The 144179-nt window shown below is 43.5% G+C and overlaps 2 protein-coding genes across 4 annotated transcripts; one reads left to right on the top strand and one right to left on the bottom strand.

Moving 5' to 3' along the window:
* Positions 1-52265: 52265 nt before the first annotated feature.
* On the bottom strand, positions 52266-74722 carry LOC143766391 (uncharacterized). Its single transcript, XM_077254044.1, has 7 exons — positions 74659-74722; positions 61778-61927; positions 61470-61649; positions 61264-61387; positions 61089-61186; positions 60803-60890; positions 52266-53637 (listed from the first exon to the last, which is right to left on the bottom strand). The coding sequence occupies exons 1-7, from the start codon at positions 74683-74685 to the stop codon at positions 52448-52450; spliced, it is 1857 nt and encodes a 618-aa protein (XP_077110159.1). The 5' UTR covers positions 74686-74722; the 3' UTR covers positions 52266-52447.
* LOC143766397 (oocyte zinc finger protein XlCOF8.4-like) lies at positions 72862-138350 on the top strand. Of its 3 annotated transcripts, none has more exons than XM_077254055.1 (7): positions 72862-72942; positions 107236-107388; positions 107518-107697; positions 107780-107900; positions 107984-108081; positions 108268-108358; positions 136534-138350. In XM_077254055.1, the coding sequence occupies exons 2-7, from the start codon at positions 107317-107319 to the stop codon at positions 137286-137288; spliced, it is 1317 nt and encodes a 438-aa protein (XP_077110170.1). In that variant the 5' UTR covers positions 72862-72942; positions 107236-107316; the 3' UTR covers positions 137289-138350. The 3 variants fall into 3 exon arrangements, with proteins under 3 accessions (XP_077110170.1, XP_077110171.1, XP_077110169.1); XM_077254056.1 differs by lacking the exon at positions 72862-72942 and adding an exon at positions 105854-105983 and having other exon boundaries at positions 136537-138350; XM_077254054.1 differs by lacking the exon at positions 72862-72942 and adding an exon at positions 105854-105983.
* The last annotated feature ends 5829 nt before the right edge of the window (positions 138351-144179 follow it).

Here is a 144179-nt window from a genome sequence, read left to right as displayed (position 1 = left end):
CGACTCCCGGAGAGTCAGGCACAAAGCTCCTTGAAAGAGCATCAGCCTTCACATTCTTTGAACCTGGTAAATACGAGACCACAAAGTCAAAACGGGAGAAAAACAATGACCAGCGGGCCTGTCTAGGATTCAGGCGTTTAGCAGACTCGAGATACATCAAAGTTTTGTGATCAGTCAAGACCACCACACGATGCTTAGCACCCTCGAGCCAATGACGCCACTCCTCAAATGCCCACTTCATGGCCAACAACTCCCGATTGCCAACATCATAATTCCGCTCAGCAGGCGAAAACTTCCTCGAGAAAAAGGCACAAGGTCTCATCACAGAGCAACCAGGGCCTCTCTGCGACAAAACGGCCCCTGCCCCAATCTCAGAAGCATCCACTTCAACCTGAAAGGGAAGTGAGACATCAGGCTGGCACAAAACAGGCGCCGAAGTAAACCGGCGCTTCAACTCCTGGAAAGCCTCCACGGCTGCAGGAGCCCAGTTAGCAACATCAGAACCTTTCTTGGTCATATCCGTCAAAGGTTTAGCAATGCTAGAAAAATTAGCAATAAAACGACGGTAGAAGTTAGCAAAACCCAAGAACTTCTGAAGACTCTTAACTGACGTGGGTTGAGTCCAATCATGAATAGCACGGACCTTGACTGGGTCCATCTCCACCGCAGAAGGGGAAAAAATAAACCCCAAAAAGGGAACCTTCTGTACTCCAAAGAGACACTTTAAGCTCTTAACAAATAAAGCATTCTCACGCAAAACCTGAAACACCATCCTGACCTGCTCTACATGCGAGTCCCAGTCATCAGAAAAAACCAGAATATCATCCAGATAAACGATCATAAATTTATCCAGATACTTCCGGAAAATATCATGCATAAAGGACTGAAACACTGAAGGAGCATTAGAGAGCCCAAAAGGCATCACCAAGTACTCAAAATGACCTTCGGGCGTATTAAACGCGGTTTTCCATTCATCTCCTCGCTTAATGCGCACAAGGTTGTACGCACCACGAAGATCTATCTTGGTGAACCACTTGGCACCTTTAATTCGGGCAAACAAGTCTGACAACAGAGGCAAAGGATACTGAAATTTAACAGTGATTTTATTCAAAAGCCGATAGTCAATACAAGGTCTCAAAGATCCGTCCTTCTTGGCCACAAAAAAGAATCCCGCACCAAGAGGGGAAGAGGAAGGACGGATATGCCCCTTCTCCAGAGATTCCTTGATATACGAACGCATTGCGGTATGCTCAGGTACAGACAGATTAAATAGTCTTCCCTTAGGAAATTTGCTACCTGGAATCAAATCTATGGCGCAGTCACAGTCCCTATGAGGAGGCAGAGCACTGGACCTGGACTCGCTGAATACATCCTGATAATCAGACAAATACTCAGGAACTTCCGAAGGAGTAGAGGAAGCAATAGACACCGGCGGGGAATCACCATGAATTCCCTGACAGCCCCAACTTGACACAGACATTGCCTTCCAATCCAAGACGGGATTATGAGTCTGTAACCATGGCAACCCCAAAACGACCAAATCATGCATTTTATGCAGAACAAGAAAACGAATCACCTCCCGATGTTCAGGAGTCATGCACATGGTTACCTGTGTCCAAAACTGCGGTTTATTTTCCGCCAATGGCGTAGCATCAATACCCCTCAGAGGGATAGGATTAACCAACGGCTCAAGAACAAAACCACAGCGCTTGGCAAATGACAGATCCATAAGACTCAGGGCAGCACCTGAATCCACAAACGCCATAACAGGGTAAGAGGACAATGAGCAAATTAAAGTCACAGACAAAATAAATTTAGGTTGCAAATTACCAATGGCGACAGGACTAACAACCCTTGTTAGGCGTTTAGAGCATGCTGATATAACATGTGTAGAATCACCACAGTAAAAACACAACCCATTCTGACGTCTATGATTTTTCCGCTCATTTCTGGTCTGAATTCTATCACATTGCATCAAATCAGGTGTTTGTTTAGACAACACCACCAGAGGATTAGCGGTTTTGCGCTCCCGCAAACGCCGGTCAATTTGAATAGCCAGCGCCATGGAATCATTCAGACTTGTAGGAATGGAGAAACCCACCATCACATTCTTAATGGCTTCAGAAAGGCCATTTCTGAAGTTTGCGGCCAGAGCACACTCATTCCACTGAGTAAGCACGGACCATTTCCGAAATTTTTGGCAATACACTTCAGCTTCATCCTGGCCCTGAGAAATAGCCAGCAAGGCTTTTTCTGCCTGAACCTCAAGATTGGGTTCCTCGTAAAGCAATCCGAGCGCCAGAAAAAACGCATCAATATTTGCCAATGCCGGATCTCCTGGCGCTAGCGAGAAGGCCCAATCCTGAGGGTCGCCCCGTAAAAAAGAGATAACAATTTTAACTTGCTGAACTGAGTCTTCAGATGAACGGGGTCTCAGAGATAGAAACAATTTACAATTATCCCTGAAATTCCTAAACTTAAATCGGTCTCCAGAAAACAGTTCAGGAATAGGTATTTTAGGTTAAGACATAGGACTACTGGTAACAAAATCTTGTATGCTTTGCACACGAGCAGCAAGCTGGTCCACACTTGTAATCAAGGTCTGGACATTCATGTCTGCAGCAAGCTCAAGCCACTCAGAGGTAAAGGGGAGGAAGAGAGGAAAAAAAAAAAAAAAATTCAGAATTTCCTTTCTTATATCCCACTTCTGCAATGCATTAAACATTCAATGTTGGCCTGGCATACTGTTATGACCCCAATGGCAGAGGGTCTCAGGAATAAATACCAAGTCTGCAAACACAAAAAACCAGCTCATAGGGCAGTGGTAACTGGGCTGACCATATATCTAATCCTAGCACCACAAATAGAAGTAGCCGGGGAACGTGCCTACGTTGGTTCTAGACGTCTCGCGCCAGCCGGAGAACTAACTAACCCTAGAAGGGAAAAGAAAGACCTTTCTTGCCTCCAGAGAAAAGACCCCAAAAGTTGGATACAAGCCCCCAACAAATAATAACGGTGAGGTAAGAGGAAAAGACAAACATAAGAATGAGCTAGGTATTTAGCAAAGAGAGGCCCACTAGCTAATAGCAGAATATAGTAAGATGACTTATATTGTCAGCAAAAACCCTATTAAAATATCCACGCTGGATATTCAAGAACCCCCGAACCGTCTAACGGCCGGGGGGAGAACACCAGCCCCCTAGAGCTTCCAGCAAGGTCAGAAATCACATTTAGTACAAGCTGGACAAAAATAGTAGCAAAGCAAGTAACTCAAAAAACAAAGAAGCAAGACTTAGCTTAATTTTGCAAGAGCCAGGACCAGCAGACAGGAGCAACAGAAGGATCTGATTACAACGATGCCAGGAACTGGACTAAGGATCCAGGAAGTTAATATAGAGACACCCCTGGACTAACGACCCAGGTGAGTGCCAAACAGAAAAAAGACAATCCCAGAGTCATACCACTAGTGACCACAAGAGGGAGCCAAAAAGTCTAATTCACAACACATGATATTGCCTTGCTAGCTGGAAGATCTGGGGGTGCAGAGTGGCACCACCGCACTGTGAGTCGGTGCGGGGGTCTTTTTGCACACTCTGCGTGGTTTTTTGTAGTTTTTGTGTTGACCGCAAAGATCCCTTTTCTATCCTCAATCTGTTTAGTTAGACTGGGCCTCCCTTGCTAAAACCTATTTCATTCATGTGTTTGTGATTTCCTCTTTACTCACAGTCAATACTTGTGGGGGGCTGCCTTTACCTTTGGGGAATTTCTCTGAGGCAAGGGGAGGCTTTATTTCCTATCTTTAGGGGTAGTTAGCTCTTAGGCTGTGAAGAGGCGTCTAGGCAGAGTCAGGCACGCTCCACGGCTATTTCTAGTGTGTGTGATAGGAGTAGGGTTTGCGGTCAGCAGAGTTCCCACTTCCCCAGAGCTTGTCCCTATTCTGTGATTAACTATCAGGTCATTCCGGGTGCTCCTAACCACCAGGTCCATAACACTCATGCACATAAAAATATTTTTCTGTTGCAAAACGTAATACAGCCTGCCATATCCCAAGTTGTAATTTTGTGGCGGTGAAATTAAGCTATAAAATCACTATTGAATCCAAAAATATAATGTGCTAAACACATGCATATATATCAAACCCATCCGTAACACTCTAATCCCTCACCATTGGGGAAGTGAACGGACAAAGCACATCTCACTACAATTAGAATTGAAATACTATTTTTATTACAAATATCTAAAAATTAACTCAATAATAAAATGCAAATCAAGACCTCAGATGTGAGAGACGCCTGGCTAGAGAATCCTTTATACACATTCAATATAATATGTTGCTAAAATAGCATTGCAGTAAGTCAATGAGAGGGATAAATACAAACAATACCTGCAACCCCCAAGCTAATGCTATGTCAGATGAACTGTCCTAAGTGAATTGGTTAAATATCAGGACCATATGTGAATGTGCTTGGACAATTAATATCCTTGCTTGGTATCACACTCGATGTGCCTCTATCAATGAACACCTAAGTGGCAAATACATAAGCAAGATCTGTATGATGAGTCTCTCTCATTAAATTACTTACTTAATGTGTGGATCCGATACCGTGTCCCTCCACCCCAACGCGTGTTTCGTACACACTTCTTCAGGGGGCGTATGAAATGAAGCTGTCTGCAAACCTCATGCACATTAACCCCTTCCCGACCTTTGACGCATACGCTGCGTCATGAAAGTCGGTGCCAATCCGACCTGTGACGCAGCGTATGCGTCATGGAGGGATCGCGCTCCTGCAGATCGGGTGAAAGGGTTAACTCCAATTTCACCCGATCTGCAGGAACAGGGGGAGTGGTGCTTCAGCCCAGGGGGGGTGGCTTCACCCCCTCGTGGCTACGATCGCTCTGATTGGCTGTTGAAAGTGAAACTGCCAATCAGAGCGATTTGTAATATTTCACCCAAAAAAACGGTGAAATATTACAATCCAGCCATGGCCGATGCTGCAATATCATCGGCCATGGCTGGAAAACCTAATCTGTCCCCCCCCACACCCACCGATCTCCTCCCCAGTGCTCCGTTACGTGGTCCGCCCCCCTAAGTTGTCCTGTCCGCTCCTCCGTGCTCCGGTCCCCCCCCCTGTGCTCCGGTCCCCCCCCGTGATCCGATCACCCCCCTTCATACTTACCGGGCATCCCGGTGTCTGTCCGGCTTCTCCATGGGCGCCGCCATCTTTCAAAATGGCGGGCGCATGCGCACTGCGCCCACCGAATCTGCCGGCTGGCAGATTCGTTTCAGATGTATTTTGATCACTGCGATATAGCCTATCACAGTGATCAAAATAAAAAAAATAGTAAATGACCCCCCTTTATCAGGTAGGGACAAAGAAAAAATTTTTTTTTATTTATTTTTATTATTTTCTACTAGGGTTAGGGTTAGAACTAGGGTTAGAACTAGGGTTAGAATTAGGGGTAGGGTTAGGGTTAGGGCATGTGCACACAGTGCGGATTTGGCTGCGAATCCGCAGCGGATTGGCGCGGATCCGCAGCGGATTGGCCGCGGATCCGCAGCGGATTGGCCGCGGATCCGCAGTGGATTGGCCGCCGCGAATTCGTAGCAGTTTTCCATCAGGTTTACAGTACCATGTACACCTATGGAAAACCAAATCCGCTGTGCCCATGGTGTGGAAAATACCGTGTGGAAACGCTGTGTTGTATTTTCCGCAGCATGTCAATTTTGTGCGGATTCCGCAGCGTTTTACACCTGTTCCTCAATAGGAATCCGCAGGTGAAATCCGCACAAAAAAACACTGGAAATCCGCTGTAAATCCGCAGGTAAAACGCAGTGCCTTTTACCTGCGGATTTTTCAAAAATGGTTCGGAAAAATCTCACACGAATCCGCAAAGTGGGCACATAGCCTTAGGGTTAGGGTTGGAATTAGAGTTAGGGTACCGTCTCACAGTGGCACTTTGATCGCTACGACGGTACGATCCTTGACGTTCCAGCGATATCCATACGATATCACTGTGTCTGACACGCAGCAGCAATCAGGGACCCTGCTGAGAATCATACGTTGTAGCAGATCGTTTGGAACTTTCTTTTGTCGCTGGATCTTCCGCTGTCATCGCTGGATCGTTGTGTGTGACAGCGATCCAGCGATGCGTTCGCTTGTAACCAGGGTAAACATCGGGTTACTAAGCGCAGGGCCGTGCTTAGTAACCCGATGTTTACCGTGGTTACCAGCGTAAAAGTAAAAAAAAAAAAACAGTACATACTCACATTTCGGTGTCCTTCAGGTCCCTTGCCGTCTGCTTCCCGCTCTGACTGTCTGCCGGCCGGAAAGTGAGAGCACAGCACAGCAGTGACGTCACCGCTGCGCTTTGCTCTCACTGTACGGCAGCACTCAGTCAGAGCGGGAAGCAGACGGCAAGGGACCTGAAGGACACCGAAATGTGAGTATGTACTGTTTTTTTTTTTTACTTTTACGCTGGTAACCACGGTAAACATCGGGTTACTAAGTGCGGCCCTGCGCTTAGTAACCCGATGTTTACCCTGGTTACCCGGGACCTTGGCATCGTTGGTCGCTGGAAAGCGGTCTGTGTGACAGCTCCCCAGCGACCACACAACGACTTTCCAACGATCACGGCCAGGTCGTATCGCTGGTCGTGATCGTTGGTAAATCGTTATGTGAGACGGTACCCTTAGGGTTGGAATTAGGGCTAGGGTTGGAAATAGGGTTAAGATTAGGCTTGTGGTTAGGGTTAAGGATAGGGTTAGGGTTGTGTTGGGGTTACAGTTGTGGGTAGGGTTGGGATTAGGGTTAGGATTAGGGTTGGAATTAGGGTTACGGGTGTGTTGGGGTTAGGGTTGTGGTTAGGGGTGTGTTGGGGTTAGGGTTGTGATTAGGGTTATGGCTACAGTTGGGATTAGGGTTAGCGGTGTTTTGGGGTTAGTGTTGAAGTTAGAATTGAGGGGTTTCCACTGTTTAGGCACATCAGGGGTCTCCAAACGCAACATGGCGCCACCATTGATTCCAGCCAATCTTGCGTTCAAAAAGTCAAATGGTGCGCCCTCCCTTCCAAGCCCCGACGTGCGCCCAAACAGTGGTTTACCCCCACATATGGGATACCAGCATACTCAGGACAACCTGGGCAACAACTATTGGGGTCCAATTTCTCCTGTTACCCTTGCAAAAATAAAAAATTACTTGCTAAAACATAATTTTTGAGGAAAGAACAATTATTTTTTATTTTCACGGCTCTGCGTTATAAACTTATGTGAAGCACTTGGGGGTTGAAAGTGCTCACCACACATCTAGATAAGATCCTTTTGGGGTCTAGTTTCCAAAATGGGGTCACTTATGGGGTGTTTATACTGTTTAGGCACATCAGGGGCTCTGCAAATGCAACGTGACGCCCGCAGACCATTCCATCAAAGTCTGCATTTCAAATGTCACTACTTCCCTTCCGAGCCCTGACGTGCGCCCAAACAGTGGTTTACCCCCACATATGAGGTATCAGCGTACTCACAACAAACTGGGCAACAAATATTGGGGTCCAATTTCTCCTGTTACCCTTGTGAAAATAAACAATTGCTTGCTAAAACATATTTTTTGAGGAAAGAAAAATGATTTTTTATTTTCACGGCTCTGCGTTGTAAACTTCTGTGAAGCACTTGGGGGTTGAACGTGCTCACCACACATCTAGATAAGTTCCTTGGGGGGTCTAGTTTCCAAATTGGGGTCACTTGTGGGGGGTTTCTACTGTTTAGGCACATCAGGGGCTCTGCAAACGTAACATGATTCCCGCAGACCATTCCATCAAAGTCTGCATTCCAAATCGTCACTACTTCCCTTCCGAGCCCCGGCATGTGCCCAAACAGTGGTTTACCCCCACATATGGGGTATCAGCATACTCAGGAGAAACTGGACAACAACTTTTGGGGTCAAATTTTTCCTGTTACCCTTGGAAAAATTAAAAAATTCTGAGCTAAAAAAATATTTTTGAGGAAAGAAAACACATTTATTATTTTCACGGCTCTGCGTTATAAACTTCTGTGAAGCACTTGGGGGTTCAAAGTGCTCACCACACATCTAGATAAGTTCCCTTGGGGGTCTAGTTTCCAAAGTGGGGTCACTTGTGGGGAGTTCCTACTGTTTAGGCACATCAGGGGCTCTGCAAACGCAATGTGACGCCCGCAGAGCATTCCATTAAAGTCTGCATTTCAAAACGTCACTACTTCCCTTCTGATCCCCAACGTGTGCCAAAACAGTGGTTTACCCCCACATATGGGGTATCAGCATACTCAGGAGAAACTGCACAACAACTTTTGGGGTCCAATTTCTCCTGTTACCCTTGGGAAAATAAAAAATTGTGGGCTAAAAAATCATTTTTGAGGAAAGAAAAATAATTTTTTATTTTCATGGCTCTGCGTTATAAACTTCTGTGAAGCACTTGGGGGTTCAAAGCGCTCACCACACATCTAGATTAGTTCCTTGGGAGGTCTAGTTTCCAAAATGGGGTCACATGTGCGGGAGCTCCAATGTTTAGGCACACAGGGGCTCTCCAAACGCGACATGGTGTCCGCTAATGATTGAAGCTAATTTTCCATTCAAAAAGCCAAATGGCGTGCCTTCCCTTCCGAGCCCTGCCGTGCGCCCAAACAGTGGTTTACCCCCACATATGGGATATCATCATACTCAGGACTAACTGGACAACAACATTTGGGGTCCAATTTCTCCTATTACCCTTGGGAAAATAAAAAACTCCGGGCTAAAAATCATTTTTGAGGAAAGAAAAATAATTTTTTATTTTCATGGCTCTGCGTTATAAACTTCTGTGAAGCACCTGGGGGTTTTAAGTGCTCACTATGCATCTAGATTAGTTCCTTGGGGGGTCTAGTTTCCAAAATGGGGTCACTTGTAGGGGAGCTCCAATGTTTAGGCACACAGGGGCTCTCCAAACGCGACATGGTGTCCGCTAACGATTGGAGCTAATTTTCCATTCAAAAAGTCAAATGGCGCGCCTTCCCTTCCGAGCCTTGCCATGCACCCAAACAGTGGTTTACCCCCACATATGAGGTATCGGCGTACTCAGGAGAAATTGCCCAACAAATTTTAGGATCCATTTTATCCTGTTGCCCATGTGAAAATGAAAAAATTGAGGCTAAAAGAAATTTTGTGTGAAAAAAAAGTACTTTTTCATTTTTACGGATTAATTTGTGAAGCACCTGGGGGTTTAAAGTGCTCACTATGCTTCTAGATAAGTTCCTTGGGGGGTCTAGTTTCCAAAATGGGGTCACTTGTGGGGGAGCTCCAATGTTTAGGCACACAGGGGCTCTCCAAACGCGACATGGTGTCCGCTAAAGATTGGAGCCAATTTTTCATTCAAAAAGTCAAATGGCGCTCCTTCCCTTCCGAGCCCTGCCGTGCGCCCAAACAGTGGTTTACCCCCACATATGAGGTATCAGCGTACTCAGGACAAATTGGACAACAACATTCGTGGTCCAGTTTCTCCTTTTACCCTTGGGAAAATAAAAAAATTGTTGCAAAAAGATCATTTTTGTGACTAAAAAGTTAAATGTTAATTTTTTCCCTCCATGTTGCTTCTGCTGCTGTGAAACACCTGAAGGGTTAATAAACTTCTTGAATGTGGTTTTGAGCACCTTGAGGGGTGCAGTTTTTAGAATGGTGTCACTTTTGGGTATTTTCAGCCATATAGAACCCTCAAACTGACTTCAAATGTGAGGTGGTCCCTAAAAAAAATGGTTTTGTAAATTTTGTTGTAAAAATGAGAAATCACTGGTCAAATTTTAACCCTTATAACTTCCTAGCAAAAAAAAAAAATTGTTTCCAAAATTGTGCTGATGTAAAGTAGACATGTGGGAAATGTTATTTATTAACTATTTTGTGTCATATAACTCTCTGGTTTAACAGAATAAAAATTCAAAATGTGAAAATTGCTAAATTTTCAAAATTTTCGCCAAATTTCCGTTTTTTTCACAAATAAACTCAGAAATTATCGACCTAAATTTACCACTAACATGAAGCCCAATATGTCACGAAAAAACAATCTCAGAACCGCAAGGATCCGTTGAAGCGTTCCTGAGTTATTACCTCATAAAGGGACACTGGTCAGAATTGCAAAAAATGGCCAGGTCATTAAGGCCAAAATAGGCTGGGTCATGAAGGGGTTAAAGAAAGCTGATTTTCTGATGCAAAACATGATACAGCCCGTCGTAACCTATGTTGTAATTATGCAGCGGTGATATGAAGTTTTGTACAGACCTCACGCACATTAAAACAAAATGTTTTTATGTTGCAAAGCATGATACAGCCCACCATATCCCATGTTGTAATTCTGTGGTGGTGATATGAAGCTGTCTGCAGACCTTACGCACATTAAAAAATGTTTGTCTGTTGCAAAACGTGATACAACCCGCCGTTTCCCTCGTTGTAATTTTGTTGCGGTGATACGAGGTTTTGTGCAGACCTCAGCACATTAAAAAATGTTTTTTGTTTCAAAACGTGATACAACCTGCCGTTTCCCACATTGTAAATTTGTCTCCATGATATGAGGTTTTGTACAGACTTCAGCACATTAAAAAATGTTTTTCTGTTGCAAAACGTGATACAGCCCGCCATATCCAATGTTGTAACTTTGTGGCTCTGTCTGCAGACCTCATACATATTACAAAAAAATGTTGTCTTGAAAAACATGATTTAACTTGCCTTATCCCACGTTGTAATTTTTGTGGTAATGATATGAGGTTTTGCACAGATCTCACACACATTAAAAACAATGTTTTTCTGTTGCAAAACGTGATACAGCCCGCCATATCCAATGTTGTAACTTTGTGGCTCTGTCTGCAGACCTCATACATATTACAAAAAAATGTTGTCTTGAAAAACATGATTTAACTTGCCTTATCCCACGTTGTAATTTTTGTGGTAATGATATGAGGTTTTGCACAGATCTCACACACATTAAAAACAATGTTTTTCTGTTGCAAAACGTGATACAGCCAGCCATATCCCAAGTTGTAGCTTTGTGGCAGTGATATGAAGTTGTCTGCAGACCTCATGCATATTAAAAAAATGTTTTTCTGTTGCAAAACGTGATACAGCCCGCTTTATTCAACATAATTTTGTAGCTCTGTCTGTAAACCTCATGCATATTAAAAAAATGTTTCTGTTGCAAAACATGATACAACCTGCCGTATCCCACATTGTAATTTTGTAGCAATGATATGAAGTTTTGTACAGACCTCACACACATTAAAACAATGTTTTTCTGTTGCAAAGAATGATACAGCCCGCCATATCCCATGTTGTAATTTTGTGGTGGTGGCATGAAGCTGTCTGCAGACCTCAAGCACATTAAAAAAATGTTTTTCTGTTTCAAAATGTGATACAATCCACCGTTTCCCACGTTGTAATTTTATCATGGTGATATGAGGTTTTGTACAGACCTCATGTACATTTTTAAAAAATGTTTTTCTGTTGCAAAACATAATACAGCCTTCCGTATCCAACATTGCAATTTTATGGCTCTGACTGCAGACCTCATGCACATTAAAAAAATCACAAAAAAAGGGGGGGTAGCCAGCTCACCAGTGATCACCGCAGGTGCACGGAACTCCGCTGTAGGCAGACGTAATGTTCATCAAAGAAGGAAGTTGAGTTCCAGCTCCTTAAAACAATTCTTTTATTGTATCCAAATATAAAATCCAAATGTCCATGGTGTACAGACGCCCACCGATAAGTGCCTAGGTGTCAGAGCTTAAACGGCAACGTGTTTCGATCAGAGTGATCTTTATCAAAGTCATACTATGATCTGGTTGTGCTCCTCTATATGAGGAGACTTTTCCAACCAGAGCGTTTCAGTATGTCACATGACATTATGCAAGGTCCTATTTTAAAACCAATATTTAAACATATACTATACCTTTAAAATATTCATCTCACAATCAACAATAATGTAACATTGTTTCAGTTCTTTTGTTTAGTCCCTTTGGAACACGAGTATTAATTGGAAAATCCAATATGCTTCTCGTGTGAGAAGACGGCGTCTGATATCACCGCCACGGGGAGATGTATTGACTCGTTCTATTCCCTGGACCTGGAAACACATAGTACTCCGTGCATGGTGCGTAACAAAATGTTTTGATGCTGCCGATATGTTTCTATTTCCATTAAGCAAATTGCTTATGTCGTATAGATGTTCCCTGATGCATATTTTTTGTGTAAATCAAGTTTATTAGGTTGTAAATAAGCATATACAAGAATCAAAACAATAAATTGTAATTATATTCACTTATAATGGGGTAAAGTGAATGTGATAGATAGATAACTTTGCTTGGAGTCAATAAATGTCTCTCCTACATTTTGAAGATATAAGTATGACTGTCTCTTAAAGAGAGTTGGGTTTGAAAACAAAATACTGTATTATCAGTCTTATAAACATATTACTTTTAGCTACTTTTAATTTTAACCTAGAGAAATGAAATATAGAAAAGTATAAAGTGAGAAAGAAAGGGAAAGACGAAGAGAAAGGAAGAGAAGAAAAGAAAAAAAAAAAAGGGGGGGGGAAGGGAGGGAGAGGGAGGGTGTGTGGGGGAAGGAAAATGGGGAAGAGGGGTTAGAGGACCGGGAATGTGAGTCTGGGATCTAGTCCAGATGAACTTGGTTGCATGGTCTTGTAGCATTACATTATATGTCTCTTTTTCGAAAAAAATTATATATCAAGGCTCCAACGGTCCCGATTAAGTTAACTAGCAAGCCAATTATTCAGCTCTTCAGTCTCTCTAAAGATAATCCAGGGAGACCAAGTATTTAATACTTTATCTGAGGTTCCAGTGTCCTGACCAATCAGTTGCTCCATTCCAAAAATATGAGTGAGTTCTGTAACAAACTCGACACGTGTGGGATATTTTGATTGCTTCCAATAACGGGGGATCAAATTACGTGCTGCCGTTAGAAAGTGCCGCAACAGGCTCCTCTTGAATCTAGCGATAGAGAGATTACATATAGATAATAAGGCCAGTTCCAATGTAGGTTGTAGTTTGTGGAGAGACATTTTATTGTGAAGCTCAAAGACCCCCTCCCAGAAGCTGTGAATAGGTGGACAGAACCACCAGATGTGCGAGTATGTTCCCCTATCTCCCCAACATCTCCAGCAAATATCAGGAGTGGTGGGAAACATAATATGAATACTTGATGGGCATCTGTACCACCTAGATAATAGTCTATAACTTCTTTCCTGATAGTCCGAGCACAATGAAGATCTAAAAGTGAAGAGGAGGCTTTTGCAACGGTCTTCCAGGGTTAGTGGTTTACCTAATTCATTTTCCCATTTAGAGAAAAATATATTGGAGTCAGTTAAGGTTAGTTGGTGGCCTAAGAACATTCTATATAATGCTGATACTGTGTGAGGCAAAGGGCTTCCACCCAGGCACGCAGACTCAAAGGGGGTAAGCTGTCTATAGATGTCAGTTCGTCCCGACAGTTCGGTGAGGTAGCTTTTAATTTGTTTATGGAAAAACCAGGAGCCCCGTGGAGGTTCGACTCCAGCATAAATCTCTTGTAGGGATTTTATCGAGGCCCGGTCAGTGTAGTCGTAGGCTATTGGATAGTTGTCTTTATGTTTATGTAAAAAATTGGTCTTATCAAGGCCCGCTGGGAAGTCAGGGTTGTCAGAGAGTGGAGTCAGTGGTCCTGGTATAGAAGAAGTGTTAAATTTATGATTACCATATTTAATGAATAATATGAGATTTCTCGTAATAAAGGGTAGATCATTTTGTTGAGTGCGTTTGGATCCCTCCCTCCAAATCTGAGCTATGGGATTATGGTCTGAAAGCCTCATCTCCAAACCAACCCATTTTTTATTGAGTTTGTGGTGAAATAGATCTAGAACACAAGTTCCAAGAGATGCACTTTTGTAGAGTGAAAAGTCTGGGAGACCCAACCCCCCGGTTTGTTTAGTTCTGCTCAGGAGATGATATGCCAAGCGCGGACGCCCTCCTGACCAAATGAATCTCGTTATTGCCGTCTTAAGTCTGGAGAAAAAGGATGCTGGTAGAAACAGAGGAATGGTCTGGAAGAAGTAAAGAAGGCGCGGTAATAAGTCCATTTTAATAGCGTTAATTCTCCCCAGCCATGATAAATTTAGTTTGTTCCATCTCTCCAGGTCAAGTTCCGCCCTGTTTAGGGCTGTTTTATAATTAGCATCATATAATTGTTGTGATCTAGCAGTCAATCTTATGCCCAGATAGGCCAGGGAGTCACACCGCCATCTGAATGGAAAGGAGGAGCTTAACTGTGAGACTAAAGCGGGTGGCAGTGAAACGTTTAACATTTCAGACTTATGCGTATTGATTTTAAAGTTACTTAGTGCGCCAAAACTGTGTAATTCTGATAAGATATTAGGCAAACTAGTAATGGGGGAGGTAACATACATAAGTACATCGTCCGCAAATAATGCTAGTTTGTGTTCTTCTGATTGGATTCGTATGCCTGCTATAGATGGGTTGTTACGAATAGCTATTGCTAAGTGTTCCATAGTTAGTATGTATAGCAGGGGAGACAGGGGGCATCCCTGCCTTGTGCCGTTTTGTATATGAAAAGGGTCCGACAGCGAGCCATTCACCTTTACCCGAGCAGAAGGAAATTCATAGAGGGCCCTAATACTCCATAACGCCCTTTTCTGTAAGCCAATTCCCTCTAAAGTTTGATACATGAAATCCCATCCCACTCTATCGAAAGCTTTTTCTGCATCAATCGATAAGATACATAATGGGTCACCTTTTCGGTTTGCATTATCGATCAGGGAAATAGATCTGATAGTATTATCTCTTGCCTCCCTTCCTGGGACAAAACCCACTTGGTCTTGATTGATTAGGCAGGGCAAGAGGCTATTAAGTCTTTTTGAAATCATTTTAGCGTAAATTTTCATATCTACGTTTATGAGGGCGATAGGGCGGTAATTGCTACAGAGGGATGGATCTTTTCCCGGTTTTGGTATAACTGTGATATGGGCAGTTAGGGCTTGCGGAGAAAAGGAACCTCCTGAGGAAACAAAGTTGCATGCTGTAAGAAATGGAGGGCCTAATAGGTCCAAAAACTGTTTGTAAAAAGCTGCTGTGTATCCGTCTGGACCTGGGCTTTTGCCCATTTTTAGGTCTCCGACCACAGAGGAGATCTCCTCTAAAGAGAAATCATTTTCTAGATCAGCCAAGGTTTCCTCGGAGATCGTGGGTAGTTTATTTTGCTGAATATAGGATTTGATTTTCCCTTGCAATGTGTGGGTGGGGAGGTCTCTATATTGGCCATTTATATTGTAAAGGGACTTATAGTAATCATAAAAACTGGACAGGATATCTTTGGAGCTATGGACTTTTTTGCCCCTAGCGTTTTTAATGTGTGGGATATATGTTTGTGGACCCCGTGGGTGTAGAGCCCTCGCCAGGAATTTACCGTTCTTGTTCCCAAAGTGATAAAAACGACTTCTGACTCTTTCCCTATAACAACGAGATTTCTGGTCTAAGATTGTGAGGAGTTTCTGCCTAGCTGTGGATAGGTTTGATAAAGTATGTGGGGAAAGATCTTTTTTATGTTGCGTCTCCAGTTTGTGTATCTGTGCAGAAAGGTCAGCAATGTCTGTCAGGCGCTCCCTCTTGAGACGTGCACCTTGTGAAATCAGCTCCCCCCGTATGACGCTCTTCAGTGCCTCCCATTGTATGGAGGGGGAAGTCGGGTCCCCAGCATGGTCCGCCACAAAGCCCTCTACTGAGCGCTTCACCGCAGCAATGCATATCCGGTCCTGCAGCAAGCTTTCATTTAACCGCCAAGAGAATCCAGCTCTCGCAGTGGAGTCGAGCCGAATCGAAAAATAAATGGGCGCGTGGTCAGACCACAGCACAGACCCCTTCCCCGCCCCCACACCAGAGTCCAGCAGGCCATGGGATATGAAAAAATAATCAATTCTACTGTATGTGGAGTGCACTTGTGAATAAAAACTAAAGTCTTTCGTGCCCGGGTGGAGAATCCTCCACACATCCACCAAGCGTAGATCGTGCAACTGCCTCTTAACCTTTTTTATAGAGGTCAGAGGGTAAGAAGTTCTACCCGACGAGACATCCACTAGGGGATCCATTGGGAGATTAAAGTCGCCTCCAAGAATTATCGGCAATGCCCCTGCAAATTTTTCTAAGAGTTGTTTACAAATGTAACCAAATTTCTGCTGGCCCTGGTTGGGGAAATAGACATTTGCTAGGATAATAGTGTGTGTCCCCAGGGCCATCTTCAAGAAAAGATATCTACCCTCTGTGTCTATTAGTGAATCAAGGATCTCCGGTTGAAAGGATCTATGAAAGCCTATGGAGACTCCTTTAGATTTGGAGCAAGGATTGGTACTATGGAACCATTTTGGATAGTAGTAAGAGGAACAATTAAGGGTCATCCCGGTTTTAAAGTGCGTCTCCTGGAGCATCAGGACTGAGATATGTTGTTTGTGGTTGGAGTACATGACTTGCCTCCTTTTCTCGGGCACGTTTAAACCTTTAATATTATGGGAGCAAAATTTAATTCCAGCCATAACTAGTGTTAGTTTCAATGAGCTGGTAGTATGGACTTCTGGACCAGAACCTATGAAGGATTTTGTGTGCCTGCTGGGATGGGGGTAGGACAGAAGGGTGAGGAAAGGAGGGTGGGAAAGAAAAAAGGAAAGGGTAAGTAGATAGAAAGTAGAAGAAAAAGATTAAGCGTGTGGTGAGTAAACACCTAGAATGAGAACGAGAAATCATTATGTGGTCACTTGGCGGAAAGTCACCAAGTACAACAGCAATCGGGGTGGAAAGAAGCCAGAGATGAGAACCGGCTCCTGCTCGCCACCCCCACAGCCTAAACAATAAAATATTGAACCAAACTTTGTTAACTAGTATCCGATCTAGGCCGATCTAAGTTTAAATTTAAATTTTAACAGTAAAAACAGTTGAACACATAGGTAAATCAGCCATTCTTCAAGATTATCCCGGTGGTGGATACCGGGTCCACATGGCAGCAAGGAATGTGTTCCGAATGGTGGGTCATAAATGACTGAGGGTTTAATCAGCCTAAAAAAGCAAACGAAGAAGAAACACATATAGACCCGCCATTAGGCACATTTAAATTGGTACAAATATAGCAATACACACTACAAGACAAGAGAGGGTCCAAGGAGAGATGTGCTCCCCTCATGACGAAGTCGAGGGAGGACCGCTCCTCCCGTGTTGTTTAGTGCGCTGCACCTTCGGCCATCCAGGGGGGATATCTGGGAGTTGGGGAAAATGAGGCCACTCGGGAAGATCAGTCATTGGTAATTCGAAAGTGCCCAGAAAGTTAGCTAGATCGCCTAGATTATGAAAGATGGCCGTCTTCCCCCCTTTAAAGGCTATCAGTTGAAACGGAAATCCCCATCTGTAAGTGATGTCTTTTTCTCTTAGAAGGGATAGCAGAGGTCGCAGCGCCCTCCTGAGCTGCAAGGTGCGTCTTGAGAGATCTGATAGTAGTAGAATCTGAGTTCCACAATAATTGATGGTATCCCTCTGTCTGGCGGCCATCATGATGGACTCTTTGATTTTATAATAGTGTACCCTGCATATGACATCTCTGGGTCTTGATTCAGAAGATGGTTTAGGACCAAGTGATCTGTGTATACGATCAAACGCTATGGACCCTGCTCCTTCATCATTTAATAATTCAAGAAACAGTTTTTGCACTGTGGAATCTAAGTCAGATGTGCCCACAGACTCAGGAAGACCACGTATTCTGATGTTGTTTCGGTTTTCTAAATCCTCCATTCCGGTCGCCATCTCCTCTAGTCGCAGTGTGTGGTTGGTAATGACCTCCCTGTGGGTTTGTAGTTCCTGCAAAATGGACTCCTGAGTCTTTTCTATGACCTCAACTCGGGACGTGAATTCCGATTTCAATGCATGGAGCTCTTTTTTATATGAATTCTCTATGCGGCAGGCGAAAGCTTCCAGGTCTTTTTTGGTGGGGAGTGTTCTGATAAATTTGTTAAGATCGCTGCCGGCCATACCGTCTAATGAGTCATTATTATCTTCCCCATCATCTGTCATTCTGTCAGGGGAGCTCCTAGAGGCCGATGAATCTCTCAATAGGGAGTTGTCACTTATCCCCTTAGCGGAGGACATGGATCTGGTGTTCCTATGTTGGTTGCTTGTATTCAGAAAGTGATCCATATTGTCAGGGTGAAATCTAGAATCAGGCCGTTTTTTAGATCTGCCCATATATCTCAGTAGGTTTGGTGGTTAGTATATGGCTGTGGGGGGGGAAACAGCGAGGCAAGCCTGTCTACATTAGACAGCCAGCTCCCTCCGCAGCAACTGCCTCTCCCCTATTTTATCTCCAGTGTGGTAGGGGGGCAGCCTAGTATCTTATGGGTTGTGATTAGGGTTGTAGATGCAGCGTCACTGTCAGTGTCAATATGCTGTGTGACTGCCTTTCTTGGCGCCAAAAGGAGAGTGTGGAGGGGAATCCAAACTGAGCCCCCCGCAGCCCCAGGCTGCTCCAGATCACCTCACCAGGTCAGATCAGGTGTGCACAGTATTGGGGGACACGAGGGGACGATGGAGAAAGCAGGGGCGTGTTGTTTGCTGGCCCGAGCCGTGAGTCTATCTGTTCCCCGCGGCTCCAGCCGCAAGATGGCCGCCGCTGCGACACGCATCCTCTCCCTGCACTGCAGGCGCTCCCACTCTCACCGGTGTCTCCGTGACGCTGCGCCGCGGTCTCCCTCCCTGCCCCGTGTCCCGGCTCCGGCTCAGCGCTCCTGTTTACTGCTGCCGCTGGTTAGCTCTCCTCCCCGGCTCCGTGGGGAAGCGGCAGGGAAGGTCGCAATGGCGATGGCGTCCTCCTGCTTCACAGCTTCAGCTCTCTGTCTCCGGGCCTCTCCTGGCACAGCGCCCAGGAGGTACGAGGTAAAGGGGGTCTCTGAGCACCCGTTCCGGTGGTCCTGGGGAGGGATTTTATATTTAATTCGGGGTTTTTAGTAGACGTCTGGAGGAGCTCCTGTGAGACACGTCTGTTCAGCTCCAGGTCCAGGCCACGCCCCCCCGATGCGTATTTTTAATTTTCTGGTTGTACAACCCACATATGATAAGTTACACTCTGTGCATCTAATTTTATATACTACATTAGATGAATTGCAGTTGATATACTGCTTTATATCAAATTTAATTGTTTCATCTGCATTTTGAAAGGTTTTAGTGACAACTGCAAATTTACACGTACTACAGTGGGTCGTACCACATCTAAAGAACCCTGAACAACTCAACCAGGTTTTTGTACATTTAGTCCTGTCCGAACGGAACATATTGGGGGCTATTTTATTGCCAATTGTCGGAGCTCTTCTGGATACCACATTTATACCAGAGTTCAGCAAATCATACAATTGTTGATCTTCGTATAGAATAGGCAAATATTTATAAATAATGTCTCTAATTTTAGCAAATTGTGGGCTATATTGGATGCATATGTATGGCTTTTTTCCCTTTCCAGATTATTATTTTTTTGAGATGTAACTAAATCTTTGCGGTTTCTTCCACTTACAATTCTCTTTGCCTGATTAATTGTCCATTGTGGATATTTCCGACATTTTAATTTATTTGCTATCTCATTAAACTCCCCTTCTAAGTCCCCCTCCACACTACAATTTCGCTTAGTCCTGGTGAACTCACCCACCGGGATTGCTTTAATTGTATGCTTGCTGTGACTACTATGGGCATGTAAAACAGTTTTCCCTCTCACTGGCTTGTGATGTGTCTTGGTAATAATGCTCTGATTTTTATGTCCCGTAAATTCCAAATCCAAGAAAGAGCTGCTTACTTTTTCGGACCTATATGTAAACCTGATGTCATATTCATTGTGATTAAGATATTCCATGAAGTGTGGTATGTCAGACACATCCCCCTCCCAAATTATGAGGGTATAATCTATGTATCTGCCATACCACACCACATGCTCCAGATATGGATTAGCAGCTGAAAAAATATATTCCATCTCCCAAAAGGCCATCACCAAATTTGCAAGTGAGGGTGAATATTTAGCACCCATGGCGACTCCCGCCTGTTGTACATAAAACTGGCCATCAAATGAAAAAAAGTTACTTATCAACAGGAAATGTATAACCATTAATAGATATTCAATCAGATCCATAGAATAATTACTAAACCTTACAAGATGGTATCGGATTGCTCGTATTGCCAGATCATGTGGTATGCACGTATAAAGAGATATAACGTCGCAGCATAGCCAAGAATAGTTGGCCTGCCAAATCTTATTATCAAATATACGTAATACCTCTTTAGAATCTCTCATGTATCCTGGGATTCGTTTGACGAGGGGCTGAAGAAGTGAATCTACCCAATGACAGAGTTTTTCATTACATGATCCAATCCCGGATACTATGGGTCGCATAGGTGGAATACCCTCTTTTTTGTGTATTTTAGGTACCCCATATATGATGGGGATAATTGGGTTTTCTACTATAAGATATTCTGTTTATTTTTTCGTTAGTATCCCCAAACTGTATCCTTCTTTTATGATCATGTCTCTTTTACCAATGATTTCTTGAGCTGGATTATTTTTTAGTTTTTTATATGTATTTTGATCAGATAGCAACTCTAACATTTTCATGTGATAATCTATTGTATTTAACACTACAACCACCCCTCCTTTATCGGACATTTTAATAATTAGATCTGTCCTTTCTTGAAGCTCTTTTATTGCATTACGATGTTTTATAGACATATTTTTTTGATTATTTTTTCCATTTATTTTAACATCATTATGTAATCGTCTTAATTCTCTTTCTACACTCTCCTGAAATCGATCCATACACTCAGACCTAGTTTGAATCGGATAGTAATATGGATTTTTAGTGGTAAAATTCTGAGAGATTTGGACCCGTTCATGATCTGGCAATACTTCAGAGCTAAGGTCCTGTAACGCAATCAGCGCCACTTGTTCTTTAAAGTCCATTTGCGAAAATTCATTGGCCAGTCCGTGTGAAGTATTTGTTTCCTCCTGGGTAAATTCCTCTTCATGGTTTGCTGCATTAAGAAAATGCTTCCTGATAGTTAGGTTTCGCACAAATTTATTGGTGTCCATAATAGTAGTGAAAAGATCGAAATCCTGATCCGGAACGAAATTCAATCCCAAAGACAGGACTTCAATTTGTTCAGGTGATAGGGATGCAGATGATAAATTTAATACATTAGTGTAATCATTTATTTCATATGGAATTTCTTGTTGCGTGTAATCATCCCCCCTTCGTCTGTGCTTTCTCCCCCCCCCCCCCCCGCGCCTTTTACGTTTTTTGTCTGGCGGTTATCATTTCTGGGGGCACACACCCTATTGTCACTAAGGGAAACATCTGAAGTACTGCCCTGGTTGTCCGATGAATCTGGATCTGATGAAGTGAAGTAAACATGTGGTTTAGAGACTTGTCTCTTTTTAAACCCTTTACGTTTTTGATAGGGCTGACTTTGTTTAAGTATAGATTTGGGGGTTCTATTCACATTTGTCCAATTGCCCCAATCACATACTTTATTTGTGGAATAATCATTGGAGTCTCTAGTGAATTTTCTTTTTTTGCGATCCATGATCTGTTCCTCTAGAGCAGTTATTCTTTCATTAATTTTTGTCATTGATGCATCAAAATGTGCACCCATTTTATGCTCACTCAAGAGGGAATTCACTTCCTCCAATTCCTGCTGTATTCCTTTTAGTTTTTCATCCTCATGTTTAATAATGAGTTTCATCAGATTTATTGAGCAATTGCTCAAGACAGAATTCCATTCCTCCATAAAATCCGCTGAGTATACTGTTGTAGGCAGTTTTTTAATTCGCAGACCTCTCGGGATCATGTCTTTGGCCACATAGTTATTTAATGTGGTCTGATCCCACCATATTTTAGTTTCCTGCACCATAAGTGTTTCAATTTCAGGTTTTCATTAAGGGTTAATTTATCCCTATCAACATCTTGTTGGGTGGAAAACACCTGTGCAGCTTTGAGTAATCTATCTCTAGACAGGTCCATAGCCATGCTAATATGTGAGACAAATAAAAAAATGCTCTGTATCCATAGGCCACTTGATCGGCAATATATACGTACAATTGTACCAGTCAAATTTCTAGGGAGTAAAGCACGGCAGTCCAGCAATATAAATATCACAAAAAAAATATCTTAATCATAATGAATATGACATCAGGTTTACATATAGGTCCGAAAAAGTAAGCATCTCTTTCTTGGACTTGGAATTTACGGGACATAAAAATCAGAGCATTATTACCAAGACACATCACAAGCCAGTGAGAGGGAAAACTGTTTTACATGCCCATAGTAGTCACAGCAAGCATACAGTTAAAGCAATCCCGGTGGGTGAGTTCACCAGGATTAAGCGAAATTGTAGTGTGGAGGGGGACTTAGAAGGGGAGTTTAATCAGATAGCAAATAAATTAAAATGTCGGAAATATCCACAATGGACAATTAATCGGGCAAAGAGAATTGTAAGTGGAAAAAAACGCAAAGATTTAGTTACATCTCAAAAAAATAATAATCTGGAAAGGGAAAAAAAGCCATACATATGCTTCCAATATAGCCCACAATTTGCTAAAATTAGAGACATTATTTATAAATATTTGCCTATTCTATACGAAGATCAACAATTGTATGATTTGCTGAACTCTGGTATAAATGTGGTATCCAGAAGAGCTCCGACAATTGGCAATAAAATAGCCCCCAATATGTTCCGTTCGGACAGGACTAAATGTACAAAAACCTGGTTGAGTTGTTCAGGGTTCTTTAGATGCGGTACGACCCACTGTAGTACGTGTAAATTTGCAGTTGTCACTAAAACCTTTCAAAATGCAGATGAAACAATTAAATTTGATATAAAGCAGTATATCAACTGCAATTCATCTAATGTAGTATATAAAATTAGATGCACAGAGTGTAACTTATCATATGTGGGTTGTACAACCAGAAAATTAAAATTATGCATCAGGGAATATCTATACGACATAAGCAATTCGCTTAATGGAAATAGAAACATATCGGCAGCATCAAAACATTTTGTTACGCACCATGCACACAGTACTATGTGTTTCCAGGTCCAGGGAATAGAACGAGTCAATACATCTCCCTGTTGTGAATTTGGATTCTGGGCTCCCCCGGTGGCTACTGGTGGAATTGAACTGGTGTCTTCATCTTCTCTGTTCACCTGTTCCCATCAAGATGTGGGAGTCGCTATATAACCTTGCTGCTCTGTTAGTTGCTTGCCGGTCAACAATGTTATCAGAAGCCTCTCTGTGCTTGTTCCTGCTCCTAGACAACTACTAGATAAGTTGGACTCTTGTCCATGTTTGTTTTTGCATTTTTGTTCCAGTTCACAGCTGTAGTTTCGTTACTGTGTCTGGAAAGCTCTTGTGAACAGGAATTGCCACTCTGGTGTTATGAGTTAATGCCAGAGTTCTAAAGTAATTTCTGGATGGTATTTTGATAGGGTTTTCAGCTGACCATGAAAGTGTCCTTTCTGTCTTCTGCTATGTAGTAAGTGGACCTCAAATTTGCTAAACCTATTTTCATACTACGTTTGTTATTTCATCTTAACTCACCGCCAATACATGTGGGGGGCCTCTGTCTCCTTTCGGGGTATTTCTCTAGAGGTGAGCTAGGACTAATATTTTTCTCTGCTAGCTTTATTTAGTCCTCCGGCTGGTGCTGGGCATCTAGAATCAACGTAGGCATGCTACCCGGCCACTGCTAGTTGTGCGTTAGGTTTAGTTCATGGTCAGCTTAGTTCCCATCTTCCAAGAGCTAGTTTCTATATATGCTGATGCTATGTTCTCTTGCCATTGAGAACATGACAGTTTGACCGGCCACTAAAGGGTTAAAATCCTTGACTGAGTAAGGAGAGAAATAAGTAGTCTGCTGAGAATTTTTTATTTTTTTTTTTCTCTCCTTTGAATGGCTCTGTGTCCACCTGTTTGTAATGGATCTTCAGAGTGTAACTGCAGGTTTGAATAATCTCGCCACGAAGGTACAAAATTTGCAAGACTTTGTTTGTCATGCACCTGTATCTGAGCTGAGAATTCCTTTGCCGGAATTTTTCTCGGGGAATAGATCTGGGTTTCAGAATTTTCGAAATAATTGCAAATTATTTTTGTCCTTGAAATTTCGCTCTGCCAGAGACCCTGCACAGCAGGTCAGGATTGTGATTTCCTTGCTCCGGGGCGACCCTCAAGACTGGGCTTTTTCATTGACACCAGGGGATCCTGCGTTGCTCAATGTGGATGCGTTTTTTCTGGCCTTGGGGTTACTTTATGACGAACCTCATTTGGAGCTTCAGGCAGAAAAAACTTTGATGTCCCTATCTCAGGGGCAAGATGAAGCGGAAATTTACTGCCAAAGATTCCGTAAATGGTCTGTGCTTACTCAGTGGAATGAGTGCGCCCTGGCGGCGACTTTCAGAGAGGGTCTCTCTGATGCCATTAAGGATGTTATGGTGGGGTTCCCTGTGCCTGCGGGTCTGAATGAGTCCATGACAATGGCTATTCAGATCGATAGGCGTTTGCGGGAGCGCAAACCAGTGCACCATCTGGCGGTGGCCACTGAGAAGTCGCCAGAGAGTATGCAGTGTGATAGAATTCTGTCCCGAAGCGAGCGGCAGAATTTTAGACGGAAAAATGGGTTGTGTTTCTATTGTGGTGATTCTACTCATGTTATATCAGCATGCTCTAAGCGCACTAAAAAGCTTGATAAATCTGTTTCCATTTGCACCTTACCGTCTAAGTTTATTCTATCTGTGACCCTGATTTGCTCTTTGTCATCTATTACCACAGCCCGCCATATCCAATGTTGTAACTTTGTGGCTCTGTCTGCAGACCTCATACATATTACAAAAAAATGTTGTCTTGAAAAACATGATTTAACTTGCCTTATCCCACGTTGTAATTTTTGTGGTAATGATATGAGGTTTTGCACAGATCTCACACACATTAAAAACAATGTTTTTCTGTTGCAAAACGTGATACAGCCAGCCATATCCCAAGTTGTAGCTTTGTGGCAGTGATATGAAGTTGTCTGCAGACCTCATGCATATTAAAAAAATGTTTTTCTGTTGCAAAACGTGATACAGCCCGCTTTATTCAACATAATTTTGTAGCTCTGTCTGTAAACCTCATGCATATTAAAAAAATGTTTCTGTTGCAAAACATGATACAACCTGCCGTATCCCACATTGTAATTTTGTAGCAATGATATGAAGTTTTGTACAGACCTCACACACATTAAAACAATGTTTTTCTGTTGCAAAGAATGATACAGCCCGCCATATCCCATGTTGTAATTTTGTGGTGGTGGCATGAAGCTGTCTGCAGACCTCAAGCACATTAAAAAAATGTTTTTCTGTTTCAAAATGTGATACAATCCACCGTTTCCCACGTTGTAATTTTATCATGGTGATATGAGGTTTTGTACAGACCTCATGTACATTTTTAAAAAATGTTTTTCTGTTGCAAAACATAATACAGCCTTCCGTATCCAACATTGCAATTTTATGGCTCTGACTGCAGACCTCATGCACATTAAAAAAATCACAAAAAAAGGGGGGGTAGCCAGCTCACCAGTGATCACCGCAGGTGCACGGAACTCCGCTGTAGGCAGACGTAATGTTCATCAAAGAAGGAAGTTGAGTTCCAGCTCCTTAAAACAATTCTTTTATTGTATCCAAATATAAAATCCAAATGTCCATGGTGTACAGACGCCCACCGATAAGTGCCTAGGTGTCAGAGCTTAAACGGCAACGTGTTTCGATCAGAGTGATCTTTATCAAAGTCATACTATGATCTGGTTGTGCTCCTCTATATGAGGAGACTTTTCCAACCAGAGCGTTTCAGTATGTCACATGACATTATGCAAGGTCCTATTTTAAAACCAATATTTAAACATATACTATACCTTTAAAATATTCATCTCACAATCAACAATAATGTAACATTGTTTCAGTTCTTTTGTTTAGTCCCTTTGGAACACGAGTATTAATTGGAAAATCCAATATGCTTCTCGTGTGAGAAGACGGCGTCTGATATCACCGCCACGGGGAGATGTATTGACTCGTTCTATTCCCTGGACCTGGAAACACATAGTACTCCGTGCATGGTGCGTAACAAAATGTTTTGATGCTGCCGATATGTTTCTATTTCCATTAAGCAAATTGCTTATGTCGTATAGATGTTCCCTGATGCATATTTTTTGTGTAAATCAAGTTTATTAGGTTGTAAATAAGCATATACAAGAATCAAAACAATAAATTGTAATTATATTCACTTATAATGGGGTAAAGTGAATGTGATAGATAGATAACTTTGCTTGGAGTCAATAAATGTCTCTCCTACATTTTGAAGATATAAGTATGACTGTCTCTTAAAGAGAGTTGGGTTTGAAAACAAAATACTGTATTATCAGTCTTATAAACATATTACTTTTAGCTACTTTTAATTTTAACCTAGAGAAATGAAATATAGAAAAGTATAAAGTGAGAAAGAAAGGGAAAGACGAAGAGAAAGGAAGAGAAGAAAAGAAAAAAAAAAAAGGGGGGGGGAAGGGAGGGAGAGGGAGGGTGTGTGGGGGAAGGAAAATGGGGAAGAGGGGTTAGAGGACCGGGAATGTGAGTCTGGGATCTAGTCCAGATGAACTTGGTTGCATGGTCTTGTAGCATTACATTATATGTCTCTTTTTCGAAAAAAATTATATATCAAGGCTCCAACGGTCCCGATTAAGTTAACTAGCAAGCCAATTATTCAGCTCTTCAGTCTCTCTAAAGATAATCCAGGGAGACCAAGTATTTAATACTTTATCTGAGGTTCCAGTGTCCTGACCAATCAGTTGCTCCATTCCAAAAATATGAGTGAGTTCTGTAACAAACTCGACACGTGTGGGATATTTTGATTGCTTCCAATAACGGGGGATCAAATTACGTGCTGCCGTTAGAAAGTGCCGCAACAGGCTCCTCTTGAATCTAGCGATAGAGAGATTACATATAGATAATAAGGCCAGTTCCAATGTAGGTTGTAGTTTGTGGAGAGACATTTTATTGTGAAGCTCAAAGACCCCCTCCCAGAAGCTGTGAATAGGTGGACAGAACCACCAGATGTGCGAGTATGTTCCCCTATCTCCCCAACATCTCCAGCAAATATCAGGAGTGGTGGGAAACATAATATGAATACTTGATGGGCATCTGTACCACCTAGATAATAGTCTATAACTTCTTTCCTGATAGTCCGAGCACAATGAAGATCTAAAAGTGAAGAGGAGGCTTTTGCAACGGTCTTCCAGGGTTAGTGGTTTACCTAATTCATTTTCCCATTTAGAGAAAAATATATTGGAGTCAGTTAAGGTTAGTTGGTGGCCTAAGAACATTCTATATAATGCTGATACTGTGTGAGGCAAAGGGCTTCCACCCAGGCACGCAGACTCAAAGGGGGTAAGCTGTCTATAGATGTCAGTTCGTCCCGACAGTTCGGTGAGGTAGCTTTTAATTTGTTTATGGAAAAACCAGGAGCCCCGTGGAGGTTCGACTCCAGCATAAATCTCTTGTAGGGATTTTATCGAGGCCCGGTCAGTGTAGTCGTAGGCTATTGGATAGTTGTCTTTATGTTTATGTAAAAAATTGGTCTTATCAAGGCCCGCTGGGAAGTCAGGGTTGTCAGAGAGTGGAGTCAGTGGTCCTGGTATAGAAGAAGTGTTAAATTTATGATTACCATATTTAATGAATAATATGAGATTTCTCGTAATAAAGGGTAGATCATTTTGTTGAGTGCGTTTGGATCCCTCCCTCCAAATCTGAGCTATGGGATTATGGTCTGAAAGCCTCATCTCCAAACCAACCCATTTTTTATTGAGTTTGTGGTGAAATAGATCTAGAACACAAGTTCCAAGAGATGCACTTTTGTAGAGTGAAAAGTCTGGGAGACCCAACCCCCCGGTTTGTTTAGTTCTGCTCAGGAGATGATATGCCAAGCGCGGACGCCCTCCTGACCAAATGAATCTCGTTATTGCCGTCTTAAGTCTGGAGAAAAAGGATGCTGGTAGAAACAGAGGAATGGTCTGGAAGAAGTAAAGAAGGCGCGGTAATAAGTCCATTTTAATAGCGTTAATTCTCCCCAGCCATGATAAATTTAGTTTGTTCCATCTCTCCAGGTCAAGTTCCGCCCTGTTTAGGGCTGTTTTATAATTAGCATCATATAATTGTTGTGATCTAGCAGTCAATCTTATGCCCAGATAGGCCAGGGAGTCACACCGCCATCTGAATGGAAAGGAGGAGCTTAACTGTGAGACTAAAGCGGGTGGCAGTGAAACGTTTAACATTTCAGACTTATGCGTATTGATTTTAAAGTTACTTAGTGCGCCAAAACTGTGTAATTCTGATAAGATATTAGGCAAACTAGTAATGGGGGAGGTAACATACATAAGTACATCGTCCGCAAATAATGCTAGTTTGTGTTCTTCTGATTGGATTCGTATGCCTGCTATAGATGGGTTGTTACGAATAGCTATTGCTAAGTGTTCCATAGTTAGTATGTATAGCAGGGGAGACAGGGGGCATCCCTGCCTTGTGCCGTTTTGTATATGAAAAGGGTCCGACAGCGAGCCATTCACCTTTACCCGAGCAGAAGGAAATTCATAGAGGGCCCTAATACTCCATAACGCCCTTTTCTGTAAGCCAATTCCCTCTAAAGTTTGATACATGAAATCCCATCCCACTCTATCGAAAGCTTTTTCTGCATCAATCGATAAGATACATAATGGGTCACCTTTTCGGTTTGCATTATCGATCAGGGAAATAGATCTGATAGTATTATCTCTTGCCTCCCTTCCTGGGACAAAACCCACTTGGTCTTGATTGATTAGGCAGGGCAAGAGGCTATTAAGTCTTTTTGAAATCATTTTAGCGTAAATTTTCATATCTACGTTTATGAGGGCGATAGGGCGGTAATTGCTACAGAGGGATGGATCTTTTCCCGGTTTTGGTATAACTGTGATATGGGCAGTTAGGGCTTGCGGAGAAAAGGAACCTCCTGAGGAAACAAAGTTGCATGCTGTAAGAAATGGAGGGCCTAATAGGTCCAAAAACTGTTTGTAAAAAGCTGCTGTGTATCCGTCTGGACCTGGGCTTTTGCCCATTTTTAGGTCTCCGACCACAGAGGAGATCTCCTCTAAAGAGAAATCATTTTCTAGATCAGCCAAGGTTTCCTCGGAGATCGTGGGTAGTTTATTTTGCTGAATATAGGATTTGATTTTCCCTTGCAATGTGTGGGTGGGGAGGTCTCTATATTGGCCATTTATATTGTAAAGGGACTTATAGTAATCATAAAAACTGGACAGGATATCTTTGGAGCTATGGACTTTTTTGCCCCTAGCGTTTTTAATGTGTGGGATATATGTTTGTGGACCCCGTGGGTGTAGAGCCCTCGCCAGGAATTTACCGTTCTTGTTCCCAAAGTGATAAAAACGACTTCTGACTCTTTCCCTATAACAACGAGATTTCTGGTCTAAGATTGTGAGGAGTTTCTGCCTAGCTGTGGATAGGTTTGATAAAGTATGTGGGGAAAGATCTTTTTTATGTTGCGTCTCCAGTTTGTGTATCTGTGCAGAAAGGTCAGCAATGTCTGTCAGGCGCTCCCTCTTGAGACGTGCACCTTGTGAAATCAGCTCCCCCCGTATGACGCTCTTCAGTGCCTCCCATTGTATGGAGGGGGAAGTCGGGTCCCCAGCATGGTCCGCCACAAAGCCCTCTACTGAGCGCTTCACCGCAGCAATGCATATCCGGTCCTGCAGCAAGCTTTCATTTAACCGCCAAGAGAATCCAGCTCTCGCAGTGGAGTCGAGCCGAATCGAAAAATAAATGGGCGCGTGGTCAGACCACAGCACAGACCCCTTCCCCGCCCCCACACCAGAGTCCAGCAGGCCATGGGATATGAAAAAATAATCAATTCTACTGTATGTGGAGTGCACTTGTGAATAAAAACTAAAGTCTTTCGTGCCCGGGTGGAGAATCCTCCACACATCCACCAAGCGTAGATCGTGCAACTGCCTCTTAACCTTTTTTATAGAGGTCAGAGGGTAAGAAGTTCTACCCGACGAGACATCCACTAGGGGATCCATTGGGAGATTAAAGTCGCCTCCAAGAATTATCGGCAATGCCCCTGCAAATTTTTCTAAGAGTTGTTTACAAATGTAACCAAATTTCTGCTGGCCCTGGTTGGGGAAATAGACATTTGCTAGGATAATAGTGTGTGTCCCCAGGGCCATCTTCAAGAAAAGATATCTACCCTCTGTGTCTATTAGTGAATCAAGGATCTCCGGTTGAAAGGATCTATGAAAGCCTATGGAGACTCCTTTAGATTTGGAGCAAGGATTGGTACTATGGAACCATTTTGGATAGTAGTAAGAGGAACAATTAAGGGTCATCCCGGTTTTAAAGTGCGTCTCCTGGAGCATCAGGACTGAGATATGTTGTTTGTGGTTGGAGTACATGACTTGCCTCCTTTTCTCGGGCACGTTTAAACCTTTAATATTATGGGAGCAAAATTTAATTCCAGCCATAACTAGTGTTAGTTTCAATGAGCTGGTAGTATGGACTTCTGGACCAGAACCTATGAAGGATTTTGTGTGCCTGCTGGGATGGGGGTAGGACAGAAGGGTGAGGAAAGGAGGGTGGGAAAGAAAAAAGGAAAGGGTAAGTAGATAGAAAGTAGAAGAAAAAGATTAAGCGTGTGGTGAGTAAACACCTAGAATGAGAACGAGAAATCATTATGTGGTCACTTGGCGGAAAGTCACCAAGTACAACAGCAATCGGGGTGGAAAGAAGCCAGAGATGAGAACCGGCTCCTGCTCGCCACCCCCACAGCCTAAACAATAAAATATTGAACCAAACTTTGTTAACTAGTATCCGATCTAGGCCGATCTAAGTTTAAATTTAAATTTTAACAGTAAAAACAGTTGAACACATAGGTAAATCAGCCATTCTTCAAGATTATCCCGGTGGTGGATACCGGGTCCACATGGCAGCAAGGAATGTGTTCCGAATGGTGGGTCATAAATGACTGAGGGTTTAATCAGCCTAAAAAAGCAAACGAAGAAGAAACACATATAGACCCGCCATTAGGCACATTTAAATTGGTACAAATATAGCAATACACACTACAAGACAAGAGAGGGTCCAAGGAGAGATGTGCTCCCCTCATGACGAAGTCGAGGGAGGACCGCTCCTCCCGTGTTGTTTAGTGCGCTGCACCTTCGGCCATCCAGGGGGGATATCTGGGAGTTGGGGAAAATGAGGCCACTCGGGAAGATCAGTCATTGGTAATTCGAAAGTGCCCAGAAAGTTAGCTAGATCGCCTAGATTATGAAAGATGGCCGTCTTCCCCCCTTTAAAGGCTATCAGTTGAAACGGAAATCCCCATCTGTAAGTGATGTCTTTTTCTCTTAGAAGGGATAGCAGAGGTCGCAGCGCCCTCCTGAGCTGCAAGGTGCGTCTTGAGAGATCTGATAGTAGTAGAATCTGAGTTCCACAATAATTGATGGTATCCCTCTGTCTGGCGGCCATCATGATGGACTCTTTGATTTTATAATAGTGTACCCTGCATATGACATCTCTGGGTCTTGATTCAGAAGATGGTTTAGGACCAAGTGATCTGTGTATACGATCAAACGCTATGGACCCTGCTCCTTCATCATTTAATAATTCAAGAAACAGTTTTTGCACTGTGGAATCTAAGTCAGATGTGCCCACAGACTCAGGAAGACCACGTATTCTGATGTTGTTTCGGTTTTCTAAATCCTCCATTCCGGTCGCCATCTCCTCTAGTCGCAGTGTGTGGTTGGTAATGACCTCCCTGTGGGTTTGTAGTTCCTGCAAAATGGACTCCTGAGTCTTTTCTATGACCTCAACTCGGGACGTGAATTCCGATTTCAATGCATGGAGCTCTTTTTTATATGAATTCTCTATGCGGCAGGCGAAAGCTTCCAGGTCTTTTTTGGTGGGGAGTGTTCTGATAAATTTGTTAAGATCGCTGCCGGCCATACCGTCTAATGAGTCATTATTATCTTCCCCATCATCTGTCATTCTGTCAGGGGAGCTCCTAGAGGCCGATGAATCTCTCAATAGGGAGTTGTCACTTATCCCCTTAGCGGAGGACATGGATCTGGTGTTCCTATGTTGGTTGCTTGTATTCAGAAAGTGATCCATATTGTCAGGGTGAAATCTAGAATCAGGCCGTTTTTTAGATCTGCCCATATATCTCAGTAGGTTTGGTGGTTAGTATATGGCTGTGGGGGGGGAAACAGCGAGGCAAGCCTGTCTACATTAGACAGCCAGCTCCCTCCGCAGCAACTGCCTCTCCCCTATTTTATCTCCAGTGTGGTAGGGGGGCAGCCTAGTATCTTATGGGTTGTGATTAGGGTTGTAGATGCAGCGTCACTGTCAGTGTCAATATGCTGTGTGACTGCCTTTCTTGGCGCCAAAAGGAGAGTGTGGAGGGGAATCCAAACTGAGCCCCCCGCAGCCCCAGGCTGCTCCAGATCACCTCACCAGGTCAGATCAGGTGTGCACAGTATTGGGGGACACGAGGGGACGATGGAGAAAGCAGGGGCGTGTTGTTTGCTGGCCCGAGCCGTGAGTCTATCTGTTCCCCGCGGCTCCAGCCGCAAGATGGCCGCCGCTGCGACACGCATCCTCTCCCTGCACTGCAGGCGCTCCCACTCTCACCGGTGTCTCCGTGACGCTGCGCCGCGGTCTCCCTCCCTGCCCCGTGTCCCGGCTCCGGCTCAGCGCTCCTGTTTACTGCTGCCGCTGGTTAGCTCTCCTCCCCGGCTCCGTGGGGAAGCGGCAGGGAAGGTCGCAATGGCGATGGCGTCCTCCTGCTTCACAGCTTCAGCTCTCTGTCTCCGGGCCTCTCCTGGCACAGCGCCCAGGAGGTACGAGGTAAAGGGGGTCTCTGAGCACCCGTTCCGGTGGTCCTGGGGAGGGATTTTATATTTAATTCGGGGTTTTTAGTAGACGTCTGGAGGAGCTCCTGTGAGACACGTCTGTTCAGCTCCAGGTCCAGGCCACGCCCCCCCGATGCGTATTTTTAATTTTCTGGTTGTACAACCCACATATGATAAGTTACACTCTGTGCATCTAATTTTATATACTACATTAGATGAATTGCAGTTGATATACTGCTTTATATCAAATTTAATTGTTTCATCTGCATTTTGAAAGGTTTTAGTGACAACTGCAAATTTACACGTACTACAGTGGGTCGTACCACATCTAAAGAACCCTGAACAACTCAACCAGGTTTTTGTACATTTAGTCCTGTCCGAACGGAACATATTGGGGGCTATTTTATTGCCAATTGTCGGAGCTCTTCTGGATACCACATTTATACCAGAGTTCAGCAAATCATACAATTGTTGATCTTCGTATAGAATAGGCAAATATTTATAAATAATGTCTCTAATTTTAGCAAATTGTGGGCTATATTGGATGCATATGTATGGCTTTTTTCCCTTTCCAGATTATTATTTTTTTGAGATGTAACTAAATCTTTGCGGTTTCTTCCACTTACAATTCTCTTTGCCTGATTAATTGTCCATTGTGGATATTTCCGACATTTTAATTTATTTGCTATCTCATTAAACTCCCCTTCTAAGTCCCCCTCCACACTACAATTTCGCTTAGTCCTGGTGAACTCACCCACCGGGATTGCTTTAATTGTATGCTTGCTGTGACTACTATGGGCATGTAAAACAGTTTTCCCTCTCACTGGCTTGTGATGTGTCTTGGTAATAATGCTCTGATTTTTATGTCCCGTAAATTCCAAATCCAAGAAAGAGCTGCTTACTTTTTCGGACCTATATGTAAACCTGATGTCATATTCATTGTGATTAAGATATTCCATGAAGTGTGGTATGTCAGACACATCCCCCTCCCAAATTATGAGGGTATAATCTATGTATCTGCCATACCACACCACATGCTCCAGATATGGATTAGCAGCTGAAAAAATATATTCCATCTCCCAAAAGGCCATCACCAAATTTGCAAGTGAGGGTGAATATTTAGCACCCATGGCGACTCCCGCCTGTTGTACATAAAACTGGCCATCAAATGAAAAAAAGTTACTTATCAACAGGAAATGTATAACCATTAATAGATATTCAATCAGATCCATAGAATAATTACTAAACCTTACAAGATGGTATCGGATTGCTCGTATTGCCAGATCATGTGGTATGCACGTATAAAGAGATATAACGTCGCAGCATAGCCAAGAATAGTTGGCCTGCCAAATCTTATTATCAAATATACGTAATACCTCTTTAGAATCTCTCATGTATCCTGGGATTCGTTTGACGAGGGGCTGAAGAAGTGAATCTACCCAATGACAGAGTTTTTCATTACATGATCCAATCCCGGATACTATGGGTCGCATAGGTGGAATACCCTCTTTTTTGTGTATTTTAGGTACCCCATATATGATGGGGATAATTGGGTTTTCTACTATAAGATATTCTGTTTATTTTTTCGTTAGTATCCCCAAACTGTATCCTTCTTTTATGATCATGTCTCTTTTACCAATGATTTCTTGAGCTGGATTATTTTTTAGTTTTTTATATGTATTTTGATCAGATAGCAACTCTAACATTTTCATGTGATAATCTATTGTATTTAACACTACAACCACCCCTCCTTTATCGGACATTTTAATAATTAGATCTGTCCTTTCTTGAAGCTCTTTTATTGCATTACGATGTTTTATAGACATATTTTTTTGATTATTTTTTCCATTTATTTTAACATCATTATGTAATCGTCTTAATTCTCTTTCTACACTCTCCTGAAATCGATCCATACACTCAGACCTAGTTTGAATCGGATAGTAATATGGATTTTTAGTGGTAAAATTCTGAGAGATTTGGACCCGTTCATGATCTGGCAATACTTCAGAGCTAAGGTCCTGTAACGCAATCAGCGCCACTTGTTCTTTAAAGTCCATTTGCGAAAATTCATTGGCCAGTCCGTGTGAAGTATTTGTTTCCTCCTGGGTAAATTCCTCTTCATGGTTTGCTGCATTAAGAAAATGCTTCCTGATAGTTAGGTTTCGCACAAATTTATTGGTGTCCATAATAGTAGTGAAAAGATCGAAATCCTGATCCGGAACGAAATTCAATCCCAAAGACAGGACTTCAATTTGTTCAGGTGATAGGGATGCAGATGATAAATTTAATACATTAGTGTAATCATTTATTTCATATGGAATTTCTTGTTGCGTGTAATCATCCCCCCTTCGTCTGTGCTTTCTCCCCCCCCCCCCCCCGCGCCTTTTACGTTTTTTGTCTGGCGGTTATCATTTCTGGGGGCACACACCCTATTGTCACTAAGGGAAACATCTGAAGTACTGCCCTGGTTGTCCGATGAATCTGGATCTGATGAAGTGAAGTAAACATGTGGTTTAGAGACTTGTCTCTTTTTAAACCCTTTACGTTTTTGATAGGGCTGACTTTGTTTAAGTATAGATTTGGGGGTTCTATTCACATTTGTCCAATTGCCCCAATCACATACTTTATTTGTGGAATAATCATTGGAGTCTCTAGTGAATTTTCTTTTTTTGCGATCCATGATCTGTTCCTCTAGAGCAGTTATTCTTTCATTAATTTTTGTCATTGATGCATCAAAATGTGCACCCATTTTATGCTCACTCAAGAGGGAATTCACTTCCTCCAATTCCTGCTGTATTCCTTTTAGTTTTTCATCCTCATGTTTAATAATGAGTTTCATCAGATTTATTGAGCAATTGCTCAAGACAGAATTCCATTCCTCCATAAAATCCGCTGAGTATACTGTTGTAGGCAGTTTTTTAATTCGCAGACCTCTCGGGATCATGTCTTTGGCCACATAGTTATTTAATGTGGTCTGATCCCACCATATTTTAGTTTCCTGCACCATAAGTGTTTCAATTTCAGGTTTTCATTAAGGGTTAATTTATCCCTATCAACATCTTGTTGGGTGGAAAACACCTGTGCAGCTTTGAGTAATCTATCTCTAGACAGGTCCATAGCCATGCTAATATGTGAGACAAATAAAAAAATGCTCTGTATCCATAGGCCACTTGATCGGCAATATATACGTACAATTGTACCAGTCAAATTTCTAGGGAGTAAAGCACGGCAGTCCAGCAATATAAATATCACAAAAAAAATATCTTAATCATAATGAATATGACATCAGGTTTACATATAGGTCCGAAAAAGTAAGCATCTCTTTCTTGGACTTGGAATTTACGGGACATAAAAATCAGAGCATTATTACCAAGACACATCACAAGCCAGTGAGAGGGAAAACTGTTTTACATGCCCATAGTAGTCACAGCAAGCATACAGTTAAAGCAATCCCGGTGGGTGAGTTCACCAGGATTAAGCGAAATTGTAGTGTGGAGGGGGACTTAGAAGGGGAGTTTAATCAGATAGCAAATAAATTAAAATGTCGGAAATATCCACAATGGACAATTAATCGGGCAAAGAGAATTGTAAGTGGAAAAAAACGCAAAGATTTAGTTACATCTCAAAAAAATAATAATCTGGAAAGGGAAAAAAAGCCATACATATGCTTCCAATATAGCCCACAATTTGCTAAAATTAGAGACATTATTTATAAATATTTGCCTATTCTATACGAAGATCAACAATTGTATGATTTGCTGAACTCTGGTATAAATGTGGTATCCAGAAGAGCTCCGACAATTGGCAATAAAATAGCCCCCAATATGTTCCGTTCGGACAGGACTAAATGTACAAAAACCTGGTTGAGTTGTTCAGGGTTCTTTAGATGCGGTACGACCCACTGTAGTACGTGTAAATTTGCAGTTGTCACTAAAACCTTTCAAAATGCAGATGAAACAATTAAATTTGATATAAAGCAGTATATCAACTGCAATTCATCTAATGTAGTATATAAAATTAGATGCACAGAGTGTAACTTATCATATGTGGGTTGTACAACCAGAAAATTAAAATTATGCATCAGGGAATATCTATACGACATAAGCAATTCGCTTAATGGAAATAGAAACATATCGGCAGCATCAAAACATTTTGTTACGCACCATGCACACAGTACTATGTGTTTCCAGGTCCAGGGAATAGAACGAGTCAATACATCTCCCTGTTGTGAATTTGGATTCTGGGCTCCCCCGGTGGCTACTGGTGGAATTGAACTGGTGTCTTCATCTTCTCTGTTCACCTGTTCCCATCAAGATGTGGGAGTCGCTATATAACCTTGCTGCTCTGTTAGTTGCTTGCCGGTCAACAATGTTATCAGAAGCCTCTCTGTGCTTGTTCCTGCTCCTAGACAACTACTAGATAAGTTGGACTCTTGTCCATGTTTGTTTTTGCATTTTTGTTCCAGTTCACAGCTGTAGTTTCGTTACTGTGTCTGGAAAGCTCTTGTGAACAGGAATTGCCACTCTGGTGTTATGAGTTAATGCCAGAGTTCTAAAGTAATTTCTGGATGGTATTTTGATAGGGTTTTCAGCTGACCATGAAAGTGTCCTTTCTGTCTTCTGCTATGTAGTAAGTGGACCTCAAATTTGCTAAACCTATTTTCATACTACGTTTGTTATTTCATCTTAACTCACCGCCAATACATGTGGGGGGCCTCTGTCTCCTTTCGGGGTATTTCTCTAGAGGTGAGCTAGGACTAATATTTTTCTCTGCTAGCTTTATTTAGTCCTCCGGCTGGTGCTGGGCATCTAGAATCAACGTAGGCATGCTACCCGGCCACTGCTAGTTGTGCGTTAGGTTTAGTTCATGGTCAGCTTAGTTCCCATCTTCCAAGAGCTAGTTTCTATATATGCTGATGCTATGTTCTCTTGCCATTGAGAACATGACAGTTTGACCGGCCACTAAAGGGTTAAAATCCTTGACTGAGTAAGGAGAGAAATAAGTAGTCTGCTGAGAATTTTTTATTTTTTTTTTTCTCTCCTTTGAATGGCTCTGTGTCCACCTGTTTGTAATGGATCTTCAGAGTGTAACTGCAGGTTTGAATAATCTCGCCACGAAGGTACAAAATTTGCAAGACTTTGTTTGTCATGCACCTGTATCTGAGCTGAGAATTCCTTTGCCGGAATTTTTCTCGGGGAATAGATCTGGGTTTCAGAATTTTCGAAATAATTGCAAATTATTTTTGTCCTTGAAATTTCGCTCTGCCAGAGACCCTGCACAGCAGGTCAGGATTGTGATTTCCTTGCTCCGGGGCGACCCTCAAGACTGGGCTTTTTCATTGACACCAGGGGATCCTGCGTTGCTCAATGTGGATGCGTTTTTTCTGGCCTTGGGGTTACTTTATGACGAACCTCATTTGGAGCTTCAGGCAGAAAAAACTTTGATGTCCCTATCTCAGGGGCAAGATGAAGCGGAAATTTACTGCCAAAGATTCCGTAAATGGTCTGTGCTTACTCAGTGGAATGAGTGCGCCCTGGCGGCGACTTTCAGAGAGGGTCTCTCTGATGCCATTAAGGATGTTATGGTGGGGTTCCCTGTGCCTGCGGGTCTGAATGAGTCCATGACAATGGCTATTCAGATCGATAGGCGTTTGCGGGAGCGCAAACCAGTGCACCATCTGGCGGTGGCCACTGAGAAGTCGCCAGAGAGTATGCAGTGTGATAGAATTCTGTCCCGAAGCGAGCGGCAGAATTTTAGACGGAAAAATGGGTTGTGTTTCTATTGTGGTGATTCTACTCATGTTATATCAGCATGCTCTAAGCGCACTAAAAAGCTTGATAAATCTGTTTCCATTTGCACCTTACCGTCTAAGTTTATTCTATCTGTGACCCTGATTTGCTCTTTGTCATCTATTACCACGGACGCCTATGTCGACTCTGGCGCCGCTTTGAGTCTTATGGATTGGTCCTTTGCCAAACGCTGTGGGTATGATTTAGAGCCTTTGGAGACTTCTATTCCTCTGAAGGGGATTGACTCCACCCCATTGGCTAATAATAAACCACAATACTGGACACAAGTAACTATGTGTATTAATCCGGATCACCAGGAGATTATTCGCTTTCTGGTGTTGTATAATCTACATGATGATTTGGTGCTAGGATTGCCTTGGCTGCAATCTCACAACCCAGTCCTCGACTGGAGAGCTATGTCTGTGTTGAGCTGGGGATGTAAGGGGACTCATGGGGATGTACCTGTGGTTTCCATTTCATCATCTATTCCCTCTGAAATTCCTGAGTTCCTGTCTGACTATTGTGACGTCTTTGAAGAATCCAAGCTTGGTTCGTTACCTCCGCACCGAGAGTGCGATTGTGCCATAGATTTAATCCCGGGTAGTAAATACCCAAAGGGTTGTTTATTTAATTTGTCTGTGCCTGAACATGCTGCTATGCGAGAATATATAAAGGAGTCCTTGGAAAAGGGACATATTCGTCCATCGTCATCTCCCTTAGGAGCCGGTTTTTTCTTTGTGTCAAAAAAAGACGGCTCTTTGAGACCATGTATTGATTATCGGCTTTTGAATAAGATCACTGTAAAATATCAATACCCATTGCCGTTGCTGACTGATTTGTTTGCTCGCATAAAGGGGGCCAAGTGGTTCTCTAAGATTGACCTTCGTGGGGCGTATAATTTGGTGCGAATCAGGCAGGGGGATGAGTGGAAAACCGCATTTAATACGCCCGAGGGCCACTTTGAGTATTTAGTGATGCCTTTTGGTCTTTCAAATGCTCCGTCAGTTTTCCAGTCCTTTATGCATGATATTTTTCGCGATTATTTGGATAAATTTATGATTGTGTATCTGGATGATATTCTGATTTTTTCGGATGACTGGGACTCTCATGTCCAGCAAGTCAGGAGGGTTTTTCAGGTTTTGCGGTCTAATTCTTTGTGTGTGAAGGGTTCTAAGTGTGTTTTTGGGGTACAGAGGATTTCCTTTTTGGGATATATTTTTTCCCCCTCTTCCATTGAAATGGATCCTGTCAAGGTTCAAGCTATTTGTGATTGGACGCAGCCCTCTTCTCTTAAGAGTCTTCAGAAATTTTTGGGCTTTGCTAACTTTTATCGTCGATTTATTGCTGGTTTTTCGGATATTGCTAAGCCATTGACCGATTTGACTAAGAAGGGTGCTGATGTTGCTGATTGGTCCCCTGATGCTGTGGAGGCCTTTCGGGAGCTTAAGCGCCGTTTTTCCTCTGCCCCTGTGTTGCGTCAGCCTGATGTTGCTCTACCTTTTCAGGTTGAGGTCGACGCTTCTGAGATCGGAGCTGGGGCAGTGTTGTCGCAGAAAAGTTCTGACTGCTCCGTGATGAGGCCTTGTGCCTTCTTTTCCCGTAAATTTTCGCCCGCTGAGCGGAATTATGATGTTGGGAATCGGGAGCTTTTGGCCATGAAGTGGGCTTTTGAGGAGTGGCGCCATTGGCTTGAGGGGGCCAGACATCAGGTGGTGGTATTGACTGACCACAAAAATTTGATTTATCTTGAGACCGCCAGGCGCCTGAATCCTAGACAGGCGCGCTGGTCATTATTTTTCTCTCGGTTTAATTTTGTGGTGTCATACCTACCGGGTTCTAAGAATGTTAAGGCGGATGCCCTTTCTAGGAGTTTTGAGCCTGACTCGCCTGGTAACTCTGAGCCCACAGGTATCCTTAAGGATGGAGTGGTATTGTCAGCCGTTTCTCCAGACCTGCGGCGGGCCTTGCAGGAGTTTCAGGCGGATAGATCTGATCGTTGCCCACCTGATAAACTGTTTGTTCCTGATGATTGGACCAGTAGAGTCATCTCTGAGGTTCATTCTTCTGCGTTGGCAGGTCATCCTGGCATTTTTGGTACCAGGGATTTGGTGGCAAGGTCCTTCTGGTGGCCTTCCCTGTCACGAGATGTGCGAGGCTTTGTGCAGTCTTGTGACGTTTGTGCTCGGGCCAAGCCTTGTTGTTCTCGGGCTAGTGGATTATTGTTGCCCTTGCCTATTCCTAAGAGGCCTTGGACGCACATCTCGATGGATTTTATTTCAGATCTGCCTGTTTCTCAGAAGATGTCTGTCATCTGGGTGGTGTGTGACCGTTTTTCTAAGATGGTCCATTTGGTTCCTCTGCCCAAGTTGCCTTCTTCTTCCGAGTTGGTTCCTCTGTTCTTTCAAAATGTTGTTCGTTTGCATGGTATTCCTGAGAATATCGTTTCTGACAGAGGGACCCAATTCGTGTCTAGATTTTGGCGGGCATTCTGTGCTAGGATGGGCATAGATTTATCTTTTTCGTCCGCTTTCCATCCTCAGACTAATGGCCAGACCGAGCGGATTAATCAGACCCTGGAGACATATCTGAGGTGTTTTGTGTCTGCTGACCAGGATGATTGGGTTGCTTTTTTGCCATTGGCGGAGTTCGCTCTCAATAATCGGGCCAGCTCTGCCACTTTGGTGTCCCCGTTTTTCTGTAATTCGGGGTTTCATCCTCGATTTTCCTCTGGTCAGGTGGAATCTTCGGATTGTCCTGGAGTGGATGCTGTGGTGGAGAGATTGCATCAGATCTGGGGGCAGGTGGTGGACAATTTGAGGTTGTCCCAGGAGAAGACTCAGCTTTTTGCCAACCGCCACCGTCGTGTTGGTCCTCGGCTTTGTGTTGGGGATTTGGTGTGGTTGTCTTCTCGTTTTGTCCCTATGAGGGTCTCTTCTCCTAAGTTTAAGCCTCGGTTCATCGGCCCGTATAAGATATTGGAGATTCTTAACCCTGTTTCCTTCCGTTTGGACCTCCCTGCATCCTTTTCTATTCATAACGTTTTTCATCGGTCATTATTGCGCAGGTATGAGGTACCGGTTGTGCCTTCCGTTGAGCCTCCTGCTCCGGTGTTGGTTGAGGGTGAGTTGGAGTACGTTGTGGAGAAAATCTTAGACTCTCGTGTTTCCAGACGGAGACTCCAGTATCTGGTCAAGTGGAAGGGATACGGCCAGGAGGATAATTCTTGGGTGAATGCATCTGATGTTCATGCCTCTGATCTGGTTCGTGCCTTTCATAGGGCCCATCCTGATCGCCCTGGTGGTTCTGGTGAGGGTTCGGTGCCCCCTCCTTGAGGGGGGGGGTACTGTTGTGAATTTGGATTCTGGGCTCCCCCGGTGGCTACTGGTGGAATTGAACTGGTGTCTTCATCTTCTCTGTTCACCTGTTCCCATCAAGATGTGGGAGTCGCTATATAACCTTGCTGCTCTGTTAGTTGCTTGCCGGTCAACAATGTTATCAGAAGCCTCTCTGCTTGTTCCTGCTCCTAGACAACTACTAGATAAGTTGGACTCTTGTCCATGTTTGTTTTTGCATTTTTGTTCCAGTTCACAGCTGTAGTTTCGTTACTGTGTCTGGAAAGCTCTTGTGAACAGGAATTGCCACTCTGGTGTTATGAGTTAATGCCAGAGTTCTAAAGTAATTTCTGGATGGTATTTTGATAGGGTTTTCAGCTGACCATGAAAGTGTCCTTTCTGTCTTCTGCTATGTAGTAAGTGGACCTCAAATTTGCTAAACCTATTTTCATACTACGTTTGTTATTTCATCTTAACTCACCGCCAATACATGTGGGGGGCCTCTGTCTCCTTTCGGGGTATTTCTCTAGAGGTGAGCTAGGACTAATATTTTTCTCTGCTAGCTTTATTTAGTCCTCCGGCTGGTGCTGGGCATCTAGAATCAACGTAGGCATGCTACCCGGCCACTGCTAGTTGTGCGTTAGGTTTAGTTCATGGTCAGCTTAGTTCCCATCTTCCAAGAGCTAGTTTCTATATATGCTGATGCTATGTTCTCTTGCCATTGAGAACATGACATCTCCCCGTGGCGGTGATATCAGACGCCGTCTTCTCACACGAGAAGCATATTGGATTTTCCAATTAAATACTCGTGTTCCAAAGGGACTAAACAAAAGAACTGAAACAATGTTACATTATTGTTGATTGTGAGATGAATATTTTAATGGTATAGTATATGTTTAAATATTGGTTTTAAAATAGGACCTTGCATAATGTCATGTGACATACTAAAACGCTCTGGTCGGAGGAGTGTCCTCATATAGAGGAGCACAACCAGATCATAGTATGGCTTTGATAAAGATCACTCTGATCGAAACGCGTTGCCGTTTAAGCTCTGACACCTAGGCACTTATCGGTGGGCGTGTGTACACCATGGACATTTGGATTTTATATTTGGATACAATAAAAGAATTGTTTTAAGGAGCTGGAACTCAACTTTTCCTTCTTTGATGAACATTTAAAAAATGCTTTTCTGTTGCAAAACGTGAGACAACCCGCCGTATCCCACATTGTAATATTGTGGCGGTGATGAGGTTTTGTACAGACCTCACACACATTAAAAAAAATATTTTTCTGCTGAAAAACGTGATACAGCCCATCGTATCCAACATTGTAGCTTTGTGAAAGTGATATGAAGCTGTTTGCAAACCTCACGCACATTTAAAAATGTTTTTCTGTTGCAAAACATGACACAGCCTGCCGTAATCCTTGCTGCAATTTTGTGGCGGTGATAGAAGTTGTCTAGAGACCTTATGCACATTAAAAAAAAAGTTTTCTGTTGCAAAACATGTTACAGCCTGCCATATCCCACCTTGTCATTTAGGTGCATTGGAATTGTTCTGCATGCAATGCTGTTGCACATTAAATGTTTTAAAAAAAACGAAATACAGCAGCCGAGATCTGAGTTTGAAATTGTTTTAGCCTATCTTCTAGATTACACAGGCCTCATCCACACTAGAAACTTTTTTTTTCTGTTACTAACATGATACACAAGGGGAGATCTCATTTTTAAATTGTTTGTAGCATCTAGTCTATGTTAAATAGGCCTCATCCACAGGCCAAAAAAAAAAATATTCTGTTACTAAAGTCATACAGTAGGAGACATCTCACTTTGAAATTGTTTGCAGCATTTAGTCAATGTTATACAGATCTCATTTGCAGGCCCAAATAAATTTTGTCATCATACAGTATAAATCTATGAATCTTAACATACAAGAAAAAATGAATAGTAATTAAAAATCGGTGCGATTCTGTTAAGGAAGAGCTCCGAATTCTCTCAGATACAGATTACTATGTAAAAAGTACTTATAATGATTATTTGTTTTCTATTCTGAAATATGAGCTCATAGCAGGTCTGACTTTTAACCCCTTAATCCCATATGACATACTATCCCGTCGAGGTGACCTGGGAGTTAATTCCCAGTGATGGGATAGTACGTCATATGCAATCGGTCGCGCTCACGGGGGGAGAGCGGCTGATCGCGGCTGGGTGTCAGCTGACTATCGCAGCTGACAACCGGCACTATTTGCTAGGAGCAGTCACAGACCGCCCCTGGCACATTAACCCCCGGAACACTGCAATCAAACATGATAGCAGCATTCCGGTGGCATAGGGAAACATCGTGCAGGGAGGAGGTTCCCTGCGGGCTTCCCTGAGACCCTCGGTACGAGGCGATGTGCTCACCTTGTACCGAGCGTCTCCTCCCTGCAGGCCCCGGATCCAAAATGGCCACGGGGCTACTTCCGTGTCCTGCAGGGAGGTGGCTTACAAGCGCCTGCTCAGAGGGGGCGCCTATAAGCCTCAAGCAGTGCACGTCAGATCTTTGCTCTGCAAAGTGTCAGATCAGCAATCTGTCACCATATAGTGATGTCCTCCCCCCCCTGGGACAATGTGATAATGTAAAAAAAAAAAAATTAGATGTGTAAAAAAAATAAATAAATTCCTAAATAAAGAAAAAAATATATTGTTCCCATAAATACATTTCTTTATCTAAATAAAAAAAACAATAAAAGTACACATATTTAGTATTGCCGCGTCCTTAACAACCCGACCTATAAATCTGTCCCACTAGTTAACCCCTTCAGTGAACACCGTAAAAAAAAACGAGGCAAAAAAACCGCTTTATTATCCCACCGTTAAACAAAAAGTGAAATAGCACGTGATCAAAAAGACGGATATAAATAACCATGGTACTGCTGAAAACGTAATCTTGTCCCGCAAAAAATGATCCACCATACAGCATCATGAGCAAAAAAATAAAAAAGTTATAGTCCTCAGAATAAAGAAATGCAAAAATAATAATTTTTTCTATAAAATAGTTTTTATCGTATAAAAGCACCAAAGCATAAAAAAATGATATAAATGAGGTATCGCTGTAATCATACTGACCCGAAGAATAAAACTGCTTTATCAATTTTACCAAACATGGAACGGTATAAATGTCCCCCACAAAAGAAATTCATGAATAGCTTGTTTTTGGTCATTCTGCCTCACAAAAACCGGAATAAAAAGCTATAAAAAAGTGTCACATGCCTGAATATGTTACCAATAAAAACGTCAACTCGTCCCGCAAAAAACAAGAGCTCACATGACTCTGTGGACCGAAATATGGAAGAATTACAGCTCTCAAAATGTGGAGACGCAAAAACTTTTTTTTGCAATAAAAAGCGTCTTTTAGTGTGTGACAGCTGCCAATCTTAAAAATCCACTAAAAAACCCGCTATAAAAGTAAATCAAACCCCCCTTCATCACCCTCTTAGTTAGGGAAAAATAATAAAATTAAAAAAATTTATTTATTTCCATTTTCCTGTTAGGGTTGGGGCTAGTTAGGATTAGCGCTAGGGCTAGGGTTGGGGTTAGGGTTGGGGCTAGGGTTAGGGCTACAGTTAGGGCTGGGGCTAAAGTTAGGGTTGGGGCCTAAAATTAGGGTTAGGGTGGGGGCTAAAGTTAGGGTTGGGGCTAAAGTTAGGGTTAGGGTTGGGGCTAAAGTTAGGGTTAGGGCTACAGTTAGGGTTGGGGCTAAAGTTAGGGTTTGGATTGCATTTGTGGTTGGGATTAGGGTTAGGGGTGTGTCAGGGTTAGGGGTGTGGTTAGGGTTATGGTTGGGATTAGGGGTGTGCTGGAGTTAGAGGTGTGGTTATGGTTGGGATTAGGGTTAGGGGTGGGTTGGGGTTAGGGGTGTGGTTGGGGTTAGGGGTGTGGTTGGGTTAGGGTTTCAGTTAAAATTGGGGGGTTTCCACTGTTTAGGCACATCAGGGCTCTCCAAACGCGACATGGCATCCGATTTCAATTCCAGCCAATTATGCGTTGAAAAAGTAAAACAGTGTTCCTTCCTTCTGAACTCTCCCGTGCGCCCAAACAGGGATTTACCCCAACATATCAGCGTATCCAGGACAAATTGAACAACAACTTTTGGAGGGTCCAATTTCTCCTTACCCTAAGGAAAATAAAAATTTTGGGGGGCTAAAAAACGATTTTTTATTTTCACGGCTGTGTTATAGACTATAGTGAAACACTTGGGGGTTCAAAGTTCTCACAACGCATCTAGATAAGTTCCTTGGGGGGTCTAGTTGGGGGGGTTTCTACTGTTTAGGTACATCAGGGGCTCTGCAAATGCAACGTGATGCCTGCAGACCAATCCATCTAAGTCTGCATTCCAAATGGCGCTCTTCCCTTTTGAGCTCTGCCATGCGCCCCAAACGGTGGTTCCCCCCACATATGGGGTATCGGCGTACTCAGGACAAATTGAACAACTTTTGTTGTACAATTTCTCCTATTACCCTTGGGAAAATACAAAACTGGGGGCTATAAAATAATTTTTGTGGAAAAAAAATTATTTTTTATTTTCACGACTCTGCGTTATAAACTGTAGTGAAACACTTGGGGGTTCAAAGCTCTCACAACACATCTAGATAAGTTCCTTGGGGGTCTACTTTCCAAAATGGTGTCACTTGTGGGGGGTTTCAATGTTTAGGCACATCATGGGCTCTCCAAACGCAACATGGCATCCCATCTCAATTCCAGTCAATTTTGCTTTGAAAAGTCAAATGGCGCTCCTTCCCTTCTGAGCTCTGCCATGCGCCCAAACAGTGGTTTACCCCCACATATGAGGTATCATCATACTCAGGACAAATTGCACAACTTTTGGGGTCCAATTTCTTCTTTTACACTTGGGAAAATAAAAAAATTGGGGGCGGAAAGATCTTTTTTTGTGAAAAAATATGATTTTTTATTTTTACGGCTCTGCATTATAAACTTCTGTGAAGCACTTGGTGGATCAAAGTGCTCACCACACATCTAGATAAGTTCCTTGGGGGGGTCTACGTTCCATAATGGTGTCACTTGTGGGGGGTTTGAATGTTTAGGCACATCAGTGGCTCTCCAAATGGAACATGGCGTCCCATCTCAATTCCTGTCAATTTTGCATTGAAAAGTCAAATGGCGCTCCTTCCCTTCCGAGCTCTGCCATGCGCCCAAACAGTGGTTTACCCCCACATATGGGGTATCTGCGTACTCAGGACAAATTGTGCAATAACCTTTGGGGTTCATTTTCTCCTTTTACTCTTGGTAAAATAAAACAAATTGGAGCTGAAGTAAATTTTCTGTGAAGTTAAGTTTTTTTTTTAAACATTCCAAAAATTTCTGTGAAACACCTGAAGGGTTAATAAACTTCTTGAATGTGGGTTTGAGCACCTTGAGGGTGCAGTTTTTAGAATGGTGTCACACTTGGTTATTTTCTATCATATAGACCCCTCAAAATGACTTCAAATGTGATATGGTCCCTAAAAAAAATGGTGTTGTAAAAATGAGAAATTGCTGGTCAAATTTAAACCCTTATAACTCCCTAACAAAAAAAAATGTTTGTTCCAAAATTGTGCTGATGTAAAGTAGACATGTGAGAAATGTTACTTTTTAAGTATTTTGTGTGACATATCTCTGAGATTTAAGGGAATAAAAATTCAAAGGTGAAAAATTGTGAAATTTTCAAAATTTTCGCCAAATTTTAGTTTTTTTTCACAAATAAATGCAGGTAATATCAAAGAAATTTTACCACTATCATGAAACCCAATATGAACCGAGAAAACAATGTCAGAATCACCGGGATCTGTTGAAGCGTTCCAGAGTTATATCCTCAAAGGGACAGTGGTCAGAATTGTAAAAATTGGCCCGCTCATTAACGTGCAAACCACCCTTGGGGCTTAAGGGGTTAATATTTTTAATACTAAAGAAAATAATTTTTTAAGTATCAAAAACCCTAGCATTTCCTTTTTTTATCATCTACCTAAAGTACATAAAAATATTTGTAACCCTCCGGGCAAGCCAATTATAGCAGGGATAAACTCAGTAACTTCGAACCTTGCACAATACATTGACAGAATTGTGTTAAAACATGTTTTTGCCCTAAAGCGTCATCTTTATGATTCCTCTCTTTTGTTATTGCTTTTACAAGAAATATCATTGAGTCCTCAATATATTTTTTTGACTATGGATGTCACATCACTATATTCAAATATACCACATGATGTTGGGTTAATCTGCTTTTATAATTTCCTTTCATTTGATTCCAGGCTGTCTGCCGTCCAAAAAGATTTTTTAGTGAAAGGACTGGATTTTATTCAAAAAAATTATTTATTCTGAACGAAATATGGCAGAAACATGTTTTTGCTGAAATCTTAGAATAGAACATTTACTAATAAGGAATATATGCTGAACTTTATGACACAGTTCAGCTCTGAACATAGAGAAATTTGTGATATTCTTCAAAAAAATTGGTATATTTTACTAAATGACCCCATATTAAGTAAAATTCTTCCTAGAAACCCCAAGGTCACCACCACTTCATTGTAGATTGTAAGCTCTGAAGAGCAGTGTCATCATTATTTTTGCTTTGTTTGATTATCTTAAACTTTGTAACATTTGTCTGTTTTATATGAACTGCTGACTTGTAAAGCTCTGCGGAATATGTTTGCAATATATAAAGGTTATTATTATTAGTAGATTGAAGATGGTGAAGTTCAAATTCTTAGATTTGCCATGTGTAGGAGGAAACAATCTTTTATGGGAGCACAACTGCCAAACGAGGCCTCGCTGCTGTGCTGACACAGGGTGGAGTAGGGTGAATACGACAAGCTGCTGCACTGTGAGACAGGTGCAGGCGGAGATCTTACGGTGGATTGAGAAAGATGGGGTGTGCTTGGTAATATCTGTCAAAAACAGCAGGCATGTCCACTTCCGTATCAGCTGATAGGCTCTCAGTCACAACTGTAGGGGGTAAACAAGTGGAGGTTCTGTGGCCGGAGGCCTGTGTGACAATACTTGCCACGATGATGGAGGAGGAAAAAATCAAAAGATGCGGTTGATGGGGTGGATGGCGGTTGGGGAGGCACACTAGTCTGCATTTTAGCACAGTGAGATTCCAAGATTAACGCACGGTGATCGCGCATGTGCCAGTTCATGCATGTAGTACTGAAATTATTGCATTTTTTTAACTCTACTCTGTCGTTTTAAAAAAATTGGGCATATAATGTGATTTTTTTTTACATTTTTGCCAGTCTGAAAAAAATACCCACCCAAGCTAGGCAACTGCAGACCCGCGAATGCTGTTTGCCACTGCCAGAGTTCCTCCTCCTCCCCTGCTGATCTACTGAGCTGCATGCCTCTGGGTTTACACCAAGTGTGATCTACTACCTCATCATCATCCTCTCTGTTCTCCCACTGCTTGCCCTGAGAGTCACCCTCCTCCTCTTCCCCCGACAGCACAGTACAGTCCATGGGCGCCTCAAGTATCTGAATCTCATCACAAATGGATCACCTACTGCTCGGACCTTACTTCGTCCAGCACTGCATCAAACTGAAACATTTTTTGCCGTCGGCGCAGATGATTTCCTCTTCTTGGCTCTGTGCCTCTTTGGGGTACACTTCCGATGCCCATGGTCTACAATATGTGAACAAATCTGCAGTCTCAGCCATCTGTGGTTCCCAACAGTCAGTTGGGCGGTTGGAGAGTTGTGATGTGTGGAAAAAGAAGGGTAATTGGGGTGCCACCTCTGAGGACTGTACTGTGTGTGATGTTAAGGTGAAGGAAGAGGAGCAGAGGCTGTGCTGCTGCCAAAGAGAGTGGAGTAGCCCGTCCAGTAACAGAAGTTGTAAAAATGCTGCGCAGTTGCTCACTGCAGCAAAACAAAACTACTTCTCACCCCTCGTATCATACCTGTCTCACAACCCTAAACAGCTATTCCTCCGTCCACCAGCTCACCCTCCCTCTGCTCTCATCTCAGCTGAAGACTTTGCATCACCACCCGTGAACTTGACCCAATAACTTCCCACCTCATTCCAAACCTTACCACAGTCTTCATCCCAAGCCTAATCCACCTCTTCAACCTGTCACTAATAAGTGTTTTCCCTCCTGATTGAAACATATCTCGATCTCATCCATCCTCAAAAAGCCCACTCTTGACACATCCTGTGTCTAGCTATTGCCTCATCTCATTTCTCCCCTATGCTTCCAAACTACTGGAACAACACATCAATTTTGAACTGTCCTCCCACTTTTCCTCTGGCTCCTCTTACAATCTAGCTTCAGACCACACCATTCCACTGAAACTGACCTGACTAAAGTTGCCAATGACCTACTATCTTTCAAATCATAGCAACGCTAGTTTGTCCTCCTCTTCCTTTGGAACCTGGCATCTGGCTTTGACACAGTGGACCATTCCCTCTTACCACAGACTTTCTGATCTCTTGCCATTACAGACCCTTTGTTGGATCTCCTCTTACCTAACAAATGGGACATTCAGTGGCTCCCACTCACACACCACCTCCTCATCTCGCCCCCTATGTGTATTTTGCCAGTCCTAACGCTAAACATTGAGTAAAATGCATTAGAACTGGCAAAATGTAAGGACCCTTGATGCGGGTTGCCGGCTTACGTATTGAGGCCCCAATATAAACTAATACCTTACATACATTGATATGTGGGGGTTTTTTGCACTTTATCTTGCAGGGCGCAGTCGGACCAAGATGGCTCTGTAAACTGTAGGCCTCTATTCACACAGCATGCATTTTGTAGCACTGGGCAGCCTGCCTGTATGTGTGTTAGTAATAATCTGTAAACCAGATGCTCTGCATTGCCTGTGTGAACAATGCCACATACAGACTATTATCGCTTATTTTTTTGTGCACTAATGCCAAACAGCCACTACTGGATTGAAAGTGGTTGTTTCATCGGTATTTTTTGCACCTGTGTTTTTGCCATCAGTAATCAGGTCCAATGCGCCCTGCTAGTGCATTTGTTTGGAGGCTTCAGCAGGTAATCATCTCTGCTTTTTTCTCTGTGATTTTTTTTGTGTTTTGACAGGCCTCAGGTGTATCCCTTTTCATTAAGTGGTGCCCTCCAGTGTCCATTTTTGTTCTCAGGTTGTTACGTCATGTGAGCCCTGCGTCCAATTACTGGCGTCACTGTCACCACCTTTGAAACAAATCGTACAATAAAAGGAAGTCATATAGCAGCCGCAGTTCTGGCTTGTTGATTTTCAATCCATCTGAAGGCGGGGACAGTGAAGCCAGTGTTGATTGGACACAGGGCTCATGTGATGTAAAAACCTCAAATGAATTGTGGGAACGCGAGTACAAACACCTCTGGAACTGCATTGGCACAAGTCTAACTGTTTTTATTTTAACTAAACCAAACTTGAGGAATGACAAGGGGTTGTCCTAGCAGTGTACAACCCCTTTTAGAAAATACAATTTTCGGCTAAAAGATTTCCAGCATTCTGAACATGTCCCTTGTGTGACTTCTCTGATATTTATTAAGAGTTGATTTCCATGTTAAACATTTCCAACATTAAAATCATGAAAAATGCTTCTCAACTGTGTGAGTTCTCTGGTGCTTAACCAAATATGATTTCTGGTTGAAACAGTTCCCACATTCTCGAAAGGGAAAAATGCTTCTTCCCTATGTGAGTTCTCTGGTGTAACAAGATCTGATTTCAGGTTAAAACATTTCCCACATTATGAACTGGAAAAAGGCTTCTCCCCCGTGAGGGTTCTCTGGTTTCTAACAAGATCTGATTTCTGCGTAAAACATTTCCCACACTTGAAACAAGAGTGAATTTTTTGATGTTTAAGCAAAGACTTTTTGAGGGGAAAACTGTTTCCATACTCTGAAAGTGATAATGGCTTCTTTGTTTTAGAAGCATCAAATCGAATAATAAGAGGAATTCAGAGGGAAGTCGTAGCCCTGGCTTCCTGTTGATGTTCAATACGTCTGAAGGCGGTGAAAGTGAAGTCGGAGCTGATGGGGCACAGGGCTCGTGTGTTGTAACAACCTCTCATGGGTCCAGGGAACGTGGGTTCTGACACTGCTGGAATGGCGCCAGCACAGACGGTGAGTTTATTGAGGCTAAACATCAGGAATGAGAAAAGCGCTTTCCCTTATAGAGGACAACTCCTTAATTAAAATACAACTTTCAGTTAAAACATTTCCAACATTCTGAACATGAAAAAGGCTTCTCCCCTGTGTGACATCTCTGATGTTTGTTAAGAGTTTCTTTCAATGGAAAACATTTCCCACATTAAGAACATGAAAAAGGCTTCTCCCCTGTGTGAATTCTTTGGTGACTAAGAAGAGATGATTTCTTCACAAAACATTTTTCACATTCTGAACATGAAAAAGGCTTCTCCCCTGTGTGAATTCTTTGGTGACTAAGAAGAGATGATTTCTTCACAAAACATTTTTCACATTCTGAACATGAAAAAAGCTTCTCCCCTGTGTGAGTTCTTTGATGTCTAAAAAGAGTTGATTTATCACGAAAACATTTCCCACATTCTGAACATGAAAAAGGCTTCTCCCCTGTGTGAATTATCTGATGTCTGATAAAACTTGATTTCACTGTAAAACATTTCCCACATTCTGAACAGGAAAAGGGCTTCTCCCCTGTGTGAGATCTCTGGTGGCTATCAAGAAGCGATTTCCAGTTAAAACATTTCTCACATTCTGAACATGCAAAAGACTTCTCCCCTGTGTGTGTTCTTTGGTGTATAACAACATCTGATTTCTGGTTAAAACGTTTGCCACATTCTGAACATGAAAATGGCTTTTCTCCTGCATGAGTTCTCTTGTGTTTAACAAAATTTGATTTCTGTGTAAAAAATTTCCCACATTCTGAACAGGAAAAAAGCTTCTCCCCTGTGTGGGTTCTCTGGTGGCTATGAAGATTCACTTTCTGATTAAAACATTTCCCACATTCTGAACATGAAAATGGCTTTTCCCCTGTGTGAGTTCTCTGGTGTTGAACAAAGTTATATTTCTGTGTAAAAAATTTCCCACATTCTGAACATGAAAATGGCTTTTCTCCTGTGTGAGTTCTCTGGTGTCTAACAAGATTTGATTTCAGATTAAAACATTTCCCACACTTGGAACAAGAAAATCTATTATGTACTGTATGAATTTTTTGCTGTTTAAGAAAAGACTTTTCGAGGGGAAAACTATTTCCATATTCTGAACATGAAAATGGTTTCTTTGCTTTAGGAGCAGTTTGTTTTTTAATGCTGATTTTGTGGCTGTGATATTCCTTAGTAGTTGGTAATGAATCAGAAGACAGGACCTGTCTCAGAGGATCAGATGACAGATCTTTGCTGTGAAGGGATGATGGTATATCTAGAGTAATGGCATTCACTTCAATTGTATCCTGTGGGATCTCAAGATCATCCGATTTAAAAATTGAAGAGGTCAGCTGTCCCTCTGATTTCCTGGTACATTTATCTGCTAAGAATAAAACCAACATTTATTTTTGAATAAAATATTCTTGAATTTTATATGTTTGAACATTTCTACTTAAATGGTCTCCAAGACAATGACAGTTCACAGTATAATAGAAAACCTCATAGCATGAACCAGTAGAGAGTTGTGTTGAACCGTCCTGACTGTTTGACAATTGCATTTACTCTCGCTGGTGTGCTCTGAATGTACTCATCTTTCCCCGGCTCCTGACTGTTTGTGAATTGCATTTACTCTCTCTCTCTGGTATGCTTTGCTTGCCCATCATTTTGTATCCATAATGTATTATCATTCCTCTTGTGGTTTCCATTCATTCATTCTGAGTGGTTAGTCTAACCCCTTCCCCCTTTTTATGACCCCTGTTTAACTCTGAACATGTGGCATGGCAACACAGACCCACATCCCATCACAGCTGATTGCTCTTAGTTGCAGATATATTCAGAGCCTTGCGTCTGATCCAGGCATCAGACAAATTACAGATTTCTAATTACACTACTTTGAATTAGACTAGAATTGGACTGGAATTGACTATAAGGTAAAGGAATTGAAAACCACAACAATGTTACGGTTTATTTTCACTTTCACCCCCATACTACTCTATTTTTCATATCTCCTGTAATCCCTCCACCAAGTAAGGAAGTAGTCATTTCTCCCTCCATCCTCTCCAGCTATCTCACCTCCTTCTCAGAACTGTTGCTCCACATACAATCCTTTTTCTCCAGAGACACACAGCCACATCATATCCGATCCTGCTCCCACCTTCTAAAGCTCTGTTTGCTACTTCTCATTTCTGGCGACATATCCTGGCCCTCCTCAACACATCCCCACACTCATTTCCAACCCCCTACCATGATCCTCCACACATTTTTGCAATGAGGTTAACCTCATACCTATTCATCTAGCCCCCACTCCACTGGTCCCCCCTACCTGGAGTACTGTGGAACGCACGCTCTGTCTGCAATAAACTGTCGTTTATCCACGACCTCTTTATCACCAACAAACTCTCCTTCCTCAGCATCACTGAAACCTGGCTCACCCCCTCTGACTCAGCCTCTCAAGCTGCACTTTCCTATGGCGGATTCAATCTATCTCACACCCCGCGCCCCAGCAACAAACGTGGTGGAGGAGTCGGCTTGCTCCTGTCTAATGCCTGCTCCTTTACCCAAATTCCGCTACCACCCTCCACTACTCTTCCCTCGTTTGAGGTGCACTCCGTCCGGATCTACTCCCCTCCAACCTACAGCTGGCTGTCATCTACCGCCCTCAGAACTAGCCATCTCCACCTTTGTCAACCACTTCACCACCTGGCTACTTCATTTCCTCTCTGCTGACATTCCCACTAACATCATGGGTGACTTCAACATCCCCATTGATGCTGTCACCCCAGCTACCTCTAAACTTTTATCACTCACTGCCTCCTTTGGTCTTACTAAATGGTCCTCCACAGCCACAAACAAAGATGGTCACAAGCTGGACTTTAGCTTTACCTGCCTCTATTCCCTTACTAATCTCACTAACTCACCCCTCCCTCTGTCTGACCACAACCTACTGACATTCTCTTCCCTCTCCTCTCCTAGTGCGCAACCCCCACTCCACAAACTCACTCACCCTCGCAGAAATCTCAGACACCTCAATTTACAATCACTATCCGAGTCCATTTTCCCTCTTAGGCCTCTTTCACACTTCCGTTTTTTACAATCAGTCACAATCCGTCAAAATGTTGAAAAGACGGATCCTGTGCAGATTATAAAAAACCTGTGCACTGGGTCAGTTTCTTTGATGGACCCGTTGAGGCTATGTGCACACGTTGTGTATGTGTCTTCGCTGAGTTTTTCCGCTTCGAAAACGCATACACAACACAACCCAGGTTAAATTTAGTTAAAAAAAAACGTGATATTCATACCTTCCGACATCCCTGCAGCCTTCCCGATGCCCGCGATGCTGCCAGCAGCTCCTGTTCTCAGTAATGCCTTGTGAGACAATGACCCGTGATGACGTAGCGGTGTCACTACGCTAGTAAAAAGAGAGCGCGAGAGAAAATTTCCCTGACGGGAAATTCTTCCACGCATCCTCAGGTTTCAAAAGACAGCATCCATCGCTGGATTCCTGCTTTTGACAGTCATCGACGGATCCTGCGTCCATAGGCTTCCATTATAGCCATACGGACAGCGCAGGATCCGTCGCTGAGCGATTTTCCGACATACAGAAAAAAAGGTTTCTCTGTGCATTGTCTCCACCCGACGGACAGCAATTTTACGACGGATCCAGCGCACGACGGATGAAACGGATGGCCATCCATCACAATCCGTCGCTAATACAAGTCTATGAGAAAAAAACGGATCCAGCAGAAACATTTGCTGGATCCATTTTTTTCACAAAACGATGCATTGTGACGGAAAAAGAAAGACGGAAGTGTGAAACAGGCCTTACATACCGTACATAACTTCCCTTCATGACACAGATGCTGCTGCCACTTTTTATAACACGACAATAACAGCAACACTTGATTCGGCTGCCCCCCTCAAACATAGCAAAACTAGTATAATCAACAGGCTGCCCTGGCTGACCAGCCTGACCAAAGAACTGAGACGGGCTTCCAGGGGTTAAATGACAAGTAAGACAATCCCTGGGATCTAGAAAATGAAATGCAGTTGTGCTCAAAGGTTTACATACCCCGGCACAATTTTTGCTTTCTTGGCCTTTTCTTCAAAGAATACGAATGATAACACCGTAAATTTTTTCTCCACTCATGGTTAGTGATTGGGTATTGGGTAAAACCATTTATTGTCAGACTTTTCTGTTTTCTCTTTTTAAATCATAATGACAAACAAATCATCCAAATGCCCCTGATCAAAAGTTTACATACCCTGATGATTTGGCCTGATAACATGCACACAAGTTGACACAGATGGGTTTGAATGGATACTAAAGGTAACATCCTCACCTGTTACCTGTTTGCTTGTAATCAGTGTGTGTGCATAAAATCAGTGAGTTTCTGGGATCCAGACAGTCTCTTGCATCTTTCATCCAGCCATTGACGATTCTGGATTGTGAGTCATGGGGAAAGCAAAAGAATTGTCAATGGATCTACTGGAAAGGTAGTTGAACTGCATAAAACAGGAAAGGGATACAAAGAGATAACCAAGGAATTGCTAATGTCAGTCAGCAGCATTCAAACTGTGATTAACAAATAGAAAATCAGGGGCTCTGCAAAAACAAAACCACGGTCAGGTAGAAAAACAAAAATGTTGTTCACAACTGCCAGGAAAATTGTTCAGTATGCAAAGAAAAACCAACAAATAACATCAACTGAAATACTGGACTCTCTTAAAACTAGTAGTGTGCCTGTTTCAAGATGCATAATAAGAAGCTATTTGAAGAAAAATGGGCTGCATGGTCGAGTCGCCAGAAGAAAGCCAATACTGCACAAATGCCACAAAGTATCTCGCCTACAATACACAAAACAGTAAAGAAATAAGCCTCAAAACTTCTGGAACAAGGTAATTTGGAGTGATGAGACCAAAATTGAACTTTTTGGTCACAACCATAAACGTTACATATGGAGAGACGTCAACAAGGCCTATGATGAAAGAAACACTGTAAAGCATGGAGGTGGATCGCTGATGTTTTGGGGATGTGTGAGCTACAAAGGCACAGGAAACTTGGTCAAAGTTGAAGGAAAGATGAATGCAGCACTTTATCAGCAAAACTGGAGGCAAATTTGCAATCATCAGCCCAGAAGCTGCGCATGGGACGTACTTGGACATTCCAACATGACAACGATGCAAAACACAAGGCCAAGATGACTTGTCATCGTTCTACTGTAGCCAAAGTGAAGGTTCTGGAGTGGCCATCTCAGTCTCCTGACCTCAATATCATTCAGCAACTCTGGGGAGATCTCAAGCTCGCAGTTCATGCTAGACAACCCAGGAATTTAAAGGAACTGGAGGCTTTTTGCCTGGATACCTGGATATGTCAACTATTTTGAACAGCTGACATGTGCCCGCAATAGGCGCGGGTGGAATCGTGATCTGCCTGTGCCTATTAACTAGATAAAATCCGCTGTCAAGCTATGACAGTGGCATTTAACAAGCGCTTCTGACCATCCGGCCGAAAATGAGGGAACCGGTGACCCCCGTCACGTGATCGGGGGTCATCGGTGCATCAGCATGACAACTAGAGGTCTCCTTGAGACCTCTATGGTTGTTGATGTCAGATTGCTGTGAGTGTCACCCTGTTGTCGGTGCTCATAGCAATGCTGAAATTCTACTACATAGAGGTGATCTGAGCATCGCCTCTATGTAGCAGAGGCGATCGATTTATGGCAGCTTCTAGCCTCCCAAAGGGGGCTATTGAAGCATGCTAAAATAAAAAAAAATGTTTTTAAAAATCTGAGAAAAATAAAACAAACATAATATATAAAATATAAAAATTTTGCCCCATTCAAAATAAAACCATTAAAACAAAGTCAAACATACACATATTTGGTATCGCCGCATTCAGAATCGCCCGATCTATCAGTAAAAAAAAGGATTAACATGATTGCTAAACGGCATAGCGAGAAAAAAAGTCAAAACGCGAGAATTAAGTTTTTTGGCGACATTACATTAAAATGCAATAACAGGCGATCAAAAGAACATATCTGCACCAAAGTGGTATCATTAAAAACATCAGCTAGGCATGCAAAAAATAAGCCCTCACCCGACCCCAGATCACGAAAAATGAAGACACCACAGGTATCGGAAAATTGTGCAATTTTTGTTTTTATTTAGCAAGATTTTGGAATTGTTTTTCACCACTTAGATAAAAAATAACCTAAACATTTTTGGTGTCTATGAACTCGTAATGACCTGGAGAATCATAATGGCAAGTCAGTTTTAGCATTTATTGAACCTAGCAAAAAACAAGTGTAGGATTGCACTTTTTTTGCAATTTCACCGCACTTGGATTTTTTTTCCTATTTTCTAGTACACGACATGGTAAAACCAATGGTTTTGTTCAAAAGTACAAATCGTCCCGCAAAAAATAAGCCCTCAAATGGCCATATTTACCAAAAACTAAAAATGTTATGGCTCTGGGAAGGAGGGGAGTGAAAAACTAAATTGCAAAACCAAAAGTTCCGGGGCTTAAGGGTTTAAGAAGTGGGGTATGTAAACTTTTGATCAGAATTATTTGGATGTTTTGGGTTCTCAGTAGGATTTAAAAAGAGAAAACACAGTAATTTGACAATAAATGACTTCACCCAACCACTAACCATGAGTGGAGAAAAAAGTGTTGGGGTTATTATTCATATTCTGGGGCACCACAATGGCTTGGTGGTTAGCACTGCAGCCTTGCAGCACGGGAAGGACTCAAATCCCACCAAGGACAACATCTGCAAGGATGTACAGTAAGTTCTCCCAGTGTTTGCGTGGGTTTCCTCTGGGGGTACTTCTGTTTCCTCCCGGACATTCTAAGGACATACTGATAGGGAATATAGATTGTGAGCCCCATCGGAGACAGCGATGATAATGTGTGCAAACTGTAAAGCGCTGCGGCATGTGTTACCAAAATTCTGCTGGGATATGTAAACTTTTAAGCACAACTGTAAATAGTGCCAAGACTGTTTGTGGTCACCTGGCAGCTCAAAAGAAGGCCACAATGAACACTGCGCCCCTGTTACATTGTGCCTGCAAACTATTCCAGCAAGATCTGCATTCAAATAGGTAAATGGCTCTCCTTTCCTTCCTAACCCTTCCATGAGCCCAGACAGGTCCATCTGTTTCCTATTATTTGGGGTACTTAGAGTATGTGGCTCTTGACAATCCCAACTAGTGTAAGGGCCAATATTTTCTGTCGGATGAGTTTCAAGAAGAAATATTGGATGTATAAATTTGTAGATTGTAAGCCCTCGAGGGCAGGGCCCTCTCTCCTCCTGTACCAGTCGGTGACTTCTATAGTATAATATTGCTGTACTCATTTTTATTATGTATACCCCTTTTCACATGTAAAGCAACATGGAATAAATGACGCTATAATAAATAATAATGATAATATAAAGAAAAAAAATTTACAATATTGCAGAGCTGAGGTGTCTTAAATTTAAATCTCAGGCATTTGGAAGAATGGTAGTGGAGACTTTTTTTAAAGACTACCAGGGAGTTATAGAGTCACATAAGTGAGGCTGGACAATCCCGTCACAATCAAACTATCAGACAGAATGAATCTGTAAAATATACATTACAAAATATTGAAAAAAAGCATTCCACCTCCAACAACAATGTATGTTTGGGGGAGAGCTTCAACACTAAACTGGAGCTGTACTTATTTATGGTGGACCATTGGAGCTACCCCACCGACTAGAGGAGTGGAGAAAGTATTAGTGCTCTTCATTTCAGAAGACATCGTTCAGCAATCCGAATCCTTTAGGATTGAAAACATAATGGAATTTATGACATGGAGTGAATCCATGAAACCAGGGCTCGAGCCATGCCAACACATCTCCTGCAGGTGTGAATAAATGTATATTACAGCCATCAGCCACACACAGCTTAGAGATATATCATGGCACCGGTGTAATGTATTTATGTAGTTCATCATGATCCTATTTGAAGTTAGTTGGTTTTAAAAGAAACTGAAATGTCAGGATAAAGGGAAACTTTGTTGCTATTGTACAGAAATTCACACTTGGCCTCACTGCACATTTAATGTTGTTGATCATAAAAGCGAAGTTTGGTCAGAAAGACTGGACCTGGTCTCGTAGGGAACATATGAGTACATTCAGCAGCACAGAAGGGAGAGAAGGTAGATTCATTCAATAAGATATCAGGGATCGAGGAAGCCAACAGCATCATTACCCTCCACTTTCTCTTACAGGCCCATCATAATATTTTTCTTTACGTGATTTTCTAACTTGTCAGCACATTCTACGTAGGTAAGGTTTAGCATTTCCTAATCCTAGCCTGGTGGATCCTCCAGCTTGTAAGTTCTATGGAAAAGGGTTTCCACAAAGTAATTTGAACAATTTTCAGTAGAGGAGAATGTTGTGGTCTAAAGGCAAAATGGTGATCACGCAATTGTGCTAAGGCCGAACTACACCACTGATAAAGCAGCCACAGCCGGTGACTAAGAAAAATCTGTGACTTCTCTGCATTTAGTGGTTACTACTCACCTGGGTAGTCATATGTAGAAATCTCTTTATACCCCTCATCACTCCTCACATATGTCTCTGTAGTATTAATATGGGTCAGATCTTCACCCTGAAACAAATATTGTAAAAGTCACCGACAGATGGAGAAGTCACATCTACGATCAGCTCTAATCCTGCCATCTCCACCGTTCTCATTACACAAGTATAAAACATATAATACTGGTGGATAAAACAAGACTGAGCACAAGACCTTCACAGCCGTCTACACATCATAGGTGAGATCTCATGACACCTTCTCTCCATCTACCTGAAGATCCTGAGGAACATTGGGATCTTCTTGTTTACAGTCCGGTGGAAGAAGAGGATGGGAACATCCCTCTGGTGTTGTCCTCTTACTGGATAGATCTGGAGGAAACACATACAGGGACTGAATTCATTCTTTACATACAGATAGGCAGTGTGTATTTAGTCCTGTCTATTACCTGGTGATGTGAGGGGCTGGGGAACCTCCATCATGGCGTCCTTGTACAGATCATTGTGTCCTTCTAAATACTCCCACTCCTCCATGGAGAAATAGACAGCAACATCCTGATGCCTTATAGGAACCTGACACATACAATGATACTGTCATCCCCGGATCACTTCAAAGCGTTTCTATATAATGTCCCAGCATTCCCAGCAGTGTCACCTCTCCTGTCAGCAGCTCAATAATCTTGTAGGCGAGTTCTAGGATCTTCTGGTCATTGATGTCCTCATGTATCAGGGGGTGAGGTGGAGGCCCTGTGATTGGGCTCAGGGGTCTTCCCCATCCCTCAGACGCAGGGTCCTGACAGCGATCACTAGAGGTCTTCTTCACCACTGTGTAATCCTGGTTATGGAGAGACACATTAATAAACTCACTACAGACATTCCCAGAGTCCTCACCTCTCCAGTTCTGTCCATCTGTTATTCCCATAGATAAGAATGATGTAACGTGACATCGTCAGGATCTCTCACCTCTCCAGTAAGCCGGAAGAGGATCTCTAGGGTGAGATGTAATATCCTCTCCGCCATCTTGTCTATCTCCATATCTGTCTTTGATGGGTAAATCAGGAAAATTCTCTTATATAGAAGATCTTCACTGTGAGGATCAAATATTTTAGGAACCTGAATGAGAAGAAGATGAGCCAATGTAACATCAAAAAAATCCTGTGTAATAATATAATTACCGGAGATAATAAGGGAAACATATGAGATGTATTATTTTACAGTACTTAATTTTGTTCTTTACATCTACTAATAAAAGCTATATATTTTAGGCCACAGACAACAAGCAGCTTCTTCCTCGGAGTCGGCAGCTGAATACGTTTCTCATAGACTCATCTTCCATAACGCTAATTCTCCTCTCATTTACCAACACTGGAATCGGCATTAGCAATACTGCAGGAGATATTCATTACACGTGACAGGAGAAATAACTACTTCATGATGAGGACGACATCTTCATCTTCTACTACGGCTCTAGAATATATTTTCTATGTTCTATATAGAACATATATATGAAATATATGTTCTACATGAACTCTTTTGGGCCCCAGAACATAGATGTACAACGCAAGGACGGCACCGGTGCGGCTGTAACAAAAACCCTAGCAGTTTATCCACTTGCTGTTGTGAAAAGCAAGCATGGCATCTAAGAAGGTGTGACAGAGTTTGGCTGAATGCCCTCTTCCCCCAAGTACTCGATAGTATGGGGCGGCCTAGTTACTACGATACTTACATGCATAATAATTGTGTCTGGGCCTGCAATGTGCGAAGGTTTACTAGACGCAGCGTGCAATAAGTTACCTTTCATCACCCCCATACACATTAGACTAAAGTTACATGAAAGCACTGATTTCAGGGGGTTTGGGCGACTATATATGTATTTGGAGGCCTCCTACAGATGATGTCAGGGCAGAGAAGGATCTGGCATCCTGAATTTCAGAGGCTAATCTGTATGTTCTTCCTGTAGATAATCCTCCTCTGGAGGCGACTCTCTCATACAGACCACAGGAAAGCTGGAATATTTGTGTGTATGGGGGAGTTGGGAGAGATAGCCATCTGCCAAATGACCAGCCAACACTTATCTCATGTGTATGAGGCCGTTAGTATTACACTGACAGGCACTGTTGATACACAGCACTACAGTAGTACAGTGCGTCACCGGAGCCATCAGAGGCTTGAATGTTGTATGATCACACTAATCAGAACTGTTTAAGAAAAGGCTAAAAAAAAAATCACAGTTTTTGCCACAAGAAATATCCATAACTATAGGGATAGCAGAATCACTGCACAATGTTAGACTCATTCATAACAACTTCATTATCCTGGAAATCCGCTCCCAGACACCAAGTGCAATGACTCCCATTCCTCCCTGCATCTCCCCTGGCTCACTCTCCACATTCGATCCCATCACAGAAGAAGAAGTCTCCAAGCTCCTCTCCTCTTCTCGTCCGACTACATGCACCACCGACCCCATTCCCTCACACCTCCTCCAGTATCTCTCTCCAGTCGTCACAACTCACCTAACTACAATTTTTAATCTCTCCCTCTCCTCTGGCATTTCCCCCCCCTCCTTCAAACACTCTATCATTACTCCATTACTAAAAAAAAACCCACCCTTGACCCATCATGCACAAACAACTACAGACCGGTCTCCAATCTCCCCTTCATCTCAAAACTTCTGAAGCACCTAGTCTACTCCCGCCTTACCCGTTACTTCTCCACTCATTCCCTCCTAGACCCTTCACAGTCCGGGTTCCGCCCCCTTCATTCAACAGAACCTGCACTCATCAAGGTGACCAATAACCTTCTGACAGCAAAATGTAACGGGGACCACTCTCTGCTCATTCTCCTCGATCTTTCTGCAGCTTTCGACACTGTTGACCACCTTCTCCTACTCTCTAGGCTCCAGTCACTAGGCATTAAGGACACTGCTCTCTCCTGGTTCTCTCCCTATCTTTCTGAATGCTCCTTCAGTGTTCTGTTCTCCGCTCCACTTCATCTCCTCTTCCTCTCACTGTCGGGGTACCTCAGGGCTCAGTCCTTGGCCCCCTTCTCTTCTCCCTCCACACGGCCCCAATTGGAAAGACCATCAGCAGATTTGGCTTTCAGTACCATCTTTATGCTGATGACACACAACTATACACGTCAGCCCCTGACCTTACCCCCGCTGTACTACAGAACGCCACTGACTGTCTGTCCGCAGTCTCTGACATCATGTCCGCTCTCTATCTGAAACTCAACCTCTCCAAAACTGAACTTCTTCTGCTCCCGCCTTCTACTAACCTCCCTAAATACGATACGATACGATACACTTTATTGATCCCGTGGGAAATTATGGTATCACAGCAGCACAACTTACATCATAAGAATCATAAAATGAATTACTTAATTGACATGCCAGTGTAGTTGACAGAAGGACGTTATACATTAGAATAGGACATACACAACGAGTGAACTGAAAAGTAGAAGGAATAAAGTAGACAATCACCTTTATGATTTAACCCTAATGTTATTGTTGTACATCCCCATAGCAGTTGGCACAAACAATTTCCTAAATTTTTCCTTCTTACACCTCAGAAGTATTAGCCGGTTACTGAAGGTGCTCTTCTGTCTCATGAATAGCTCATATAGTGGATGTGCATTATTGTTCATGATTGCCATACACTTTTTCAGAGTTCTTCTCTCCACTACCTCCTCAAGAGAGTCCAGATTGCAGCCGATAGCAGAGCTTGCCTTTTTGATAAGCTTATTCAGCTTATTAGCATCAGAGGCCCGCACACTATTACCCCAGCATATGATTGCAAAAAAGATGGCACTTGCCACCACAGACTGGTAGAACATTTCTAACATTTTGCTGCACATTTTGCTGCACATAAATCTGACATTTCCCTATCCGTGGGTGGCACCATAATAACGCCTAGGCAGCAGGCATGCTGTCTGGGTGTTTTGTTTGACTCCGATCTCTCCTTCACCTCCCACCTACAATCTCTTGCCCGCTCGTGCTGCTTACACCTAAAGAACATCTCTAGAATCTGCCCTTTTCTCACCATGGAGACAACAAAAACTCTCACTGTCACCCTAATCCACTCCCGTCTGGACTAATGCAACTCTCTATTAATTGGCCTCCCCCTCACGCGACTTTCCCCTCTCCAGTCTATCTTTAATGCAGCAGCCAGGGTTGTCCATCTGGCTAATCGTTACTCGGACGTGTCTGCTCTTCGCCAGTCGTTATGCAGCGCCCCCACTGCCGCAGGGCCGAGGGGTACCCGGTACCGGACCTCTGAGTCTCTGCTCTGGGGTTGTCACGGTGGCTAGGCCCCGGTCCGTGACCCTGCCGAGGGGCGCACAGTCAAATGATATGATGGATGTGGATGGTGGCAGTAGTGCGGTGCCGGACGCGGGTAAATAACGAGGACACAGGGGTGCAGTCTCTTTTACCTTTACTGAAGATCTCTGGGTCCTCAGTCCGGATTCTGGATAACCAGGCTGCGCAAGTCCGGCCGGTCCAATGGCACCTCCAGAGTTCTCTTTGCAGGTGGAAATCTGTGCCTACCTGCTAGCGCTATGTGTTGCGGTCCTTCCCTGCTGTGCTTACGGAAAGTCCCCACAACTGTTGTGTCTGTTTCTTAAGTTCCCTCACAACTCGATTAGATGATGTTCTGCTAATCCTCCGTCCCTCCCTGATGTTACGGTTAGGACGGCACCCGTTTGACGGGTAGGCTCGGAGCTCTTCCGGGACCCTAGAGTCGCCCCTCTCCACAAGTTGCCCCCCAAGACTGCATAGGTGATTTAGATGAGACAGCCCGCCTTTGACTGACTGTCTTTCCGTTGGTTTGAAGTATTGCTTGAAGCTGAATTTATAAATACTTCCTCGGCGTTCCGGCCGCCGGTGGTGCGCCTCAGTAGGATGTTGCCTCGGTCTTACAGCACGACTCCTACTGGTATTCTCCTTGTTGCTTTGATCTCGTTTCTCACTCAGCACAATCTATCTCGCTTCTAATCCTTCCTTGGGTACCGCCGCTATACTGAGCAGGCACGGTCCCGTTACGTTCTCTCAAGTTGCCAGGCCTCTGTCAGGATCCCACCCCTGACCGGGACCCTACCGAATCTTCCCCCACAACACCCTCTGCCACAAGGTGTTGCCTGGTTCCAACCCAGTCAGCTTTTCTCTCTAACTTCCTGCCTGACCCCCAGTTTTACCAGTATGTGAGGAGTGGCCTAATGAATAGAACCCTTAGCTCCCCCTGGAGGCCTGGCTGTGAAATGTATTGGTGTCTGTGATACCTGGTCAGATGAACTCCTTCAGTGCCATCAGACGTACCATGGCTCCCCTTAGTGGCGGAGCCACAGTACTGCAATGACCAGGACTCTGGGGCGCTGCACTCCCCCCCGGTTAAATCCAGTGCTCCGGGACTGGGAAGAAAACAACAATACAGGTTAGCAAAAGACATGCAATTTTGAAAATGCAATAACTATAAGTAAGCTTGAACAGAGCTTCCCTTTATGGGAGGTGAGGACACTTGAACGTTACAAACATGGTTAAACATTATAAATTACAGGCTATAAGTAACTCCTGTTACCTAACCGGGTATTCTACTCAGTGCAAAACTTGAACAATAAGTTAACATTGCCTTTAAGGATGTACACTTCCTATCCACTAAAGACTTACTTATAAAACATCATAATATTAATTAACTCTTTTTCTTTCATTCTCCTTCGTTGTATCTGCAGGACCGCCTGTCCTAACGGCACCAGACCTACTGCCTCTCCTTTCTTTACAGGACCGCCCCTTTCAGCCCGGGCCTACTGCCTTTTCAACTACTATACACAGTATAGAACATAACATTTACTTTCAGGTTGAAATCATTGAGCCATCCCTGCATGGCTCCCAAGAGGACTCGCTGACTAACCCCGTACGGGTTCACTCCCTGTCCTCAGTCTTCTGGCAACATTATCGAACATTTCTTTACAATAAACTAATTTTCTACATATAACTTTTTCACATTAGCATCATTATCACTTTACTGTTTTAAGGCAGTATTACTCGTAGGTACACAGGTGAACATCCCCTTTAAGAGGGGATCAAGTCTCTATGAGGTAGCACAGCTTCTTCAGCTACCAGTCCGTACTCAGCAAAGGCTCCGGTGCGGTATCTTCGCAAAGAGTCCTTCTTTAAGTAAAACCAGTAGGGAGCACCTTTAAGAAGGTGCAAACTATGTACAAGAAGTTTGTATCATGCACTGTTCATGATGGCGGCAGTTCTTGATAACAAAGAAGAAAATAGAAAATAACCAAAAACAATAGGGATCCCGGGTCAACAAAGGGATCACTTTAAGAGTTAACCCTAGACGGGTTTAGCAGCAAAATCAGGAAACAAACAGTTTGATGAACTATATACATGTCAGCATACTAAAATGTTTAGTTGAACCAATCAGGGGGCAGCACTGGCGGAGGCAACCCCTTTGGGTATTGCGAACCGCCAGGCACTGCATAGGGGGGTCTGTTATCCCAGCTGGGGGTCTGTGTACCCACAGTCTTCAGTTCTGGAGCAGCAGACACGCGGGTCACCTGAGAAGGCACCTGCGTGGCCACAGCAGCGGTGGAGGTCATAATGCGGCACGTCGTGGTCTTCACAGTCGTGCCCGTTGGGGTGACCATGGTGGTCTCAGTGGTGATCGTGGGCCGACCACAAAGGGGCACCTTGGCCACGGGAAAGATCTTCTCCGGCACCTTAGTCGGGGGTTCCACCAACTTTTTCCTGTGGACGTTCAAGGCAAACCATCCCTTCTCTCCAAAGTGCCGGGTGTAGGTAACTGCATCCCCTGGGTGGAGGTCCCGGTCCGGCTGACCCTCCCTCAAGTGAGACTCTACATCCCTCCGGTTAACGAACACTTCCGCATACAGGCCCGGTTCCTTGATGAAGCCCCAACCTCCGCGGAGTCTGAAGGTGACAACGGTGCCCTGCCTGCGCGGGGCCTGGCGAGCGGTGGGGTCCTTGCGGGCCCGGTCCTTGACCGCCAGGTCTTTTCGGTGGTAGGCCTCTAGCCCGGCCTGGTATTCCTTCTGTTTCTCCTCCCATTGCTGCTCTAGCTGGACCTGGTATCCTTCCCAGCTTAGGGCCTGTACCATCTCGCCCTCCGGGGTCTCCACCCCGGGGAACCCCATAAGGTTGGATCCTGGGTTCACCCAGCGGCACACTGTGCGCTCTGCACGGACTTCACACAGCAGAGCGGTGGGTGGAATTGGGGCCTTCAAGCGGTGTTCCATACCCGTGGGCTCCTCCCAGGGCAACAGGCGCTGAAGTCTATAGGTACCCGGGGGAGGGGGTGCCGCTACGGGGCCTACTAGCAAGCCCTCGGCCGGCGGGACAGGGTCGACGGACTCACCAGCCGATGCAAGCCCCTCCTCCACGACGGGTTCCTCTGGCGGTGTCAATGAGGACCTCGGCAGCAGCATAAGATCCGATGCTGGGTGACTGCTGTCCGGCGCCGCCTGGCGCGGAGCCTGGGCCTTCACATGCAGCTGAAGGAGCTGGTCGAGCAAGCTCTCCATCTCGACCTGCAGGAGTTCGGTGCTGTCCACGGAGAACTGGCTGCTACGCTCATCCGGGTAGTCGGGGGAGACGTCCGCTTCAACCCCACTTTTGGGTTCCGAGCTGCTGGCCATGGCGTCCTCCACGTGGGTCGCTTCCTGGTCCTTTTCCCGCTCTCTCCTTCGTGGGCGGTGTCGTTTTCTCGATCTCCGCCCTCCATTGAGGATCAGGAGGCGGATCTCTGCTGCTGATGGACACGTCCTCACGGTGCAGAAATATTTAGACTGGGCGGCCATTGTCTTTCGCGCTCTTCAGCTTGTCTACGCCCACTCCACGCTCCTCTTCTTCTCCTGCGCTCTCCTCAGCGCTGTAATGGCGGTGGATTTTGGCGGTAAATGGCGCAGCACAGTCCTTGCAATAAAGTACAGTCCAAGCACAGTAAATCACAGTTCCAAGGCACACATGACCTGATTCTTCAGGCTTAAGTAGATCCTGTTCGTGACGCCAAGTTTGCAGCGCCCCCACTGCCGCAGGGCCGAGGGGTACCCGGTACCGGGCCTCTGAGTCTCTGCTCTGGGGTTGTCATGGTGGCTAGGCCCCGGTCCGTGACCCTGCCGAGGGGCGCACAGTCAAATGATATGATGGATGTGGATGGTGGCAGTAGTGCGGTGCCGGACGCGGGTAAATAACGAGGACACAGGGGTGCAGTCTCTTTTACCTTTACTGAAGATCTCTGGGTCCTCAGTCCGGATTCCGGATAACCAGGCTGCGCAAGTCCGGCCGGTCCAATGGCACCTCCAGAGTTCTCTTTGCAGGTGGAAATCTGTGCCTACCTGCTAGCGCTATGTGTTGCGGTCCTTCCCTGCTGTGCTTACGGAAAGTCCCCACAACTGTTGTGTCTGTTTCTTAAGTTCCCTCACAACTCGATTAGATGATGTTCTGCTAATCCTCCGTCCCTCCCTGATGTTACGGTTAGGACGGCACCCGTTTGACGGGTAGGCTCGGAGCTCTTCCGGGACCCTAGAGTCGCCCCTCTCCACAAGTTGCCCCCCAAGACTGCATAGGTGATTTAGATGAGACAGCCCGCCTTTGACTGACTGTCTTTCCGTTGGTTTGAAGTATTGCTTGAAGCTGAATTTATAAATACTTCCTCGGCGTTCCGGCCGCCGGTGGTGCGCCTCAGTAGGATGTTGCCTCGGTCTTACAGCACGACTCCTACTGGTATTCTCCTTGTTGCTTTGATCTCGTTTCTCACTCAGCACAATCTATCTCGCTTCTAATCCTTCCTTGGGTACCGCCGCTATACTGAGCAGGCACGGTCCCGTTACGTTCTCTCAAGTTGCCAGGCCTCTGTCAGGATCCCACCCCTGACAGGGACCCTACCGAATCTTCCCCCACAACACCCTCTGCCACAAGGTGTTGCCTGGTTCCAACCCAGTCAGCTTTTCTCTCTAACTTCCTGCCTGACCCCCAGTTTTACCAGTATGTGAGGAGTGGCCTAATGAATAGAACCCTTAGCTCCCCCTGGAGGCCCGGCTGTGAAATGTATTGGTGTCTGTGATACCTGGTCAGATGAACTCCTTCAGTGCCATCAGACGTACCATGGCTCCCCTTAGTGGCGGAGCCACAGTACTGCAACAACCAGGACTCTGGGGCGCTGCAGTTACACTGGCTGCCCATTCATTACAGGATACAATTCAAAGTACTTGTTCTCACCCACAAAGCTCTCCACAGTGCGGCACCCCCTTACATCTCCTCCCTCATTTCTGTCTATCGGCCTAGCCGACCGCTGAGCTCTGCAAACGACTTTTGACTAACCTCTGCACTAATCCGTACCTCCCACTCCCGACTCCAAGACTTCTCCCGTGCTGCGCCAATCCTCTGGAATGCTCTACCCCAAGATATTAGGACCATCCACAACTTGCAGAGTTTTAGGCGCTCGCTCAAAACTCATTTGTTCAGAGCGGCCTATCACGTTCCCTAATCAAAGTCATTTTATGTTTGTGTGTGTGTGTGTGTGTAGCCCATTCACTATCTCCATCTACCCCCCACCCCCTGAAGATGGCTGGACCATCATTGTAAATACATCATTGTAAATACACACCTGTACTTTGTATCTCCCCACCACATTGTAGATTGTAAGCTCTCACGAGCAGGGTCGTCTTATTTTGTCTTATTTTGCTTTATTACTGTATTGTTAACATTGTTACCTATGACTGTTGTGTTTGAAACTGTTAAACTGTAAAGCGCTGCGGAATATGTTGGCGCTATATAAATAAAGATTATTATTATTATTATCCTATACACAGTGGAGCAACAGCAATAGCTATAATTGGATCCTCCAACTTAAAGGAAAAAGATATATCAGATATAGATACTGTATATTTGGCAAAGTCATATCTCCCGACTCTGGAGACTGCATGCTGCCTTTGTTAATTTAAGTCTGCAAGTTGATAGACCAAAAGTCTACTTACTAATCCCTGTCAGAGTCATCAACTGAAAATGTTTCCCGTGGTGATCCAGGTAACTCAGTATGAGCGCTCCCACACAGTATGATGGACCCCACAGACCCCACACAATATGATGGTCCAAAACAGCACCTCATACAGTATTATGGCTACTACAGCCTGCTACACAAAGTAAGGACCCCCACTTAGGATGGAGGGGACTGCGGTACTGTGGGAACATTATACTGTGTATGGGGGATGATGGTACTTTGGTAGCATTGTTCTGTGTGTAGGGGGATAGCGGTACTATGAGGACAGTATACTGTGTGAGGGAAATGACAGTATTGTGGGAGCATTATACTGTGCACGGTGGAATGATGATACAGTGGGAAGGTTATTCTGTGTGTGGGGGAATGGTAGTATTGTGAGAATATTATACTGTGAGGAGGGAATGACGATACTGTGAGATTATTGTATACTGTGTGGGAGCATTATACTGTGTGTGGTAGGATGGTGGTACTGTGGGAATATTATACTGTGTGGAGGGAATGGTGGTACTGTAAGAAGATTATACTGTTTGTGGTGGATTTGTGGAACTATGAGAACATTATTCTGTGTGTGGTGATGTTGGTACCATGGAAATATCTTTTGTGTGAGATGCCATCACTGTTTGAACATTTTACTGTGTGAATGGCATTATACATACTGCAGAAGGGGTTTTAAAAAGGCGTGCCATAGGAAGCGGGAATTCTCAGCAATCTGCGGCATTTGTACAAGAAGACTGACATCGGCCACCCTGAAGAATCAATGGGAAAAGGGAGAATTTCAGCAAAGAAGAATCTAGATGGTATCTTGAAGATGCAGTTTCATGATATAAAAGGCCAGTACAAAAAAAAAGGAAACAAATTTGGAGGAAAGCAAAGAACGGGCAGGATGTGTGCCAGGTAAAAAACTGAGGCCGAGGTACCAGGCCAAGGTAAAGTGCTTGAGGCAGCGGGTTGTGGCATGCCGGGAAGCAGAACCCAGGTGGCACCAGATGAGTCCCAGAATCCAGATGCCAGCCAAGGCCCGAGAACCAAACTTTCACCAGACAAGACCCGGAGTCCAGACCACTCCAGGCAGCAGCTGAATCCAAGCCCTCACTACTTCAGGTACGAGAAACGTCGGAGATTCTGCTTGGGATTATATGCCTGCAGTGGAGAGCAGGAGGTACGAGAGAGCTGGGCCGTTGCTTCCAGCACTAACTTTCGGTACAGGGGTTGGTCCGGGATAGCACAACAGTCAGGACAGGGGCCGGTTGAAGTGAAAGCAGTTCAGCGAACCTTAATAGACTTTGTCAGGAGAATGTGGCCTAGCGGGATGAACCTCCACTATGGCCTGTGTTCACAGAAGAGGTAGTGTTGAGGCCTATATGTGTTGGGTCCATTACCGTTGTCAGTAGCTAAAGTAGCATATGATTAGAAGCTGCTATTACAGTGAGAGTGAGCCGGAGAATTAATTGTATATCTGTTATTGTATATTTCACGTTGTAAACACTCGGTTTTGTATTATTCACTGTTGCTATGGTTATCACAATTCCGTCATTATGAGGGAAATACATAATGATATTGGTTACTTCTGCCTTGTGTTTGTTTGTATGTTGTATCTGGTCTCTCAATACAAGGATATAATGTGGGCATTACACTGTGTGTGGGGATGGCGGTACTATGGGAACATTATACTGAGTGTGGGGGATGGCGGAACTGTGGGAACATTATACTGTGTGTGGTGGATGGCGGTAATGTGGGAACATTATACTGTGTGTGTGGTGGATGGCGGTACTGTTGGAACAATATACTGTGTGGGAGGTGTGGAAGGTCGGCTCCCTTAGCTGCTTCTCGAGGTAGACACAGACACACGTGGGGTTAACGATTCTGGGTGGTTTATTGCATCATAAACCCAAAGTCCAAAATGGTAACAGAAAAACAGCCTTTCTGGCTCAAAAGAAAATAAACAGCTCATACAAAGTCCTGCCAGTGCTTCTAGGACAACACATGTGGCTGCTCTCACAGGAGCTTCAGTATGGGGACTTCCTTGCCTCCACACAACACATCCAGAGGAAAAAAATAACTGCTGGACATTTATTCCCCCAGCCACACCCTTGAGGTGGACATATGGTGAGTAGGCATCCCGCCCATAGTTACATAGTTATTACGGTTGAAGGAAGACTTTAAGTCCATCTAGCTCATCCCATAGCCTAACCTAACATGCCCTAACATGTTGATCCAGAGGAAGGCAAAAAAAAAACCATGTGGCAAAGAGTAAAGGTACCGTCACACTCAGCGACGCTGCAGCGATATAGACAACGAGCCGATCGCTGGAGCATCGCTGTTTAGGTCGCTGTAGTGATGTCAAACACAGCAGGTCCAGAACGATGCAGGAGCGATCCTGTAACGGCGACTCACTTATCGTTCTCACAGGTCGTTAGCTCCATGTAAAACATTGCTGGCTTTGATGGTTGCTTTTGCTGTCAAACACAACGATACACGCTGACCTGACGACCAAATAAAGTTCTGGACTTCTAGCTCCAACCAGCGATCTCACAGCGGGATCCAGATCGCTGCTGCGTGTCAAACACAACGAGATCGCTAACCAGGACGCTGCAACGTCACGGATCGCTGTCGTTCTCGTTGTAAAGTTGCTGAGTGTGAAGGTACCTTAAGCTCCACATTGGGGAAAAACATTTCTTCATACTTTACATACTGCAGTCAGACTAGTTCCCTGGATCAATGCCCTATCAAGGAATCTATTGTATATAACCTGTAACATTATACTTTTCCAGAAAGGTATCCAGTCCCCTCTTAAATTTAAGTAATGAATCACTCATTACAACATCATACGGCAGAGAGTTCCATAGTCTCACTGCTCTTACAGTAAAGAATCCGCATCTGTTATTATGCTTAAACCTTCTTTCCTCCAGACGTAGAGGATGCCCCCTTGTCCCTGTCACCGGTCTATGATTAAAAAGATCAGAAAGGTCTCTGTACTGTCCCCTCATATATTTATACATTGTAATAAGATCACCCCTTAGTCTTCGTTTTTCCAAACTAAATAGCCCCAAGTGTAATAACCTATCTTGGTATTGCAGACCCCCCAGTCCTCTAATAACCTTGGTCGCTCTTCTCTGCACCCGCTCTAGTTCAGCTATGTCTTTCTTATACACCGGAGACCAGAACTGTGCACAGTATTCTAAGTGTGGTCGAACTAGTGACTTGTATAGAGGTAAAATTATGTTCTCATGAGCATCTATGCCTCTTTTAATGCATCCCATTATTTTATTTGCCTTTGTAGCAGCTGCCTGACACTGGCCACTGAATATGAGTTTGTCATCCACCCATACACCCAGGTCTTTTTCATTGACTGTTTTGCCTAGAGTTTTAGAATTAAGCACATAGTTATACATCTTATTATTTCTACCCAAGTGCATGACCTTACCTACTCACCTAAAAACCCGCCCATAACATGAATGCTTAACTCCTTCAGCACATAGAATGCTGAAGAGAAACTTATGGGTTTCTAGATCATGGAGGAAAGCAATCTCCGTGACACATATCTCCCCTCACAGACAGCGCCAGTGATCCTGTCACAGGGGCATTATACATACTACATAAGGGGCATTACACTATGTGGGGGCAAAGAAAGGGGCCCTGTACTATGAGAACAATCTGTTTCCTCACTTCCTGTCTTCCATAGTTGGGTCGTATGTATCTATTACAGGAAACAGAACAAAAACACAATGATTCTTATAAAGTGGCAACAAAGACCCCAAGAGTCTCATTGCTGAAGGGGTTAATGTCCCCCACGCTCAGTAATGGGGAATCTCCAGCACCTACCTCCACCTGCAGAGCTGCACACCACATATATGGCTGCTCTGTGCGCACAGGACCTGTGATGAGGTCACAGGAGGGGAGGAGTCAGGGGTCACATGATCAGGGGCCTCAGTGAATGATATCCGAAGTGCAGGAAAGATATATATCTTGGTACCGTGTAAGGCGACACAACGCACAACGCAAACAAAACCGCAACAAAACGCACGCTAAAACGCTGCATTTTGCGACGCATGCGTCCTTTTTGGCCGAAAGTTGGACGCAAAAAAAATGCAACTTGTTGCGTTCTCTGCGCCCAACGCTTGCGGCCATGCATCGCAAAACGCAGCACAACGCATGTCCATGCGCCCACGTTGTTAAATATAGGGGCGCATGACGCATGCGGCGACGCTGCGGTGCCCGACGCTGCGGCGCCGAACGCTAATGTGAACGTAGACTTAGCCAGTAGATAGAAAAATGTTTAGAATTGAGAGTCCTCAGTGGTTGATGCCTTTTAATGGCTAACTGAAAAGATGGTAACAAATTGCAAGCTTTCGAGACTACATACGTCTCTTCATCAGGCAAAGACTAAAATAAATTCTGAAGAATCACATATTTATGCACAACATAGTATAGGAAAAAAAAAAATCTGGAGTGCAGACACTACATGGAAACTTCTCCTCAGTCAATGACATTCCCGCCATTATTTCCCCTCACTACTGGCACAATTACGGCTACTTTCACACTAGCATCGTGCACTGCACATCGCTATGCGTCGTTTTGTAGAAAAAACGCATCCTGCAAAAGTGCTTGCAGGATGCGTTTTTTCTCCATAGACTTGCAATAGCGCCGCAGTGCTACGCATTGCCACATGTCGCAACCGTCGTGCGACTGTTGTGTTATGTTGCGTCGGTCCGTCGCCACCAAAAACGTTGGCATGTAACGTTTTTTGGTGTGTCGTGACCGTCTTTTCCGCCCCCGCCTCCCCGCACATCACAATGGGGCAGCGGATGCGTTGAAAAACAGCATCCGCTGCCCCCGTTGTGCGGCGCTTTCACTGCTTGCGTCGGTAAGTCGCAACAACGCAATTAGTCGTGCGTCGTACAACGTTAGTGTGAAAGTAGCCTACCCCACGCCGCCTTTTCTACACAGTTTTATGTGTGGAATGTAACGTGTGATTTCTCTGCTTGGAGACAAATAGACCCCACACATGAGGGAATTATTAGCTAATTTTTTTTATTTTCACAAGAGTAACCGGACGTATGCTATATGGTGACATATTTCTCATGACATATTGTAAGTCACTACAGTGGTAACATTTCTTCTATATGACTTGTGTTTATTTGTGAAAAAATCAAAAATTTGGTGAAAATTTAGAAAATGTTAAAATGATCAAATTTTCACTTTTATGCTCATAAATCGGAGAGAAATGTCACACAAAATAGTTAATAAATAACATTTCCCATATGTCTACTTTACATCAGCACAATTTATGAAACATCAGTTTTTTTGTTAGGAAGTTATAAGGGTTAAAAGTTCACCAGCGATTTCTCATTTTTACCCCAAAATTTACAAAACCATTGTTTTTTTAGGGACCGCATGACATTTGAAATGACTTTGAGGAGCCTATATGACAGAAAATACCCAAAAGTGACACCATTCTAAAAGCTGCACCCCTCAAGGTGCTCAAAACCACATTGGACAAGTTTATTAGCCCTTCAAGTGTTTCACAGGAAATGGAAATGTGGAAGGAAAAAAATTAACATTTAACTTTTTTTCACAAAAATGTTACATTAAACATATTTTTTTTATTTTCACAAGGGTACCAGGAGAGAACAAACCACAAAATATGTTGTGCATTTTCTCCTGAGCACGCTGGTACCCCATATGTGGGGGAAAACTGCTGGTGGGCAAGCAATAGGGCACAGAAGGGAAGTAGTCCAATTGACTTTGTGAATGCAAAATTTGCTAGTAGTGATGAGCGAACGTGCTCGCCACTACTCATTACTAACCCGAGTGTAATAGAGTGCAGGGTTGAGTATGTCACCACGGAACATACAGACCAACTGTTGTGGGGAATTTATTAACAGGAGTAAGATTCTCCTCGCAGGGAGTAAATGGGGTTAATAAGGATAAATCAAACAGTAAACAGTTAAGCGGAATCAAAAGGGTTAATGAGTGTTTGTGTAACTTATCAGTCCAGGGAGGTCCTGACTGGAGGGTCCTAATTCCAATGTGGGTACAGTCACCAGCAGCGCTTGAGATCCTGAAGTCTCTCCTCTGTGTCCTGAGAACTGGAGACTCCGGGGTTATGTCTTTTCTTCCAGTGAAGCTGAAAGCAGGAAGTAACTCAGCCACTCTGCTGCCAGTCTCTGTATATCAGGCTGGCAGGCTTTCTGCAGTAGCAATGCTACACACACACCGAGCAGTTTACTTGTCACACTCAGGGATCCTGGCTCGTCAGTGCAGTCACCGGGGCTACGCGCTCAGGTCACTGTCAGGGGATACGTCTTCTCTGATTATGAAGGCTTCCAAGTCCACACTCTCACATCCAGCCTCCACTACGGCTGGTATCTCAGCCTCAGTGCCCTCACAGGGAGCACTCTCTTTCGGGGAGCGCGGCGCTGCAGTCTGCTCTCTGTCTGGCGCGCTGTCCCCTCTATCTCACACGCTCTGCTCTCCTGCTCTTTTCTCACCACACCCCCCTCTCTTCCTCTCTAACCCCAGCAGTCACATGGTCTCCTCTGTCCAGGGCAGAAAGTCTTCCCCCTGACAACCCAGCTGTCTATCTTGCACATACTGCCAAACTAAATGGTCTAGGAGCTGTTCATCAGTCAGGTTGAGATATGCTTTCTCTGCCTCGTCAACAACTGCTGCCCTCTTCTTCTTTTTCTTCTTCTTCCTGGCCTTGCCGATAGCAGGTGTTTGCGTAGGGGCTTCTTGCTCAGGCTCCTCAGTCTGGGGGCTAAGTACAGGCAATTCTTCTCCATAGCTCCCCCTCTCTTTGACAGGAGCATTCTTGTCAAAACTAGAGTCAGATGAATTAAGATTAAGCAGGTCGGACTCTTCATCCGTGCCGGGCTCTGCGGGCATTACTCCACCGGGCTTCTCAGGCACACTCCCTGTCTCACACAGCTGTTCCATTTCCTCTGTTCGATCAGGATCCTGTGAGCTGACAGCCAGCACACTCTTCACCTCAGGGATCAATATTAGTGGTTTCTCCTTCTCATCGACGAGGGCTTCGAAAACGAGTGCCGCAGGAACACTTGGCACTTTCTCTCCTTCTTCAGGAACTTGTGCTGGGCAAGGTAGTAAAGCACTTAGGTGGTCTTCTCGAGTGAATGTCCCTTTCTTCCCTCTGGGCTGAGTCTCACAGACAGAACCTTCAGACCCAAGCTGGAGTTCCACCAGGCTCGCCTTCACACGTCAGGACAGCGCAGTCATTCCACCAGAGATGCTCGACACCTTCTCCACCTCTCCTTGGCGTCCGACATTGTGGTACTGTCTTGCTCTAGGTGGAACTCTTCTTGCCGTACCATTCCCTCCAGGGGCAACGTTCCCTCCAGTTAGCAGGACCTTCAGAGGGGTGAACGGATCTCAGCCACTGCTTTTCTCAGGTAGGGCAATCTCTAGACAGGTGTCCCACCCTTCTGCACACCCAGCACTCACATCTGCATCTGTCTGGAGGGCGCTTTCGTCCAGATCGTCGATCTCAGCGGGAGACATCTCTCATCTGCGGTTGCTCTTCACTCCAGGATATGGAGTTACACTCTGGAGCCGCCACTGAATCCTTCTTCTTGCTGCGCACCTCTCCTCTATCTCCCTCTGGCTGCTTTCGCACGTTACCTCGGGATATGCCGCTGATCCCCAAGACTGCAGTAAGGGCTCTCCCCAGACTCTCAATCTCTTCCCAGATTCTTCTTATCTTCAACCGGGAATCCCGGATCCTTGTCATCTCCTCTTCATTCTGACTGGGTGCTCTGCAATTGTAGCATGTAGGCAGTCTTCTTCGCCGAGCGGCGCTAGTCTATCTTTGGGAGGTGGTCTCTCTTTCTCGCACCAGAGGGTTGTACTCTGCAGCAGGGGTCTTCTTATATTCAGCCACTTCCTCACGGACCCGCTTAGCCTCCTTCTTCAAGTCTTCTTCCCAATTGAGGGGCGGTTACCTCCCCGCTCCATACCTTCCCACTGGCACTACCACCCCTTGCTCGCGCGTGCATGCCTCACTCGCGACCTCAGAGAAAGTCATAACTGGCGTTACGTGCATGTGCTCTCGCAGGGCCTGTTTCATCAACACATCTCGCAAGCCTGTCACCAGTTGGTCTCACAGCACAACGTCAACTGCCCCCACACCTACGCCATCCTTCCGTATGATGGCAGTATGAAGCTCCTGCAGGGCAGTCATATATTGCGTCACGGTCTCCCCCTCTCTTTGTACCTGGCGAAACAGTCGCATGCTCCCCTACATCAGTGGGGTCCCCATGTGTCTCCTCAAGTATACGTAATACTTTGTCCAGGGTATCTCTCGCCTGAGGGGGTCTGAGCATAACAGAGTCCCGTGCATCCCCCTCTAGGGCCATCACAGCTATTTCCGCCTGCAGAGCCGGCGTCATAGGATGCATCCGCATCATCCCTCGGATGCGCTCTGTCCAACTCCACAGCATGACATCGCTCCCCGAGAATTTTAGCAGGTTAACCAACATGGTTCCCAGAGAGATGCTAGACCTGGGGCCTCCCCCAACTGCTTGGTGTGCCCTTTCCGTGCTACCGTGTGACATCCTGCCAACTACGCCAAATGTAATAGAGTGCAGGGTTAAGTATGTCACCACGGAACATACAGACCAACTGTTGAGGGGAATTTATTAACAGAAGTAAGATTCTCCTCGCAGGGAGTAAACGGGGTTAATAAGGATAAATCAAACAGTAAACAGTTAAGCGGAATAAAAAGGGTTAATGAGTGTTCTTGTAACTTATCAGTCCAGGGAGGTCCTGACTGGAGGGTCCTAATTCCAATGTGGGTAAAGTCACCAGCAGCGCTTGAGATCGTGAAGTCTCTCCTCTGTGTCTTGAGAACTGGAGACTCCGGGGTTAAGTCTTTTCTTCCAGTGAAGCTGAAAGCAGGAAGTAACTCAGCCACTCTGCTGCCAGTCTCTGTATATCAGGCTGGCAGGCTTTCTGCAGTAGCAATGCTACACACACACCGAGCAGTTTACTTGTCACACTCAGGGATCCTGGCTTGTCAGTGCAGTCACCGGGGCTGCGCGCTCAGATCACTGTCGGGGGATACGTCTTCTCTGATTATGGAGGCTTCCAAGTCCACACTCTCACATCCAGCCTCCACTACGGCTGGTATCTCAGCCTCAGTGCCCTCACGGGGAGCACTCTCTGTCTGGACTCTGAACATTTTTATTACCTTTTGTGCATTACTGCCCTTTTCCAAGATGGCGTCTTTGGTCTCGTGTGCACTGTTTGTTCCTGCTATAAAACTCCACCCCAGCCATGACTATTAACCCCTTAACCACCACCGATACACCTTTTTACGGTGGTAGTTAAGGGTACTTAAACCACAGCACCCAGCAACAATAGGAATATTTTTCCTATTTGTTCATTTTGGTCAGTGTGATACACCCTATCACAGTGATCAAAATAAAAAAAATAGTAAATAACCCCCTCTTTATAACCCCCTTAGTTAGGGAAAAATAATAAAATAAAGAAAATGTATTTATTTATATTTTCCCAATAGGGTTACAGTTGGGCTAAAGTGAGTTGGGCTAAAGTGAGTTGGGCCAAAGTTAGGGTTGGGGCTAAAATTAGGGTTAGGGTATGTTTCCACATTAAGGATTCGTTCATGATTTGCAACAGATTGGACGCTGCGTACAGCCTCAGCTGTTGTGAATTCCGTTCTCGGACTCCCTCCTGTGGTCATGAATGATACTTTGGTGAGTTCTGTTCTTGGACTCCCTCTGGTGGCTTTGAGTGGAACTGCTGGTCCTTGAGGTTGGCTTTCTCAGCTGCCCTCATTTATTGCTATGCTGGCTTCCCTATTTAACTCCACTCAGATCGTTACTTCATGCCAGCTGTCAATGTCTCAGTATTGGTTCAGATCTCTCTTGGACTTCTCTGATGACCTGTCTACTCCAGCAGAAGCTAAGTCCCTGATAGTTCATTTGTTGTTACTGCTTTCTGAATATATTTCTTAGTACTGCTAAATTCTAGTCCAGCTTGCTATCATGATATTTCCTTGCTAGCTGGAAGCTCTGGGGGTGCAGAGTTGCACCTCCACACCGTGAGTCGGTGTGGAGATCTATTTGCATACTCTGCGTGGCTTTTTGTAGTTTTTTGTGCTGACCGCATAGTTCCCTTTTCTATCCTCTGATTATTTAGTGAAGACTGGCCTCCTTTGCTAAAACCTGTTTCATTCCTGTGTTTGTGACTTTCCTCTTAACTCACAGTCAATATGTGTGGGGGGCTGCCTTTTCCTTTGGGGAATTTCTCTGAGGCAAGGTAAGGCTTCTATTTCTATCTTTAGGGGTAGTTAGCTCTTAGGCTGTGAAGAGGCATCTAGGGAGAGTTAGGTATGCTCCACGGCTATTTCTAGTGTGTGTGATAGGAGTAGGGTTTGCGGTCAGCAGAGTTCCCACTTCCGCAGAGCTTGTCTCTATTTCTGGTTTAATCATCAGGTCATTCCGGGTGCTCCTAACCACCAGGTCCATAACACTACAGCTGGCCCACAAAGTGTTAATGCATCTCAAAAGAGGGATAAGAGAAGTTCTGAACCCATTTTTTTTTTTTGCAGTGTGTTTTGTCTCTCTTTTCCCCTTAACCTCTGGGTGGTTCAGGATTCAGGTGTAGATATGGATATTCAAGGTCTGTCCTCTTGTGTGGATCAACTCACTGCAAGGGTACAAAGTATACAAGATTATGTAGTTCAGAATCCGATGTTAGAGCCTAGAATTCCAATTCCTGATTTGTTTTCTGGGGATAGATCTAAGTTTCTGAATTTCAAAAATAATTGTAGACTGTTTCTGGCTTTGAAACCCCGATCCTCTGGTGACCCCATTCAGCAAGTAAAAATTATTATTTCTTTGTTACGTGGCGACCCTCAAGACTGGGCATTCTCCCTAGCGCCAGGAGATCCTGCATTGCTTAATGTAGATGCGTTTTTTCTGGCGCTTGGATTGCTTTATGACAAACCGAATTCAGTGGATCAGGCAGAGAAAATCTTGCTGGCTTTGTGTCAGGGTCAGGATGAAGCGGAGGTATACTGCCAGAAGTTTAGAAAATGGTCTGTGCTTACTCACTGGAATGAGTGTGCCCTGGCAGCAATTTTTAGAAAGGGTCTTTCTGAAGCCCTTAAGGATGTTATGGTGGGGTTCCCCACGCCTGCTGGTCTGAATGAATCAATGTCCTTGGCCATTCAAATTGATCGGCGTTTGCGCGAGCGCAAAGTTGTGCACCATTTGGCGGTGTCCTCTGAGCAGAGGCCTGAGCTTATGCAGTGTGATAGGACTTTGACCAGAACTGAACGGCAAGAACACAGACGTCAGAATGGGCTGTGTTTTTACTGTGGTGACTCCACTCAAGCTATCTCTGATTGTCCTAAGCGCACTAAGCGGTTCGCTAGGTCTGTCACCATTGGTACTGTACAGCCTAAATTTCTTTTGTCTGTTACTCTGATTTGCTCTTTGTCATCCTACTCTGTTATGGCATTTGTGGATTCGGGCGCAGCCCTGAATTTAATGGACTTGGAGTTTGCCAGGCGCTGTGGTTTTTCCTTGGAGCCTTTGCAGTATCCTATTCCATTGAGGGGAATTGATGCTACGCCTTTGGCCAAGAATAAACCTCAGTACTGGACTCAGTTGACCATGTGCATGGCCCCTGCACATCAGGAAGATATCCGCTTTTTGGTGTTGCATAATTTGCATGATGTGGTCGTGTTGGGTTTGCCATGGCTACAGGTTCATAATCCAGTATTGGATTGGAAATCAATGTCGGTGTCTAGTTGGGGTTGTCAAGGGGTACATGGCGATGTTCCATTGATGTCAATTTCTTCTTCCACTCCTTCTGAAGTCCCTGAGTTTTTGTTGGATTACCGGGATGTATTTAATGAACCCAAATCCAGTGCCCTACCTCCTCATAGGGATTGTGATTGTGCTATTAATTTGATTCCTGGTAGTAAGTTCCCTAATGGCCGACTTTTCAATTTATCTGTGCCAGAACACGCCGCTATGCAGAGTTATATAAAGGAGTCCTTGGAGAAAGGGCATATTCGCCTGTCTTCGTCACCGTTGGGAGCAGGGTTCTTTTTTGTGGCCAAGAAGGATGGTTCTCTGAGACCCTGTATAGATTACCGCCTTCTCAATAAAATCACGGTCAAATTTCAGTACCCTTTGCCTCTGCTGTCTGATTTGTTTGCTCGGATTAAGGGGGCTAGTTGGTTCACCAAGATAGATCTTCGAGCGTATTAAACAGGGCGATGTTGTGAATTCTGTTCTCGAACTCCCTCCTGTGGTCATGAATGGTACTTCGGCCAGTTCTGTCCATGGACTCCCTCTGGTGGCTGTGAGTGGAGCTGCTGGTTCTGAGATTCCTTCCACAGCTGACCTAGTTTATTCCTAGGCTGGTTTATCTATTTAACTCCACTCAGATCGTTACTTCATGCCAGCTGTCAATGTCCTAGTACTGGTTCAGATCTCTCTTGGATCTTCTGATGACCTGTCTACTCCAGCAGAAGCTAAGTCCTTTCTAGTTTATTTGTTGTTCATTGTTTTCTAGTCCAGCTTGCTATCATGATTTTGCCTTGCTAGCTGGAAGCTCTGGGATGCAGAGTGGCACCTCCGCACCGTGAGTCGGTGCGGGGGTCTTTTTGCACACTCTGCGTGGCTTTTGTAGTTTTTTGTGCTGACCGCAAAGATACCTTTTGTATCATCAGTCTGTTTAGTGAAATCTGGCCTCCTTTGCTGAAACCTGTTTCATTCCTGTGTTTGTGACTTTCATCTTAACTCACAGTAAATATTTGTGGGGGGCTGCCTTTTCCTTTGGGGAATTTCTCTGAGGCAAGGTAGGCTTTATTTCCTATCTCTAGGGGTAGTTAGCTCTTAGGCTGTGAAGAGCCGTCTAGGCAGAGTTAGGTACACTCCACGGCTATTTCTAGTGTGTGTGATTGGATTAGGGGTTGCGGTCAGCAGAGCTCCCACTTCCCAGAGCTTGTCCTGTGTTAGTTTAACCATCAGGTCATTCCGGGTGCTCCTAACCACCAGGTCCATAACAGGGCGATGAATGGAAAACAGCATTTAATATGCCCGAGGGCCATTTTGAGTACCTGGTGATGCCATTCGGGCTTTCTAATGCTCCATCTGTGTTTCAGTCCTTTATGCATGACATCTTCCGAAAGTATCTAGATAGATTCATGATTGTATATTTGGATGATATTTTGGTCTTTTCGGATGATTGGGAGTCTCATGTGAAGCAGGTCAGAATGGTAATCCAGGTCCTTCGTGCTAATTCCTTGTTTGTGAAGGGGTCTAAATGTCTCTTCGGAGTTCAGAAGGTTTCCTTTTTGGGCTTCATTTTTTCCCCTTCTACTATCGAGATGGATCCTGTTAAAGTTCAGGCCATTTATGATTGGACTCAACCTTCATCTGTGAAGAGCCTTCAGAAATTCCTGGGCTTTGCTAATTTTTACCGTCGCTTCATCGCTAATTTTTCTAGTGTGGTTAAACCTTTGACTGATTTGACAAAGAAAGGTGCTGATGTGGTGAATTGGTCCTCTGCGGCCGTTGAGGCTTTTCAGGAGCTGAAATGTCGTTTTTCTTCGGCCCCTGTGTTGCGTCAGCCAGATGTTTCGCTCCCTTTTCAGGTCGAGGTGGATGCTTCTGAGATTGGAGCAGGGGCTGTTTTGTCTCAAAGAAGTTCTGATGGCTCTGTGATGAAACCATGTGCTTTCTTTTCTAGAAAGTTTACACCTGCTGAGCGTAATTATGATGTTGACAATCGGGAGTTGCTGGCTATGAAGTGGGCATTCGAGGAGTGGCGACATTGGCTTGAGGGAGCCAAGCACCGCGTGCTGGTCTTGACGGATCACAAGAATCTGACTTATCTAGAGTCTGCCAAGCGGTTGAATCCTAGACAGGCTCTATGGTCGCTGTTTTTCTCCCGTTTCGATTTTGTGGTCTCATACCTTCCGGGTTCTAAGAATGTGAAGGCTGATGCCCTTTCTAGGAGTTTTGTGCCTGATTCTCCGGGAGTCTCTGAGCCGGCTGGTATTCTCAAAGAGGGGGTAATTCTGTCTGCCATCTCCCCTGATTTGCGGCGGGTGCTGCAGGAGTTTCCGGCCGATAGACCTGACCGTTGTCCAGCGGAGAGACTGTTTGTCCCTGATAGATGGACCAGTAGAGTTATTTCTGAGGTTCATTGTTCGGTGTTGGCTGGTCATCCTGGGATTTTTGGTACCAGAGATTTGGTGGCTAGGTCCTTTTGGTGGCCTTCCTTGTCACGGGATGTGCGTTCCTTTGTGCAGTCTTGTGGGACTTGTGCTCGGGCCAAGCCCTGCTGTTCTCGTGCCAGTGGGTTACTTTTGCCCTTGCTGGTCCCGAAAAGGCCCTGGACGCATGTTTCCATGGATTTTATTTCAGATCTTCCTGTCTCTCAAAGGATGTCTGTCATCTGGGTGGTTTGTGATCGCTTTTCTAAAATGGTCCATTTGGTACCTTTGCCTAAATTGCCTTCCTCCTCTGATTTGGTTCCACTATTTTTTCAGCATGTGGTTCGTTTGCATGGCATTCCGGAGAACATTGTGTCTGACAGAGGTTGCCAGTTTGTCTCTAGGTTTTGGTGGTCCTTTTGTGCCAAGATGGGCATTGATTTGTCTTTTTCTTCGGCTTTCCATCCTCAGACAAATGGCCAAACCGAACGAACCAATCAGACTTTGGAAACCTATCTGAGATGCTTTGTTTCTGCTGATCAGGATCATTGGGTGACCTTTTTGCCATTGGCTGAGTTCGCCCTTAATAATCGGGCTAGTTCGGCTACCTTGGTTTCGCCTTTTTTTTGCAATTCTAGTTTTCACCCTCGTTTTTCTTCAGGGCAGGTTGAGCCTTCTGACTGTCCTGGTGTGGATTCTGTGGTGGACAGGTTGCAGCAAATTTGGACTCACGTAGTGGACAATTTGACGTCCCAGGAGAAGGCTCAACGTTTCGCTAACCGCCGTCGCCGTGTTGGTCCCCGACTTCGTGTTGGGGATTTGGTTTGATTGTCTTCTCGTTATGTTCCTATGAAGGTTTCTTCTCTTAAGTTTAAGCCTCGTTTCATTGGTCGTTATAAGATTTCTGAAATTCTCAATCCTGTGTCATTTCGTTTAGTCCTTCCAGCTTCTTTTGCCATCCATAATGTGTTCCATAGGTCGTTGTTGCGGAGATATGTGGCGCCTATGGTTCCCTCCGTTGATCCTCCTGCTCCGGTGTTGGTCGAAGGGGAGTTGGAGTATGTGGTAGAGAAGATTTTGGATTCTCGTATTTCAAGACGGAAGCTTCAGTACCTGGTTAAGTGGTAGGGCTATGGTCAGGAGGATAATTCCTGGGTTGTTGCCTCCGATGTCTATGCTGCCGATTTAGTTCGTGCCTTTCATTTGGCTCATCCTGATCGGCCTGGGGGCCCTGGTGAGGGTTCGGTGACCCCTCCTTAAGGGGGGGTACTGTTGTGAATTCCGTTCTCGGACTCCCTTCTGTGGTCATGAATGATACTTTGGTGAGTTCTGTTCTTGGACTCCCTCTGGTGGCTTTGAGTGGAACTGCTGGTCCTTGAGGGTGGCTTTCTCAGCTGCCCTCGTTTATTGCTATGCTGGCTTCCCTATTTAACTCCACTCAGATCGTTACTTCATGCCAGCTGTCAATGTCTCAGTATTGGTTCAGATCTCTCTTGGACTTCTCTGATGACCTGTCTACTCCAGCAGAAGCTAAGTCCCTGATAGTTCAATTGTTGTTACTGCTTTCTGAATATATTTCTTAGTACTGCTAAATTCTAGTCCAGCTTGCTATCATGATATTTCCTTGCTAGCTGGAAGCTCTGGGGGTGCAGAGTTGCACCTCCACACCGTGAGTCGGTGTGGAGATCTTTTTGCATACTCTGCATGGCTTTTTGTAGTTTTTTGTGCTGACCGCATAGTTCCCTTTTCTATCCTCTGACTATTTAGTGAAGACTGGCTGTTGTGAATTCCGTTCTCAGGCTCCCTCCTGTGGTCATGAGTGGTACTTTGTGAGTTCTGTTCTTGGGCTCCCTCTGGTGGCTTTGAGCGTTACGGCTGGTCTGTAGCTGGGCTCCAGCTGCCTCGTTTTCTGCTAGGCTGGCTGCCTATTTAACTCCACCTGGACCTTTACTTGTTGCCTGCTGTCGTTGTATTCAGTACTGGTTCAGATCTCTCTGGGACTTCCCTTGTGACCTGTCCCCTCCTGGAGAAGCTAAGTCTTGCTAGTTCATTTTTTGCTCATTGTTTTTTTGAAAATGTTTCACAGTATATGATGAGTTCAGTCCAGCTTGCTTATATGCTATTTTTTTGCTAGCTGGAAGCTCTGGGGTGCAGAGTTGCGCCCCTCACATCGTGAGTCGGTGTGGGGGTTTTTGTATTCTCTGCGTGGATAATTTTTTGTAGTATTTTATACTGACCACACAGATTCCTTGCTATCTTCTGACTATTTAGTGATTAGCGGGCCTCATTTGCTAAAACCTGTTTTCATTTCTACGTTTGTGTTTTCCCCTTAACTCACCGTTATTATTTGTGGGGGGGCTGTCTATACTTTGGGGTAAATTTCTCTGAGGCAAGTGAGGCTTTGTTTCTCTCTAGGGATAGCTAGTTTCTCAGGCTGTGAAGAGTCGTCTAGGCCTGTCAGGAACGCTCCACGGCTGTCTATAGTGTGTGTTGATAGGATCAGGGTTGCGGTCAGTAAAGTTCCCACATTCCCAGAGCTTGTCCTTTATTTCTGGTTACCTATCAGGTCAGTTCATGTGTTCCTAACCACCAGGACCATAACAGTACAGCAGGCCCGTAAAGTGTTAATGCATCGCAAAAGAGGGATAAGAGAAGTCCTGAACTCATTTTTTTTTCTCCTCTGCAGTGTGTTTAGCCTCTCTCCTCCCCTTAATCTCTGGGTGGTTCAGGATTCAGCTGCAGATATGGACATTCAGAGTCTGTCCTCTAGTGTGGATCATCTCACTGCAAGGGTACAAAGCATTCAGGATTATGTAGTTCACAGTCCTATGTCAGAGCCTAAAATACCAATTCCTGAGTTGTTCTCTGGAGATAGATCTAAGTTTTTGAATTTCAAAAATAATTGCAAATTGTTTCTTTCTCTGAGACCTCGTTCCTCTGGTGACCCTGTTCAGCAAGTTAAAATTATTATTTCTTTGTTACGTGGTGACCCTCAAGATTGGGCATTCTCCCTGGCGCCAGGAGATCCTGCATTGCTAAATGTGGATGCGTTTTTTCTGGCGCTTGGATTGCTTTATGAGGAACCTAATCTAGTAGACCAGGCAGAAAAGGTTTTGCTGGCTCTCTCTCAGGGTCAGGATGAAGCAGAGGTTTACTGTCAGAGGTTTAGGAAGTGGTCTGTGCTCACTCAATGGAATGAGTGTGCCCTGGCAGCGATTTTCAGAAAGGGTCTTTCTGAAGCCCTTAAGGATGTTATGGTGGGGTTCCCCACGCCTGCGGGTCTGAATGAGTCAATGTCTTTGGCCATTCAGATTGATCGGCGTTTGCGGGAGCGCAAACCTGTGCACCATCTGGCGGTGTTTTCTGAGCAGAAGCCTGAGTCTATGCAATGTGACAGGATTCTGACCAGAATTGAACGGCAAAATCACAGACGTCAGAATGGGTTGTGCTTTTACTGTGGTGATTGCACTCATGTTATCTCAGATTGTTCTAAGCGCACCAAAAGGTTCGCTAAGTCTGTCACCATTGGTACTGTACAGCCTAAATTCATTTTGTCTGTTACTTTGATTTGCTCTCTGTCATCCTACTCAGTTATGGCTTTTGTGGATTCAGGCGCTGCCCTGAATTTGATGGATCTGTCATTTGCCAGGCGCTGTGGTTTTATCTTGGAGCCTTTGCAATTGCCTATTCCACTAAAGGGAATTGATGCTACGCCATTGGCCAAGAATAAGCCCCAGTACTGGACTCAAGTGACCATGTGCATGACTCCTGCACATCAGGAGGTTATTCGCTTTCTGGTGTTACATAATTTGCATGACGTTGTCGTGTTGGGTCTGCCATGGCTGCAGGTTCATAATCCAGTCCTGGATTGGAAAGCAATGTCTGTGTCAAGTTGGGGTTGTCAAGGGGTACATGGCGATGTTCCTTTGGTGTCAATTGCTTCTTCTACTCTTTCTGAAGTCCCTAAATTTTTGTCGGATTACCAGGATGTATTTGATGAGCCCAAATCCAGTGCCCTACCTCCTCATAGGGATTGTGATTGTGCTATAAATTTGATTCCTGGTAGTAAGTTCCCTAAGGGTCGACTTTTTAATTTATCTGTACCAGAACATGCCGCTATGCAGAGTTATATAAAGGAGTCTTTGGAGAAAGGGCATATTCGCCCGTCCTCGTCACCTTTGGGTGCAGGGTTCTTTTTTGTGGCCAAGAAGGATGGTTCTCTGAGACCCTGTATAGATTATCGCCTTCTAAATAAGATCACGGTCAAATTTCAGTACCCTTTGCCTCTGCTGTCCGATCTGTTTGCTCAGATAAGGGGGGCTAGTTGGTTCACCAAGATAGATCTTCGAGGAGCTTATATTCTTGTGCGTATTAAGCAGGGCGATGAATGGAAAACAGCATTTAATACGCCCAAAGGCCATTTTGAGTACTTGGTGATGCCTTTTGGGCTTTCTAATGCCCCTTCCGTGTTTCAGTCCTTCATGCACGACATCTTCCGAGAGTATCTGGATAGATTTATGATTGTGTACTTGGATGATATTTTGGTCTTTTCTGATGATTGGGAATCTCATATGAAGCAGGTCAGGATGGTATTTCAGGTCCTGCGTGCCAATGCCTTGTTTGTGAAGGGCTCTAGATGTATCTTCGGAGTCCAGAAGGTTTCCTTTTTGGGCTTTATTTTTTCTCCTTCTACTATCGAGATGGATCCAGTCAAAGTCCAGGCCATTTATGACTGGACTCAACCTACATCGGTGAAGAGTCTTCAGAAGTTCTTGGGCTTTGCTAATTTTTACCGTCGCTTCATCACTAATTTTTCTAGTGTGGTTAAGCCTTTGACGGATTTGACCAAAAAGGGTGCTGATGTGACGAATTGGTCTCCTGCGGCCGTTGAGGCCTTTCAGGAGCTGAAACGTCGGTTTTCTTCGGCTCCTGTCTTGCGTCAGCCGGATGTCTCTCTTCCTTTTCAGGTCGAGGTTGATGCTTCTGAGATTGGAGCAGGGGCTGTCTTGTCGCAGAGAAGCTCTGATGGCTCTGTGATGAGGCCATGTGCTTTCTTTTCTAGAAAGTTTTCGCCTGCCGAGCGGAATTATGATGTTGGTAATCGGGAGTTATTGGCAATGAAGTGGGCATTCGAGGAGTGGTGACATTGGCTTGAGGGAGCCAAACATCGCGTGGTGGTCTTGACGGATCACAAGAATTTGACTTATCTCGAGTCTGCCAAGCGGTTAAATCCTAGACAAGCTCGATGGTCGCTGTTTTTCTCCCGTTTCGATTTCGTGGTTTCGTACCTTCCGGGCTCAAAGAATGTGAAGGCTGATGCCCTTTCTAGGAGTTTTGTGCCTGACTCTCCGGGAGTTTCTGAACCGGCTGGTATCCTCAGAGAGGGGGTGATTTTGTCTGCCATCTCCCCTGATTTGCGGCGGGTGATGCAGGAATTTCAGGCCGATAGACCTGACCGTTGTCCACCAGAGAGACTGTTTGTCCCGGATAGATGGACCAGTAGAGTTATTTCCGAGGTTCATTCTTCAGTGTTGGCGGGTCATCCTGGTATTTTTGGTACCAGGGATTTGGTGGCTAGGTCCTTTTGGTGGCCTTCCTTGTCGCGGGATGTGCGTTCCTTTGTGCAGTCCTGTGGGATTTGTGCTCGGGCCAAGCCTTGCTGTTCTTGTGCCAGTGGATTGCTTTTGCCTTTGCCTGTCCCGAAGAGGCCCTGGATGCATATTTCCATGGATTTTATTTCGGATCTTCCAGTCTCTCAGAGGATGTCTGTCATCTGGGTGGTTTGTGATCGTTTTTCTAAGATGGTCCATTTGGTGCCCTTGCCTAAGCTGCCTTCCTCCTCTGATTTGGTTCCGCTGTTTTTTCAGAATGTGGTTCGTTTACATGGTATTCCGGAGAACATTGCGTCTGACAGAGGGTCCCAGTTTGTGTCCAGATTTTGGCGGTCCTTTTGTGCTAAGATGGGCATTGATTTGTCTTTTTCTTCGGCCTTCCATCCTCAGACAAATGGCCAAACCGAACGTACTAATCAGACCTTGGAAACTTATCTGAGATGTTTTGTTTCCACTGATCAGGATGATTGGGTGACTTTTTTGCCATTGGCTGAGTTCGCCCTCAATAATCGGGCTAGTTCTGCTACTTTGGTTTCGCCTTTTTTTTGTAATTCTGGTTTTCATCCTCGTTTTTCCTCAGGTCAGGTTGAGCCTTCTGACTGTCCTGGGGTGGATTCTGTGGTGGATAGGTTGCAGCAGATTTGGAACCACGTAGTGGACAATTTGACATTGTCACAAGAGAAGGCTCAGCGCTTTGCTAACCGCCGTCGCTGTGTGGGTCCCCGACTTCGTGTGGGGGATTTGGTATGGTTGTCTTCTCGTTATGTTCCTATGAAGGTTTCCTCTCCTAAGTTCAAGCCTCTTTTCATCGGTCCTTATAAGATTTCAGAAATCCTCAACCCTGTGTCATTTCGTTTGGACCTCCCAGCATCTTTTGCCATTCATAATGTGTTCCATAGGTCATTGTTGCGGAGGTATGTGGTGCCTGTGGTTCCTTCTGTTGATCCTCCTGCTCCGGTGCTGGTCGAGGGAGAATTGGAGTATGTGGTGGAGAAGATCTTGGATTCTCGTATTTCGAGACGGAAGCTTCAGTACTTGGTTAAATGGAAGGGCTATGGTCAGGAGGATAATTCCTGGGTTGTCGCCTCTGATGTCCATGCGGCCAATTTGGTTTGTGCCTTTCATTTGGCTTGTCCTGATCGGCCTGGGGCCTCTGGTGAGGGTTCGGTGACCCCTCCTCAAGGGGGGGTACTGTTGTGAATTCCGTTCTCGGGCTCCCTCCTGTGGTCATGAGTGGTACTTTGTGAGTTATGTTCTTGGGCTCCCTCTGGTGGCTTTGAGCGATACGGCTGGTCTGTAGCTGGGCTCCAGCTGCCTCGTTTTCTGCTAGGCTGGCTGCCTATTTAACTCCACCTGAACCTTTACTTGTTGCCTGCTGTCGTTGTATTCAGTACTGGTTCAGATCTCTCTGGGACTTCCCTTGTGACCTGTCTCCTCCTGGAGAAGCTAAGTCTTGCTAGTTCATTTTTTGCTCATTGTTTTTTTGAAAATGTTTCTCAGTATATGATGAGTTCAGTCCAGCTTGCTTATATGCTATTTTTTTGCTAGCTGGAAGCTCTGGGGTGCAGAGTTGCGCCCCTCACATCGTGAGTCGGTGTGGGGGTTTTTTGTAGTCTCTGCGTGGATAATTTTTTGTAGTATTTTATACTGACCGCACAGATTCCTTGCTATCTTCTGACTATTTAGTGATTAGCGGGCCTCATTTGCTAAAACCTGTTTTCATTTCTACGTTTGTGTTTTCCCCTTAACTCACCGTTATTATTTGTGGGGGGGCTGTCTATACTTTGGGGTAAATTTCTCTGAGGCAAGTGAGGCTTTGTTTCTCTCTAGGGATAGCTAGTTTCTCAGGCTGTGAAGAGGCATCTAGGCCTGTCAGGAACGCTCCACGGCTGTCTATAGTGTGTGTTGATAGGATCAGGGTTGCGGTCAGTAAAGTTCCCACATTCCCAGAGCTTGTCCTTTATTTCTGGTTTACCTATCAGGTCAGTTCATGTGTTCCTAACCACCAGGACCATAACAACTGGCCTCCTTTGCTAAAACCTGTTTCATTCCTGTGTTTGTGACTTTCCTCTTAACTCACAGTCAATATATGTGGGGGGCTGCCTTTTCCTTTGGGGAATTTCTCTGAGGCAAGGTAAGGCTTCTATTTCTATCTTTAGGGGTAGTTAGCTCTTAGGCTGTGAAGAGGCGTCTATGGAGAGTTAGGTACGCTCCACGGCTATTTCTAGTGTGTGATAGGAGTAGGGTTTGCGGTCAGCAGAGTTCCCACTTCCCCAGAGCTTGTCTCTATTTCTGGTTTAATCATCAGGTCATTCCGGGTGCTCCTATCCACCAGGTCCATAACACTCAGCGTCCAATCCGCAGCATCCAGATGTTACAGCATAGTGGAGGGGATTTTATGAAATCCTGTCTCCACTATGCGTGCTGGGCTGCATCCTACGTCCCTGCGTAACTGGACATGCGGTGCATCTTTCCAGACCCTATCATGTCTATCTTGCAGAGACGCTCCATCTCCGCAAGATACATAACACGGTCTATGAATACGATGCGGTGATTCCGCATGTGTTCAGTAAACACATCTGGAATCACTGTGCGTACAACAGGGGGCAGTGCTTTGTGTGGAGCGGGGTATCTGCTGAGTCCAAAGCACAGAGACTACACCCCATGGAAACATACCCTTAGGTTAGGGGTAAAGTTAGAGGGTTAGAGATGGGATTAGGGTTAATGTTGGGGTTAGGATTGGGATTAGGGTTTGGATTAGGGTTACGGTTGAGATTAGGGTTACGGTTGGGATTAGGGTTAGGTTTACGGTTAGGGTTATTACTAGGATTAGGGCTAGGGGTTTATTGCGATTAGGGTTGTGCTTAGGGTTAGGGTTGGGATTAGGGTTAGGGGTGTGTTGGGGTTAGGGCTGTGCTTAGGGTTATGGTTAGGGCTGAGATTAGGGTTAGGGGTGTGTTAGGGTTGGAGTTAGAATTGGGGCTTTCCACTGTTTAGGTACAGGGGTCTTCCAAACGTGACATGGCGCCACCATTAATTCCAGCCAATTTTGCGTTCAAAAAGTCAAATGGTGCCTCCTCCCTTCTGAGCTCTGTTGCATCCAAACAGTGGTTTACCCCCACATATGGGGCATCATCGTACTCATGACAAATTGGACAACAACTTTTGGGGTTCAATTTCTCCTGTTACCCTTGGGAAAATAAAAAATTGTGGGCTAAAAAAATCATTTTTGTCATTTTTTTGGAAGAGAAAATGATTTTTTATTTTCACAGCTCTGCATTATAAACTTCTGTGAAGCACTTGGGCATTCAAAGTGCTCACCACACATCTAGATAAACTCCTTGGGGGTGTCTAGTTTCCAAAATGGGGTTACTTGTGGGGGTTTCTTGTTGTGAATTCCGTTCTTGGGCTCCCTCCTGTTATCATGAGTGGTACTTTGTGAGTTCTGTTCTTGGGCTCCCTCTGGTGGCTTTGAGCGATACGGCTGGTCTGTAGCTGGGCTCCAGCTGCCTCGTTTTCTGCTATGCTGGCTGCCTATTTAACTCCACCTGGACCTTTACTTGTTGCCTGCTGTCATTGTATTCAGTACTGGTTCAGATCTCTCTGGGACTTCCCTTGTGACCTGTCTCCTCCTGGAGAAGCTAAGTCTTGCTAGTTCATTTTTGCTCTTTGTTTTTTGAAAATGTTTCTCAGTATATGATGAGTTCAGTCCAGCTTGCTTATATGCTATTTTCTTGCTAGCTGGAAGCTCTGGGGTGCAGAGTTGCGCCCCTCACATCGTGAGTCGGTGTGGGTTTTTTTTTGTATTCTCTGCGTGGATAATTTTTGTAGTATTTTATACTGACCGCACAGATTCCTTGCTATCTTCTGACTATTTAGTGATTAGCGGGCCTCATTAGCTAAAACCTGTTTTCATTTCTACGTTTGTGTTTTCCCCTTAACTCACCGTTATTATTTGTGGGGGGCTGTCTATTCTTTGGGGTAAATTTCTCTGAGGCAAGTGAGGCTTTGTTTCTCTCTAGGGATAGCTAGTTTCTCAGGCTGTGAAGAGGCGTCTAGGCCTGTCAGGAACGCTCCACGGCTGCCTATAGTGTGTGTTGATAGGATCAGGGTTGCGGTCAGTAAAGTTCCCACATTCCCAGAGCTTGTCCTTTATTTCTGGTTTACCTATCAGGTCAGTTCATGTGTTCCTAACCACCAGGACCATAACAGTTTCTACTGTTTAGGCACATCAAGGGCTCTGCAAGCGCAACATAATGCCCGCAGACCATTCCATCAAAATCTGCATTCCAAAATATCACTACTTTCCTTCTGAGCCCAGACGTGTGACCAAACAGTAGTTTTCTCCAACATATATGGTATCATCATACTCAGGACAAATTGAACAGAAACATATGGGGTCCAATTTCTCCTGTTAGCCTTGGGAAAATAAAAAATTGCGGGCTAAAAATCATTTTTGTGGAAAAAATTTTTTTTTTTTATTTTCACAGCTCTACGTTATAAACTTCTGTGAAGCACTTGAGTATTCAAAGTGCTCACCACACATCTAGATAAGTTCCTTAAGGGGTCTGATTTCCAAAATGATGTCACTTGTGGGGGGTTTCCACTGTTAAGGCACATCAGGGGCTCTCCAAATGCAACATGGCATCCAATCTCAAATCCAGCCAATTCTGCATTGAAAAAGTCAAATGGCGCTCCTTCCCTTCCGTGCTCTGCCGTGCGCCAAAACAGTGGTTTTCCCCCACGTATGGGGTATCGGCATACTCAGGAGAAATTGCACAACAACTTTTTCTGGTCTAATTTTTCCTGTTACCTATTTGAAAATAAAAATTTATGGGAGAAAATATCATTTTTGTGGAAAAAATATTATTTTTTTATTTTTATGGCTGTACGTTATACACTTCTGTGAAGCACTTGGGGGTTCAAAGTGCTCACGACACAGCTAGATAAGTTCCTTAAGGGGTCTTGTTTTCAAAATGGTGTCACTTGTGGGGGGTTTCCACTGTTTAGGCACATCAGGGGCTCTCCAAACATGACATGGTGTCCGATCTCAATTCTAGCCAATTCTCCATTGAAAAAGTCAAATGGCACTCCTTATCTTCCAAGCTCTGCCGTGCGCCAAACAGTGGTTTACCCCCACATATGGGCTATCGACGTATTCAGGAGAAATTGCACAACAAATTTTGTTGTTCATTTTCTCTTTATACACTTGAGAAAATAAAAAAAATTGGTTCTGAAGTAAAATGTTTGTAGAAAAAGTTAAATGTTCATTTTTTCCTTCCACATTGCTTGAGTTCCTGTGAAGCACGTAAAGGGTTAATAAACTTCTTGAATGTGGTTTTGAGCACCTTGAGGGGTGCAGTTTTTATAATGGTGTCACTTTTGGGTATTTTCTGTGATGTACACCCCTCAAAGTGACTTTAAATGTAAGATGGTCCCTAAAAAAATGGTTTTGTGTATTTTGTTGTAAAAATGAGAAATCGCTGGTCAACTTTTAACCCTTATAACTTTCTCTAAAAAAATGTTTTTCCAAAATTGTGCTGATGTAAAGTAGATATGAGAAATGTTATTTATTAACTGTTTTGTGTGACATATCTCTCTGATTTAACGTCATAAAAATTAAAAGTTTGAAAATTGCAAAATGTTAAATTTTTTTGCCATATTTCTGATTTTTTTTAAATAAATAAACGCAATATCGAAGAAATTTTACCACTATCATGAAGTGCAATATGTCATGAAAAAACAATGTCAGAATCAGCAGCATCCGTTAAAGGGTTCCAGAGTTATAACCTCATAACGTGACAGTGGTCAGAATTGTAAAAATTGGTCTGGTCATTAAGCAGCAAATTGGCTCCGTCACTAAGGGGTTAAAATGCCATCTAATGGCAAGAAAAAAACACAAAAATTGCACTTGAATTGAGTTGGTACCCATGCAGAACTTAAATGCATGTTCACATTGGCCACAAAACGCATAAAACCTACAAGAGAAAAAGTGGGCAAAACCCCTGATGTAACCAAGTAAATAAAAAGCCAAAAAAAATAAAAAGAGTTTAAATAACAGAGTTTTTAGTAATACTTTTTTTTTTAATCAAAACATAGCACAAAATCCATCCCACCATGACAAGGTAACTCTGATTGGGACAGTCCTACACTGTCTAATATTAAAACCTTACCATGTGTCAATGTTGACCTCAGTGTGAATAAGGGCAGACAAAAGGACTTGGCCCAACCAGTGCAACGCTAGTCTGGGTGAGCTTTACATACAGTCTCCAGCTCAGAAAAGGGTTTGCCACACCCCAGCTTGCACAGAATGCAATAATACAAAGAAAAAAACACAAAAACGGAGCTTGACTTGAGTTGGTACACATGCAGAACTTAAACGCATGTTCAAATTGGCCACAAAACCTATAAAACCTACAAAAGAAAAAGTGAGCAAAAACCCTGCTGTAACTAGTTAAATAAAAAGCCTAAAAAGTGCATTTAAATTACAGAGGTTTTTATTAATATGTTGTTTTTAAAAAAAATAGTATAAAAGCCATCCCACCTTGTCAAGGTAACTCTGATCGGGACAGTCCTACACTCTCTAATATTAAAACCTTACCATGTGTCAATGTTGACCCCAGTGTGAATAAGGGCAGACAAAAGGACTGGGCCCAATCAGTGTAACACCAGTCTGGGGAGCCTTATATACAATTTCCAGCTCAGAAGAGGCAGGACACACTCTAGCTTGCACAGAATGCAATAGTACCAAGAAAAAAAACACAAAAATTGAGCTTGACTTGAGTTGGTACACATGCAGAACTTAAACTTAAAATTTTGAAAAATTCATGCAAGACTAGTCGTGGGAACCCAAAGAGAATATCCATGCCCCACTTTTGCTGGATAAATTCCTTGTGGGCTTGAAGAGGAGGGGCATAAAGGGGGGTAATGTAGTGATGGTATCCTTGCATGCTTCCGCTCCTTCCACCCAGCAAGGATGCTGACTTGCTCACTGCCCTGAACACCAGCCCACATCTTCTGCCTCTGCTCCCTGTCCACAGGGTTTCAGCATGCCTATGTTTTATGAAATATTGCCTTTCATTTTATTCTCACAATAAATTAGTACACCAGAATGGTCACTACCATAATCCAATAAATCACATCTGTTAATTTCCAATACTTGTTTAAAAGCATTATTCAGATGAATTTGTGCATAACCTCTATTTTTACTTAGCACCATATCAGATTCCCTGACGAAATCGTCCATTTGAAAACAGTTTCTTTTTCTGCGAGTGAGTAGTCTGTACCAGTACCAGCGGCCATCCTGTCTCCTGTCCTGCCTGGGACACACATCCAAACCAGTGTCTCTGACTCTTGGGGTCAGCTGCTACTGCTCCAGACACTGCCCATGAATGGTACCTGGCAGATACCTGCCGCTCAAGCCAGACCTCACCGACAGAGGCTCCGGTAAATACCAGGTAGCTGCTCAGTTATGCCCCTCCAGGGTAAGCCCATCCCCTAGTGCTGTAGATCCACCATCCACAGGAGTTACAACCTTGTTTAGTGGCGCATGGAAGGCTCAAAAGGGTGCAAGTTTATAATATGTAGGGGGAGTGTGAAATTATGTATCTGCAGGATATCTGCCAAGAAGAGAGGGCAGCTCTACCATCTGAGAAAATAAAGAACCTCATCCACAACTACCACAAAATACTTCAAGCTGTCATTGATGTTAGAGGGAGCAATACGCGGCATTAAGAAATGGGGCGTGTGAAGTTTTGATCAGGGTAATTTAGATGTTTTGGGTTGTCATTATGATTTAAAAAGAGAAAATGCAGTAGTTTGACAATAAATTGCTTCACCCAACTACTAACCATGAGTGGAGAAAAAGTTTTGGTGTTATCATTCATATTCTCTAAACAAAAGGCAAAGAAAGCAAAACTTTTTCTGGGGTATGTAAACTTTTGAGCACAACTGTATTGTGTCAATTACATACATAATATATTTCCATCATCTCTCCCTGTATATATGATTGCTTCCTTAGTTCTGTATATAAGATTGCTTTCTTAGTTCTGTATATAAGATTGCTTTCTTAGTTCTGTATATAATATTGCTTTCTTAGTTCTGTATATAAGATTGCTTTCTTAGTTCTGTATATAAGATCGCTTTCTTAGTTCTATATATAAGATTGCTTTCTTAGTTCTGTATATAATATTGCTTTCTTAGTTCTGTATATCAGATTGCTTTCTTAGTTCTGTGTATAATATTGCTTTCTTACTTCTGTATATAAGATTGCTCTCTTAGTTCTGTATATAAGATTGCTCTCTTAGTCCTGTATATAAGATTGCTTTCTCAGTTCTGTATATAAGATTGCTTTCTTAGTTCTGTATATAAGATTGCTTTCTTAGTCCTGTATATAAGATTGCTTTCTTACTTCTGGATATAAGATTGCTCTCTTAGTCCTGTATATAAGATTGCTTTCTTACTTCTGTATATAAGATTGCTCTCTTAGTCCTGTATATAAGATTGCTTTCTCAGTTCTGTATATAAGATTGCTTTCTTAGTTCTGTATATAAGATTGCTTTCTTAGTCCTGTATATAAGATTGCTTTCTTACTTCTGTATATAAGATTGCTCTCTTAGTCCTGTATATAAGATTGCTTTCTTACTTCTGTATATAAGATTGCTCTCTTAGTCCTGTATATAAGATTGCTTTCTCAGTTCTGTATATAAGATTGCTTTCTTAGTTCTGTATATAAGATTGCTTTCTTACTTCTGTATATAAGATTGCTCTCTTAGTCCTGTATATAAGATTGCTTTCTTAGTCCTGTATATAAGATTGCTTTCTTAGTCCTGTATATAAGATTGCTTTCTTGGTTCTGTATATAAGATTGCTTTCTTAGTTCTGTATATAAGATAGCTTTATTAGTTCTGTATATAAGATTGCTTTCTTAGTTCTGAATATAAGATTGCTTTCTTAGTTCTGTATATAAGATTGCTTTCTTAGTCCTGTATATAAAATTGCTTTCTCGGTTCTGTATATAAGATTGCTTTCTTGGTTCTGTATATAATATTGCTTTCTTAGTTCTGTATATAAGATTGTTTTCTTAGTTCTGTATATAAGATTGCTTTCTTAGTTCTGTATATCAGATTGCTTTCTCAGTTCTGTATATAAGATTGCTTTCTTGGTTCTGTATATAAGATTGCTTTCTTAGTTCTGTATATAAGATTGCTTTCTCGGTTCTGTATATAAGATTGCTTTCTTAGTTCGGTATATAAGATTGCTTTCTCGGTTCTGTATATAAGATTGCTTTCTTAGTTCTGTATATAAGATTGCTTTCTTAGTTCTCTATATAAGATTGCTTTCTTAGTTCTGTATATAACATTGCTTTCTCAGTTCTGTATATAAGATTGCTTTCTTAGTCCTGTATATAAGATTGCTTTCTTGGTTCTGTATATAAGATCGCTTTCTTAGTTCTGTATATCAGATTGCTATTTCAGTTCTGTATATAAGATTGCTTTCTTAGTTCTGTATATAAGATTGCTTTCTTAGTTCTGTATATAAGATTGCTTTCTTAGTTCTGTATATAAGATTGCTTTCTTAGTCCTGTATATAAAATTGCTTTCTCGGTTCTGTATATAAGATTGCTTTCTTGGTTCTCTATATAATATTGCTTTCTTAGTTCTGTATATAAGATTGTTTTCTTACTTCTGTATATAAGATTGCTTTCTTAGTTCTGTATATCAGATTGCTTTCTCAGTTCTGTATATAAGATTGCTTTCTCAGTTCTGTATATAAGATTGCTTTCTTAGTTCTGTATATAAGATTGCTATCTTAGTTCTGTATATAAGATTGCTTTCTTAGTTCTGTATATAACATTGCTTTCTTAGTTCCGTATATTAGATTGCTTTCTTAGTTCTCTATAGAAGATTGTTTTCTTAGCTCTGTATATAAGATTGCTTTCTCAGTTCTGTATATAAGATTGCTTTCTTAGTTCTGTATATAACATTGCTTTCTTAGTTCCGTATATTAGATTGCTTTCTTAGTTCTCTAAAGAAGATTGCTTTCTTAGTTCTGTATATAAGATTGTTTTCTTAGCTCTGTATATAAGATTGCTTTCTTAGCTCTGTATATAAGATTTCTTTCTTAGTTCTGTATATAAGATTGCTTTCTTTGTTCCGTATATAAGATTGTTTCTTAGTCCTGTATATAAGATTGCTTTCTCAGTTCTGTATATAAGATTGCTTTCTCAGTTCTGTATATAAGATTGCTTTCTTAGTTCTGTATATAAGATTGCTTTCTTAGTTCTGTATATAAAATTGCTTTCTTAGTTCTGTATATAAGATTGCTTTCTTAGTTCTGTATATAAGATTGCTTTCTTAGTTCTGTATATAAGATAACTTTCTTAGTTCTGTATATAACATTGCTTTCTTAGTTCCGTATATAAGATTGCTTTCTCAGTTCTGTATATAAGATTGCTCTCTTAGTCCTGTATATAAGATTGCTCTCTTAGTCCTGTATATAAGATTGCTTTCTTAGTGCTGTATATAAGATTGCTCTCTTAGTCCTGTATATAAGATTGCTTTCTTAGTGCTGTATATAAGATTGCTTTCTTAGTGCTGTATATAAGATTGCTTTCTCAGTTCTGTATATAACATTGCTTTCTTAGTTCCGTATATGATTGCTTTCTCAGTTCTGTATATAAGATTGCTTTCTTAGTTCAGTATATAAGATTACTTTCTCAGTCCTGTATATAAGATTGCTTTCTCAGTTCTGTATATAACATTGCTTTCTCAGTTCTGTATATAACATTGCTTTCTTAGTTCCGTATATAAGATTACTTTCTTAGTTCTGTATATAAGATTACTTTCTTAGTTCTGTATATAAGATTACTTTCTCAGTTCTGTATATATGATTGCTTTCTTAGTTCCGTATATAAGATTGCTTTCTCAGTTCTGTATATAAGATTGCTTTCTTAGTTCAGTGTATAAGATTGCTTTCTCAGTTCTGTATATAAGATTGCTTTCTTAGTTCTCTATAGAAGATTGTTTTCTTAGCGCTTTATAGAAGATTGCTTTCTTAGTTCTGTATATAAGATTGCTTTCTTAGTTCTGTATATAAGATTGCTTTCTTAGTTCTGTATATAAGATTGCTTTCTTAGTTCCGTATATAAGATTGCTTTCTTAGTTCTGTATATAAGATTACTTTCTTAGTTCTGTATATAAGATTACTTTCTCAGTTCTGTATATAAGATTGCTTTCTCAGTTCTGTATGTAACATTGCTTTCTTAGTTCTCTATAGAAGATTGTTTTCTTAGCGCTTTATAGAAGATTGCTTTCTTAGTTCTGTATATAAGATTGCTTTCTTAGTTCTGTATATAAGATTGCTTTCTTAGTTCTGTATATAAGATTGCTTTCTCAGTTCTGTATATAAGATTGCTTTCTTAGTTCTGTATATAAGATTGCTTTCTTAGTTCTGTATATAAGATTGCTTTCTTAGTTCTCTATAGAAGATTGTTTTCTTAGCGCTTTATAGAAGATTGCTTTCTTAGTTCTGTATATAAGATTGCTTTCTTAGTTCTGTATATAAGATTGCTTTCTTAGTTCTGTATATAAGATTGCTTTCTCAGTTCTGTATATGAGATTGCTTTCTTAGTTCTGTATATAAGATTGCTTTCTCAGTTCTGTATATAAGATTGCTTTCTCGGTTCTGTATATAAGATTGCTTTCTTGGTTCTCTATATAATATTGCTTTCTTAGTTCTGTATATAAGATTGTTTTCTTACTTCTGTAAATAAGATTGCTTTCTTAGTTCTGTATATCAGATTGCTTTCTCAGTTCTGTATATAAAATTGCTTTCTTGGTTCTGTATATAAGATTGCTTTCTTAGTTCTGTATATAAGATTGCTTTCTTAGTTCTGTATATAAGATTGCTTTCTCAGTTCTGTATATAAGATTGCTTTCTTAGTTCTGTATATAAGATTGCTTTCTCGGTTCTGTATATAAGATTGCTTTCTTCGTTCTGTATATAAGATTGCTTTCTTAGTTCTCTATATAAGATTGCTTTTTTAGTTCTGTATATAAGATTGCTTTCTCAATTCTGTATATAAGATCGCTTTCTTAGTTCTGTATATAAGATTGCTTTCTTGGTTCTGTATATAAGATCGCTTTCTTAGTTCTGTATATCAGATTGCTATTTCAGTTCTGTATATAAGATTGCTTTCTTAGTTCTGTATATCAGATTGCTTTCTTAGTTCTGTATATAAGATTACTTTCTCAGTTCTGTATATAAGATTGCTTTCTCAGTTCTGTATATAAGATTGCTTTCTTAGTTCTGTATATAAGATTGCTATTAGTTCTGTATATAAGATTGCTTTCTTAGTTCTTTATATAACATTGCTTTCTTAGTTCCATATATTAGATTGCTTTCTTAGTTCTCTATAGAAGATTGCTTTCTTAGTTCTGTATATAAGATTGCTTTCTTAGCTCTGTATATAAGATTGCTTTCTTAGTTCTGTATATAAGATTGCTTTCTTAGTTCCGTATATAAGATTGCTTTCTTAGTCCTGTATATAAGATTGCTTTCTTAGTCCTGTATATAAGATTGCTTTCTCAGTTCTGTATATAAGATTGCTTTCTCAGTTCTGTATATAAGATTGCTTTCTTAGTTCTGTATATAAGATTGCTTTCTTAGTTCTGTATATAAGATTGCTTTCTTAGTTTTGTATATAAGATTGCTTTCTTAGTTCTGTATATAAGATTGCTTTCTTAGTTCTGTATATAAGATAACTTTCTTAGTTCCGTATATAACATTGCTTTCTTAGTTCCGTATATAAGATTGCTTTCTCCGTTCTGTATATAACATTGCTTTCTTAGTTCTGTATATAAGATTGCTTTCTCAGTTCCGTATATAAGATTGCTCTCTTAGTCCTGTATATAAGATTGCTCTCTTAGTCCTCTATATAACATTGCTTTCTTAGTGCTGTATATAAGATTGCTTTCTTAGTTCTGTATATAAGATTGCTTTCTGAGTCCTGTATATAAGATTGCTTTCTCAGTTCTGTATATAACATTGCTTTCTTAGTTCCGTATATGATTGCTTTCTCAGTTCTGTATATAAGATTGCTTTCTTAGTTCAGTATATAAGATTACTTTCTCCGTTCTGTATATAACATTGCTTTCTTAGTTCTGTATATAAGATTGCTTTCTTAGTTCCGTATATAAGATTGCTCTCTTAGTCCTGTATATAAGATTGCTCTCTTAGTCCTGTATATAACATTGCTTTCTTAGTGCTGTATATAAGATTGCTTTCTCAGTTCTGTATATAACATTGCTTTCTCAGTTCTGTATATAACATTGCTTTCTTAGTTCCGTATATAAGATTGCTTTCTCCGTTCTGTATATAAGATTGCTTTCTTAGATCTGTATATAAGATTGCTTTCTCAGTTCCGTATATAAGATTGCTCTCTTAGTCCTGTATATAAGATTGCTCTCTTAGTCCTGTATATAACATTGCTTTCTTAGTGCTGTATATAAGATTGCTTTCTTAGTTCTGTATATAACATTGCTTTCTCAGTTCTGTATATAACATTGCTTTCTTAGTTCCGTATATAAGATTACTTTCTTAGTTCTGTATATAAGATTACTTTCTTAGTTCTGTATATAAGATTACTTTCTCAGTTCTGTATATATGATTGCTTTCTTAGTTCCGTATATATGATTGCTTTCTCAGTTCTGTATATAAGATTGCTTTCTTAGTCCTGTATATAAGATTGCTTTCTTAGTTCTGTATATAAGATTACTTTCTCAGTTCTGTATATAAGATTACTTTCTCAGTTCTGTATATAAGATTGCTTTCTCAGTTCTGTATATAACATTGCTTTCTTAGTTCCGTATATAAGATTGCTTTCTTAGTTCAGTATATAAGATTGCTTTCTCAGTTCTGTATATAATATTGCTTTTTTAGTTCTCTATAGAAGATTGTTTTCTTAGCGCTTTATAGAAGATTGCTTTCTTAGTTCTGTATATAAGATTGCTTTCTTAGTTCTGTATATAAGATTGCTTTCTTAGTTCTGTATATAAGATTGCTTTCTCAGTTCTGTATATAAGATTGCTTTCTTAGTTCTGTATATATGATTGCTTTCTTAGTTCTGTATATAAGATTGCTTTCTTAGTTCTGTATATAAGATTGCTTTCTCAGTTCTGTATATAAGATTGCTTTCTTGGTTCTGTATATAAGATTACTTTCTCAGTTCTGTATATAAGATGCTTTCTTAGTTCTGTATATAAGATTGCTTTCTTAGATCAGTATATCAGATTGCTTTCTAAGTTCTGTATATAAGATTGCTTTCTTAGTCCTGTATATAAGATTGCTTTCTTTGTTCCCTATATAAGATTGTTTTCCTGGTTCTGTATATAAGATTGCTTTCTTAGTTCTGTATATAAGATTACTTTCTGAGTCCTGTATATAAGATTGCTTTCTTAGTTCTGTATATAAGATTGCTTTCTTAGTTCTGTATATCAGATTGCTTTCTTAGTCCTGTATATAAGATTGCTTTCTGAGTCCTGTATATAACATTGCTTTCTTAGTTCTGTATATCAGATTGCTTTCTTAGTTCTGTATATCAGATTGCTTTCTTAGTTCTGTATATCAGACTGCTTTCTTAGTTCTGTAAACAGCTTTACGCTACATAGAGCTTTATTGTAAAAAATGATGTTATAAACGCATTGTATACGGGCGGTAGGAGAGAAACATCCCACACTCGCATGACACTCGTCCACCTCTCCGGGATGAACATCGGAGCGATTTATAATACGCTGATCTGGAAGCACCGTTAGCCGGACTCTGAATATAGTCTGTAAGGTCCACCCGCCTTGGAAGGGGGAACAAAGACCAGAATTCGGCATTTTAGCTCCTGTGTGAAGAAGATAGCACAATCATATGCCACCATAAAGTAGATGTCCAGTAACTGGTGATAATTCCTCATGTGTGGGGTCTATTTGTCTCCAGAGAAGTCACACGTTACATTCCACACATAACACTGTGTAGTAAAGGCGGCGCGGTGTAATTGTGCCAGTAGTGAGGGGAAATAATGGCGGAAATGTCACTGACTGAGAAGTTTCCATGTAGTGTCTTCACTCCGTATATCAATCAGCGAGGCCCTTGATCATGTGACCCCCTGACTCCTCCCCTCCTGTGACCTCATCACAGGTCCTGTGTGCACAGAGCAGCCATATATGTGGTGTGCGGCTCTGCAGGTGGAGGTAAGTGCTGGAGGCTCCATTATTCTCTATGTGGAGTGTGGCTCTGCGGGTGGAGGCACCACACCAGAACTGTAGCAGGTAAAGACCCCAAAATCCACAGGTGTCCCTTCTAATTGGGGGAAACTATCCCCTCTAATAATCGTCGGACAGTTCTGACAAACACGGAAAAGTGCCCCTTTATAGAAGAGACAGAAAGTCTGTTTAGTCACTTTAGCTTCATAGTATCAGCTCTAATCCAATGGTGAGAGAACGATTTACCCTGAAGAGTCACAAATTGTAGAGTTGTTATAGAATGTTATATTTAGGGGGTTTGTGTTGTCTATTTATAAGGGCTCCTTCCTTCTAAAACCCTGCTCTGGTGCCGACCCTCCAGAGCGGAGAGTGCGGCCGCACAGCAACATATGGAGCTGCACGCTCCGCTCTGGAGTGCCGGCGCCAGAGCGAGGTTTTAACCTGCGGGACTCGGACATATTTTTCGCAAGTGAGAAGGAGCCCTAAGAATCACAATAGTTTTGTTCATTTCCTGCTGATACATACATAAGACCCAACTATGAAAGATGGGAACCAAGGAAACAGGTATTACTGTCATAGTACAGTTCCCCTTTCTTTGCCCCCCCAAAATGGTATAATGTTCCCACAGTACCTCATATTCAATTTTATTTTGTAACATTTTAATATCTGGGGTTTTTTTGGTGTGTATTATGTACTATATTAAAGCCTAAGGGAAAAGTTTCCCCCAAAAAAAATCATATCATGAGGAAAAATTAAAACACTGTACATGGAAACTTTGCTATAAAATGACACTTGTCTGTGTGTTCTTACAAACTTTTAAAAATTCCTCAAACTTCTGTGTGTGAATCATATATGATTACTAACATGATAAAGAGAGAACACAGGAAACATTCGCATAGACAACCAGTAATGATGTTGTTAGTAAACAAATGCCGATTCCAGTGTCGGTAAATGAGGCGAGAATTAGCGTCATGGAAGATGAGTCTATGAGAAATGTATTCAGCTGCCGACTCCGAGGAAGAAAATGTTTGTTGTCTGTGGCCTAAATATATAGATTTTATTAGTAGATGTCAGGGAAACCACAGAATGTTGTAAAATAACAAAAATACCATTGCTCCTTTGGTCCCCGCCAATCTCTGTATTTCCTGGTTAGTTCCATTGAACTTGTGACTCCTACATCCAATCAGTTGCCGAAGCAGTGAGTAACATTGCCAGTGATAGAATACAACATCTACATGTTTCCCTTATTATCTCCAGTAATTGTATTATTAGACAGGATTTTTATGATGTTACATCGGCTCATCTTCTTCTCATTCAGGTCTCTACAATACCGTATTTTGTCAGTGGACATCTTATATAGAAGAAGAACATTTTTCTGACTTGCTCATCAAGGAAAGATATGGACAGATACAAGATGGCGGAGAAGATATTACACCTCATCCTAGAGATCCTGTTCTGGCTTACTGGAGAGGTGAGAGATTCTGATGATGTCACATTACATCATTCTTATCTATGGGAATAACAGATGGACAGAACTGGGGAGGTGAGGACTCTGGAAATGTCTGTAGTGAGATTTATTAATGTGTCTCTCCATAACCAGGATTACATAGTAGTGAAGAAGACCTCTAGTGAGCGCTGTCAGGACCCTGTGTCTGAGAGATGGGGAAGACCCATAAGCCCAATTAAGGGACCTCCACCTCACCCTCTGATACATAAGGAAATCAATTACATGAAGATCCTAGAACTCACCTACAAGATGATTGGGCTGCTGACTGGAGAGGTGACACTGCTGGGAATACTGGGACATTATACAGTACGCTATGAAGGGATTGTGTAGATGACGGTATCATTGTATGTGTCAGGTTCCTATAAGGTATCAGGATGTCGCCGTCTATTTCACCATGGAGGAGTGGGAGTATTTAGAAGGACACGATTTGCATAATGACATCATGATGGAGGTTCCCCGGCCCCTCACATCAACAGGTAATATACAGTACTATATACAGACGGCCTATAGTTATCTATATGTAAAGAATGAATTCAGTCCCTGTATGTGTTTCCTCCAGATCTATCCAATAAGAGGACAACACCAGAGAGATGTCCCTGTCCTCTTCTTCCACAGGACTGTAAACAAGAAGATCCCTATGTTCCTCAGAATCATCAGGTAGTTGGAGAGAAGGTGTCATGAGATCTCCCGTATGATGTGAAGATCTTGTGCTCAGTCATGTTTTATCCACCAGTATTATATGTTTTATACTTGTGTTATGAGATCGGTGGAGATGGCAGGATTAGAGCTGATCATAGATGTGACTTCTCCATCTGTCTGTGACTTTTACAATATTTGTTTCAGGGTGAAGATCTGACCCATATTAATTCTACAGAGACATATGTGATGGGTGATGAGGGGTGTAAAGAGGAGATTCCTACATATGACTACCCAGGTGAGTGGTAACCACTAAATGCAGAGAAGTCACAGATTCTGCCCTGTCACCGTCTGTAGTTGCTTTATCAGTGGTGTAGTTCAGGGGCATAACAATCGCGTGATCACCATTTTGCCGTTACACCATAACATTCTCCTCCATCCAAAACTGACTTTGGGCATTGAATGCCCTTTTTTGTAGAACTTGCAAACTTGGGATTAGAAGATGCTGGCCTTTACCTGCCCAGATCTGCAAACTGCAAAGACAAATGACAGCGTACGTAGAATGTGCTCATAAGCTAGAAAATCACTTGAAGAAAAATATTATGATGGCCTGTAAGAGAAAGTGGAGGGTAATGATGCTGTTTTCTTCGTAGAACCCTGATATCTTATTGCCTGTATCTACTTTCTCTCCCTTCTGTGCTGCTGAATGTGCTCATATGGTCCCAATAAGACCAGATCCAATCTTTCTGGCCAAACCTCAGTTTTATGATCTACAACATTAAATGTGCAGTGAGGCCAAGTGTGAATTTCTGTACAATATCAGAGTTTCCCTTTATCCTGACTTTTCAATTTCTTTTAAAACCGACAAACTTCAAGGAGGATTGTGATAAACTATACAAAAAACGTTACACCTGTGCCATGATATATCTTCAAGCTGTGTGTGGCTGATGGCTGTAATATACATTTATTCATGAACATAAGGATGAATGACCTCGGGGAGATCAAAACATCCAACACCGCGAAGACACCATCACGTGTTTCTCAACGCAGTGATCCAGAACACTGCCCCCATTCCTTATGGGAAATATGCTGTCTCCGCGGTGTTGGATGTTTTGATCTCCCCAAGGTCATCCTTATGTTCATAGCCTTTTCACTAGGCACTGCTCCTAATAGCCAGTTTCTTATTCCACACTGATGAGGGGCAAATACCCGGAAACAGCTGTCTGTGGATGGATACCATATTTTGGCATAGGTGGTTTTCCTTTATTGGATGCTGCCCTTCCCATGGTTGTTCCTTCCCGGTGAAAGACCTGGCTATTCATTGCTTGCGTTGAGAAACACGTGATGGTGTTTCCGCGGCTTTTCTACATGCACATACATTTATTCATGCCTGTAGTAGATGTGTTGGCATGGCTCGAGCTCTGGTTTCATGGATTCACTCCACGTCATAAATTACATTGATTTTCCCTTCCCCCATGACAGCACACCTGAGAGAGGGGATCCGCCCAGTAAGGACAGGAACCCTACTGAAAATAAAAGGGTGGTACCTCTACCTCTCCCTCGCTTTAGTTGGGTTACCTGTCCTGACAGGGACCTTCGTGCTGAACACGGTGGAAGAATTCTACTTACCCACTCCCGTCCCGGCATGGAAGAACAGGCAAGGCCTGTGTGCTGGTCTTCGGATGTTGGAGGTGCCGTCCGCTGGTCCTGTGGGGCTCAGCGTCCTAACGAGGTATGGGTGCAGCACGGTCAGGAGTCCAAGGCTCTTCCGTGGCTGCCACGCCACCCTCCCCCTCTGCCGGCATCCAGGAACTCCAGGAGGGGCGGTCGCTTCCAGGTCTCGTGCATCTAACATTACGCACAAGGCACGATGGGAATGGGCATGTCCATGTGATGTTGGGGGCGGGCACCGGATCCATGAAGAAAACACCAGTCGGCTAAAGTGATCCCGCGGCGTGGCAGGTGGGGAGGGACAATTATTGGGCACCGGAGGAGGCGGGGAGTGCAGTGGATCCCTCATAAAGGGGATGACCACAGAAGATGCACTCGTGCCCAGAGCTTAATTATGGAAGTGGGGCAGCATGAGCTGCAGCAGCAGCTGCCGTTACAGCAGCAGCAGCAGAAGGAGCTCTCGCCAGATGCCTTTCCGAGCCACCAGCATACCAGAAAAACTAGCTGCTCGAGTGGTTGGAGTGGCAGTCGATCTGACCAGCAAGACTCCTCGACGTCCAGAAGGGATGTTGTACGTGCATCTGAATAGCCTCCGAAATCGGTACCCCTGACTGACAGCAGTGGTGAGTGATCTACGTGAATGCCACCTTTATGGTAACAGGGTCGATTTTTTTTCTGCTTGATCACTAGGGGTCGGGGAAGTCTAGCGGTAAAACAAAGAACAGAGTATGTGCCCTTTGCCAAAACCTGCTGGCAGTTCAGTGGCAGAAGGATCTCGGTGCTAACTGCATCAATAAGACCATACAGGAAGAGTCCCCTAATTTTGCCACTAGCAGACCATAATACAGGCAGAAATAAAAGACTGCTTAAAAATAGCCCTGAAAAAAACCTGGAAAAAGAAGCTGCAAGATGCCTACAGATTCAGAGACCTCCCTAGGACAGGAAGGTCGGGAAAGATCCCTGTCTCCCTCTGCTTCCTCCTCCTCTGCCCAGTCCTCACAATCCTTCTCAGACAGTAATATAGGGGGCCAACCATGTTTTCCAACTAAGGATGTAGAGAGACTAGTCAAAGCAGTCAGGGCTGCAATGGGCCTTAAGGACGAAAAAACACCTAGATCATTAGAAGATGTTATGTTCGGAGGTCTGGAGGAAAAAAGAAAACGCATGTTCCCTGTCAATGCGAAAATAAAGGCATTAATTGATAAAAAAAATTGAAAAAACCTGATAGATCGGGTACTTTATCTCTTCATCAAAGAGGAGGTACCCCTTTGAGGAGAAATACTCCGAAACTTGGGAAAAAATCCCTAAAATTGATGGCACTGTGGCTAGATCTTTAAAAAAAATCATCCCTACCATTAGAGGACTCGGGTGTACTAAAAAACCCGCTTGATAAAAAAGCAGATGGCTTTTTAAGACACATCTGGGAAGCATTGGCAGGGGCATTAAAACCAGCAATAGCTGGGACATGTACTACTCGTGCTCTCATGATCTGGCTACAGCAGATAGAGTATCAGCTGAGGGATAAAGTACCAAGAGATGACATCCTAGCGAATATGACCTTAGTGCCTGGAGCAGCAGCTTTCTTTCCAGATTCCTCAGTGGATTCTGCAAGATTATCAGCCAGAGCACGGGCTTGTCCAATGCGGAAGAAGAGCCCTGTGGCTCAAAGGATGTCAAAGACAAATGATCAGAAATATGTTAATAATAATAATCTACTTATTTAGGTCGCCATTAATTCCACAGCGCTTTACAGACATTATCATCGCTGTCCCCGATGGGGCTCACAATTTAAATTCCCTATCAGTATGTCTTTGGAATGTGGGAGGAAACCAGCGTCCCTGGAGGAAACCCCCGGGGAGAACATACAAACTCCTTGCAGATGTCCTTGGTGGGATTTGAACCCAGGACTCCAGCGCTGCAAGGCTGCAGTGCTAATCACTTTCTCCCCTTGCTTCAGGGCTGCCATACTCGAGTCATGACGAACAATCTAGCAGCGGTGGCTGGTCCCAGGGCCTCATGGAGGTATCAGATCTACTATTCCAGTTAGCAGAACAACACCTGTCATCCCTCACGGCACTACCATGGTCTGTATTCAGTAACACCTATTTACAATCTCTCCTAACCAATCACAATACGTTACACACATTATAAATAACCTCGTGCATTTCTTACTTTCTTATATTTAACATATATTCATAAATTACAACTAATTCAACACTTAAAAAAACTTTTTCAGATAAACCAAGTAGTTTTTTAATTTAAATTTTTCTTACAAAAGCGAGGAGATAGATTACTTAACGCATTACCTCTTTTTACAACAATTCTAACTCCTTTATTTAAGAACTTATTTAATGTGTTGTCTTGGTATAATATATGTATGTACAGTATATATGTGCATATATACACTGCTCAAAAAAAATAAAGGGAACATTTAAACAACAGAATTTAACAGAATATAAGTCCAAGTAAATCAGACTTCTATGAAATCAAACTGTCCACTTAGGAAGCAACACTGTTTAACAATCAATTTCACATGCTGTTGTGCAAATGGAATAGACAACAGATGGAAATTATTGGCAATTATCAAGACACAAACAAAGGAGTGGTTCTGCAGGTGGGGACCACAGACCACATCTCAGTATCAATGCTTACTGGGTGATGTTTTGGTCACTTTTGAACGTTGGTTGTGCTTTCACACTTGTGGTAGCATGAGACGGACTCTACAACCCACACAAGAGGCTCAGGTAGTGCAGCTCATCCAGGATGGCACATCAATGCGAGCTGTGGCAACAACCCAGCAGCAGGACCACTATCTCAGCCTTTGTGTAAGGAGGAATAGGAGGAGCACTGCCAGAGCCCGACTCCATGAGGATGGTATGAGTGCCCAACGTCCACAGCTGTGGGTTGTGCTCACAGCCCAACACCATGCAGGATGCTTGGCATTTGCCACAGAACACCAGGATTGGCAGATTCGCCTCTGGTGCCCTGTGCTCTTCACAGATGAAAGCAGGTTCACACTGGGCACATGTGACAGACGTAACAGTCTGGAGATGCCGTGGAGAGCGATCTGCTGCCTGCAACATCTGTCAGGACACTGAACATTTTTTACCTTTTGTGCATTACTGCCCTTTTCCAACATGGCGTCTTTGGTCTCATATGCAGTTGTCTTCCTGCTATAAAACTCCACCCCAGCCTTCAGTCTGTGCTAGATTATTCTGCTTTGCATCCAGCTCCTGGTTACTCCCTGGCCTTGCACCTGCACCTGTGAACCTGTGTTGGAGATCCTGCCACTCTGCTCTGAGTTCCTGCTGCATACACCAGTGTTCAGTAATCCTCCTTCATCTGCTGCTCGTGTTACTTCCATCTGAATTTGCTGGACATGTAAGCTGTTTCTGCTCTGCAAAACCTGAGACTATTAACCAGGCCTCCCTGGTTGAGCTAAGATATGATTTGAACTGCCTAATAGCATATCTATCTGTGTCTGGACTAAGTCAAGGATCTATTTGTGTCAAGTTTCCTCAAGAATAACTGTGCTTCATAGACTTTTGGTTTGTTTGCATCTACCTCTGAAGTTTCCTATTGACTGCTAAGCTGCGTTTATTATTTGCACCAAGTGTTGTGGACTTGAGTTTCTCTCTGCACCTGTTTGAATCACCGTGTGATAATATAAACTTTACCACTTATAAAACTGTGTCCTGTTGTCTTGTTCCACGCAAAGAGTCTCCTGAATTATCCCCTATAATTATTACAACAATCTTCAGCATGAACGATTTGGCAGTGGGTCAGTAATCTTGTGGGGTGTCATTTGTTTGGAGCGCCGTACAGCCCTCCATGTGCTCGCCAGAGGTAGCCTGACTTCCATTAGGTACCGAGATGAAATCCTCAGACCCCTTGTGAGACCATATGCTGGTGCGTAAAGCAGGACAATGCCAGACCTCATGTGGCTGGAATGTGTCAGCAGTTCCTGCAAGATGAAGGCATTGAAGCTATGGACTGGCCTGCCCATTCCCCATACCTGAATCTGATTGAACACATCTGGAACATTTCTCGCACCATCCACCAATGTCACGTTGCACCACAGACTGTCCAGGAGTTGGCAGATGCTTTAGTCCAGGTCTGGGAGGAGATGCCTCAGGAGACCATCTGCAGCCTTATCAGGAGCATGCTCAGGTATTTTAGGAAGATCATACAGGCATGTGGAGGCCACACACACTACTGAGCAGAGGTGTCAAACTGCATTCCGTGAGGGCCGCCAACAGGTCATGTTTTCAGGATTTCCTTGTATTGCACAGGTGATAATTTAATCACCTGCACAGAATGATTCCAGCACCTTGTGGAATGCTAAGGAAATCCTGAAAACATGACCTGTTGGCGGCCCTCGAGGAATGCAGTTTGACACCTCTGCTACTGAGCATCATTTCCTTGTCTTGAGGCACTTCCACTGAAGTTGGATCAGCCTGTAACTTAATTTTCCATAACATTGCCACAAGCCCAATAACAGTCAGATTACAATGTGCATACAAATAAGTTAAACCAAATTACCCATAATGGTGCGGCAGATCCAGTTCTAGTCCCAAAGAGTTACCCCAACGCGCGTTTCGCGTGCTTATGACAGCCTCGCTTCCTCAGGGGACGCCCCCTGGGCTTGTGGCAATGTTACGGGCATAAAATGCACTGATCTTATTATTGTCGGAGTACCACAGCCTATATACCTTTTGTCAGATCTGATGGTAATGATATAGTTATACTATGTTATACGGATACCTTAGTACACCCAGCAGTATCCTGTTCTATGAACCTTTGATTTTGGATACACTTATGGTTTTATCACATGAATTTATTGATTATGGTACATGATTTTATTGTTTTACGTTAATAATTTTTTCAATAAAATTTATATTATTATAATTTTTCTGGCAATTTGTGACTTATAGTTCTCCTCCATGGGATATTAGTTGTGATTTACGTTGATCATGTTTAGGTTTTTTCGTTCTCAACACATTCCACTATGTAATGAATAAATATTTACAACTGGAATATTTCATTCAGTGATATCTAGGATGTGGGATTTTAGTGTTCCCTTTATTTTTTTGAGCAGTATATATATTTGAATTATTTTAAATCGTAAACTATCCTCTATTTTTCAATCTGTCTTTAATAACCACACTTTCCCTAACCATCTTTTAACTTCTCTACATGATTTGGACTTACACAGAGACCCCTAGGCTTGGGCCACAGTGTTACTAGCTGTTCTGTGGAGTGAGATGGGAAGAATAGCCAGGTAGCTGGGTCAGAACTAGAATGGCAGAGAAAATTCAAAATCACAGTCACAAGAGTAGTCCGTAAACGGGCTTGGATCATAACAGGAAACAAATGCACAAGCTGAGAGCTGATGTCACGGGGAGACAATGAGGGCGAGAGCTAATAACCTGGGCCCCTGTAATCTCCCTCAGACTAGGGAAACCCTGTCTGACCCTCTACCTGAAGTTTACACTGAAGGTGTGCATGTCCAGGCCTCCACCCTCACCTGACTCCTGATTCAGCCCTAGACTGAATACCACCACCCACCACCCAGTGAATGCAATAGACCAATACCCACAGTTATAACAAACAAGGATAAAGGAAAATATACATCACGCCGCAGTCAATCAGGAATACACTATAAATGTGCAGGGCAAAATAAATACAAATATAGGAAGGAGTAAATAAGACAAAGGTAAATACACCACCAGCAACGATTCTCCAACAACCAGCTCTCCACTCCGGACCGAGATAACTACGGATAAGACAGAAGCTATAATTGGCGACGCCCAAAGATCAGGAGAACCAGTTAAAGGAAATGGGCATGGCCCAGCTTCCAATCCAAGGATCAGATAAATTAACCCCGGAGCAGCCAGACGAAAACTAGCCGACGCCAATGAGCAAACAGTGGTCAAATGCGGAATTACCGCTGTCTGTCAGACGACCTGGTCTGAACAGTGTCCGACATGACAGCTGAGCACAGAGGACTGGACCATCAGCGAACAAGGCTGTTTCTGGAAGCTTCCAGCAATATGCATAGAGCTTTAGTAGGGTGTGGTGATTTCCAATTGGCTGAACAGGACAGGGAGCACATTACTCCAGCTGGACAGCACACACCCATACTGCCAGACTAGATGATATTACTGGTCCCAGGCACCCCAATTTTAGTGGCTGGACAGAGCCTGCGCAGTCCAGAGCTTCTGATGTCTACTCCATCACTAGCTCCGCCAGCAGAATGATTAAGGCGGTGCTTGATAATAAAAGCAGATAACGCAGCAGCAGATCCCAGAATAGATGGGACATATCATTTGCAGAAGCTCTAATATGACAAAATGACAAAAAAACAGTGGTAGAAATCCCCTTAAAGTGACTCCATTTTTTAAATTATAACCCTCAGTGCATTAATCTATAGGAGTAGTGACTATTTTGACTCCACAGGCACTTTCCTGAAGTTGGCACGCAGTAGATGTTGGAGAGTGAAAATGACAAATATACCATTTTTAAAAATAAGAAAAACAGTGGAGCAGCACTGCTGGGGCACAAGGAGAAAAAAACACAAGATGCGTGCTGCACCAGCTGAAGTCCTGACCGCTGATCACGGGTGCTCGCATGAAACATAGGTGAGTAATAAATCCTGTCATGGAAAAATGCGGCAGCACTCACCGATCCTGGACCCGTAGAAGCGCTAGATAGAGCGCGAAACGGCCGTCGTCAACCCCTGCACATTCCTGCTGTCACTGCACATCCCCCGAGCCATGAAGATGTATTATCACGTCTCAATAAAGACTTTCCTCACTCCAGGATCGGTGAGTGCTGCCCCATTTTTCTATGACAGCATTTTTAAAAATAAAGTGAGCACAAAAATCCCACATCCTAGATATCACTGAATTAAATATTCCAGTTGCAAATCTTTATTCATTACATAGTAGAATGCGATGAGAATAATAAAACATAAAAATGATTAATGTAAATCAAAATTAATATCCCATGGAGGTCTGGATTTGGAAAGATACTCAAAATCAAAATGGAAAATCAAATTACAGGCTGATCCAACTTCAGTGGAAATGACTCAAGACCAGAAAATGATGCTCAGCAGTGTGTGTGGCCTCCATATGTCTGTATGACCTCCCTACAATGCCTGGGCATACTCCTGATGAGTCTGCAAATGTACCTTAAGAGATCTCCCAGATCTGGATTAAAGCATCAGTCAACTCCTAGACAGTCTGTTGGATGGAATATCGTGTCCCAGATATGCTCGATTGGATTCAGGTCTGGGAACGGGAAGCCAGTCCATAGCATCAATACCTTCATCATGCAGGAACTGCTGACACACTCCAGCCACATGAGGAATAGCATTGTCATGCATCAGAAAGAACCCAGTATTCACTGCACCTGCATATGGTCTCACTATGGGTCTGAGGATCTCATCCTGGTACCTAGTGGCAGTTAGAGTACCTCTGGATAGCACATAGAGAGCAGTGTGGTCCTCCAAAGAAATGCCTACCCACACTATTACTGACCCACTGCCAAACCGGTCATGCTGGAGGATGTTGCAGGCAGTAGAACATTCTCCACGGTGTCTCCAGACTGTGTCACGTCTGTGTGAACCTGCTCCCATCTGTGATGAGCACAGGGCGCCAATGGCGATTCTGCCAATCTTGACGTTCTCTGATAAATGCCAATTACTCTGCACGGTGTTGGGCAGTAATCAAAGCATCCACTGGTGGACATCGGGCCCTAATACCATAAAGGTATACAAAAACATTTAAATCAAAGTGTGGTGGTTTAGCAACCAGTGTATAAACGTATATATTTAGAACATGAATAAAATGCACCTAAGAAACCCCTGTGTACAGTGGAAAATAAAGTCTGAAAAAATCTGCTCCTCAATGATTTTTTTAGCAGCATTAGATTATCAGATGTATAGGGAAAAATTCTGATCCCTACAGCATTATATCATAAACTTTATATATATGTGAATTTGGTAGATGTTTTATATGTTTTACATAATAATTAATATATCTATATATATATATATATAATGCTATTGCTTTGATATATCGGATCAATATATATACCATCCCAGGTTATATCACACATAATGGGCCTATTTAGCCCTGGGATGTTCGTCAGGCGGTCTCTGCATAGCAGTGGAGGTTAGCACACTTATCCTTGTTGTCCCTAGATACTCAGATAATATAAAAACCTTGTATTCTAGACAACATAAGTACAATTCTAAAAAGCATTACAAGCAGACCCCATATAGATAATCCAATAAAACATCCGTTTTGTTGTTCAGTCACAATATCAGTGTCTGTGTCTCATGCCTCGACGCGTTTCTTCATATGCTGGATCATCAGGAGGCCCAATTCAGAAGTTATGAGAAATAGAGAGATCCATAAAAAAGCAGGACAGTGATATGGCCATTGTCATATACCTGGGCTGAAAGTGTTGGTGTTCAAATGTGTCACCCTATCTTACAAGTGCACGCCCATTAGAAAAACCTACTTATATCCTTGTAGGTCTTCAGTATCTCAAATTCTAGAGAGAAACAGGACCGTGACAGCATTAGGGTCATTTGGACTTACGACAATCAAGCCGACAGGGTGTGCCGTGTCTTCAAAAAGCATTAGAACATCCTATTAGCAGACCCCAATATAAGAACGCTGGTTCCACCAACACCTGTTTGGGTGCATGGCAGAGCTCGGAAGGGAAGGAGCGCCATTTCACTTTTTGAATGCAAAATTTGCTGGAACAACTGGTGGATGCCATGTCACATTTGGAGAGCATTTGATGTGCCTAAACAGTTAAATTTCCCGACAAGTGACATCATTTTGGATACTAGATCCCTCAGGGAACTCCTCTAGATGTGTGGTGAGCACATTAAACCCTCAGGTGCTTCGCAGAAGTTTATAACGTTGAGCCGTAAAAATGGAAAAAATCAAATTTTCCCCACAAATATGTTTTAGCACGAAATATTGCATTTTCATAAGGGAAACAGGAGAAATTGCATTATACAATTTGTTGTGAAATTTCTCTTGAGTACGCCGATACCCCATATGTGGGGGAATACTAGTTTTGAGGCTTTGTGCAAAGCTCAGAAGGGAAGAGGCACCATATTGGAGTTCAGATTTTGCTGGAATGGTTGGAGGTTGTCATGTCACAATGGGAGAGCCCCTGAGGTCCCAGAACAACAGAAACCCCCTACATGTGAACAAATTTTACAAACTACACTCCCCAATGAATTCATCTAGGGGTGCAGTGATCATATTGACACCACATGTGCCTCAAAGAACTTTATACCACAGAGCAGTGAAGAAAGAATAAATTAAATTTTTACCACTAAAATGATGATTTGGACCCAAGTTTTTACTTTTTCTAGGGGCTAATAAGACCTTTTTTTTTTACAACAGACTGAGGTCCTTTTTTTCCTGAGTGCGCCAATACCCTACATGTAATAGGGAAATATTTTTCAGGCACAGTGCAAAGCTCAGAAGGCAAGGTGCCCCAGATTTTACTGCTATGATTTGCAGGTGCCATGACCAACTGGGAGAGCCCATTAGGTGCCAGAACAGCAGAGCCCCCCATAAGTGACACTATTTTATGAACTACACCTCTCACTGAATTCATCTAGGGGTGCAGTGATTATATTGACACCATGGATGTGTCACAGAATTATATACTGTTGGTCAGTGAAGACAAAACTACATTTTTACCACCAAAATTTTATTTTAGCCCCTGATTTTACATTTTCACTCAAGAAGTGGGTACAAATGAGACCTAAACGTGTCCCACAATTTCTACTGAATGTTGCAATACCCCATATGTGGCTGTACAGTACTACTTAGGCATATGGAGAGACTCTGAAAGAACGGAGCGCTATTTGCTTCAACAGTGTGCAGACTCCATATACAGAGCCCCTAATTGTTCTCAAGTGACCCCATTTGGGAAACTATACTCCTTGGAGAATTTATTTACAGGTGTAGTGACAGTTTTGACTTCATGGGTATTTTCCACAAGCAGCAATGAATATTTTGCCGAGTGAAAATTGCAAACTGCCGTTGTAGTGACCGCTATGCTGTAATGACCAGTGCGTTGCTGTCACCAGTATGTTATGCACAGCCCATGATTCTGGGGGCATGCACCCTTAACCCCTTAATGACCGCCAATACGTCTTTTAACTGACCTGAGATATATGAGACTAGCATCTCCCCATACAGGTGATTATCCAGTAGCTGTCGGTTGTGCACTATAGCTGACAACTTGCTGCATCAGCCACGATCAGTGTTTGCACCGTCCATATCTGTTCAACCCCTTAGATGCTACTGTCAATAGTGACTACATCATTATAAATATTTAACAGAGTGTGGGGGCTTCCTATTTAACCAAATTGGTGCCCTTAGATCTTGATTTTGTGGTCCTGATGTTTGCCACGGCAATTCATGATCAAATAGTGGCCTTAGAGTCTGACGGCTGTAGTAACCTGTTCAGAAGTTAGAGACATTTAGGTGGTAAAAATGAACTTTTTCATTCCTATCATGCCACTTTGCATTAATTCCTGAAAAGCACCTAAAGGGTTAATAAACTACCTGAAATCAGTTTTCAATATGTCAGGGGGTGCTGTTTTTAAAATGGTATCATGTTTTAGGGTTTCCCAATATATAGGACCCCTAAAGTCACTTCAAACATGGATAAAAAAATACATTTTGTAAATTTCCTTGAAAAAATGAAAAATTGCTGCTACATTTTTAATCCTCCTAAAATGCTAACAAAATAAAAGAACATTTTACAAATGGTGCTGATATAAAGCCGACATGTGGGAAATGTTATTTATTAATGGTTTGCTGTGGTGTAATTATCTGGATTAAAGGGATAATCATTCCAAGTTTGAAAATTGCTAATTTTTTAACATCTTTCTAAAATTTTTGATATTTTTTATAAATAAACACAAAACATTTTGACCTAAATTTACCATTATCATAAAGTATAATGTGTCACGAAAAAACAATCTCAAAATCACTGGGATTTGTTGAAGCGTTGCAGAGTTATTACCACATAAAGTGACACTGGTCAGATTTCAAAAATTTGGCTCCGTCACTAAGGGGTTAAGTTAGGCGGGCTCTCATCGCTTCAGAAATGCCAAACGTGAATGCATTATACGGTTTAGGTACACTGTGGAGCTCAGAAGGGGAGGCATTTGGATTTGGGAGTGGAGAATTTGCTGAATTCTTTTGGCGAGTGAGGAGCTATTTCGCTTTTCCAGAGCCTTTGTACTACCAGTAACGTGGAAGCCCCCTATATTTCCGTTAACAGATGACAGACCTGAGTGGGATCTTGCTTTTTTGTGGATTGAGTTGAAGCTTTTATTGGGAACATTTTACATAATGTTTGGGATCACATTTATCTGGCGCTCTACGCTGACCACTTACTTTGGGGTTTCCATCTAAATCTCCAAGTGACGCAAATCAGATGAAACCCCCTAGGGATCCATTCACTATAATGAGGCAGTAAAGTTACTCTGGACTGTCTGGCCTCTATTCAGCGGTATCCTTTTTTCAGAAGTGCACAAATCTGTGGCCAATGGCACTTTTATACAATCTTAAAGAGACAGACGCTGCCGGATCACAGGTCACACGGCATCCACGGTGCCTCCATCTGCCTCATTATAGGGAATCTTCTGCCATAGGTTCCGACTGAATCGCCTTTTTCAGAGATTTACACGGACACCCTGGTGTAAGTGCTCAACGCAGAGCGCAGGATAAATGTGAGCCAAGCCTTACTGCGATCTTTGGGAGGCAGAATGAAAAAAATCAACAACATGTGAAGAATTGGTTTTATTTATTTTTTACAACGTTCCTTGTGTGGTATAAGTGATTAGGTGACTTTATTCTTCGGGGCGGTGCGATTACAAAGATATCAGATTTATATTGGTTTTTATGTTTGGTTGCAATCACACAGTAAAAGACGCTTTTTATTGCAAAAAAATAGTTTTTGCATCATCACATTTTGAGAGCTATAATTTTTCAATATTTTGGCCCACAGAGTCAAGTGAGGTCTTGTTTTTTTGCGGGATGAGCTGTCGTTTTTATTGGTACCATTTTTGGGCACGTGACATTTTTTGAAAGTTTTCTACTGTGATTTTTATGATTCAGAACAAACAATTCAGGAATTTCTTTGGGGGAAGTTTTCAGCAGTTCCTTTTTTATAACGTGCTCGTCACTACTCGTTACTCGCCCTAGTATCACTGTACTCGGCAAGCACCGAGCATTTCCGGGATTATTCGGCAGGAGCTCGGATCTCCGCCCTGCATTTTTGGTGGTCATTAGCGCTCTAATCAACATGCAGGGATTGTCTGCAATGCACTGTAATGCCGCAGCCATCTTTGTTGTGGTAAAACAGTGATTGGCTGGCCGTACAGCATCATCAGGTCTATAAGAGATCTGACGCTGCCTTGCTCGGTGCATTCAGCTGTGGACTCAGCTAGTGTAGGGAGAGCTGCTGCTGAGATAAGGTCAGATTAGTGCTTTTATTAGTTAGGTGTTGTGAATTCCGTTCTTGGGCTCCCTCCTGTGGTCATGAGTGGTACTGTGTGAGTTTGTTCTTGGGCTCCCTCTGGTGGCCTTTAGCGATATGGCTGGTCTTGGCTGGGCTCAGCTGTTTCATCTCCTGCTAGGCTGGGCCTATTTAACTCACCTGGACCTTTACTTGTCACCTGCTGTCGGTGTATTCAGTCCTGATCCTGTGCTCTCCTGAATATTCCTTGTGACCAGTCTCCTGCTATGAGAAGCTAAGTTTGCTTGTTCAGTTTCTCATTATTTCCTTGAAAACGTTTCTCATTATATAATGAGTTCAGCCCAGCTTGCTTTTATGTGATTTTTTGCTTGCTGGTTAGTTCTGGGGTGCAGAGTGCGCCCCTCACATCGTGAGTCGGTGTGGGGGTCCTTGTATTCTCTGCGTGGTTTACTTTTGATAGTTTTTGTACTGACCGCACAGACACCTATCTATTTTCTGCCTATCTAGTATTAGCGGGCCTCATTTGCTAAATCTGTTTCATCTCTACGTTTGTGTTTTCCCCTTGACTCACCGTTATTATTTGTGGGGGGCTATCTAAAACTTTGGGGTACATTTCTCTGAGGCAAGTGAGGTCTTTGCTTTCTCTCTAGGGGTAGTCAGTTTCTCAGGCTGTGACGAGACGTCTAGGTTTTCAGGTAACGTTCCACAGCTGCCTTTAGTGTGTTTGGATAGGATCAGGATTGCGGTCAGTATAGCTTCCACATCCCCAGAAATTGTCCTATATACTCAGGGTATATTTGTCACGTCAGTTTGAGATCCTACCACCAGGATCATAACAGTTAGGGCAGTCTCACACGTCCAGATAATTCCGGTACCGGAAACAATCGGTACCGGAATTATCCGTGTCCGTGTGCCCCTACGTTTCTTGTGTACATCAGTGTGGCACACGTGTGCCGCCCGTGTGCCCACTGGGTACCACACGCACCGTGCTGGGTACCACACGTACCAGCATCTGGTGCTGAAGCTGCAATTCATATCTTCTCTCCAGCAGTGTTTGCTGCAGAGAAGATATGAATAATAGTGTTTAAAGTAAAGATCTATGAGACCGCCGCCCTCCCACCCCCTGTGCGCCCCCCTGCTGTTCAGAAAATACTTACCCGCCTCCCTCGCTGCTTCCTGGTCTGGCCACGGCTTCTAGTGTATGCGGTCACGTGGGGCCGCTCATTTACACTCATGAATAGGCGGCTCCACCCCTATTGGAGGTGGAGCCACATATTCATGAGTGTAATCGGCGGCCCCACGTGACTGCATACAGTAGAGAAGCCGCGGCCAGGACAGGAAGCACCGACAGCCGAGGGAGCGGGTGAGTATTTTCAGGACAGCGGGGGGCGCACAGGGGGTGGGGGGGCGGCGGACACATAGATCTGTCTTTTAAACACTATTATTCATATCTTCTCTGCAGCAAACACTGCTGGAGAGAAGATATGAATCGCGGCTTCAGCACCATGTGGGGGGGACAGCGCTTACTGTAGCGCTGTCTCCTGCACGCAAACGGACTGCAGACGGAGAACGTCCGTGTGCGGTCCGTGTTTTACACGGACCCATTGACTTTAATGGGTCCGTGTAATACGTGCGCTCCCACGAACACTGACATGTCTCCGTGTTTGGCACACGGAGACACGGTCCGCAAAAAATCAATGACATCTGCACAGATGCATTGATTTTAATGGGTTTACGTGTGTCAGTGTCTCCGGTATGTGAGGAAACTGTCACCTCACGTACTGGAGACACTGACGTGTGAAACCGGCCTTAGAGTGGGTCTAGTATTGTTCAATCCCCAAATCCAGCTAAACCAACAGTCCTTTTTAGGGTTAATTAGGGGGTATATTGACTACAGTGTTAGGTAGGCAGGGGAGTCTATGTGCGGATATCCACATCAGTGCAAGGCATGCAGGCACTGTATGTGAGTGTATAGATCTCACTGCATACATCAAGAGGGTCCATTACTGTCTGCTGCTGCGTATTATACTGTATATACCTATCTGCAGGTATCTGTGGCTAGGATTAATTTTTTTTTTGCAGCTGAATCCTGCTAATTTTTATTACAAAGCAATCCAGACCCCCCTATTTTCTACATTTATTTGCTTGTTCACACAGCCAGATCATTTTAATACAACAGCATGATAATCTTAACAATTTAAAACTTCTTTGTCCATCCCAGGCATCACATCTGAGCGCGCAGAAAATTCTGGCATTTTTTGTGGTACTGTAGTATTTTTTTTTAGAGTGTCTTACAACATTTTTGGACACCATTTTGCTGACCAAAAAATATTTAGCTACAGTTCATATATTTATCAATGTGTTTTGTACGCCACATGCATCACATATCATTGCTCTAAATATTTTACAATTTTAGTACTCCAATATTTTTTTTAGTGTTATAGCCTGCTTATTGACACAAATTAGGTGGGCCAAAAAAAACCAGGCCACATATTTAACAGTGTTCTATCGCTGTCAGACACCTGATCTATTTGTGGCCTATACATTGTGACAATTCAGGCCTACATTCCACTGTATTTGCTGTCTGTCACCCTAGTTCTGTACACTATTTTGGGGTAAAAAAAATAAAAATACAAGCCACATATTGAACTGTCTTATCTCCTTCAGACGCCTGGTCTATCTGTGCTCTACAAATAGTTGCTTTTCAGGCCTACATTCCACTTTTTTGGCTGTCTGCTATCCTAGGTCTATACACTATTTTAGGGTAAAAAATAAACAAATACAGGCCACATATTAAACCGCCTGGTATGTCTGTGACACGCCTCATCTATCTTTGGGCTACAATGTGTGCTTTTGTGGCTTCCATTCACCTTTTTTTGCTATTTTGGGGTAAAAGAATAAAAAACACAGGCCACATATTGAACAGTCTGGTTTCTCCATCAGATGCCTCGTCTATCTGTGCTCCACAATTAGTTGCTTTTCAGGCCTACATTCTACTTTTTTTGCTTTCTGTTACCCTAGGTCTATACAGTATTTTGGGGTAAAAAAAACTTAAAAAAAAAACTCCAGGCCACATTTTGAACATTCTTTAATCTCCGTCAGATGCCTGGTCTATCTGTGCTCTACAAATTGTGGCATTAGATTAAGAGGCTTGCATTCACCTTTTTTTTTTTTTTTTATTTAAATGGGCAAGGTGCGTGGCAAGGGATGGGGAAGTGGACGTGATGGTGCATGCAGAGGTCGAGGCCAAGCTGAAAGTGGGTCACAACAAACACCCACATCTTATCACTTGACCTTCATGTCCCAATTACTAGGAGACCGCAGCAGCACACCACTATTGAAGCCAGAGCAGGTTGAAAAGGTTGTTGGTTGGATAGCGGATAATACTTCCAGTTACTTTGCCACTATCACCAGCACCCTGTCTTCCACATGGTCAAGTCTGAGTAGCCGTGAGTCTGGACTGCATATTCCTCACCTTGTTCCTCCATCCTCCCACCATGACAACTGACCCAACACTTGGAGACTCCGAAGAGCTGTTCACTTTTCCATTTATCGATTCGGGCCTCTAGCCAGGTCTACTTGAAGCGGGGCAAGATGAGATTCCATGTAGCAATGCCCAAATATTTGAGCAGTCACGTCACACGAAGGCGACTGTGGGAACGTGTCACAAGAGGTGGATGATGATGAGACACAATTGCCAGAAATTCAGGAGGAGGACCAGGGTGCGGAAGTGGAAGAAGAGGTGGTGGATGATATAGTAACTCAACCAACCTGGCAGGAGGACATGCAGAGCGAGGACAGCAGCACACATGGGGAAGAAGGCATAGCACCACAAAAGACAGGAAGCAGTGTGGTGGCCGCAGACAGAAGGCGGGCAATCGTTCCCTGCAACACCAACATGACGGAAGTTGCCAGCCCAAGTGTAAAGTTTTCCCGAGTCTGGTTGTTTTTTAAAGACTCTGCAGATAACCCCAAAAAGCCCATTTGCACCACCTGCCATGCCCGCATCAGCAGGGGTAGCAAAACTACCAGCCTGACCACCACCAGCATGATCAGGCACATGGCAGCAAGGCACCAGACTTTGTGGGCCACTGTTTCTTCCACTGTTGTGCGTGAAAGCCCTGCTCCTGTCGTTAACCACACTTAACTAGCACATCATCAAGCACATCCACGTCCTTTTCCCAGCTCAGCCTTCAGTTGTCCATTCCACAGTCATTGGAACGCAAGCGAAAGTACACATTCATCACTCCACAGGCCACAGTAATAAAAACACACATTTCTCATCTGCTTGCACTTGAAATGTTGCCGTTTAAGCTTTTGGAGACGGAAGCTTTCTGCAACCTGATTGTGGCAGCCGTCCCAATGTATTCAGTCCCCAGCCGCCACTATTTCTCCAGTTGTGCCGTCCCGGCATTACACAAGCATGTGTCCCACAACATTACCCGTACCCTCAACAATGCTGTTACGGGGAAAGTCCACCTAACCACGGACACGAGGACAAGTGCTTGTGGGCAGGGATGGTACAGCTCGCTGACGGCACATTGGGAGAACATAGTGGAAGCTGGGACCCAGCCGGAACTTGGGATGGTGCACATCCTCTTAACCCCGAGGATTGCGGGCCCTACGTCAGTCTGGGTTGCCCCCACAGTCTACAGCTCCTGCACCTCCTCTTCTTCAGCATCCATCTCCGAAAGCATCACATCAGTCACAAGCTGGAAGCACTGCAGCGCTGCCTCAGCCAAGCGCCAACAGGCTGTGCTGATGCTAATATGCTTAGGTGACAAACCCCACCATGTTGAACAGTTGGACAGCTCTGAAAGAGCAGGCAGATCTGTGGCCGACACCACTGAACCTACAGCCAGACATGGTTGTGTGTGAAAATCGCCGAAACCAGGTGGCGGCTGAGGCGAGCTCACACACGTGCCATGTCTGGCCCATGTGCTTAACCTTGTGGTTCAGCAGTTTCTCAAAACCTACCCGGAGCTGCCGGATCTGCTTGTGAAAGTATGCCGCCTGTGTGCCCATTTTAGAAAGTGAGATGCATCTTCAGTTGCCCTTGCCGTGCTTCAGCAGCTTCCGGTTCACCGACTAGTGTGTGATGTCTCCATGCATTGGAACTCTACACTGCACATGTTGGAAAGGCTTTGTGAGCAGAAGAGGGCAGTTGTTTACTTCCAGTATCACCAAGGCCGTCGCTTCAGTTCAGACTCCACACATAAGACCTCAGGAGTGGACATGGATGTCAGACATATGTACCATCCTGCAAAACTTTGAGGAATCCACCAAGATGGTGAGCGGCGATGATGCCATAATTGGCGTCACCATCCCGCTTCTCTGCATTCTGAAAAGTTCTCTGCTCACAATGAAAGAGGATGCATTGCAGGCGGAGCACAAGGACATGGAGTAAGGAAACATACAGGGTGATTACACACAGCCCTGCCTCGTGTCATCCCAAAGTGGATTGGTTGACAATGAGGAAGAGGAGGAGGAAGAACAGGAGATACTTTCGTGCACTATAGACGGTACTACAAGCACAACTGTCATACCGTCTGTTCAGCGTGTAAGGCCTGAGGACAGGGAGGAGGAGAAGGACACCTTGGTCAATCGTCCTGTTGGTGAGGACACGGAAGGCTTGCCTGTTACCAGTCTGGCACACATGGCTGACTTTATGTTGCACTGCCTTTTCCGTGAGCCTTGCATTATGAAAATTTAAGGTGACACTGATTACTGGTTGGTGACATTTCTAGACCCATGCTACAAGGAGAACTTTAAATATCTTCTTCCAGAGGCAGACAGGTGTACTAAAATGGTGCAGTACCAGAGGGCCATTGTTGCTGAATTATTAAAAAAACCTCCCATCTGAAACCGCTGGCGGCAGACGTCATAGTTTATTGGACAACCAAGGAATACAGGTGAGAGAGACACAATTCCAATCCAGCAGAGGCAGGGGGAACACTGGCAAAATTCTGGGACAGTTTTTTCAGACCCTGCCATCACCCTGGCACTGAGGCGCGGGATGTCAGAAGGAATGAAATGTTTGGGAAGATGCTGAGGGAGTACCTTGCTGACCATACCAACATCCTCCATGATTCCACTGTGCCTTTTAATTATTGGGTATCCAAGCTGGACACTTGGCATGAAGTGGCTCTCTACGCCTTGAAGGTCCTGGCCTGCCCTGCCACTAGCGTTTTGTCAGAGCGGATTTTTAGTGCTGCTGGTGGAATTATAACAGATAAGCACATTCGCCTGTCAACCGAAACATGCAGACAGGCTGACTCTTGTAAAAATGAACAAGGGCTGGATTGGGCTAGACTTCTCTACACCACCAAATGATAACAGCGCAACCTAACCTCTAATACAGTGTCTTTTTGGGAGGTGTATTCCCATGCACCTCTTCACACCCATGGATGTACGCTTCCTGATTTTGGCTATTTGGTCTCCTCCTCCTCATCCTCATTATCCACCGCCACTAGAACACCAGGGTGAATGTGTTCCATGATGCTACAGCTGGTTTTTTGCAAGGGTGTCTATGATGCCCGTAAAAAATGTTTACGGGCATCATAGACACTTCCTAATAATGAGAACATTGTTTTTCAGGAGGGCCACCTCTACGTCTCTTCCAGTGGTAATTGGGGTGCCTCCTAATTTTTGGATGGCATCGCATTCACTGTATAGGCAAACGGTATTGAAGTAACAAATAAATAATGTTGCCATCCAGTACCTGGGTTCAAAGGGTTATTGGGGTGCATGTAACTTTGGGGCAGACCATGGCTTGCATTCAGTGCATAAGCAAACAGTATGGGAAACACATTTTCTTCTATTGGGAACAATTTTGTCATGAGCTCCTCAAGTATGTCTGCTGAAAGGGTTATTGAGGTGCATGTAAATTTGGTGCAGGGCAGGCCTTGCGTTCAATGCAACAATTTTTTTAGGAGGCCCTCCTGTACATCTCGTGAAAGGGGTATTAGGGTGCGTCCTAATTTTTGGCAGCCCAGCCACTCACTGCATAGGCATTAACAGTATAGGAGGCCCACTGTTTAATAATGGCCCTTTTAAGAATAATATTGCCGCCTGATGCCTCTTTAAAAATAGGCTCTGTGACTTTAAGAGTCCCTCCTTCATAAATGAAACAAGATATGTCTGCTTATGTGTCACACACCACATGGCCAGCTAGGGTTGTTACATGTTACAATGACATTTCCCAGTGAATGCTTTTGTATTGGTTGAAAGCAAATGCTAAAGTTTAAAAACGCATCAAAAACGCTGCATGTGAACATAGCCCAAGTGGAACATTTTTGTTTGGGGTTAATTATTTTGCCTTATATATAAGTCATTACTCTGGAAAGAATGTTCCTTAACATATTTCCCAGCAAACGCCATTTTGGTTTCGGTTTTGTATGTTTTTGGCTGCGCCTGTATAAATCGCGTGAAACTCTGACAACATTGCTTACAGCTGTGACCCAGTAGTCACAAATGCTTCCAGGGGCATTTGCCATGATGTTACTGTGTCATTTGAGCAGTGTTTCCATCATTTCAGATGTTTTTAGACCTTAAAAGGACCCCCGGGGGGATCGTGGTAAAAATGCTCGGGTTTCCCATAGACTTAAATTAGGCTCATTGTTCTAGTTGAGTACCCAAGTATTACAAATTGCTCGACCCAGGCAACAAGCACCCGAGGATTTTAGTGCTCGCTCATCACTAGCGGTATGATGATAAAGCATTGGGTTTTTTTGCCTTGTTTTTTTCATGGTGTTCACTAAAGGGAATAATTAATGGCACAGTTTTAGGCCGGTTTCACACGTCAGTGGCTCTGGTACGTGAGGTGACAGTTTCCTCACGTACCGGAGACACTGACACACGTAGACACATTGAAATCAATGCATCTGTGCAGATGTCATTGATTTTTTGCGGACCGTGTCTCCGTGTGCCAAACACTGAGACATGTCAGTGTTCGTGGGAGCGCACGTATTACATGGACCTATTAAAGTCAATGGGTCCGTGTAAAACACGTACCGCACATGGACGTTGTCCGTGTGCAGTCTGTGTGCCGTGCAGGAGACAGCGCTACAGTAAGCGCTGTCCCCCCCACATGGTGCTGAAGCCGCCATTCATATCTTCTCTGCAGCAGCGTTTGCTGGAGAGAAGATATGAATTGCGTCGTTGCGACGTACCGACGCTAGCAGTGAATGCGCCGCACAACGGGGGCAGCGAATGCTGTTTTTCAACGCATCCGCTGTCCCATTGTGAGGTGCGGGGAGGCGGGGGCGGAGTTCCGGCCGGCCATACGCGGTCGGAAAAGACGGGAACGACGCACCAAAAAAAGTTACAAGCAACGTTTTTTGGTGGCGACGGTCTGACGCAACATGACGCAACCGTCGCACGATGGTTGCGATGTTTGGCAATGTGTCGCACTACGTCGCTAATGCAAGTCAATGGAGAAAAAACGCATCCTGCAAGCACTTTTGCAGGATGCGTTTTTTCTCCAAAACGACGCATAGCGACGTGCAGTGCACGACGCTAGTGTGAAAGTAGCCTTAGGCATGCATATCTAACTCAGTTTAGTGCTGCAGCACCAAATATACATGGTGAAAAAAAATTCCAAACTTTGCTAAAAAAAAAAAATAAATTGTGCCATTTTCCGATACCCGTAGCGTCTCCATTTTTCATGATCTGGGGTTAATGATAGCATTTTGGTGCAGATACATTCTTTTGCTCGCCCGTTATTGCATTTTAATGCAATGTTGTGGCGACCAAAAAAACTTTAATTCTGGCGTTTCAAATTTTTTTTCTCGCTACGCCGTTTAGCGATCAGGTTAATGCTTTTTTTTATTGATAGATCGGGCGATTCTGAACGCGGTGATACCATATATGTGTAGGTTTGATTTTTTTTATTGATTTATTTTGAATGGGGCGAAAGGGGGGTGATTTAAACTTTTATATTTATTTTTTTTTTCACTTTTGCTATGCTTCAATAGCCTCCATAGGAGGCTAGAAGCTGGCACAATGCGATCGTCTCTGCTACATAGCAGCGATCATCAGATCGCTGCTATGCAGTAGAAATGCAGGTGTGCTATGAGCGCCGACCACAGGGGGGCGCTCACAGCAGGCCGGGATCAGTAACCATAGAGGTCTCAAGGACCTCTATGGTTACAATGCAGAAGCATCGCTGACCCCCGATCATGTGACGGGGGTCGGCGATGCGCTCATTTCCGGCCGCCCTACCGGAAGCGCCGGTTAAATGCCGCTGTCAGCATTTGACAGCGGCATTTAATTAGTTAATAGTGGCGAGTGAATCGCGATTTCACCCGCCGCTATTGCGGGCACATACAGGGGTGGATTAAGGGTAGCCAGGGCCCCCGGCTGTTCAGACACTGTGGCCCCCCCCCCCGGTCATGTGACGGGGGGGTCATGTGACGGGGGGGGGGGGGCATGTGACAGGGGGGGTCATGTGACGGGGGGGGGGTCATATTTTACCCGAACCAGATTATTCCAGAAAAATGGCCGGGCCCTACTCTACTGTAACCTATTAAATATTTGTTAAAATCTGCAATATAATTTAGGTATATTTTGACCAATAATATCACATACAAGGAACAAATACCACCGCGCCATGACCAGACCACAAATTACAACCACAGTGATCGAATAATATCACATACAAGGAACAAATACCACCGCACCAGGTCAAGACCACATATTACCACCACTTGGTGACCAAATAGCACATTCAAGGGACAAATACCACAACACCATTTCCAGACCACATATTACCACCACATAGTGACTGAATACTACAATACTGATCAGTAATAATAAAAAAAACAAAACACAATACTATCACCATAAGTGCCAGTATTCACAGGAGATCTATACTTAGTATGCAGTGTCTGTGTAGAGGTAATACAGAGATCACTGGTGACATTATACACAGGAGCTCTGTATATAGTGTATAGGTAATACAGTGATCACTGGTGTCATTGTACACAGGACCTCTGTATATAGTATAGTGTATAGTGTCAGTGTATAGGTAACACTGACTCACCAGTGACGTCTCTAGGTGAAGTCCTTCATCTTTCATCCAGCACAGACCGCCATCATTTCTTCCAGCCAGGACTCGTTTCTGCAGGAAATAACACAGTTATCTCGAGCTCTGCTTGCAGAACACATTACTTAATTTTTCACAACTTCTACATTACACATGGAGAAAAAAAGGCGATATAGAGTCACTCTGCACAGTAACAGGACCGCCCCCCCATTTAAAACAGTATACTCAAAAAATAAAATAAATACATCACTGCAGTAATAATATCTCTTAATTAGCCCCTATGGTAATAATATTCCCCACCCTGGCCCCGTGTGTCTCATTCCTGGCTCCTGCCATATGTTCTCCCATCCTGCACTCATGAGTATCCATTCTACCCCATGTGATCTCCCCATCCTGCCCCATCTGTCTCCATCGTATTCTCCTGCCCCATGATCCAATCCTGCCCCATGTCTTTCATTCTGCCCCATGTCTACATTCTGCCCATGCCTCCAGTCCTGCCCCCAGTGTGTACAGCAATCTGCCCCAGTGTGTCCAGCATATTACCCCCAGTGTGTCCAGCAATCTGCCCCAGTATGTCCAGCATATTGCCCCAGTAACCAGCAATCTGCCCCAGTGTGTCCAGCATTGCCCCCAGACAGTCTCCAGCAATCTGCCCCAGTGTCTGACTCCAGCATATTGCCCCCAGTGTGTTCAACAATCTGCCCCAGTATGTCCAGCATATTGCCCCAGTGTGTCCAGCATATTACCACCATTGTGTCCTGCAATCTGCCCCAGTATGTCCAATTGTCCAGCATTGCCCCGTGTGTCCAGCAATCTGCCCCATTGTCTCCAGCATATTACCCCCAATGTGTCCAGCAATCTGCCCGAGTATGTCCAGCAATCTGCCCCAGTGTCTCTAGCATTGCCCCAGTGTCTCCAGCAATCTGCCCCAGTGTGTCCTCCAGCATTGCCCCAGTGTCTCCAGCAATCTGCCCCAGTGTCCTCCAGCATTGCCCCAGTGTGTCCAGCAATCTGCCCCAGTGTGTCCTCGAGCATTGCCCCAGTGTGTCCAGCAATCTGCCCCAGTGTCTCCAGCATTGCCCCAGTGTCTCCAGCAATCTGCCCAGTGTCTACAGCATTGCCCCAGTGTCTACAGCATTGCCCCAGTGTCTACAGCAATCTGCCCCAGTGTGTCCAGCAATCTGCCCCAGTGTCTCCAGCATTGCCCCAGTGTCTCCAGCAATCTGCCCCAGTGTCTCCAGCAATCTGCCCCAGTGTCTACAGCATTGCCCCAGTGTCTACAGCAATCTGCCCCAGTGTCTACAGCAATCTGCCCCAGTGTCTCCAGCAATCTGCCCCAGTGTCTCCAGCAATCTGCCCCAGTGTCTCCAGCATTGCCCCAGTGTCTCCAGCAATCTGCCCCAGTGTCTCCAGCAATCTGCCCCAGTGTCTCCAGCAATCTGCCCCAGTGTCTCCAGCATTGCCCCCAGTGTGTCCAGCAATCTGCCCCAGTGTCTCCAGCATTGCCCCAGTGTCTCCAGCATTGCCCCAGTGTCTCCAGCAATCTGCCCCAGTGTCTCCAGCAATCTGCCCCAGTGTCTCCAGCATTGCCCCAGTATCTCCAGCATTGCCCCAGTGTGTCCTCCAGCATTGCCCCCAGTGTGTCCACTGTCCACCGTTAGCTTATTAAAACACAAAACAAAAAAAAACAAACAGTCTCCTCACCTTACCAGTGCTCCACGTGGCGAGCTCCCTCCAGCAGCGCACACTCGCCGGCGACTGACAATGACGTCAGACGCCGGCGACGTGTGAGCTGCGGCCGACTTCAGCTGCCAGCCTCCAATTGGCTGGCTGGCGGCTGTTGTTAACTATTGAGGTGCGGGCGCGCGCACGCACCTCAATAGGAAAGCGCCGCAGCGGCGGAAGGGGCCCGGTGAGCAGATGAGAAGGGGCCCGATGCGGACCCCCTCTCTCTGCCCACCGGGTCCGGGGGGCGGGGCACATAAATGCCGGCGGGCCGGGCATTCAGTCACACTCCGGCGGATTATCAGAGGGTCAATCTGCGGTGGCCCAGGGCCCCCCCAAGCCACTGGGCCCTGGGCTACCGCCCATATTGACCCTCTGATAATCCGCCCCTGGGCACATATCAGCTGTTCAAAACAGCTGACATGTACCGGTTTCAATGCGGGCTCACCACCGGAGCCCTGCATCAAAGTGCGGTATCTGACCTCGGACATTCTATCCCGTCCGAGGTCAGAAAGAGGTTAAAGAATATTTTTACAATATAAATTTTTTTAAAAACGTTTTTCTAACTTTTTTACTTTTTCCCAATATGGGACAATAATTTTTTGCATGTTGATCGTTTTCTACAGCGGACGGAATATTACGTCCGATGTCAGAAAGGGGTTAATCACACTGCAGAAGCGAGGGGAAGATTTGACTTTGGGAGAGTGGATATTGTATGATTGGTTTATGGAAGCCATGTTACTGTTCAAGAGCCTTTGAGCCACTAATAATGTGGAAACCTCTGTTTTGATGATGGAACTGAGTGGGGACTTGTTTTTTGGGAGATGAATAGAAGTTTTATTGGTATTATTTTCACCTACATGACATTGTTTGGTGGCTTTTTTCCATATTTGGGAGGCATAATGAACAAACAGTTGAACACCATGCTCCACTGGTTCATCCTATGAGAATTTCTATTACTGCCGTATTTCTCGTGCGAGGATCGCATCGTAAAACTCGTACTGGCTGTTGTCTCTTCTCGCCTGAGCTTCACTTTTGCATAGAAATACATCATACTGTCTTGCTCAGGCCAGGAAAGGTGTCAGGCCAGTCTGTGCGATGCGATTATCGCATGAGTTAAACGGCTGTCTGGCTCAGCCCTTAGACTGAGAACTGTCATTGTCTTGGTAAATAATTCAATTTTTTTTTTTTTTTACACAACTTGCTATTCAACGGACAGTTTAAGTAAAAAAGTTCAAAAATATAAACCCCTTCACCCCCGGAGCTTTTTCCGTTTTTTCATTTTCGTTTTTCGCTCCCCTCCTTCCCAGAGCCATAACTTTTTAATTTTTCCGTCAATTTGGCCATGTGAGGGCTTATTTTTTGTGGGACGAGTTGTACTTTTGAACAACATCATTGGTTTTACCATGTCGTGTACTAGAAAACGGGAAAAAAATTCCAAGTGCAGTGAAATTGCAAAAGAAGTGCAATCCCACACTTGTTTTTTCTTGGCTATTTTGCTAGGTTCACTAAATGCTAAAACTGACCTGCCATTATGATTCTCCAGGTCAGTACGAGTTCATAGACACCTAACATGACTAGGTTATGTTTCACCTAAGTGGTGAAAAAAAATTCCAAACTTTGCAAAAAAAAAAAAATTGCGCCATTTTTCGATACTCGTAGCGTCTCCATTTTTCGTGATCTGGGGTCAGGTGAGGGCTTATTTTTTGCGTGCTGAGCTGGCGTTTTTAATGATAGCATTTTGGTGCAGATATGTTCTTTTGATCGCCCGTTATTGCATTTTAATGCAATATCGCGGCGACCAAAAAAACTTAATTCTGGCGTTTCGATTTTTTTTCTCATTACGCCATTTAGCGATCAGGTTAATGCTTTTTTTTATTGATAGATCGGGCGATTCTGAACGCGGCGATACCAAATATGTGTAGGTTTGTTTTTTTTTTAATTGATTTATTTTGATTGGGGCGAAAGGGGGGTGATTTAAACTTTTATATTTTTTTTATTTTTTTCACATTTTTTTTAACTTTTTTTTTCACTTTTGCCATGCTTCTATAGCCTCTACACAGCAGAATTGCAGGTGTGCTGTGAGCGCCGACCACAGGGTGGCGCTCACAGCTACCAAGGATCAGTAACCATAGAGGTCTCAAGGACCTCTATGGTTACCTTCCTGACACATCGCCGACCCCCGATCATGTGACGGGGGTCGGCGATGACGTCATTTCCGGCCGCCCGGCCGGATGCGGTAGTTAAATGCCGCTGTCTGCGTTTGACAGCGGCATTTAACTAGTTAATGGGCGCGGGCAGATCGCGATTCCGCTTACGCTCATTGCGCGCACATGTCAGCTGTACAAAACAGCTGACATGTCGCGGCTTTAAGGTGGGCTCGCCGCCGGAGCCCACCTTAAAGCGGGGGTTCTGCCAGCTGACGTACTATTCCGTCAGCTGGCAGAAAGGGGTTAAGGATATTTAATTCAAAAATAATAAATGCTTTTTTTTCTTAGCAGATGATTGTACCAGGCGATCAGATGGACAGCTGACACCTTCAATTTTTAAGTCGGATGATCTTGAGATTCCACAGGATACAATTGAAGTGAATACCATTAATCCATATATACCATCACCTCTTCACAGCAAAGACCTGTCATCTGGTCCTTTGAAAGAAGTCCAGTCTTCTGATTCATTACCGACTACTAGGGAAAATCAAAGTCACAGTATAAGCATTAAAAATCTAACTGCTGTTGCAGCAAATAAGCCATTTTCACATTCAGAATATGGAAATAGTTTTCCCCTTGAAAAGTATTATCTTAAACGTCAAAGCATTCACATAGCAGAGAATAGATTTTCTTGTTCCAAGTGTGGGAAATGTTTTAACCAGAAATCAGGTTTTGTTAGTCACCAGAGAATTCACACAGGGGAGAAGCCATTTTCATGTTCAGAATGTGGGAAATGTTTTAACCAGAAGGCGCATCTTGTTATGCATCAAAGAACCCACACAGGGGAGAAACCTTTTTCATGTTCAGAATGTGGGAAATGTTTTAATCGGAAAGCACATTTTATTATACACCAAAGGACCCACACAGGGGAGAAGCCTTTTTCATGTTCTGAATGTGGAAAATGTTTTAACCAGAAAGGGCATCTTGTTATGCATCAAAGAACTCACACTGGGGAGAGGCCATTTTCATGTTCAGAATGTGGAAAATGTTTTGTGAAGAAATCATCTCTTCTTAGTCACCAGAGCAGTCACACAGTGGAGTAGCCTTTCTTTTATTCCTAAAGTGGGAAAAGTTGTACTTGGAAATCAACTATTAAAACACAAAGGAAATTTAGCAACAATTCAAATAACTAAAACATTTTGGGAATGACACAGCATTTTATCTTAATTAACCAGACATCTATTTTCAGTAAGCCAGGAGTGTTATCTATATGTTGATTTTTGAATTTGTGTTTTTTTCTTGTTGGTCAAGAAAACAGACTTTTGTTTGTATAGGCCTGTAGTATTGACTTGTAAGTATTCATTTGATGTATCATATTGTGCTGTTATCCTGGATGACTAGTGATGCAGGGTCATTGAACAATGATGTCTGCTGATGTGTTGATTACACATTGTCCAGTCCAGCCAGTTTTTTGACTTGCAAAACAGAGGAAAAACAATGCAAATAGATTTTAATAAGTAATGTGATTTCATCTCGTGACCATTCTTCCCCTTTACCTGTGAATGCTGGCTTGAAAGATGTTTGTTAACTATAAAAATAGGTTATATGCCTCTGTAACATCAGAGAGATGTTCAGCAAAGACATCCAGACATCCAACATTCAAAGAACCAGAGACTCTACAGGACAGCAGCCAAGACATCATGACTCCATAATGTGGGACACAGGATGCCAGCTTAAGGGACCACAGCCCCGGCTGAAAGAATGCAGATCTGCTCCATTGACCATCGCTAAATCCATGGATACATTTTGGGTAGTCAGGATTTGAACCCACTGCTCACCTGAGTCCCATGAATATGTTTGTGAAAGTCAGGAATGGGACCCACAGGTCACCGGGCTCCATGGAGATGTAAGGAGAAGCCAGGTTGTGACCCTCCATCCAACTGACTGTGTACCTTAATGGACTGTCATCTTCCTAGGCTTGTTGTTACCTCCTCTCTGTGTGCCACAGGTGGGGTAATTGGCCCTGGAAGCTCTGAAGTAACAGTTGCTCTTATTTCGAAGCGGAAGAGTGAGACTCTATAATTGTGCACCATCTTGGGTATTTTGCGGAGACTGTTATGTGTTATCTGCCTGTTTTAGTGGTTCAGTAAAGTATTGCCGCACTGTTTTAGCCTCACCCTGTGTTGTCTGAGTATTACGCCCATGGTAAAAGGAGAGTGGTCGTTCGGTGGGATGTTCCCTGGTCCATGCGATTTTGGCTAGCGCACCAGGGCACTGGCTGAACTCCGTGTCTCCACACCTGTCTAAACACTATTGCGAAATATAAACCATTACAGAAATTGCACTCCAAAATTTGGTCGTCATTCAGTGATAATTCTTTTTCACTTTTCTTTCTCTTGTGTTCCTGCATCAGCTCATCTCTTACAATTGTCCAGCAGTAATCTTTAAGCATTAATGATTCCATTTTACTTGATATCTTTTCTCTACAGACACAATATTTTGGTGAAATCTCTGACCATGCTCTTTGCTCACTTTTCCGCAGTTTGGTGGAAAACGTTTAGATGCGAAAGAAATTAATCTTTAATGACATGTTGCAGTCAAGATCCTTATATATTTTGAGATTTAGTTATCTGCTCTTGAGTTTCCCAAAAAATTAATTACCACTTCTGTGAATGCCAAAAAATGCAGCATTTCCTTGCTCTGCAACAAACAGAAAAACTCCTCATCTTCAAGAAGCTTATGAATCTGAAGTCCAATAGACTCCTTCCTTTATATTTGCTTGACTTAGGCTAGGTTCACATTGCGCTAGGTGAGTCCGTCTAACGGACACGTTTTTAAGTACTGAAAACGCAATATAACGCACATACTAACGTGCCCATAGACTTGCATTGTCTGACGCATCGTGACGCATGCCAAAACTGGCATGCGTTTGTCACAACATTTTTTTCTGAGGGACCTTGGAACGCGGCTTGCAGCGTTTTCGGGTCCAGCCAAGCTAACGCAATACTAACGGAAGCGTTAATTCTGCCATTGAAGGCTATGGCAAACGCAGCCAGACGCAAATCGTGAAAAGTTTCCAAATAGAACCATGCATTTTAATAGCGTTTGAGGGTGGTCCATGTGGTCATGTGACAGGAAACATGATTTCGGCCATTAATGTCCCTAGCACACATTTTTCCTAAGGCTTGCTGCACGTGAGAAAGTGTCTTGCAAGAGATCACAGGAAATGTAAGTACATTTGTATATATATCTCTGTATACATCAAGGGAGTCTGTATTGTCCGTCGGATGTGTGTGTACTAAAAATGTATTGCTTTGTTGCAGATGTCGGATAGTGAGGGAAGCAGCAGCAGCAGCGTGTCTGCGTTTTTTTCTTCTCAATCGGTAGGCTTGCACTTTAAAAAACCACAAAAAGTTGTGTGAAACTCCAGTGTATTGAGCTAAGCACGTGTACAATCATGTTTTTATTGCAAATAGGAGTCTTCGGAGCCCGAGGCTGCTAGGCCCCCCCCAAAAAAAACAGGCAAAAACCACAAAGGTACATGGCAGACATTTTTAGTTTTGCAGGCATAAATTTATTGATCCAAGAAATGTAATTTTATTTTTTTCCATTTACATACACAATAGGTTGTGGCACATGGAGGACACAAGAGAAAGAAGGTTCCTCGCTGTCTGTCGTCGCCACAACTGCCAGTGGTAAATATAAAACTAGAAATTTTCTATCCAATATTTATCTACAATCTATCTATTCACTTTCTATCTACTATATCTATAAACTATCTATCCACTATCTATCTCGCTCTCTCTATCTTTCGCTCTATGTATCTATATATCTATGTATCTATCTATCACTCTATCTATGTATCTATCTATCTATGTATCTATCTATCAGTCTACCAATAAAGTTAAATTGAACCTTTCAACATAACGTTTTGTGTTTACATAGTCCAAGTCAGCGAGCCCAAAAAAAAAGGATTGTGGTTGACAAAGAGCCGTTGACCATTCACAACGAGACACTGATCAACCTTGTGGAAGCCAACCCCTCAATATGGGACCAAAGCGACAGCTCCCACCATGACATCGTGAAGAACCGCAAGTTGTGGGATAAAATTATCTGTCACTTCGATCCCCGATACATGGAGAAGTCGTCAACCTCAAAGAAAAAAATTGGTAAATATTGGTGATGTTATATTGTCTACTATCTATCTCTCAACTATCTATACACTATTTCTTAAACTATTTCTCTATCATCTATCTAATAACTACTATCTATCTACTATCTATATATCAACTATCTTAACTAACTATACACAATTTTTAAACTATCAATATAAGAACTATCTATCTACTATTTATATATCTTTTTTTTTTATTTTTTTTTTATTTAAAGCCGATGCGGTCCATACCCGTTGGAAATCGATAAGGGATCACTTTGTCCGTGACTACCGGAACAGTCAAAATGCAACAAGCGGATCAGGTGCCGAACGGGTGACCCCATATGTGCATTACGAGCAATTGCACTTTCTGCAAAAAACAGTGTCTCAGCGCTCGTAAGTACAAATAGGTCTGTGTGCGAGACAAAATTGTTTAATTAAAGAAAAATTTATTTTATTTTTTTTTGGGGGGGGGGGGTTACAGCACGAAATGCAGTACCGCCGCGCCTAGACAGGCATCGGAACTGGAGCCATCTCCACTGGAACTAAGCCAAAAGACGGGCGCTGAAGATGTGTCTGGCATCAGCGAGCCACGATCTGGGGAGAGAAGCACTATTGCTTCTGGTGTGAGTGCCCGGTTGCAATCACAGCGTGGACGCAAGCGAGCATCACAAAAAGATGAAGCTGATGCCATTATTGTCGATGGACTCCAACGGGTAGAGGACATGTGTCGTAGTGAACTCAAAGACCTGAGGCGGGAAATTACCGACTTGCAATCCCGCGAGTCTGTATATTCTGCAAATGAGTGGAAGCTACTTTTTTTTGTCCTATGTGCCTGTAGCACAAAATATCCCGGCACCCAGAAACCTTTTGTTTAGGCAAAGACTGAATGACCTTCTTGAGGAATTTGTGGGCCCCCAGGAACCCGCTCCATCGAGAACAAGAAGCATAGACATGCCGGCCTACAACCCTCAATATAGAGGCCGGGGTGAAACGAGCATGGAACATCAGAGACAAAGTAGCAGTCCATCATACAGTTGGGCAGACAATACGCCCGCGCAATACCAGAGTCTATAGTACTGCTCACTGTCCCCAGCCAGGTGCAATTACTGCGTTTCACGTTTTGTTGGTTAATTATTTTTTTTGCACCCAATTTCGTGTGTGTTTTTTTACATCCCTATGGGATATCATATGTTAAACATGTCTAGCAACAGTTTTCTTATACAAATTCCGAAACTTTAGTAAACGGTTTAAAATTTAAGATTCTTGTATGACTAACTTTGAGCACAACATAATAACATGAATGTAACTTTTTACAAGACATAAGGTTGTGGGAAATAAAACAAACCAAAAAAACCCCACACTTTTCAGCAAAACATCAGGACACAACTTCAGACTTTAAATAATTTTCACACGTGTCTGTCTTGCCATGGAACATGGCCTTCATGTGTGAAGTACTGTGCAAATTGATCACGAATCCTCATTATTTGAGCTGTAGACTGAACAGCAGTAGATTCAATGCTAATGAGGTTCGACTCACATTCATCGGGGTCAACCACCTGGGGTTCATGTCTGGCAACAAAATTATGCAGACAGATGCATGCCTTCACAACACGGTCCACATTTTCTGGTTGCAGTTGCATGCAAGTTAGTAAAATTCGCCATTTTAATGTCAAAATACCAAAGACACACTCCACATAACGTCTTGCCCGGCTCAAGCGATAATTAAAAATGCGCCTGGTGGAGTTCAGACTACAGCTTGAGTACGGCTTTAGGAGATTTTGTCCAAGTTGGAACGCCTCATCACCAACTAAAACAAAGGGCAAACTTGGGTCTTCTGTCCCCGGCAGAGGTCGTGATGATGGTATGTTGAAATTGTTGCTGTACAAACATCTCCCCATGTTGGAGTCTCTGAAGACTCTGGAATCGTTAGTCTGGCCATACGCACCAATATCCACAGCTACAAAATGGTATCTTGCATCCGCAATAGCCATCAATATAATCGAAAAGTATTTCTTATAGTTATAGTAGAGGGATCCACTATGCGCTGGTTTCTGAATCCGAATGTGCTTGCCGTCCACGGCACCAATACAATTGGGGAAATTAGCCACATCCTCGAACTGTTGGGAAATCGCTAGCCACATTTCTGATGTCGGGGTTGGTAGCACAAGTGGTTGCAAGTTGTTCCAAATGGCATCACAAGTTTCTCGAACCAGTTGGCAAATTGTTGACTTCCCAAGTCTAAATTGATAAAGCAGTGACGAAAAAGATTCTCCGGTAGCCAGATATCTGTCGGCATTCAAAAAGAAAAAAAAAAAAATTGTTTAGGATTTTAAAGGACAACTAAAAGGCTACATACAATAGAATATACAATTGCTAAATGAACATTATGCCCCACGATACCTACATCTAGTGTTTGTCAATAGAATGATAAAAAAATTTATAATTACCTCAGTCACTACTAAACGTTCCTCCGCACAGATGCTTTCACGGAAAGTGCTGCGATGATGATGTATCTCATCCTTCACATGTGAGAGCAGAACATCAAAGGTCTCAATGGACATCCGTAGATAGCGTTGGAATTTGGAGGGATGATCCAGAAGCTGAACATACAAGGGTGTGAAAGGCACCATATGTATTCCGCAAGAAATTCACTTCGTGGATCCAATATCTCCTTTGCGAACTATGCTTTCTCTGCCAAAGTCGCAACTGCATCAAGCGAAATCGAACGAGTTCAGACACAAACATCTTGCTAGCAGAAGTTTACTCAATGCTTTCAAAATGGAGAATGAGTCTGCACCCTCACCCCGACGATGACAAAAGGAGAAAAAAAAAAAACAACTTTATTGACAGTGACAAACGCAGACAAACGGATACTTTCCCGAACGGACATCCAAATGAGAAAAACGCGGTCACGTGCGTTAACGCAAGCGTTAACGTGATCCCGATTTTTCGACAAATTGGATCCTTTTCTGTACATGCGTTTAACGGATCCGTTTAACGCCATGTACTTGACGCAATGTGAACCTAGCCTAAAACTTGTAAATTTATCAATGAAATACTTGAATGCTTTTTCATTATTATCTATTGACTTTACAAAGTTCTTCATTAGACCAAATGTCCTATGCAAAATGCTGGTAACAAAATCTTATTTGGGTCAGCAAGTGCTGGATGCAGAACTTTTTTACTCCTTGGCTGAAGTGAATGTCAGAGACAACAGTCTCTTATTGTAGTGATATTCTCTTACACGACTATCCCACTCACACAGAAAGCAGCAGTACTTTGTGTCCACCCTGGAGATGAAGTATAAGGGCAACCACCTTGACATTTCAGAACCAGCAGATGCAGGAGCTTCGGCCAAGCATCTACAGTACCTATCTACTTGATATAGGACATTAAGATCATCCTGAAAATCGCCATACATCAACCAGGTAACTTTGACGGCAGGAGAAGCGGGCTCTCAGCTCCAAGATGACACCACGTTCATCACGCTGGAGACAGATTGAGCAAGTGAGACAAGGAAGAGGGAAGTGGTGGCCAGGTTGTAGCAATTTTCCCGCACAGAAACACAAGTCTCAGCAGGTGACGGTAGCCTTCTTATAGCAGATATCCCACAACTGTGCTGTGCTCCGGAGTGTAGGAGTCGGGAGAGGAGGAGATGGGAGAGGCAGCCACATTAATGGGGAAAACTGAATGTGGCACAGTACTCTGTCCCACAACTTAATCTGCACCAAGAGGACATTCAGGTACCTGAGGAACCTGCTTTAAAAGACATTTTCATGGCAGTGGTACGTTGTAAATCCTCTCTGTTTTGAATGTATAGTTTGGTGGTCTTAAAGAT

Source organism: Ranitomeya variabilis, chromosome 4 (genome assembly GCF_051348905.1).
Source record: "Ranitomeya variabilis isolate aRanVar5 chromosome 4, aRanVar5.hap1, whole genome shotgun sequence".
Taxonomy (NCBI): domain Eukaryota; kingdom Metazoa; phylum Chordata; class Amphibia; order Anura; family Dendrobatidae; genus Ranitomeya; species Ranitomeya variabilis.
This window is presented reverse-complemented; position numbering and strand designations above follow the sequence as displayed.

Bases quoted from the DNA above. Each gene is read 5' to 3' on its own strand.
- LOC143766397 (XM_077254055.1), top strand. From the start codon at position 107,317: ATGGACAGATACAAGATGGCGGAGAAGATATTACACCTCATCCTAGAG. The intron at 107,389-107,517 runs GTGAGAGATTCT...CTCCATAACCAG, and splicing joins TGTTCTGGCTTACTGGAGAG to GATTACATAGTAGTGAAGAA. The intron at 107,698-107,779 runs GTGACACTGCTG...TGTATGTGTCAG, and splicing joins TTGGGCTGCTGACTGGAGAG to GTTCCTATAAGGTATCAGGA.
- LOC143766391 (XM_077254044.1), bottom strand. From the start codon at position 74,685: ATGTGGTGTGCAGCTCTGCAGGTGGAG. The intron at 61,650-61,777 runs GTGAGAGATCCT...CTCCATAACCAG, and splicing joins TCTTCCGGCTTACTGGAGAG to GATTACACAGTGGTGAAGAA. The intron at 60,891-61,088 runs GTAGATGGAGAG...TATTTGTTTCAG, and splicing joins ATGTTCCTCAGGATCTTCAG to GGTGAAGATCTGACCCATAT.